Source organism: Podarcis raffonei, chromosome 2, assembly GCF_027172205.1.
Source record: "Podarcis raffonei isolate rPodRaf1 chromosome 2, rPodRaf1.pri, whole genome shotgun sequence".
Classification (NCBI taxonomy): domain Eukaryota; kingdom Metazoa; phylum Chordata; class Lepidosauria; order Squamata; family Lacertidae; genus Podarcis; species Podarcis raffonei.
This window is the reverse complement of record NC_070603.1, coordinates 84,415,085-84,536,980: the sequence shown is the minus strand read 5'-3', so window position 1 is coordinate 84,536,980 and position 121,896 is coordinate 84,415,085. Positions and strand designations below refer to the sequence as shown.

Sequence of the window (121,896 nt, the reverse complement as noted above, 5' to 3'; positions counted from 1 at the left end):
TTATCAAAGTAATTGTTGAACTGAAATACAATTAAGAAGTATATTAATAGTGCAATACAATTAAGAAGTACCGTATTTTTGCTCTATAAGACTCACTTTTTCCCTTCTAAAAAGTAAGGGGAAATGTGTGTGCGTCTTATGGAGCGAATGCAGGCTGCGCAGCTATCACAGATATCACTGCGCAGCGATCCCTCTTGCTGTTCTGGCTTCTGAGATTCAGAATATTTTTTTTCTTGTTTTCCTCCTCCAAAAACTAGGTGCGTCTTGTGGTCTGGTGTGTCTTATAGAGCGAAAAATTAATATTAATAGTGAAATAATTTTTAAGTTCTAACTGTATGTAGGTTTTATTTTATTTTATTTTATTATCTTATATTTTGGAAATGTACATCCAGTTTTTTCCCCTTTAATTTTTTTGGGGGGCCTCCAAGAGAGTGGAACCCTAAGCTATAACTTGTTTAGCTTATACATAAATCCGGCACTGGACATGACATCCTGACTGGAGAAGAGAAGCTGAATTATCCTCACGTAATGCACTTCTCAAGCAAAAGATGGTGTTTTAAACAACCCCCACCAATAGTAAAGACACCTGGAGCTTATTTGTTCTCACTGACTAGCTGAAATCGCCCAAACTCCCAAAGCTAGGAAGCAACTGTAATTGAATCATTTTAAGATAATCAAATGAACACAGAGGGCTGCAGAAGCTCTTGGCAGTTTCCTCAATGCCAGCCACCTACGTCATTCATTGCTGGGATGAAACAAACAAACCAAACAAACCAAACAAAGAAACAAACAAAGAGAAACTCTTGGTGCTTCCTACCCGCCTCCCCTGGGAAAAGTTGTATGTCAAAGTGGAGGAGGAAAGTTGCAAGGTTTTTGATCATTTAAAATAAAACAAACAGAATCAAACCCTATTGGAGTGGTGGTTCTCATTTTGTTCATCCTCCCATATTTGAGGTGGGGACAGGGAGAAGGAGAATTGCAAGCATTATATGGTTGTCCTAGACAGGGCAGAGGTGTCCCTGCTCAAATTGCAGAGAATGCTAGGGTACTCTCTCCATTTACACTGGGAGTTTGCCGCACCAGAAGCAGTGAAATGGTCTAAGTTCATGTGCTCCTATTTGCATGGCTGGGTGCCTGTTGCATTGGGACACCCCAGATATCCACTTTATCTGCATTGTTGAGCTGGTTCTGGGAGTGAAGAGAAGCAGGCAAGGGAGAACAGGGGGCAACCAGGTTTTGAAGTCACCAGGCCTCACCAGGCCCAAGGCTATAAAACAAAGCGTTAGCGACATGTGCAGACTGCTTTAGCTAGCAATTTTGCAGTGTTGTCTTGCCCTTTGTAAAAACACACTTCCAATATCCTGCAACTGATATAGAATATGCAAATATTATCAAATTAAAAACACACACACAAATATTTATCCATTGACTACGTTTATTTGATTCTATGAAAATACAAATCCCTTTCAATGTCCACAATGGTTTTTATTTTAAACATGTCACTTAAAAACAGGGCTGTTCACTCGTCTCAGACAGTGACCCCCAAACTAACACTTTGCTCACCAGCTCAAACCTGATGGCCAATTCTGGAGGCTCCCGGCACTGACATTTTACCAAAGCAGATGCCCTGGCCCAAGGCAATTCCTTAATTTATTTGGTTCACATTAGGTTTAGAGGTTATCCAAATATTTCCAGTTTTAATTCAAGCTACTTCTACACTGAAGGTTGCAAAGCTCTTGTTTACCCACTCTGCAAAGAGCTTTGGCAGCGTGCATGTTTATTAAGATATTACAGACCCGTATTAGTATGTGAGCCTGTCGGAAAGATCTAAATAGGAAAAAAGCAGGCAAATCCATTTTGCAGGAGACCTGGAGGAATTAGATAAAGAAAAGGGAGCTCTCCCGATTTGTGCATATTAAGGAGCAGAGCTATCAGATACCAGGCTTAAGCAGCCTTCAGGACATAAAAAGGTAAAGCTAGGCAGAACCAATTGCTATTAAGCTCAAGGCAAGAAACACCCCCAGGCTGAAGGGAGAAGAACGTGCGCTGCCATCTACAGATACATGGTCCTTGTGTGTGCAGTGCCAGAGGCAACAAGGCCAGTACATCGCAGGAGACAAGCAGCAACTCTCAAAAAGGACACACCTTAGCAGTGAGTCCAGGCAGAAGATCTGTCGAAGGAACCCCTGCTGCCTGGACCATCGTTATCTCTCTGCTGGCGCCGTGGGTGAGAAATTCAAGCGCGAACACCACGGCATAGAACAGGAACAGAAGCAGGTGCTTACTTGTATTAGACCCCAGATAAGCCGGTCTCTAACCCAGAGATCAAGCAGTGGGGTTTAAAAAGGACTGAAAGGCTCACTGGACACAGGACTAAGAGAGTAGCAAGCAGCAGCTTCCTTGGCTAGGATTGCAGCACTTGAGCACTAGACACAGCAGACGAGATGTTACAAAAGCTGGCCGCAAACACTGGCCTACTCCACTGGGTAGCGGCAGGACAAGAAATGCCGGTGGAAATGGATGCTGACAGCAGAGACCTCTTGCTTTGGGATCCTAGGTGCAGCTCAAAGACCCTCAAGGTCACAGGCCTCTGCCCTCTCTCCTGTGCAAAGGTCACTAGGGAGGTATATTCTCCTAGACTTGTCAAAGCACTCCATCTGTCAAGACACCTCTTTTGTCTCCAGCTGTTTTGCCCCACCCCTTAGAAATGGGCAGACAACAATCAACTTTAGCTAACTGCCCACTGACTTGCATAAACGCTGAACATTTCTTCTGTAGGGTCTTATGGCACTCCACTTAAACCTTAGGGCTCACCTGAAGGGATAATAAGGTATGAGTGGTACTGGAAAAAGGGATGGAAAGGATACAACCACAAGAGGCATTCTTATCCCAAACTGTCCTTCCCCCGCACCAGTTAGCTGTCTCCAGGAGATATTTCTGGAAACTCCTTATAGATCTCTTGGATTATCATTTTGTCCATCTGGCACTGCTGACTCTCCTCCTCTTCCACCATGATGCGCTGCAAGGTCCTCTGCAAGTCAGTGTAACGGTGCTTGTGCTGCAGGTATGGCGTCGACCGGATGATAGAATGCATCAGAGACAAGTATTCCATCCGCAGCTGCGGGAACAGAAGACATCGAAAAGGGCTTTAGCAGCAAGATAAACACAAGCGGAAACACACACATTGGAAAACAATCTGTTCGTCAAACGCAAGACTGCAGCACAAACAATTGCAAACAGAATAGGCTCATAGGTGAAAGATTCCCCTGCAATCTTTGTTTTCCCCATTGGTCTGTAGGGGACCTCACTTTCAGAGGAGTTCTGGATATCTGTTTAGCCAACCAATCAAATTAGCTGAATGGCTTTCAAATACTAGTCAACTGGACTCGGACTCAAGTGGCTCAATAAACAACATCCCAGTGGTAGATTTGCCTCTTCCATTTCAAGCAGCTTCAGGGATGAGAACAATTACTCAACTAACCCTGGCCAGAAAGAATGCAGACTCTAGAATATACAGCCTCATTGCATTACACAGGGGAGAAAGGAGATGGTAGAAACATTCCTTTAGGTTTCAGGCTCACTGTGTGAATCCAAAAAGAGAGACAGCTAAAATCCCCAACCTTGACCAGCCAAAGGCCCAGTAAACTGAGAAGCCCTCTTCTGAAAAGAAGCTGTCAGCCATGCATATTTATTGGTCTTGTAGTCTAGCCTATCGGAAAAACTTTGAGATGGGTGACAGCTTTAAGAACAGATGTTCTTTACAACTATGAAATATAAAAATATATCTTATGCATGCATAATTCAGGCTTTTAGTGAATCACTAGAAAAAGTAGTTCAGCAATGGAAAGACTAGAACAAAACACAACCTTTGTGCCCATTTGAGCTTCTGGAGCACAAATGCTATCAGGATGATATTAAAGTGATTTCAGAAGCAAGATGCTGAAATATTGGTGCCCCAAACCCATCAGAACTTCATTGCAAAACAGGAGCACATTGAATTGGTCCTGGGAGGCAAATGCAGATTCTAGACCATTAGTCATCAACAGGTGGTTCAGGACCTAATACAGCCGCACCCTGGATCCCAAACGCTTTGCAAGCTGAACGTTTTGGCTCCCGAATGCCACAAATCTGGAAGTGGGTGTTCTGGTTTGAAAACGTTCTTTGAAACCCGAACGTCTGACGGAGCTTCAGCGGCTTCCAATTGGCTGCAGGAGCTTCCGCTTTGGTTTCCGAACATTTTGGAAGTTGAACGGACTTCCGGAACAGATTCCGTTCAACTCCCAAGGTACAACTGTATTGGGGTGTGGCCTGATCTATGGTGAGTCACAACAGCAGTGCTTCCACCACACAAATATATGGCTGAAAACTTAAGCAGTGGGTCCCCAAATGCATGTTTGGGTTGAAGATGGGCCTTGGGTCTGAAAAGGTTGAAGACTGCAGTTCTAAAGCATTGGCATAATGTGCTTCTAGCATTCCATCACTACCAGGAGATGCACCTTCATTATACAGCAAGTGTAGCCCCAGAGCCTGTACACAAACCCCACCGACAAAAGGTAGAAGCTGTAGCACTGGCTGTCCCTTTCGGCTTCTTAAGAGCATCTTTCTAACCCTGCTGGATGCGAAGATTTGCTTTTAAGTGTGTGGCAAATGCCTGCAAGCTGGAAGAGCTGCCTATCCATTCAGACACACACCAGGAAGCTTCTACCTCTTCACTCATGTTCAGTTCTGCCTCTCTTTTTTCAAACTTCCAAAGAGGAGGCATGGGCTTCCTTTTTCTTTCTGTAAGTACCTTTTCTCCGGGAGAGAGATCTGCAATCTGCCTCACAATTATGTCAATCATCACCATCATGTCTGTGTGGTAGAAGATGTTTGCCGTGTCCTTGCTGGCAAAGATGTCCTGTAGAAATTTCAGCACGGAGTGGGGCGGCTGCGGCTGGTGCTTGAAGATGCACACGGGGTCGTCTGATCACAAGTTAGAGAGAAAGAAGCTTGTTGTGACATGCATAGACACGAGCTCCCTTTAGCCGAAGGAAGCAATTTATACACAAGGTGCGTGGACGGAGAGGCTTAGCTAGTTTCTGAGCAGCAAAGAAACCAGTCTCTTGAAGAGCAGAGAGATTTTCCTCCTCATTGCAGCACTGCCCTAGGAGGAGAGAGAAAGCTTTCCACAAGTGCATTACCCTCGCCTTGTATTCTCTATCAGCGCCTCTCTTTATAGAAAATTGGCATAAACTGTATTGTGACACATGGATCATACAACTGTAACATTTAGCTTACCCCCTAAGACACCCACTTCTTCCATGGACCACTTCACTGCAGCTCCGTACATGAAAAAGTGTAAGTGCAGGACATATACTCCTGCACAAGGGACAAAGACGGTAGCTGTAGGGAGGCGATCAAGGAGAACCTTGCTTAAGTCTTGGCATTTGAGAAATAAACTCAAAGTGAGGTGTCAAGAGTAGGCTTTCTAGCAACAACTAAGGATCTGAAAGGAGGCCAAGGCAAGGAGATTCAAAAGCTAAAAACAGCCTGCAGTGTGCTAAGAACATCATTTTCAGTCTGGAAAAGGGCTTAAACCAGGAATAAAGTAGAAGCATGAAACACTGGAAGTCATTTAAGAGCAAATCAACAAAGTAAAGGGAGCCTGAACACACACACACACAAGCAAGCAGGACCCCCATCCTCCTAAATACATTAGTCCACACAATCCTTTGTTAGGAAGGTAGAATACTTAGGGAATTAGAGAGTGTAGGGGAAAAGCTCTCCTGCTTTAATGAAGTGCTTTACAATAGGCTCTACAGCAGACTCAACACAATGTTCAGTGCTGGCAAAGTATTCTATAGGTGGGTTACTTGAAAAGCTGGTGAGTTGGGAGAGAAAGAAAACACAACAGGATCCCCTAAGAAGCTAGACTCTGGAGGTTTTTGGTTCACAGAGTGTGCCAATGGGGAAGAAAATCCAGTTGTTGAGACATACACAACCACTCACACACCCTGGTTTCAAAATATCCCTGGAGGTTGGGCACAAAGAGAATCAGTATAGATCCAAAGCTGATGACAAGACCAGTTTGTCGAACCATAAATCCTTTTGAAGGAGGGAAGGGAAAAGCAGAAGCAAAATACAGAACAAAGGTGGGGGACCCTTGGGTTTGTTACAGTGACTACCAAGGCGAGAAAGCATGCTTTTAAGAAGTGGGGAGGGTTATTAGGATTTCACATCAGCTACCAGATCCTTTATTCAATACCATCTTCCCTGGTTATACAGATCTCAAAATCCCTGAGAAACAGCTGCACAGAGCTTTGCACTAAATATTTATTATACTTATATTCTGCTTCGCAACCAAGACACTCCAAAGTGATTGCAAACAGCTATTAAAAATTCAGTTCCCAAAAATACAGTTCTAAGGACACCACGGTTAAAATGTTGGGGGAGCTACACTCCAAACGGCGCTTTGTCTAGTTCTACACACCTGGAATACAGCTCTTTGGCCAGATAAGGTCACTGCCTGCCGTTCTGCCACTAACTGAACAATTACCTGCATTCCAGCAGGTCAATCTCCTTATACCACAGAGGCAGAACCGACTCTCCTGGCCTAGAAACTTTAAAAGGCAGAAAACTTCACGGGAGCTTAGAAACTGTTTGCCAATTATTCCTCCTCTGCAATGTCAGCAGGTGCCACTCTTCAGATCTACTTGGCCATTAGTGCTGCCGTTTTCTCAAAACAGTAATAGAAACCTGCAGACAAACTCACCCGCACGATTCAAGAGAAGAAGCAGCTTTTCTGTGAAGGTTTTGACATTGGGGTGCTTGCTCACGGTAACCATGATCACATTATGCTCAGGCACTAGGAAATAAAACAGGCTTTATTAGAAGTGACCAGCTGCCTATAACTGGCTTAGTTACAATACCTATCAGTGATGGGGGAAAAGAGCTGGGGGGAAGACACATCTCCACTGCCCACCCCCAACTTTTGGAGCGTCGCGATGCAAAGTTGGGGTCTCTCTCTATGAATGGAGGGTCTCTGTGCCAATCAAAATACCACTTATTCAGGAGCCTACAATGTGTGGGAATCTTTTATTAGTAGAGGAGGCTCCCTGCTTCATAGTCATCCTCCACAATAGGGATAGCGACATGGGTAATGGTGGAGCTCTGTATGTTTGTCTCTGCTTGTGTTTAAGGCTTGCAACCAAGCAGAATAACTGAACAGGGCTAGCGTTGTTTACCCCACAGTGATCACTCGACAAACACGAACATATCAATATCATAACGCTGTTGCCTAAGGTGGGACTGCACCGGGAATGCCATGAACAGCTACTGCAGAGCTGAAGCAAGATCACAATAAAAAGGGTTGCCAAAATTATCAAAGGAATGGAGGCAAGGGACTTTTTAGTTTAGAGAAAAGGCAAGTAAGAGGAGACATGACAGAGGTGTATACAATTATGCTTGGTGTGGAGAAAGTAGATAGGGAAAGGGTGTTCTCGCTCTCGCATAATACTAGATGTCAAGCTGATTAATATTCTGTGGCCTTTTAAATGTGTTTGGGGGTGGCTTATGGTTTTGTTTTTGTTCTCACTACAGTGGTACCTCAGTTTACGAACTTAATCCATTCCGAAAGTCCGTTCTTAAACCAAAACTGTTCTTAAACTGAGAAACGCTTTCCCTAATGAGGTCTCCCGCCGCCGGTGCCCTTCCACCGTTTGGATTCCGTTCTTAGACTGAGGTAAAGTTCTCAAACCAAGACACTATTTCCGGTTTTGCGGAGTTTGTAAACCAGATCGTTCTTTTTTTAAAAAAATGATATTTATTCAGAGTTTCAAGAATACAGACAAGAGAAGAAAAAAAAAACAAAAAGAAGAAAAAATACATAAAAACCAATACAACACCACAACAAAAAAGAAAAATACAAATCCCATATTACATCTTTCATTTGCTTATTTCCTTGACCTCCTCTCACCTCCCTTTTTGTATTCTAGCTTAATTAGTTCTTTCAGCAAATTCTTTCCATCTTTCTCAATTTTTATTTGAATAATTTATCTTGACAGTCTAGCCTATTAATTAACTCAGCAAATCCTTTCCATCTTTACCATATTCTGTTATTCAATTTGCCTTAATTTGTTTAACCTTGTCTTCCCATAAAATACCTTAAAGCTTAAAACTTAATACTTATTTATACATAACTCCTTATATCATTTCTACTAAAGCCAGATAGTTTCATTCCAACATTTTCCCTAATATTCATTAATTTTACACTAATTCCCAAAATAAAAGTTTTTCTCTATAGACTTTCTTCTAATTTTCATCCAACGTCCCTTCTTCCTGGTCTCGGGTTATGTCAGTCCTTACTGTCCATTCCATCCAGTCCATCAACCTGGTGATCTTATGTCCGAGGCCCTTAAGTCTCTTCCATGCCCCTTCTGCAGATTTTCTTCTTCTTGTTTATACTTGCACTTTGCCTTGTCTTTTGTTGGTCTCTTTCTTGATTTCTTTCCTTTCTCCTTGAGGAGTAGATCTCTGGGGGATTCCAGCCGAGAGTTATTTCCATCTCCCCTCATCAGACCAGCCCATTCCCCACAGTCCCACTCCCCACAGTCATCAATGTGATCCAAAAAATAGTTAACAGCATATTTCAAAGTCCCTCCAAAGTTAAGAGCCTCCTCAGCTCCAGGCTCCCCCTGGCCCACTCCAAATTCAATCTTCAAAGACAGCAGCTTATGCTCCTGCAGGGCCTCGGATCTCTCCATTTGCATTACTTGAGGTGCATCCGCCACCTCCTCCATTATCATCTGCCCTTGCACTTGCCCAGTCGAACCAGTTTCCTGAGTTGGTCCCTGTATGATTTCTGTGTCAGTATTCCCTGTTTGTCCGCATTTACTGACTACAACAGTCATCAAGTCCAACTTCTCATTCATCAGATCCATCTTCTCATGCAAATGCTCCAGCAAAGCATTTGTTTTACAAAAAGCCAGCACCAAGACTTCCTCCCAACACATTTTTATTCAAGGTCAGAAGACTGGTCCCACGATCTTAATCTCGCAGCTGTAAAGTCCCCTAGTGGGCTGCAGCAACAATTTAACAAGCTCCCTCTAGAGGAGACAATTTCTATTTGTGTCCATTTTTTAAAAACATATCCAACAAAGGAAAGTTACTTTCATTTTTCAAATATTTTGTTTCTTTAGGATGCAAAAGGCAACATTGGAATCAGTTTGTTTCTCTTTTTTTAGCTATCTGTCAAAATGTTCCATTCACAGTCAATGAACGTCTCCGACAATTTCTGTCTCTGACACCCCGTTCCCAGGTTTGAGACGGTGGAAACTTACTTTTCTTTTGCTCTTTCTCCTGCAGGCTTGAACAGTCAAAATCCCCCCCCCCCTTTTCTCCTGCTTCCAAGGGGGTTTTAGTGGTTATAAATGAAGGAGATTTCGACCTTTACAAACGACTTTCCAGGCTATTAGCTTACAAGGTTTTTGCTTCAGTCTATTTACAAAAAGCGGAAGGCGGACTTCCTGTTTTAAACCTTCCCGCTTCGATGCCAAATTAGAATATTTCTTGGTCCAATTTTCCATTTCTACTCACGGGTACTTGTTTAGAGTCCAATTGTCCACAGGAAAAAGTCAGCGCTCTCCGGCAATGGCTATGCGGCTTCCCTCCGTGAAAGTAGCAATCAGTTCGCAGCACCGCGCCGCTCACCCCACTTCGCTCCGGAGCCCCAAAATGGGGTTCCCCGCGAGTAGGGGAGGCCCTCCTGGTGCCCTGCCGAACCCCACGTTCCCAGGCTTCCTCCACCTGGGATTTCTAGCGGGTCCCCACCTTCGCCGCGGCGGGAAGACCCAGTTTCCACGGAGCCAGTTCCTCCGGTTGGAGTAACTCCGGCCATTCGCCAATGGCGCTAACTCGGAAGTCTGTAAACCAGATCGTTCTTAAACTGGACCATTCTTAAACTGATGTACCACTGTATTTATTTGCACTTTGATCCTGTATTTTTATCTTGTGAACTGCCCTGAGATCTTTGGATGAAGGGTAGTATATTTAATAAATGAACAAATGAAATGAAATGAAGTAACAAAGACATGGAGCAAGCAAATCAGAATGACTGTTCACTGTCATATAACTTCCTCGCAAACCAATCAGGACCAATGTTCAGTAAACAACTGACACTGTATAACTTCTGTATAAACTTTCTGTAAGCGTGTCAAGATGAACGCTCAAGAAATATGTCATCTGGAGGAACCCTTGCTGTATGAAGCCTTGTTATGGTGCAACCAGTGTTGTAATGTAGTTGTTCGTTAAAAATGCCATTTTCATTTTATACATGTGTCCCCTCCGCAATCTTTGGGCTATCACCTGTATCCTCCATTTATTAGTTTTCTTTATTACTTTATACACCTGAGGAAAAAAAATCAACACCACTACTTTCTTTTTTAAAAATATAGCTTTTTGTTATTTTCATACATGAAACTACTAAATTTGCTACTAGCCATTATCAAGCATTAAAGCCATGGAAGCCCGTATTCAAAATCTGGTCGAAGGTTCTAGAACAAATGTTTAACTTATACAATACACACTTCTTCATTTCTACCGTGTGCGTTTGTATCTAGTCACTGCGTCAGGCACTGTTTCAAAACAGGGGCTCACAGCTTGCTCCTGAAATAGTCATCAGGGTTTATGCTGCAAAATTCAGCTGCAGAAATCTGTCTTGCTAGGTAATGTGAAGCTCCCTGTTCTCCAGTCAGCAAACTACACCTGCTCAACTAAGAAGCCAAGATTATTCAGACAACCATATAGAAAATTGAGCTTACCTACGCTACACCACCGCAGGGGATGGGAAGACGCCAGAAAGAGGCTCAGACAATGCCACGCAGTGGAGGCCCACCGCTATTTCGGCACATTCCATAATTGATGCCATTCTATCACACAGCATGGGCATGGAAGTGCAGGAGGAAGCGACAGGAGTAAGTAGTCAACAGCTCCCTTCCTCCCTGTGAAAAAGCTAGTATTTCACAGTCTGGTTTAAGTTTAATTTTGTATGTTTCATACTCCCATCCTGAACAACTTGTAATGAAGGCAGCAAATGAATGCAAATGATTTATTTTTTTAAAACAACAACAACAACATTGAGATGCCATAGCCTCTGCCCAATCAGGGCTACCATTGGTCTGTCTGAGTCACCTGACTTTGCCCCAGCTACCTCCCACCCCTTGTTTCATGGACAACAATCTCATTACTATTCATGTGTAGGGAGGAATATTTTTAAGGATTTCTTTCTGTTCTATTTTATGTTTTTGTACTTTATTCCTTAAATAAAGAATTTTATTCCTTAAGATTGTGATGCCACTTTTACATTATTTTTTAAATTTTACATTATTTTTGCTTTTTCAACTGCAACTTGCTTTGGAAGGCCTAGGATGGAAGAGATACATGGTTATAATAAGAATTTGGGCTTATTTGTTTTTGTTTCAGAACCATACAATATGGCTATATATGAAGTGGGGAGGGAAACCCATAAGGCTGGAAGAAGGCAACTGATTCTGTCTTGCCATCCCTTGCAATTTGCAAATGACCTCAGCTTGCCATGGTGACGTCTTTGCCTCCATTACTGCTCCCTCCATCTGCACTTACTGAATGCTGTGTCTAATACTAGTTGGCACTCTTAGGGCAAATCAGAGAAAGACAACAGAAAGGCAGAGGTGTGTCAGGGAAGAAAACGGTAGAACCTCTACATGCCGGAAAATATCTGTAGCATTTCAGAAAGCGTCATGCCGAAGACAACACACACACACTGAACAGGTTTCAGAGAAGCAGATTTTGTGGCCTTTTCTGCATTACACACTCTGGTGGCTTGAAAGACATAGACTTTTTTCCACACAAAAAGAAATGCAGTCCAAAAAGAGGCTGAGCATTAGTTTCTAAGTTCTTGACTAAGTTCCAGTTTCCCACTGTACCCCAGGTGGGCACAAAATAATTCATAGAAATGCTCTGCCCGTCAGGTGAAACAGTGTAATTACTCAAACTAGCCAGCACTGAAAGAATAAAACTGTAATGAATAAAAGGGAAGAAAAAATAGATTTAAATCTGTTTCTATTAGGTGATTAATAATGCAACAGATTTATTTATTTACACACACACACACACACACACACACACACACACACACACTTTACTATAACCCATATCTTAATGATGTTATCCCTTAAATACTACGTGGCAAATTACTGGATGTGTTTATAGCTGCTTAATCCATTCCACTTCATGAAGCCAAGGTGGAAAGGCATCCTATGCAAAAGCAGAAAGCAATTAAGGCAAGGCCATGAGAACTTGGCAGCGTAATAATTTGCCAAGATATTCAGGATTAACAAGATGCAGCCTGATACCACGGTGTGTTTTGACCTGCTTATGACTGCCCACTCAAAAAATTACATTAAAAAGTGCCTGCAATCACCAACAGCAAGGCTAAGCTAAGCTGCTTCCCAAAAGGCTCAGCCTGGCAGGAACAAGGGGAGATCAAGTATTCCTGGAGAAAGTGCTGCCCAGCAGAATGCCGTTATAAGGAATAACCTACAGTGCTTCTACAGCTAATGAAATTCACAAGGCACAGCAAGGGATAAGCAGAACACCTGCCAATCACCGAAAGGAGGAAGATGCCCAGTTAACTGCATTGCTAAGGACCCGGTACTTGTTACAACGAAGTCTCAGACTGGAATTTCCTCCCAGCACCCCAGCTTTGAGTCTCCACATTTCATGGAGCACAACTATGAAAGTGCAGTTCTCACATGCAAACTTTACCTATTGGGGAAAGCAGGGGGGAGGAGGATGAAGCTGTTTTTGATTGTCCACAGGTTAATATTGACAGGTTAATATTAAGCAATGAGCATACAGCCAGTCAAAGAAGCTAAAGGGTGTAGGGGGAAACATGTATAGGTGTTTATATCCTACCAACAGAAGCCTCCAAGTCAAGACAGTAGAATAGGCGTGCTCATTTTTAAAAGGGGGCCATAGATGTAGTGGGCAAAAAGGAAACCCAGTGGAAAGAGAAATGGGGGATACAGGGAAGGGCATACTGTGGACATCAAAGAGGGCACAGTGCCAAACAAACCAGGACTCCCCAATGGAACAACTTCATCCACAGAACAATTCTAGGGGGCAGTGCCAGCCTCAAACTAATTCCGCACTGAAGACATACCATCAGGGAAGCATCCAACATAGAAAGCACGATCATAATGCATGACTTCAATGTGCCTCACACAGACTGGGCACGTGTGTGTTCTGACCTGGACAAAGAGGCAAAATATCTAGATACCTCAAATGACAGTGCCCTAGAAGAGTTGGCCATGGAACTGGCTAGAATGGAGGTGACTGTGGATTTAATCTTGAATTGTGTCAAGATGTGTGCATGTTGCTGAGCCAATTGGAAATACTAATCACAGTGCAAAAGGAGAGCTCTGATAGGTCAGTGTAAAGTTCCAAGGGGAAAACTGCCAACCATGTTTACCAAGTTGGCAGGAAAGTGTTCCCTCTCGAGGAAGAGGTGCAGAAATGAGAGATTGCTGGCAAGTCCGGAAGCAGTTTAAATTTCCCTTAATAATACCTGAGCTCATATTTTCAGAAATGTAAATCTGCTCCCCTTCCACCTGTAGAGCATGGCCAAGTGTCTTATTTAAATCTGTATCTTACCCATTCCAAAACCTAGACAGAGGCTTCTTGCAACTTAAACAAAGTACAGTGAAAGATCTTCCACAGCTCACTGCAAACCTTGGCATCATCTCAGCTGGGAAAACTTTTATTACTCACCTGGAATGTGAAGGTTAAAAGCCAGAAGAACATTAATGAACAGGTCAGGCAGCTGGTCTGTGGTGTCTGATGGCAACCCATCTTCAATCACATCCAACAGAAACTGGACAAACTGGGAATTGAGGTGCTCTGTGCAAAATAAAATATGTTTAGAAATGTTTTTGTTCTGTTGTTGTTTTTAAAAGACTCCACAGGGGACGTGATTTCTGGTATGTGGAGCAAAACTGTAAGTCCAGCCACTACATTTCACAAAGCTGAGTAGCAAATGAGACACTGGGGTTATTCATTTTGGGTTGTATTTAAGTTCTATTCAGAGTAGATCCACTGAAATAAATGAAACTATGTTAGTCATGTCCATTTGATAACGACAGGAAGTCTGTATCTGATGTGCATTAAATGGATCATATTGTATTGTATTTGTATTAAGTAGGTGCACAGCAGTCACCAAGGCCAAACAGTTCCATTAACTGAGGACCCAAACTAAATGATAAAAGAGGGGTAATCCAAGTATGGATTCCTGTTATACCCTCGGCCCACCCACCTGCTGGTTAAACACAGCTCTTGGGGAGAGGGACTAGGATTGGTAGCTATGGTGTTGGGAGACGGAGATTTCACCCCTTTCCTCTTGCATATTTTCCCTTGAAAAGTTGCTCCTCCCAAGCTGCTGTTTGCCCTGAAAGGGTGGTTTACTGAGAGCCAGTGTGGTGTCGTGGTCAGAGTGCCTGGCTAGGATCTGGGAGACCAGCCTTCAAATTTCCACTCATCCATGAAACTCACTGGGTGACCTTGGGCCAGTTTCTCCTGCTCTCATCATAACCTATTGCACAGGGTTGTTTGTGAGGATAAAATGAGGATGAGAACATGTATGCTACTTTGAGCTCCTTGGAGGAAAGGTGGGGTATAAATGAAATAGACAGACACAGACTGTGGAAGGACGGAGTTGAAGGCTTAGGGCCATTTATCAGCTAATAAGAAAGATATGGCTGCCCTCCAACAACTGATCTCAGGGAAGCTGAATTCAACACACAGTTCTGAAGGGAAGACCAAGCAAGTTTTCACTCATCTGGGCTCCATCCAGTTCTCATATTCCCTGTAAGCGTTTTTGGTGAGCCGTTTCCCAGACTGTGGAGAGCAATCTCGGATCAAGCTGTCTCTCTTTAATTATAGGTTAAAAAAACTGCAGAAATCCTCTGCTCAGTGGCAGCTTGCCATCCACCCCCTGTGGTGGAGTTTTTTCTCACCATAGTGATGATATGGCAGCGGTTCTCCCATACAGAATATCATAGCCAGCACCAAAGCAGAGTAGCACATCTTCTGATGGTCTGGAAAAGAAAGCCACGAGTTTAGTTACACCTGCGCCAGGGCACATGCTCATGCGATCTAAACATGGCAAGCATCTAGAACAGCCATTGAAGGAAGGCAGCTGGCTTGCTTGGAGGTCTGCTCTCTTTCTTCCCTAAGGCAAAATTTCTGCCACATTGAAAAAAGTCAAGATGGAAAAAGAGGTTATACAATGAATGCAGCAGATCAGAAGATATGCGTTACATTTCCGGCATGGTGTCAGCTCTTAAACAGATACCGTATTGGCCCGAATATAAGCTGCAACCGCATATAAGCCACACCTTTAAAATTCAAGGGGGGAAAAGAAAAAAAAAGACAATACCCAAATATAAGCCGCTGCCTTAAAATTCCGCAGGCACTCACACCCATTCCGTTTCAGCAATGATACCATAACAGCCAATTTTTGTAAGATCGCAAATTTAAGCCACATTTTAACTTTACACAGTTGAATTTTTTTGGGGGGGGAGTGTGGCTTATATTTGGGCCAATGCGGTACATTTCTCTCGATATTTGATACCGTCAACAAAGTCTTGAGTCTTGAAGTGGAGTATGCAAGAGCTACATGCAGAACTGTTAAGTTTAAATAGAGGGAATTTGCCCACTGCCAGATGTTGCTCTATAATTCTCACCATCCCCGACCCCTGACCATGCTGGCTAAAGCTGATGGGACTTGGAGTTGAGCAAGATCTGGAGGTCCACAGGTTCCTCATCTCTGGTCCAAAGACCAGCATGTCACTGCAAAAGGCAAGGGCCAAGCTCCACGTCTGCTGGATTTTTCTTTTTTCTACAATTCTTGTTCTATGTTAATTCTAAGTGAACTTTCAGATATCCATTCTGTCTGCTTAAGGCAACAGAGTTTGATTTCTGCAGGGCAAGGATGGGAAATCTGTGGGCCTTCAGATGTTGTTGGACTCCAAGTCCCACCAGCCCCAATGGTAAAGGACGATGTGAGGTGTAGCCCATCAACACCTGAGAGTCACAGATTAGCCACCCCTGCTGTTGAGCAAAATGGTAGTGACTTACTCCTTACTGCAAAGGGTGCCTCCATCCATTGGCTCTAACAGCACAAACATAATCAGCAGTAGAGGAAAGAGTCTATTCAGTCCCTGCTTTCATATTTCCTAATTCCAATCACCTCTTTCCCAATACACTTCAGATTGGTGAAATTGACTAGACCAAACCGGAAGTAAATTTTACACAAATGAAGTTCACTGTGGAGGATAAACTTGCTTTTCAAAGGAAAAACAAGGTTGGTTAAGGCATTAGAGCACACATTTAAAGAAAAATGGATTTAATAAAAATTCCTGGTCTTAACTCGTTACTGATGCACATCGGGACAGGACCTCTTCTCCTATTTCTCTGACTGCTAATTGTATTATTGAAGTATTAAATTCTGATTTGATTGCTTCTTAATAAAACAGGGGGATACGGCACATTATCAAATGCTGTGCTGGAGAAGAACAGGCTTCTGCTTGCCCAGAGGAATTTCACCGCTTTTCTCCCCACCCCACTTCCCAGAGCCTTCCATGGACCTCAGAGTCTTCTCCAAAAGGTATGGGGAGCCTCTGGAACAGATTTTGGGATAGTGGGGGAGGGGCTGCAAGGGGGAAGGGGAGGTTCTGGGCACGATTGGAAATTTGCTCACACATTAAATTCTGCCCTTTGTATATGGATTTGTTTGTTTGCTTTTCTCTTTAATTGTGTTGAGCTCCTACGTGAAAGAAAAGCAGGACAATTTAAAAAATATAATAAAACTGGGTTAAACAGCTTCCCCTACCACAAATAGTATTTCAAGATCTCACATATATTGTAATTTGGTTTGGTGTTGTTGTTTTTTACAGCCATTCCTGTAGAACACATTTCTTTCTCATAAATCAGCAATAGTTTGGCTACAAGTCACCTGAGATTCAGACTATTCCAGGTGTGTGTTTTCGCTTCCTTTCCAGTGCACATTTGTACCTCATGCATCAACCTGTCCTGCAGCCTGCTAGTATAGCACAATTTTCACTGGCAGCATCTATACATGAGTGCTCCGCAGAATCACAGCCACTGCCTTTCCTGAATCTTAATTAGTTGGCATGTTCCAGTAGGGGTTTAAATAAGAAACGCCACATGATAGGGCATATGGCCACAATGAAATATGCACTGCACTGTTTACAAGAGATCATTAAAGCATGGAGAGGTTTACACAGCCTAGTTATTATGTGCAGCGATGAATAACCCAGTAAAAGTTGGCTCATTTCTGTATAGGCCAATACTTGGGTTATGTACTCTATGTGACGATTAGCAGGAAAGTACTTGGACTTCGAAAGTGTGGATTTGTCCATTTCTCTCTCAACATGTTTTGTTTCCCAGGTGGGTCCCAACTTTCATCTGGCACCACCCCCCCCCTCCGCTGGATGTGACCGCCAGTCAGGCAGATGAACATAAGAATTTGTGGCAGGGTTGGACACAGGCTTCCCTGAAGCTCCAGAACAGGTTAGGGAGCGTCAATGTTTCATATGTACCTCGCTCTGTTATTTTACCAACAAATGTGCCATCCTAGGGGAAACTCTCGTGTCCAGACACCATCAGCTTTGTTTATGGGTGCAGCTGCCTGGGAGAAGGCCTTTGGCTGCCTGGAAAGGAGTCAAGGAGCAGAAGCCCCAGTTGGCCAAGAGAAAGGATAAAGAAACTGGGGGAAACGATACATGATCTGACAACATGTCAACAACTCAAAAGCACCCTAAAACTAAAACAAGGAAAGAGCAGAACAATGAAACATGTTCTGCTGTATAGGGTCTCTGCTATTCAAATAGCACGCCCACCAGTGTATGGGGATTCTAGGCAAGGAACTATTTGGGGCTGATGGGCCTTCTAAAGATATCAAGCCATCACTGCAGCAGGTACATTAGTTTTGCACTGGGCAGCAGTGGCAGGCAAGTGGCAACGTACAAGCTGCCACTGGCCCCTGCTACCATCTTCTCTGGTATTGTACCCGGTAGCAGTTACTTGCATTGGAATGAAAAGAGCTAAGGCAATTAAAGATTTGTAAGAAATATATCTGGAATGCTAGAAGCCGAATGCAATATGTAAGCTAATTCAATTATTCAGTGCATGCTAAATTCATTGGTACAAAACCTTAAGATTTGTTCTGAGCACCTAGTTCATTTCTCTTAAGCCATGGCAAAATGGTGCGTCCTTAGCAAATGTGACCAGTCACTTTTCTATCCTGGGCATATTAAAGGAGGAGGGGAAAGGGTTACCTGTAGCTCTACGAAGACTAAAAAACCACGATTCAACCCAATTCGCTTTGAAGACACAGTACTGCAATTCACCAGGGGGGACCTCTTATGACTGACACTACACACAAAGCTGAGGCCAGTTTATGAAGGGCAGAGGAAATGAAAACTGCATTACCCAGAGTTTTGAGTCAGCTTGAATGTTTTCTGAACTTAACCACAAAGCCAATTCTCTGGACCGCAAATGCAACAAAGGAAGATTAGGACTTTGGAAGGGCTCGAAAAGTGAAGCTCATGAAAAAGGAGAGAGCAGAAGAAAAATGTAGAACTGACAGCAGTGTTGTGTCTCTATGTAGCAACGACAAGGGACAGTTGATTACAGGAGTGGATTATAAACAGAATTGTTCTAGTTAATACTGCCTTGCTGCGTCTTATAATAAGCTTCCCCAAAAAAATACCATGTGGAAAAGATTTGCAGACTAGAAGCACCACAGGAAAGTGGCTGTCCAGGGGCAAGAAGCATCTAGCAGAAAAAGTTGGACAGCAGCCAAGGTGCTTGCATCAGCACAAGGGGAAAGCATTATTTCATCAAAAGCATCCAGAATCCATGCAGAGAGCTTTAGCCTCCAGTATTCCTCTTTAAGCACCAGGCAGGATCCAATGGAACGCTTGCTTCTGGCTTGACAACAATCCCCAGCCGCCTGAGAGTTGGCATGGATAGCTCTGCTCTTTGCCATCCGCAAAAGGGATTAGATGCTCTGCAGTCTATCAGAAGACAGATCAGCCTCGATTCCCAAGTTCCAAGCAACAAAGTAAGCCTCTATCACTCCAGCACTCAAGGTCATTTTTCATGAGAGAATCTGTTTACAGTTTTGTGACAGCAACAGCAGAAAAAGAAAAAGAAATCATCTAAGCACTGTTGCACAAAATGGCCCCTGGAAAGAAAGAAATGGCTGACATGGACCGGTGGCAAAGTATTCACTGCCCCTTGCCACTTTTTCATTGTCTCGGTGATCAGTCCTGTTTCATTGTGAAGTGTTATTTCAAATGAACTGGTAACTGACATGAAGGGAAAGCGCTGGATAGTTTTGGCTGTCAAAATCACATACCTGTCAAGGTCTGCCATTGCTAACACATGAGCAATAGTGTGCGCGCAAGATGAATGCTCCTCAGATGTGCTGTGTGGAGATAGAAAATGCTCAAGCTGAAAATAAACGTGACAGGAGGGCATGGGGCAGAATACTTTTCCAGAAGCAGATGCTTCAGTCAAACGAAAGCATATGTAATATTTATAATCTAGCCTTATGGTCTCTTCCCCTAGCAGCTTATTTGTATTGTATTTGAAGCACGCAGAACTGAAAAACAAAACTGTTAGGGCATAATTGCACAAAAGCTAGTTAATACTAACCAGGAAGCAACTACTGGCCGCAAAGCCAGAGGCTGACTCTAGAAGATTGGAAGGTACTATCTGTAGGGAGTTCACAAATGAACAGCCCAGGGCAGCTACCAGGAGAACATGGTCTGCACATTTGGTGACAGCTAAAATGGCTGGCCAGGTTGTGCAGGTGCTACCACACAGCTCTGGCAGGATGGACTTGTAGGAGGGAGGAAGAAACGGGAGACAAAAAAGACCTTCTTTTTCAGCGCCCCCAGCAAAGACAAGTTAGAGGTCTAAAAGGGCACCTGAACTCTGAATTATCCAAGCAGTAGATGAAAAAAGGAATCCATTTGTGAGAAATACGGAGTATAGAATAAAAACATCTGCCTGTAGACGAACTTATAAATTTGTGATGTATGGAGCCGAAAGTTTATTTTTAGATGCCAGCAAGCTAGGACTAATCTTGAAATCCAGGCAAGCTCCCCGCTAGAGTGAACAATGAGAACTACAGCTTCAAGTACTGCCATCTTAACCAGCAGAAATAAACACCCTTACAGAGACTTTTGCATGCCAAGATAAAAAATGCTAACAACTTCAGACACTGTGGACAATCAATAAACTGCTGTGATAAAGAGAAAGCTCAGACATCTATAAGCATAACAAGTATAAAGTGCAGGCACAGATCATATTTGCATTGCAGCAACACAGGGAATGAATGAATGTATCACAGAGCATAGCTGGGTCGTTGCGTGAGAAGCCAGTTGCCATCTCCCAGATCACCATCCCACCCACTCAAGAACAGACACCGCCTGCCTGCTCCCCATGCTAGTTCTGCTCTGTAGTTTTCCCATTTTGTTTGTGTTAAGTGTGACTGTCGGATTTTTTATACCTTCAGGGCAGAACCATCTTGGCTATCTGTATGCAGATAACGGCAGCCTGGCATTCCCTCTCATCCCCTTGCAGCTCAGCAAGGCTTAGAGTTGCATCCGATCAAGCGCAGGGCATTCATGTTCTCTAGCCTACCTTGTGCTTCTGCTGGCTTTAATTAATCCCCTCTCTCTTGTTTGCCGCTTGCACTGAGGAAAGGCCGTCTTACTGGTACATATCAACCCTATGCTTAGCACCCAAGTGTACCCCTCGAATGGTTTTTGAATGCGACAAATGAAACAAAACAGAACTGCGGTTTTCTTAAGGCTGGCCAAAGGATTCCCTTCAAAGTTTTGTTCTTCAAAGAAACCGTGTAGTGAGCCTCTGTTTGGACTTATCGAACAGATCTGTTTGCACCCTAGACAGACGGAACACAGTTTCTCATTACCATAGCTATGTTGCACCCGTTTGGTAAATGTCCGGTTCTTCCCTCTAACCCGTAACTCTAGATTAAAGCCATTAAGCTTCCAAATCCTTTATCAGAAGCCTTGGGATGTCTGACAGCAAACCTCATTTTAGATACAGTGGAACCTCGGTTTTTGAGTATCCCGGAAGCCAAACGTTTTGGTTTTCAAATGCTGAAAACCCGGAAGTAATTGCTTCCATTTTCGAACGTGCCTTGGAAGTCGAACGGCTTCCGAGACGTGTTTCTCAATGGAATCTTCCGCCCACCCATTGTGCCTCGGCTGTCAAAAGTTTTGGAAGTCAAATGGCCTTCTGGAATGGATTACGTTCAACAACCGAGGTTCCACTGTATATAGCTACACAGAGGAAAGGGGTGGGTTGTTCCATATGGCAAGCTGAAATGCTTGTGTGGATGTATGCTGTGCAGCTGAATCCCACCCAGAGCTGGTAAGGCTGCAATCCTATGCTCACCTGGATGAGAGGAAGTCTCACTGAACTCAGAGGAGCTTACTACTGAGCAGACCTGAACAGGATTGTATCGCAGGAGGCAGTGGGGTGCAAAGGTTAGCGCTGAACTTGGACTGGGAAGATCAGAGTTAAGCTTACACAGCTAACACCCTCTGTCTAACCTCCCACCAGTATGCTATGAGGATAAAGTGAGGTAGTTCACCTGTACAGGTAGCTCACTACTCCTGAGCTCAGTCAAAGGATGGGATGCAAATATGGGTAGTCATATAATCATCATTTATAATGCTTACCTTCAAAGGGTTATTCATTTGTATAGAAAAGCAGGCTGTTAATGCCACGTTTGATAGTGGATTATGGATTCAGTTTTAAAAGATTAAGGGTCTAGACTTTATCATGTGCGCTTGCATTAGTTTCAGAGTTCTAATTAAACTAGTTCCCATGGTGGCAGTCTGTTGCAGCATGTGTGTGTGTGTGTGATACTAAGCCAGATAATTTTTAAGGGATACTTAACTGATTTTTTAAAAAATCAAATAGCCCATTAAATCCCAATAAAACTCCCACTCTTTTGCCAGTGTACTAGATGGCAACAGGTGACAACACCGCTAAGTCAAAGACAGCAACTCTTTTTTTTAACTATTCCACGTTCAGCAGCTGAATATAAAAAGGTAAAAGGAAACAAGATACAGCCCACTAGAAAGACACCATGGGCTTCTTTCTCCGAGATATGTATGCATTGCCCATCAAAGCCATGGAACAGATAGAAAGCCAAGAGATTTAAATCGGCACTTGGCAGCAATAAACAAACTGCAGAATTAATTTATTCAGCCTGCTGCATATTTTATACATATCGAAGAGCAGAAGTAGCTGGCTCTGCTAAACCTAGTTAATAAAAAATGTTCTCTGTCTAATGAAAGCACTTCCAATCTTTTTCTTCTGCAAAACTTTGCTTTCAAAGACATGGCTTCACACGAGGTCACCCATGAGATCAAGATCTACCACCCCTTTTTAAACTGCCTGAACCAGGCAAGTTCACCCCCCCAGCCATATCCATGCTATTGCTCTTCCCTCATTTCTAAATCAGAAATATACAAGGCCACCCTTTCCCAAGATTTACATACACTTTCCATCATAGAACGGACAAGGTATCGTTCCCCCAAAAAACCTTTATCAATGGTCCCCAAACTCACCCAAGCCATCTTCTGAGCCACTTGAAAATTAAGCTACTTGAATGATCATTTAGAAGGAGGCCAGTAAACTCAAAACGCATTGACCAGCACCTTACTACTCGCTCAGCTACCCGGGAGATGCTTGCAAAACCCAAACTAAAACTCAAGCACTCTCTCTTTGGCTATCGTGAGCTGCTTCCTCAGCTTGCAACGGGATTTCCAAGGATGTAGAAGCATGGAAGAAACGCCAGGCAATTGATCAAGGATACGGGTAAGAGAATGTACTTTCAGATCTACTTTCCCTCCCTCTCTTCGCTTCCTGTTTATAGTCCAGCCTCAGCCCTTATCTGCTTCAACTTGGTGGCAAAACTCCACTGTGCCCATCAGTCTTAATTTCCTACTAACACCCATCTCAGAGACTCTTGCAATGGTGGATTAGATTGCTGTCCAAATACCTGTAGCAATTATTTTGGATGCCCAATCTTCATAACCCCACAATACCTCACAAGCTGCCCAGAGTGGCTTGGGCAACCCAGTCAGATCAGATGGGTGGGTAGGTAGTAGTAGTAGTAGTAGTAGTAGTAATATTAATAATAATACCACCTCAAGATCTCCATGAGAAGCAGCAGAGATGTAGCAAGAGCCATTTTATAAGCTTGCCTTACCTTGGGTATGAGTCTGCATGTCTCGAGCTAGTTCCATTGGCAGGACCGAATTCACCAGAGCAGAGATAATAGCAGCATCCAAGTTGCACATTGCTCCAAAACACTTCAGAAGCAGCAGCCGTAATGGCACTCTGTGCTCCTAAAAAATTATAAACAACAAATTTTAAATGACAAAATGCCAGGAAAATACTTCCTGTTTGTTATCAGTACTCACCAAGGTTAAGTATTTAGTTTAAGAACTGAGCTCAGCAAAGCGAGTACATTTATCTTCACTGAAACAGTTTCAAGTTAGTGAGGTCACATGGAAGCTGGCCTCTCAGGGTATGCAAAATGGTGGTGAACTGGATTTCACCATTAGTGTTTCTTGCCTAGTTCTTTATGAATAAGATAATCAATAAACCAGGAAACCAAGGTTAGTGACAAGCCAGAAATGACGCTACAGCTTGTTTGGGAGTTATTAACCACTGTTTCCTGGACTCGAAGTACAGAGAAATGACAGTTAACCTAGACTTCCTGGTTTGTCAAAACTAGCTCTAAACACTAAAAGACAGTGCCAGATAACCTCTTCCTACTTGAGGCAGACCCATTTATTACCACCTTACAATTTGCCTTCTGCGTCAATTTGTAGCATCACACAAGTTTTGTGACAGAGTGCAATCCAAGCATTGCTTGGGATTAGAGGAAAGTAAGCTTACTCCTCAAGAGACAGTCTCCTAATTGATACAACTGGGAACAGATGAATTATCCACTAATAAATAACTCCAACTCCTCTATAATTTCTTTTCGTGTGTGAAGATCCTTTCAGATATTTCATCACAGAAAGGAAACATTACACTTGTAAAACTAATTTCTGATCCATACAAGTGGACTATCTGTCACAATGGCAACTCACCACACAGGAACATGCCTCGTACCAAGTCATACCGTTGGTCGATCTAGTTCAGACGCAACTACAATGACTGGTAGTGGCTGTCTGGGGTTTTAGACAGGAATATCTCCATCTCCCAGCCCTACCTGGCGATGCTGGGCATTGAACCAGGAACCTTCTGCATGCAAAGAAGATGCTCCAGCAGTAAACAACAGACCTCCCCCTACTTTCCATGCGCTGGATTTTTAAAAATAAAAACATGTTTAAAATAAAATGAATTAATTATGACAAGCATAGGAGAGTGGATTATCTAGGGCAGATGGCTGTAACAGCGAGCCCTCGGAAAGGGATGGAGCAAAGAAGCATTCTTGTAGGCACTAAAGAGAAACACCTACATGTTCCTCCGCATACTTGATTTCCTTCCTTTGTCCCAGAGAAGTATCTTCATAACCTAATTTCCTACCCAAAGCTGTTTATGAATGCACAGATGTGCATCAATTAAGAGAAGAGCAGGAACAGCCTGCCAACGTTCCCAAGGCATTCTCAGAAATCCTTCCTCTCGATGACAGCAAAGCTGCTACCTCTGTTCCTGAGTGGAGTGCTTTTGTGTGTTTTTATAAGGGGCAGCTAGATTTATCTTCCAAGCTGCTAGCAGAGATGTGTCCATGACCCAGATATAAGGCTTGTTTTCAGGCACACTTTTCCTGATGCCACAAATAAAACTTTGGAAATAAGCAGTCCTTTGTTATGGGTTCATTTACAGCTTACGCTCTCTAGATTTACAGTGTTAAGCTCACACTCAGCATGCTCATATTCTTCCTCTGCTCTTACTGTTTGGCTACTTGATCGTAGTGTGGAATACTACAGCCTTCATAGTTGCCTGATTTAACTGGCGAGCCCATGCATGGGAAAACTATGCCCCCCACCAGATGCCGACAGACTACAACATCCATTATCTCTAACTACTGGCCAGACGGGAGTTGGACTCCAACAGCATCTGGATGGCTAAAGGTTCACTATTCACAGGCTAGACAAACCAATTAGAAATATTCCTGGAACCGAGAATGCCATGAGGAGGTTAAGGTTCTTGACAACACTGTTGTAAACTTGTGTTCACATTTTCACTTACTCCTGTCCCCAAAAACTCTCCATCAGTTTTGATTTGTGAACAAGGATTACATGAAAACAGTGTGCCCCCTACATGCAGCTGCGATGATGATGATAACAATAATAATAATAATTTATTTATACCCCGCCCATCTGGCTGGGTTTCCTCAGCCACTCTGGAGCTCTACACCCGTGTCTGGTCAGATTCAGAATGAGTTTTCCACCACTGGTGCTCTACCCGTCTCAACGACTGTTTCCTTGCCCTCAGCTCTGGGGAAAACCACGGGGCTGTCCGGGCTCCATGAAATCAGAGAGGGCACTTTGGAGCCAGACAGTCGATAGGTAAAGGTAAAGGTACCCCTGCCCGTACGGGCCAGTCGTGTCCGACTCTAGGGTTGTGCGCCCATCTCACTTAAGAGGCCGGGGGCCAGCGCTGTCTGCAGACACTTCCGGGTCACGTGGCCAGGGTGACAAGCTGCATCTGGCAAGCCAGCGCAGCACACGGAAACGCCGTTTACCTTCCCGCTAGTAAGCAGTCCCTATCTACTTGCACCCGGGGGTGCTTTCGAACTGCTAGGTTGGCAGCCGCTGGGACCGAGCAACGGGAGCGCACCCCGCCGCGGGGATTCAAACCGCTGACCTGACGATCGGCAAGTCCTAGGCACTGAGGTTTTACCCACAGCGCCACCCGCCGTCCCTAGACAGTTGATAGCCCTGGTTAACTCTGCATTCCAGTGGGCCACCAGGGAATCAGCTGAAAGGCCATCAACATGGGATAAAACATCCTCTACCATTCTCTGGAAACAAAAAATATTGACTGCAGCCTCATACCATCTGATAATATGTAACAAGGGACATAACCGATTCGAAGTCATTCTTCTTGCACATCTTCTTGCAGACTTCAGGATCCGCATCGGTCTGGAAATGTGGATGGAAAAATCAAGTTTCCCAGTGAACCAAGAATGGATTGTTTCTGACAATAGCCATGCAAGATGAACCTACAGATCTGTCCCAAACCACAATCTTTCCATTCCCCAAACATAAACTAATATAATGCAAACTAAAGTTATATTCAGTACCAAAACAAGTCTCTGTCCTGAAGCAAAAACAGTCTACAGATGTATGGTCCAAACAAAAAAACCCATATATAATTCCAGAGAGCTATGCAAGCTGCTGAAACAAGAGCATGCTGCTACCTATAAAGTAATATATCTCTCATTCTGGAAGATAAAATAGCTTATAAGGGTTTTTTCCCCAAAACCCCAAATTTCCAATTTAATTTCAGGCCTGGAAGAGGAAAAGGACCCCCTCAAGCCAATCACATCCTTAAACAATGAACATTCACTAAAATGCACCAAATATGAGAGGTATAAGTTGTTTTGGACTTCTTTCCTGCTTGCTAATAGATGCCTCTTCTGAAAGAGTCAGCCTTTTAATGCAAATTTACACCTGCAGACTCCTTACTTTAGAAATGCTATTGAAGTTCACTCTAAAAACAAGCAACATTAGGCAATTTCACATTTCAGTTCACATTCATGTTTGTACACATGCTGGCCTCTCAAGAGAGATATGGATCAAGGCAAGGTTATCATGCCACATATATAACAGAAATGCATCTGTATCATTCTTTTTTTTTCATCCCCACCCCAGCTAAAAAGTTACACCAGAGCTTTCCAAACTGTGTCGCAAGATGTTAGTGTGTTGGCTGCAGTGTGTAGTTGTATTGAGCAAACGCTTCCCCACGCTCCTCCCGGGGCTGGAAAGGGGTTGGTTTAATGGGTAAAACTGAATTACTGTGTCGCAAAATGATGCATGTCTAAAAAGTGTGTCACCAACATGAAAAGTTTGGAAAGCTCTAAGTTACCCTGTCTTGATTGCTACTCGGGGCTCCTCCGGGAGGATACGTGGGGGTATAAATTCAATAAATAATACATAAATCAAATTTTACATTTCTGCTGAACAGAATTCTGAGAAAGTAACCAAGTCTCCAGCCATGCAAAAGCCAGAGCAGGAAATTACCAGAATACGAAGCAGTTCCTCCAAGTAACAGCAAATGACGTTTTCGTCTTCATAGAGGGCCCAGCTGCGTTGCTGGGCATCATCTTTATGGCGGGCCAGATCTGCAAATATAACCTTTAGCCTCTGTTCGTCATGGCAGATCTGACCAGAAGGCAGTCCTGAACAAAGATCCTGCAACAAAAATAATACACATCACTTTAACAGGACGCACTTACTGGAAAAGCACTTGTTTTCAACTATAATTTAATTTTCAACTGAGATTTAAATGGCTAAGGTAAGTGCACCTTCCAAGTGAAGGCCTTCAATGAACTGCCATTTGCAAATCATGTACAGGCATCCAAAAATGCCACAAGTGACTTATTTTACTTTATTTTATTCCACATCAGGATAATGTCTTCTATTTGTTTCTTACCCTGGTTTCTTAATGGTCATTGGCCATAATAATAAAGGTTTTATTTGAACTGGCCACAAGAGGTTGAATGGGGTTAGTATCACTTATGAGAATACCCTCACAGTCATAAGCATGAATTAGTACTCTGAAAACTGAAATGTCTGTTCTGCTCAGTGTCCTGGGAAACGGATGGCAAACAGCTTGAACAATTAGTTAATTCAGCTGGTACACAGAAAACGATATTCCTCAAAGATGTGTATAACCTGGGGAGCAGAAGTGTCAACACAATACAGCTCATTGGGCACAATCATGTCTGTAAGGAAGGAGGCAGTTTGGGAATCTTGCAACTGTTGGGTTTTTGCACCTGCCAACTATGCCATTAACCTGATTAAACAAATGAATTCACATTGGCAGAGGGGGTGTATAAAGCAACTGTGATTCTCTTGAAGATTAGAAATCTATTTCTCCCTATTTGTGCAACTTTTGTTTTCTCACAAGGCATGAAAGTGACCCTATGTGCTTGCAAAATGTGATGAAAATCATAGCTCTAGGAACCCAACTAAAAGAGCCTTGCATCATTTTAGAGTTAAGATGGTAAGGATCTCCATCTCCCATCACACTGTTCATTCAACCTCATTTTAAATCAACACTGTGAGAACAGAAACACCGTTAACGCTATCAGATTTCTCCAACCCCTTCTCTCCCTTCCTTAGACGGAGCGCTACTGGTACTATATTGGGAATAGGTAAAGGATCATGCTAATGTTTTTTTGGGTGCCTCCCCACCACCCACAACAACAAAAACCATACAGGGGCAGTTGCTTACATGCACCCAAGATTCCTTAGCTGGCTAATTTGCAGTGTGGATGGGGGCGATCTTTGAAAAGTAATTCATGTAGAAAGGATAACACATGGTTGGAACTGAGCAAGATGATTTCTCTAGAGGCCTGATTTCCATGCAAAACATGCCCAGGAATTTGCCATCAGCACCTTGAAATGTCATCTCTCAGTATCTGAGCAATTTGCAAGGAAGGAAATTGGAAGCCGCCTTATACTGTCAGACCATTAGTTCACTTAGCTGCATGCTGACCCTACTACAGTGGCTGGCTGTAGTTCAGCAGTTTCAGATGGGAGGAATGCCCAGCAGTTCCTTGAAATGTCAGAGATTGAACCCGAGGCCTTATATTTGGGATGAGGGTGGGAGAGCGGAACAAGGACAAAAGATACTAGGCTCTGAAAACCACAAAAGCTTGGTGAAACAAAAACCAGGCTTCTCCTGGAGGAGTGTCCCCAAACAAGTGATGCCACAATAAATAAGTCCTCGTTCTGTGCATCCACACTGACTGAGCCTTATAGATGGTTCATGCAACATTTGTTCAGGACCAAGGTAAAACTTTATGCTTTTATCTTCACATAGACTTATAGTGATGGAGGTCTTTATCCAGCCCTATAGTCTGAGGCAGGATTTTCCACAAACAGATCAATTCAGACCATAATATGACCCAAACCAGAGGAGAAGCATTGCATGATGCTAAGGTACATGCAGAACCATTATGTGATCAGACAAATCAGACAAGTTCCCAACACAAGTTCCCAAACAGCAAAAGTTTAATCCAGAAGTAAGTTAAAGTATTTCACTTCCATGCTCTCCATATTGCCAGTTGGGTAAGAAATAAACTAAATTTGTAGTTGGCTGACTATTTAAGAGTTGGTAGTCTGAAGAATGCAGAACTAAAGTGTTTCATTGCTAGAGTGTAAACAAAAGGTGTTTGCGAGCAAAGGTGCGCAAATAAGCTGTGTCGCTGGAAGACAAGTTAGACCCTAGTTTTACACTGTCATTTTGAGGGATCATGACCAGACTCTCCACGATGATAAAGAAGTCAAAGGTCAGTGTATCTGGGCAGCTGCACATTCAAAACTGTTTCCCCTCTATCCATGCTGGGCAGCCATAATTGCAGTTCCACTATGTTACTTGTGCATTTATTAAATTTATATCCAGTCCTTCCTCCCGAAGAGCCACTATGTGTGCCCTGGGTGTATATGGATTGAAAGTTGGGTTGATGTAACTTATCACAGAACTATAATGACTTCAAGATCCAAGTCTGCTATTTGCTTAGTGCAATAACTAACTTTGTTCTGTAATCAGCAAGATAGGGCTTAACTAAAGTGCCATATAAGATGACCTTTAGACTAGTCAACAGCAGTGTGGGAGCAGCATAGTGTTAGAAACTGAGATATGAAAGCTAGGAGCTAAATGGCACCTTAAACCTAAGCTACGGGCACAACAACAGAATGTCTAGGTGCACTTTTTTATAACAAAAATACAAAGCTGAAAATGAATGAACTGCAGCCAAAATATCATGTTCATTTTTCACATGGTCTAGTCCTTCCCCTGCCCACTCCCCTAATATTCTTAAGAGGGTCTCTTCTCCAGTCTTCAGAAAGTAGCTGGAAGTGGGGAGGCAGAAAAAGGTCCTCCTGTCCTTCCACTCTGCAGTTTTAATCTGAAATCTTAGGCGCAATACTGCACCCTGAGCTCAGCAACTGCTTGCGCTAATGCAATTGCCCGTCACAAAATGTGCCTAGAACAATGGGAGTTTTGAACACTGGGCATAGTGATGAGGCAGTGGCCTCACAGGTTTGCAACACTGAGACGTTGTTCCCAGCCCCAAGGGACTGCCTCAAAGCAGCATGGTCCCTGTGCTATTGGGGGTGGGGGCAATTCCCTGTCTTGAGGGTCTTTCCTTCAAGGAACCTCTGTGCAGCCCATCAGGGTGCCTCGAGCTAAAATGGTGCTTGACTAAGTTTTGAGTATAAGCAAGCTTTTTGAGTATAAGTAGTGTTTCTGAGAATGTGAGCAAACTTTTTACAAACTCATGAAGTGTGTATGGATAGCAGTGCTAGCTTCAGCATGAAGTTAAGTGCTTCTTTCTCAGACAACTTTAACTATGTTCTCTCTGGGGAAAGTGAGAATTGGAGGAGGGAGCTGAAAGATTTTCTAAGAATTTTTTCCTCCCAAATGGAATAAGAGATCATTATTGATTAAAGCTTCCTGCTGCTCTATACTAAATCTCTCAACCTTTTTTCAGGCTTCATATTACATTCTTTAATTAGTTGTATCCTTTCTTCTGTCCTCCTACTTTAAATTAAAAGTCAAAGCACTGCTTTACTAAATCAATTTTAGAATCCATTACCACAGACTTATTCCCAATGTGCTCTTTTGAAGGATGAATTGCTTGTGGTATTTTTCATTCAGGTCTGCCTTGCTGCTGTGTTCATGCAATACAAGGATCAAGGGAAAAGAAATATACTCATACCTCTGATGTTGCACATAGTCTGCCAGGGTGTCCTTGCACTTATTCTATAGTGGAAGCAATTTCAAAAAGAAGGAACTTGTACTCTCAGGTACTCTCATATACCTAAATAAGGCAGGAAGGGAGAGAATCTAGCCAAAGGTGTAATTCAGGCCTCCTTTGATGTAGGAGAGACTTCTTTTTAAAATGTCAGTAGAAGCTAGCTTTCCCTTGAGCTTTGGGTTTCCACTTATTTCTCTAAATTGCCTTTTAACATATTGCCCATTTGGGCAATATAAGAGAACATACATCCACATAATGACAGGCTGCTGAAGGCCCACTCGCACGCCCTGTAAGCTGCTCCTGTGGTAACTTCAGTGCCCCTGCACACATGCCCTCTGCACATTTTATTTAATATCCAAGTGTAGCAAACATGCATTCATCTATAAGATCAAAAGAGCAGCCCTTCTGGATCAGACCAGAGGCCTATCAAGTTTAGCATTCTCCTTCCGCAGCGGCCAACCAAATGCCTGTGCAGGAAGCCTACAAGCAGGGGGTGAGGGAAGCAGCACTCTCCTGCTCATAATCTCCAACAACTGGTACCCAGAGGTACTGATTTTCTGACACTCAATGTAATCTATAGCCATCACGAATGAATAATGGTCATTATAGGCCTTATCCTACAGGAATTTGACTAATCCTTTTAATGTTGGCAGTCTTTGGACTTCAAATTCCATAGTTTAACTGTGCACTGCATAAAGATGCACTGTGTATTTCCTTTTGTCTGTTCTGAATCTCCCACCGTTTAGCTTCATTGGATGGCTTTTTGGGTTCTGCTATTACGACAGGAGGGGAGAGGAAAAAATCACCCAGTGTGCTTTCTCTGCACCATGTGTAATTTTGTGAACTTCCATAGCGTTCCCTCTTACTCATTTTTTTAAAAATTCTCCCTAGACTAAATAGCTCCAAACATCCTCTTGTAGGGGTTTGGTTTGATCTATAAGCAGTTACGGGATTTGCTTTTTCTTGACTGGGGCCTATGCCCATTGCATTACTGTGGGGTCTTCAATTGAAAATGCTTCATGATATTGCCTCCTCCTATAAATATGGGAGAACCAGATCTAGAGCTGAAACAAGTACCGGAATTGGACAGCCATCACTAGTTGTACAGGGAAAGTTACTACATTTGGAGCAGAAGTGACTGTGTGGGGATTCACACACAAGAATAGAAATAAATGTAAGTTTATATATAAATAAAAGAAACCCAGCTTGGTGTCCGGTGCTGTTCAGCACTTCCAGTTTTGAAAGACAAACATTGGGATCCTTCTGGGATCAGGAAACCTGGCTGTGCCTTAAGTCCCTTGACTGCAGTCACCAAAGCATATCTTGCAGCCCAATAACTCTGTGGAAGGAGTGCTTGAGTGACTAGCCTACAGATGACGATGGGAATACCTGACAGGCAAAGTGGGGAAAGCATAATTATTGCAATAGGAGAAGCCAAAAAAACTCCTCTTGCTGTCCGGTGCTGCTGAACATCTGTAAGCACTTGCCTCCATTGCGCTGTAAAGTAGCCTTCTCTGTAAGAGGATTATAACTCCAGAAGAAGGAGGAAGGAAACACCCTGTAATTACTACACACTCAGCTCAGGGAGCTGAGCTTGCTCCTAAATGAAACACTAAGTTTCCAAAGGCTCTACCCTAGAGAGAGGCTCAATAAATTGAATTAAGTGTCTGTCTCACTCGGCACTGTTAATCTGGGCTGGAGTCTCCAAGGGTGTGCTGTTGAGATGGCAGCCCCATCTCTTGCATTAAGCATAGGTTAGTACAGGGATTTATCACACAGTCATCAACGGAGTAATGTACAATGATACCTTTTTATTTATTTATTTAGGGCATGGGGGAGATGATTGTGCATACCCACTCAACCCCCCCCCTAAAAATATTGCCTACATTTTTTTGAGAGTGCCATTGGCTCTCTAGAACGGATAGCCAGGACTTGGGGGGAAAGGAGCGGAGCAGCTTTTGCAGAAGTGCAGCCACGTTTGCACAGCAGAATTGTCATTCCATCTGTTAGCAGTGGAGGCGAGACAGCGGCAGAGGGAACTTTCCCAAAATAATCATGTTCTCTTCAGCGGAAAAGATTGCGATTGGATGTTTCCCGCGAATAATTTTGCCCTCCAAATGCAGAATGACAAACACAGATGAGCTTAAGGCACATCTTACAAATAGTGTAGTGTAAATCATTTAAGTTGGCTTTTGTAAGGCATAGTCTGGCTCCTGGAAATGTATGGGGTGGCTATACAGCAGTAATAGCTGCTACTTACTTAATAAGAGCAGATCTGACCCTAGCAGTGCGAGTCAAAGAAATGGAGTTAGTGATGAAATCGCATTAAGGAGGCGCATGATATGTCAAGAAGTTAGTCAGATTAGAGAGCTTTGCTAATAGATTAATCTCGTTCAAGTCCATTAACGGCTTGGTTCACAGTGGAAACCCTGTGAATAGGAGGTGGGAGGGAAAAGAAGTGGACTGTTAAAAGGTGGGGAAAGCACTTCAGAGCAACTGTGAAAATATGTGGGCTCTAAGGCTTTGTTTGCCCCAACATTTTATCATCGCAATTTTAATTTGGTTTTTTTAATTTGTTGCTGGCCCCGAATAATTTTTATGCATTACCTTCATACACATGGCTTCCCTTGTCAACAATTTCATGCTTGTAGGTTTTATTTTATAATAAGTGCTGAATTAGTTCACCCAAACACTATGCAATTAGGTTGTTATAGTCAGCTAAAAAAAAGGTAATTGGGATGGGGTTGACCTTGAGATGAATCATGAAGTAATATTGTTACATGCCGCCCCTCTAACTCAGAACAATACTTCTAGGATTGTGGTTTAGCTCTGTTTTTAAGATTTTGGTGGTTTCTTCACTCCCACTAAAGTATTAAGGAAATTGCCTGGGTTCGTAGACACTCTTGGCTGCCCTGTTGCTTTGACTGTATACTTTATATCTGACTTTCTTCAGTAATGTTTTATTTGATTATTACTGTGTTCTAAAACACTTTTGAAAATTTTCTTTAAAATATAAAGCAGTACAGAAATGGAATTAATAATATTGACAATTTTTTGCCATACACTGCCAAAAGGGGGGAAAACCATGGTCTTGTTTTTCTGAGTAGGGAAAAAGTGACAAGAGAGGTTGCACATCTGGGGTTGGATCCAGTGCTAATCCTACTTAGAGTAGACCCACTGAAATTAAGAGACCTAAGCTGGTCATGCCCATTAATTTCAATGGGGCAACTCTGAGTAGCAGTAGCACTGGATACAGCCCTTTAAAATTATCCTTACATGAGAAGTTGGTGCACAGACTCCACACATTTCCAGTCTTCAATTAAAAATTGGTTTTGTTAGTGTTTTATCAGGATACGGTCAGCTCAAAGTATTGTAGGTGTTTCCTTTGAGCCATAGAACAGGAACAGAAACCAACAGTCTAAGCCAAATTGTAGGCAGGGTGCGGGGAGAAAAGGCTGCAGCATGAAATTGCTTATAGGTTTCTGCTGAATTGAGGCTGAGTATTGATACGCCATCTTTATCAAGTTAAAAAGCAATTATCTTGATTACCCAGTGGGTCACATGATCCCAGAAATGTGAAGTTCCGCTGCTGCACCTAGCGATTGTGTTCACTATGGACAGCTAACTGGATTACGATTTGATCTGAATTTTGAGCAAAACAGTTTTCCATATCTGTATACCTCGCTAAACCCTTTTGTAATCTTGCCAGCATCAATAATGCTTTCCTATTAGAGGTCAGTAGGAAGTTTCCTTCTCCACTACCGCACAACAGAAAGGAACTGAATTTAATATTATTCCACTTAAAGCCAGTTAGCCAGACAGACTATGGAGTCAGTGGCAAGAGTGTGCAATTTAATGTTGGGGGAACGAGCAGTTCCAGCATAGCTCAAGTGGCTTGAAGATGCCACTTGGTGAGTTAAAGAGGGAATTGGAAACTGTGAACAAAGCATATACCTGGCCCTACATGCTGCACCCATCAGAATCTGTGTTAAGCATCCATCTACCTGTGAGGTCTAGAGGACACGGATCAGACCTTCTCATAATCAGTGCTCACATCATGTAATTCATAGCTGTGGGAGATCTGGCTTTCCATGTCATTGAGCGCACTGAGCCAGGAAATCAAGAGCCCTCTCCAAACACACTTTTTATGGCAATGCTCTTGATGCTGTTTCTGTCCCGTGATAATGTTGCTAGGATGTTACTTGATTATTTTACACTAATTTTTACACATGGTTCCCAGGCGGACACCCATCCAGGCACTGACCAGATCCAGGCCTGCTTAGCTTCAGCAAGGCAGTGACCTCAGACTATGGTAAATAAAAGATGTAGCAGGATAGAAACAAAACTAGTTTATATATAAATAAAAGAAAAAGAAAACATCGTACCCCAGGTTGACAGAGACCAAAGGATTTGACTTTTGGGGCCATATGAACGCAAAGCAGTGTAACAGCCTTATCTCTAGAACTCTTAATTTAGGGGGGGGGGGAATGTGGTTTTGGAGAAAATAATCCGAACAGGACCTCGCAATGAACCAATGTTGCTTATGGTTCTCCCACCTCTTTGCAGATTCTGTACAGTGGTGCCTCGCAAGACGAAATTAATTCGTTCTGCGAGTTTCTTTGTCTTGCGGATTTATCGTCTTGCGAAGCACGGCTATTAACAGTACTTAGCGGCTTTAAGAAAAAGGAAACAAACTCGCAAGAACTCGCAAGACGTTTTCGTCTTGCGAAGCAAGCCCATAGGGAACTTTGTCTTGCGAAGCGACTCAAAAAACGGAAAACTCTTTCGTCTTACGAGTTTTTCGTCTTGCGAGGCATTTGTCTTGCGAGGTACCACTGTATTATGTTTTCCCTTTATAGACAACTGTTACTTTTATAACACTAACTCAGTCTATACCAACCAGGGTCATTAAGTTGCCACCTAAATCATCTCTGATTTAGGGTTCCAAACTATGCAGGCCAGATTTATGCAGTTCTTTCTCTGTATGCCTAACCCTGCGTTGCCAGTGTATTATTTACCAATAAGGATGTCAACAAGACCGCATGATCCCATTCCCTTTTTATTCTGTTGCTCTTCTGCCATATTAAGTGTTCAGTAATTCTACCACCTCTTCATAAATAAAGCCCAGTAACTGAACATGCATTCTGCTACTTTCTGAGGTGACAAATACACCATAGAGTAGGGATGGGCAGAAAGCAGGATATACTGGTAGATCTGGGTAATTTGAAGCAGATTGGCAAGGATTATTGACTCCCAATTGTTTAACAATAACAACACCCCCTTCCCAGCCACAAATTATACTTCTGACACACCAGGGGGCAGGGGTAGTTAGGAGCGGATTCTTGTCTGAAAGGACTACAACCTCAATTCAGCTCTGGTTCTGGAATCAAATTTCTGGGCTCAAAATTATTTAATTCTTATTCAGTGTATTTTGCATCTGGCTGTGATTGGTGGATCTTGGGATTATAGAACAAAAGAATCAAGGACATCCTGCTAGTCTGAAGTTCAACCATCTCTAAAGGAGCCGACATATCCTCAAGGGGATATGTCCACTCTTATGCTGGACAGAATATGATCCACGCTGCCTCAGTCACCTAAGTACTTGAGCTCCCAACTCATGTTACTACTGCCTGCCCACCAAAAAACCCCCCATGCCTTCTAAAAACAAAGTTCATCAGCCAGCAAGCCACAGAAAATGCTTTTCAACCTATGTATTTTCCTACCTTGCTTTCCACCAATGAGATGAGAATCTGCTCCATGATGCTATTAGTGGCAGGAACAGAAGTTTGGATATGGCCAATTACTACACCAATGGCAACCCGGGAGAGCTCATAGCTGAGATTCGTGTTCCTGCGGACGAGTTCAATCAATTCGGCGCCTATTGTCTTTGGCACAGATACTACTAGGCTCGGTGATTCATGATCTGCATCCTCTAGATCAGCTGGCTTTTTATCTTCTGGGCAAAGGGAGTCAACATCCTCTGCCTCCGCAGGAGCAACTGGCACAGTCTCCTTGGCTTGTACGGTCTTCTCGTCATTTGCACCTGAAGCCCCTGCTTGCACGGGCACTTGTGGGGCAGCCCTCTTGGTCTGGGGTGATTTGCTTGCACTACCATGCTTTCTTTGCCCTGGCGGACTAATATCCAAGCTGTGCGATGCCATCGTGTGGGCACTTCTGCTGGGGACAGGGGGAGGGGTGTTGCTGGGGCTGGGAGTAGCAGTTGGGAGAGCCGACTCTGTTGAGCCAGTGTACAAGGTATCCAGCGAAGTTGTGCTTACAGAGGAGGCACTAGAAACTGACCGAGAGGTGATTTCAACTGCGTCTGAAAGGCAACGATTAAAATGTCTTAGCAACAGCATCAAAGGAAAGGAGGGGAAAAAACAAACTGCAACAGCAGAGTCCATTAAGAAGCTCATTGTGCATGCTTCCAAAGTAGTTTAACTAGCCTTCCTGGTTCACTTATCTCAAAGCAAAATTGTATTAACTCTCTCTTGAGTATTCCTGATCACTAACCTCTTTCCAGCAAGGGAGAAAAAGCTGCTCTGCAGACATGAATTTTCTTCAAAGATCCCAGTGTTTTTATTAAAAAGCATTAATCTGCGGGTGGAAGAGATTTTCCCCACAGGAATAGATGCACTTTTTTCTCTCTTTCATTTTTAAGCATACAGCTATTACTTTTGAATAATGTTTCTTACATATTTCAAATTACAAGAGGAAAACTGCCCATTGCTGAAGCATCCCCCTTTTCCTTTCTGCAGCTACTTTCAAGCACCAGTTGAGAATGTACTATGTACGGAAGTCAACAACAGAGATCACTGGCTAAACGGTACTGACCGCCACCCCTCTATAACACTTGTGGCTCATGGGCAAAACTTAGCCTGCCAGGGCTGTCCATTTGGCCCCCAAGGCTATTTCGGGTAAGCCATGCCACCTAACATATGCCTGAAGTCATAGGACGTTAAGTGAAGTCATAGGATGTTGACTGATGGGCTTTGCAGGCCCTGCTGGCTGGCTGACAGTCACCAAGTGCATGGCTCACAAAGTGCTTCACGCAGCATTTCAGAAGTGCCCAACAATCAGTTGGATGTTGGATGCTTGGAAAGCACTGTGAAGAGCACTGTGTTTAGACAGGTGTCAATCACCTGGCATCATTATGTTGTAATATGACTGACCAGTATGTGGTCCCATCCGCCTGACAAAACTGGCCCGTGAGGTGGAGATAAAGATCTGGCCCTCCAGGCCAAAAAGTTCTGCATGCCTGACCTTTAGATTGTTAACCGACACAATGGGATGTTGGTTCACAAGGTTTATCCTAAAATTGCTCAGAGATCTTCCTCCTGCATGGAATTTCTGGAAGCCCTTTGGTTTTCAGTAACAAATAAACCTTGCATTATATTACAATTAGCTCTTGCATGGCTGGCGTTGTTAAGAAGTGGAAATAACCAGTTGCAACTTTTACAGATAATAGGAATGGTTTGTACCTAAGAAGTAAAATAAATAAATAAATAAATAAGATTTGCGTAATTTATTTTCTTCAGCAATCTTGCTGGTTAAGGCTTTCTAAGTACCATGCTATTTTTGCGGCAGTAAACTCATACCTTCACAAACCCGAATACTCAAGGCAAATCAAGCATATATGTACAAGCAGTCCAACTGCTGGAATGTCTTGTTTAAGATTCTGTCTGCATTTCCGTACTAAGTTTTATTCCTTATCTTCCCAAAAAAAGGCTACTATATATCCCACAGTCAGTCTTTCATTGCTAAGACAAGGAAGAGTATATATAGTAAATAGTGACATAGATGGACAACTTGAGAACCTTATCTGTAAAAGGAAAGAAGCAGTACTTTCAAATGGCAACAACGCTGATTCTAATTCTTGATTAACTGTATCACCCTTATGTTACCCACCACTCTTAAAAACCAAAGGGGAACAGATTTATTCTCAATTCCCAAAAAGATTTTTTAAATTGCTAATGAATCACTAACACGCTCTCATTGCCTTGTACTCAGCACACATGCCTAGCAGGATCTGGCTCCAGAATATTTACTTTATTTATTTAAAAGAAACATTGGTAACCTCTATACCTACTGATCTCTTTTCTATACAGAGTAGGACTCAGATTCAGATAATTTATTACAGTCAAAGACCAGTAGGACTCAAGTAACGCACAAGTTTAAGTACTGCACTTTATTCTTTTTTGGCCTAAGTCATAATGCTTAACCAATGTTTGTTTTCCTTACACCAAGTTTTCAATGCTATCATTTGCCTGGTTGCTTCAACAGAGTATAAATTCCCCCTGGGTGACTAGGGCTGATCTAGCATAATTCCTTTGCACCTAATAATCCAGCATGATTAAACTTTAAATAATGAAACTCATTGTGTGTGCTCAATCTGGTACTAAGCAAATTATTAGTACCTACACGCAATCCAATACTTTGACCGTCACACCTCAAGCCTCCTGTTTGTTTTTATAAGCAATATGAGTTGCTTTTGTTGTATTTGCCTCACTATGTGCCTAGTTTAGTAAGGTTCATGGTTCCTTCCAACTTTTTTGGATTTTTAGCTATCTATCTCTGAAGAGGAAACAGACGGAAAAAAATTTGGACACAGTTTCTTCCTAGTGCTCTTGATTCTAGATGTGTTGGAGTTATTGTTATTGAAAATTTCAGCTTGAATCTATATATGCACCTAAAAAGGCCCTTTTGCTCCTTCTTCAATCCTCCCTTTGCATAAGCAGGGGAAGCAGGCAGAAAGCCGATGGTAACATGCCCAAACTAATGGCTTAGAAGCAAGCCAGATATGGATCTATGGTTTAAAATTCACCTCTAGTTCCCCAACTTGTTTGGAAGGCATTAACCACAGTTGCCCATTTCAGACATAAGGGGAAGCTTTGATTAACTGCAATTTCCTGGTTTGTTTTACTATGTGCATGAAAGGAAGAGGGAAGCAGGGGCAAAGAGGCTGTGTGTACAGCTATTATAACTATGGTTATAAGTAGTCAGGACTGACTGAAATCCACAATGAACAACCCTGGTCTATGACTTAGGCTCAGCTTCCGACACTCAAACATTTCTGATTACAAGGTGACAAGTGGGTCTCACTGGTGACTTAAAGGGGCAACACTTAGCTTAGGAACCTTAACCAGGGTTAAAGCAACAAATGCTAATTGGTTCTAACCATGGCTATGTTTTATGTCTGCACTAGGCATTCCTGAAGAAAATAGTTCCCATTGAATAAGGTTGACCCTTTGGATAATCCATTTTTTAAAAAAGCACAGCACCGGAGAATTATCTCCTTTGTTCTCAACAACACTGGGCATTTCAGATTTAATGAATATACATCATTGACGGCCAGCTGTTACATAACTGACACACCCTCCTGGTAAAAGCTGAAAGAATATGGTTCCCGAGAGCACCGCTTCTACAATGTTCAGCTCCGAACAAAGAGCAGGATGGATTGTTCCCAGAAAGCTCATTCTTAATTGAGCCCTTCATCATTGCATTATTAGTGGGCTCCCCCTGGTGATCTATGGAATTATCACATCCTGGTCAGGAGAAAGCTGGGATTCTCAGTACACTTGGTTGCAGTACTCCAAAGAACAACATGAAGTGTTTATGCACCTTAGCCAAAGCAACTAACTGCACAGAGGCATGTCTGTCATTCAAATACTGCCAGGTCATATGGGAAAGACCAACCACTGCCACTTCCAGCTCATCTGAAATTGACTAGAAAGGAAGGAGGGATGGTGGTTCCCATGAAGCTATTTATCATCAATCTCTGAAGTTCTCCCTCCAAGTTACTACCAGAACCAAAATTCTTAAGGTGGAAGCCCTGGGCACATGTATCTCTCTAACTGATGAAAGATTCCAGCAGTTTCTGGAATACCTAAATCTAGCCACAAAGGACACAAAGATACACCAATCCATTCCCGAGCTTTCTAAAATACGCATGTTTATATTGTGTGCTTACTCATGCAAATCTTCCCATGATAATAACTTTAAGTCATAGGACTGGTGGTTTTGTAAAAAAAAAAAAAAAAATCATATGGGAACAGCCTGAAGTTATCAACTAGCTGAAATCATGCTAGAACAGAGCTTTCCAAATTGTGTGCCATGACACGTTAGTGTGTCGGCTGCAGTGTGTAGGTGTGTCACGCAAAAGCTCTCCACGTTGCTTCCAGGGCTGGAAAGGGGTTAGTTTAACCTCCGGTTTGCTAGTAAAACTGAATTACTGTGTCGCAAAATGATGCATGTCTAAAATGTGTGTCACCAACATGAGAAGTTTGGAAAGCTTTCTGCTAGAAGGTTTTAGAACAATTGGAAAAAAACCGTTCTAGGACTGCAAGTCTTCTTCAAAGATCCATGGCAAAAAATACAAAAGCAAAACATTTGGAATAAACTCTTATCTATAACATACTCCTTTCCATCTTGTGGAACACACGCAGCCGGAAGCAGCTCAGCGGTACATTACCCACCCCACACCAGATGTTTATAGGGCCAGTGGACGTGGCTTGGCCAAAACGACCTGACAGTTCAAACGGGGAGGCCTGGTGGGCCTAACCAGGCCTGTGACTCAGAGGATCCCCACCGTGATGTAGACAATACTGAGCTTGACGGATCAACAGCCTGACATACTATAAGCAAGTTTTCCACATTCCTAATTGTTGACAACCAAATAAGTTAGTTAAGCAATGCATCTGATCCTCACTGTCATATAGCCGCAAAAAGCTTTTTTCTTACTTTTAACAGAGGCAGCCATCTGTGTGTTTTTGTATTTCTCTGGCGGTGGCGGAGTAACGGGAGCCGCACGGCGTGGCTGTGGTGGGATCTAGAAGAAAAGGTTTTAGAACAATCAAAGGAAGTAGTGAAGACAGACACATAAAAAATAAATCATTTTTTTTCTCTGTGTGCACAAATTTGTCCCAATATTGCTCTTTTCATTCCTCAAAGATGCCGCTGGAGGATAGCAATGTTAATAATAATCAGTTTCCTCCAAGAGCAAAGCGGAAGCATCTGAACGTGTCGCTTTCCTCCCTCCCATGGACAAGACAAGCAGCATGTTTAATTGCTACGTTCAGCAGTGCACTGTGTGCTTGTGTTACGCAGACCTGTCAAACACGTACACTTTGCCTTCCTCTCAGCCCCTCCACAGAGGCAGCAAACCATGTGCATATTAGATGCATTCGGAGCGATCCATGCAACAAATGATGCTCGCAAAGGGATAAAGACAAAGACTAGAAGCATGTAGGTTTTCTTCGCATTAATGCATTCAGAGCATTTTTTACTGAGACTGGAAAAAAGTCTCAGGCTAGACAAGGCCATTTACAATGCCATTCATTCCCTGCAGAGGCTCCTGACAAGGAAAGCTTTGACTCGTGCACGGTGCTTAGAGCTCCCTACAGCTAGCACACTTCCAAAGTCACACAATTCTTCTGTGAGCAGATAAGGCTGGAATATTAATTGCATAGCTTGATCAGCAGTGGGGGGAGGTGAGTGGGGCAGAGGCTAGATTAGATAGTCCGTCTGTGACATCTGGATTAGACAGAAGTAGCTCTAGGTTTTAAGGCTCAATTTCCTTCTTTTGGGATACAGAAGAAGCACTTCTCATCCGTGTTAGAAACTCCCGTTGTTCTAGGCGCATTTTGCAACAGGGAATTTCATTAGCGTGATCAGTTTAGGCGCCGTACTGTGCCTAAAATTTCAGATTAAAACTGCAGAGTGGAAGGAAAGGAGGACCTTTTTCTCCCTCCCCGCTTCCAGCTGCTTTCTGAAGACTGGAGAAGAGACCCTCATAAGAATATTAGGGGAGCGGGCAGGGGAAGGACTAGACCATGTGAAAAATGAACATATTATTTTAGCTGCAATTCATTCATTTTCAGCTTTGTATTCTTGTTATAAAAAAGCACGCCTAGACATTCCGTTGTTGTGCCCACAACCTAGGCTTAAGGTGCCATTTAGCTCCTAGCTTTCATATCTCAGTGTCTAACACTGCTTCCCATTAGTGTTTGTTATAACAAAGGCAGTTAGCCAGCTAGAGGACAGTTTCCCATTCAATGGCACACGTCATCCTGGGCTCCTTAACACAGCCCACTTCCCCAAACTTAAGGCTCTGAGGGGCTGCATCACCACAGGGGTCCTGCACCTGATTTCCTCTATTTGGCCTCATTCTGCTCCTGGAGTTCTTGCCACTCAGGTGGCAGCTGGAGGCAACTCTCTTGACACCAAAGCTTATTTGCAGGAGTCTGGATGGTGGAGACCAAAAATCTCACCCTTTGGGCCAGCACTCATCTCCTGCACTCTTCTTCCTCATCTGTGTTTGTCCCCTCTCTTCTCTCCCCTTCCCAGAAAAAAAGGACAGTCCTTTCCTTATACTTATTTAAATGCCTTTATGCATCACCACACAGCAAGCTGCACTGTTTTGGAAATTATTATTTTAGTCTATTGTTGAATTTATCATTTTATGGTCTGCTGCTGAATTTATCATTTTATAATGTGCTTTATAAATAAAGCAAAAAGGAATCAAACCTGGCTCCTCTAGAAGCTACACCAGATGTTTGGGACTAAAAGTCACACCATCTCTGGCCACTGGCCATGCTGGCTGCAAACTGGGGGGTTATATTCTATCAACACCCGGAGGGTATCAGGTTGGGGATGGCTGCCGCTTTAAAGATTGTTCAAAAGATGTTCATTTGAAGAAAAATGTTCAAAACTTTTCATGTGCTTAGGCCATCTTATTTGTGGAACTCCATGCATCCCAAATAGCCAGCCATTTGCATATTCTAGTGTAAGCAGTGTATTTTGCAGAATAGTGATTTGCAAGTGGCAGCTTCATGTCAACGGTATACTAGGAATTATATATAAACATGATTGGTTAAACAGCAGTAGGCAGGAGATAAATGGAAACTAAAATGAAATGCAGCTTTTGAACAAAACAAGCATAGCCTATGGTTATGTTTTGCAGAACATTTTACACTTAAGTATGAAAAAGTTAAAGTTAGGGTATATGGAGTTAGAAACTACAACCATAAAATATGTTAACTTACACCATACTTTGTTTCTGGCCTTTTATCATTCTGAAATCGTAATCCAGAATAATAAATAAATAAATAGATAAAATGAAATGATTTTTTTAAAAATGAAAGATACTATTTAAACAGCTCCATCCCATTCACTACACTACCATAGTGAGGCCTATGTGTTTGCCTTCCACAGTCATTCTTTACTCCAAGCCCAGAATTAACAGTTACAGTTCATAAACACAATACCGGTACTTAAAACCATGATGAAGCGCAAGCTCAGTCCTTTATTTTTTTTTAAGTTTAAAGAAAAAAGTGTTACTCATTTGAAAAATGGCAATGCTTACACATGATTCTAACGAAAGACAACAACTCATTTGTTCATTTAGAAATTATGGGTATTCCATCTCAATAAATATCAGACAGCTGGGAGTTAAGGACGTAAAGGATGTCTTTCAAAATACTGGCAAAATCTCTCTTCCTTTCCCCTAAAGCAGGGGTGTCCAACAGGTTGATCGCGATCTACTGTTAGATCCCTGGGAGGTTTTGGTAGATCGTGGTCGATGGCTGGGTCCCTTTCCTTAGCACTGGTAAAATAGAATAAGGGCCCGCCCCCTCGCCCCCCATTGTTGCACAATCTGCAGAATGGAAGACGGAGTTTATTCAGTGAGGCTGTTTGTTTCGCCAGTGATCCGTTGGTGAGTGGCGCTTTCCCCCTTTGTCCCTAGAGCTTAGGCTGGAATTCTCAAAAAGGGGGTAGATCACTGCTAGATTTTAATTCTGTGAGTAGATCACAGTCTTTTGGGAGTTGGCCACCCCTGCCCTAAAAGATTATGTATATGCACATGCACCAAGTCAACTTAAATCTTCAATCCTTGGCATTCTGTAAACTTTACAGGCTCTGAACAACTTGCTTGGTATGACGAGGAAGCAGCAGAATTTGTTTTTATATTATTTATTTAAGTTCTTAGCAGTGCTCCAATAAAGGATTCTAGGGAAGTGTGCAAAACTGCAAATAAAAGTGCTTCACGCCACTTGGAAACCAACAAATAAATATAACTGAATAAGCCAGATATTTTAAATGTTCCATTGAAGTCAGCTAAGGAAAGGATCTTGGTTTTTCAATGGTTTCCATCAAACTTCTCAAATTGACCCCTATGTGTTCTTTCTTTTCTTTTTTTTACAAAATGATAAAAATTTGTACTTTAGTCCTGGGTGGTGTTCAGGAAATCTTTTAAAAAACCCCAAAACAGGATGCAACACAGATAAGACAAATATAGTTTGTTGTTTTGCATAAACATGAGTTATTTTTAAAACTTCCGTCTGAGACTTCCTAAGATTATAAAGCAACACCTTCATTATTGTTATAAAGACTGGAAACTCAGCCGCAGGTGTAGCTGTAAGTATGCTTTGCACAGGCAAATAAATATATATTTCTCAAATACATTCCTGCTGGTTAGTGTGCCTGCGGGCAAGAAAGCTCAACAGCTCCTGCTAATCCTCCCCTGTCAATACCCACAAGAATGTTTTTCTCCCAACAGCCAGATTTCTTCCAGCCTCAGAGCCCATGATGGTGGGCAGAACAGTTTTTTTAAATGGCTGGGAGAGGGACATTGTCAATACCACTCAGTGGTTGAAGAATTCTCCCATGTAAATGCCCCGTCCCTATTTAGCACTACCAGGCAACACAAGCTTGGAAACGGCATATTTCCATAATGATGCACAATTCTGCTCTCAATGTTGAAGCTGCCTGAGTTTCCTCTGCATCTACCCTTGCTTTGTAGAATGACAAGAATAGCCCAGTTTTGAACATGTTTGCTGCTTGCTGCATTCTGGACGTCGACCAGAAGTGAGAGCCTGTGAAATTTCAAAGAATCAGGTCAATTTCACGCTACTGATGCTTTCTAAGAGAAGCACTAACAATAACAAGGGAATACTGAAAAGAAATGGGGGGGGGTGTTTGATAGAGAATCTACTTCCATCTTCCTTCTCTCCTTGCAAGCTGGTTTCACGTGTAAGACCATATCACAAGTCACATCCTTAAATAAGTTCTGATCACTTCAGGTTTAGCATACCCTTGCTAGCTAGAGATTCTTGTGCAAAAAGGAGCACATGTCCCAATATCCAGAAAATCCCTAGTATGGGGGGCTGAGAGCAAGCAGTCTAACAGAACATGCTTCCTCCAAGTCCAAGGTTTCTGGGGTTGTTTTTTTTTTTTTAAGGATCTTTCAAAGAATCTGGGGAGGGGCATTGGCTCTGCAAGATGTGTGCCCTACGACACGTGTCCTCCAAACCCCATTGCCCCATCCTCAATATCATTTTGGCAGCAATTCCCTGTTTACCTTTGCTAACAACTCTACTTAGGAAACAACGGTGATGGCGGTGCCAAACAGAAGTCAATCTTAACAATCAGGAGAGCTGACAGGTTGGTCTTCTTCAATTTGGATGTTCAAAAAGTATCTTCTCTCCAGCGATTCTAAATTCATCATCTGTTTATCACAGTGAAAGCGCGTTCCATCAGGAGCACACTCAAAAGAGATTGTGGAGGATTTATAGCCAAACTGGGTTTGGGAAGCTTCCTTCCTATTAGTCAAGGCACTTCATGTTTTGCTAGAGCTTCACTGGGTCATGATGGAGAATACAGATGGGGAGTGGATTTCCATCATTCATTTTTCTGTCTATAGAGAAGCATTCTCTGGCCTCTTCCAAAGGAGATCTAATGAGTTTATTTGCCTTGAGTATAGATATAAATAGATCAAGAAACAAGTTGTTATGGCAATATTAATGTCCTAACAATCACTAAGACAAATAAAGTCATTTCTGAAGGAAGAGTCTCCCTGTTCCTTTGGGAGGGAAAGGAACCCATACTTTACTGGGCCAGTAATTCCAGCAAACTGTACTAACACCTACCTATTGAAAGACATACACGGGCATCAGAGAAGTCTCAGAATATGTTTAAATGTCTACAAAACTAAGTTTTGCTTCCTATGTCCCTCCCATTGTTTTTTTCCCTAGTGTGCCATGGACCAGCCTAGTTCTAATTTTTGTAAGCTGCTCCAACAGTCTTTTTAGAGAAACAGGATATAAATGCCTTAAATAAACAAATCTCTGCTTACAAATCATATTTCCTGTGCTTCCTTCCTTAGTTTATCATCAGCACAGAAAATTTAAGGCGTATTGCGCAATGCAGTAAACTGGGGTTAATCACAGTAGTTAAAAGAACTAATCTCTAGAAGAATGGGCAAGACAACAAGAAACACTGTCCCAAATACATTTTTCCTACTTATCTGAGAAATCAGCATCTCTTTAAAAGCGAGTTACGAGACTGCTGAATGCCCTAATCTGCTCTCACAAATCTCTCTCCTATTGGCCTCTTTCCGGGAGTTCCCCAAAGTTTTACAAATGAAACCATCACACACAGTAGCCAGGTCTATCATAGGTTCAGCTACTCTATAGTGCTTGTCAACTGTAGTGAACACAACTTAAGAACTGATCTCAAGCTGCCGTTCAGTTAATATCACCTGCAGTCACCTCCTTCATTCTCAAAACAGAACACTGACAAGAAACAGCAGGTGGCATGTAACATATTTTCACCTATGCTCAATAAAATAACGCATGGAGGTTGAGCTTCTAAATAGCTGGCAGGTCCAATAAAAAAACCCCAGCTCTTTACTTATTCTCTAGGATCAACACTCTCAGCCAGCTGTAAATGGTTAAGTGTAAGAGGTGGAAATTCTCTTTCCCACCCAAGAAAAAAAATCGACACACGGAGTACATATCTTGTAAGATAAAAGATTAAATATGCCACAGATCTCACCTGGTAAACACCAACTTCCTCCTCTTGGGGATCTGTGTTAGGCAAGCTATGGTGTCGCTCATATCCAGTCCTGCAGACGCCATTGGGTTGCCTGGCTAGGTCCAGGTGATGATCACTGGAAGATGGAGTCATTCCTTGAGTGGATGGTGAGGGACTTTTTCGGGAAACAGTTTCCTTCCGATGATGTATCAGCTTCCTGAAAACATAAAACAACAGCCATATTGAGAAAGTAGAGCTCACAGGACTGGTCCAGAGTTCCAAAGCTGAAGTCATATTACTGAACTGTGAACACGGACTGACCTTGAAGATCTTACTTCAACGGCAGAATGAATCCAATTCCACTGAGCTATCGAAAGCTATGGGCAGCATTCATCTAATGAGTGCCTTTGCAAGGTCTTCCACTTTCACAACAGGGCTCCCCCACATCCCTGCGCCCATAGAAACTGGCTCTGGGAGGGGCTTGGGAGAACTCCCAGAGCAACATGCAAGTGGGGAGGGGATCATTCCATCTGACAAGTTGAAAAGCTTCCACTGTGCAATGCTGAATTCCTCCCAATGAATTTTCCCGTCTCCTACTTATGGTGTGCAGGGTTTAGTATTTTACTATTTCTTGCCCTTTTGTTCATGATTCATGAGATATTTGACGACAAAAAGATGTGCAAGGAAAGAGAGTATCTCTCATGAAACTGAAGTACCAGTGTTGGAAAGCAAACCTGTTTTGATTTGCAGGCACCAGACATTTTTAGCCTAGAAAACCAAGGAGTTCAGTTTAGAGGAAGAAACTCTGCAAAGCTCTTTACTTCTCCCTCCAATGAAACTCGAGTGCAAACAGTGTGAATACAGCATTTTAAGCTTTGGTTACCACCTTGGAAACAAAGCTTCAATGGTTTCAAGATTACACAACTCTTTGATATCTTGGCATCTGCAAATAATTTGTGATGAAACTACTGTGGCTTTATCTTCTTCCTTAAATTTTAATACTTTGATCTATGGGCACTTCTGAAAAATCAGGTGCTCTGGATTCATAGAGGTGCTTTGGTTGCCAAAAGGATCATCTTATTACAACTGGAAATCCTCATGTTTCCCCCAGGAGGGTGTCTGGATTAGCATCACTTAATCACTGGCAAGCATGCTGACATCTTCCCATTTATATGGCATGGTTTTCTTTGTGACTCTCATATTATCTGGGTTCCTCTGCTGCTGCACATCCTTCCTATATCCCATTCTCCCTACCCTTCCCACTTCTTCTTGCATATCCAAGCCTTTTGTCTTCCTTATTGCTTACCACACTGGGTTGCTTATTCTAGTAGCCTACTGCTTTCTTCTGTCCACCCCCCTTTTCCTTTATTGGGTGGGCAGGGCTGGGAAAGGGAATGGGTAGTAGTTTTAGCCACCATTATTAGTGCCAGATAACACTCCACCAATTGAAAAACAATTAAAAATATATTACAAAAGAAAGATTGTGTCTGCACATGTCAAGCCTAGATACACATCAGCCTTTTCTAGGTGGGACTATCATGAGAAAATCTGTAGTAAATGGATAGTTTCTCAGGGCTGATCTAGAATTGCTAGCAAAATCCCGAGGTTCACGTGTGCACTTTCTACTTTTGCCCGGGACCCTCTCCAGAAAACCCATGTTTCTTTGTCCACTATTGGGTTGTGCTTAGACCGATTTCTCTGAATGTGTCTGCCTTGCTCCGCCCTCTGCGCTTCTCGGGGTTCAAAGTGGCTGAGAGGAGTTGCTAGCTAAGGAAGCTCTAGGCTTCCAGGACTCGTTGCTCCCTCCTCCTCCCTCTCCATTCTCTGGAGGCACCAGGTTCTTTTTAATGTTTGATAGTTTATCATATCCTGTATATGCTGGAAGCTGCCCTGAGTGGCTGGGGCAAGCCAGTCAGATGGGCGGAGTACAAATAATAACATTGTTGTTAGTATTATTTTATTTTTTAGAGAGCAGGTTTTGTGATTATGCAGAGATGTGAAGCAATCAGGGGTTAGCTCCAACAATTCCTGATGAGACTAGAGTACAAAAAAGTGATAGAGCAGGCACCGCTCCATGTGTCTTTTAAACACCTGGCTTGGCCCTGAATGCTAACCGCATGCCTTACAGTCATTTGCCTTCAGATGTTAGATCCCTAACATTATTTCCATACTGTCTTGAATATTCCTGCTTGCTGTACTTACTGGAGGACATCCCTCTGCTCCAAGTTGTATTTCCCCCCATTCTTCATCGCCGCATTATGAATGGCCTCAATAGCTCTGTCAATAGACTGCAGAACCACATCTTGTTCCAGCACCTAAGGAATGTAACAGGCATTGTGTTAAACACCTTCACTTTCATCTCCCCATCAACACTTATAATGACAACGTGAAACTGACAAGCGTAGCCATCTTAATTCTGTTTTATGGACAGACTTTGAAACTCTCTCATTGTTTTGGTACTCAACCACAACGTACATTCGTAACAGAAATCAATTCCCTCATTTTGTTTCTTATGGGTATTTGATAAAAGTTTCTTTAAAAATAAACAAAAAATAAACCCCAAGGGGTGTGTGTGTGTATGCGTGTGTTTTAAAAAAGTAATATACAAAATGGATTCTGTCTGTGCAAGATTTATTGGCGGAGTAGAAAAACATTTGTTTGGAGGCAGCAGAGGATACATCACAACTCCACTCACCCATCTTGGGCCCTGGAGCCCCAGCAATTCATTACATGAAGATCAATGGCAAGACTTCAGAGGCGCAAAGCAGCTCTTCAGATCAATTTCACATTCAAATTGCCACAGTGACTCTTCCACCCTCCACTGCAAGTTGTGACAATTTGAAGCGTGTTTCCTTCCACTATCTTTGCTTGCCTTTAGAACAGAACGAAGGGGCTAGATTCCCACATACCCCCAACACCCATCTTGAAAAAATATAGGCGCAAGCATTGACTTGAAATATGTCAGGCAACCAAACACCTGAGAACAGCTATCCCATGATTCATACCACTTGAGCCTCCTCCTGACAGCCTTTTTTTATTGCACGTTCATGATGATTTGCGCTCATGCTGTTATCAGGGCAGTCATACATGATCCTACTTTAAATATTGCTTGCACTGGCAAAAGTTGTAGGGTGGTCCTATTGCTTCATTTCCAGTCAGTGCATATCCTGTTACTTCTGAAATCCTGTACCATTTATACCACAACTATTCGGGTTTATTTTCATCCTACTTCTGTTGCACTATAGCCCCTTTAGACAGCAACCTTGTGGTAAGGTTATCCCAATGGCTATTGTTCTCCAAGCAAATGGGCATGCCCTTCATCAACCATCTTTGTTTTTGTCAAATCTTTTTAAGGCAAATCATGAATCTCACATTCACCAAAATGTTATCTACCCCAGACATTTAATATGCTTATGAAAACAAATGAATGTTGATGACTGCTGGCTACGGTCTTCCATTCGCTTCACTGCAGGCACAAGTCATCATTGACACTCACATATTGGCTCTGCATGATCTGACATACTGAGTGCGACCTTTCTTGGATTAGTTATATATGCTGCTGATAGCAGTGGCAAGGTCCTGTTGGAAAGCTGAAGGAGTTGTAACAAAATGAAAGTTATAAAATTGAAAGGTGGAAAATGGGGAAAGCATTATGTGAAGGTGAAGTCAAGGAGAAGAAATTCTTGCTGGTCAAGAACATGACTATTCTTTTAACTTCCTCTGACTAATCAGTAAGTGTTTACGTAGTACATAAAGGCCCTGCCCTGAAGGGAAGAGCAACCGGGAGCTCAATAGATCCATAGTCTTCAATGTTTGCTAACTCAGGACCCACCTTTAACCCAAACATGCAATTGAGGACCCATTCCTATTTTTATTTTACATATATCTGTACAGTGCTGGATACTGCTGTTGCAACCCAACTTAGATCAGGCTGTGGCCTGGTAGTGGGTTCTGACCCACCAAAGGCCAGCATGTTATGAAGTGGGGAAGCCCAATCACAACCTCCACTGCAAGTCTGCAGCTTTAGGGGCATTCTGTGAGGGACAGAGCTGTGCAGTCCACTCCTTGCTAAAACCTGCTTCAAAGCCCACCATTACATTTGCCATCACTTAATTATTCCAGTATTTGATAGTCATGGATCTAGCTCTAGAGATGGTGGCTGGTTGGCTCCAAGGCTTCTGCCCAGCACTCTTTCCCCACTCTTCCCATGCTAGTGCAGCAGAGTTCTAGCTACAGCTAGAGTTCTAGCTACAGCTATATAATAAATAATAATAATAATAATAATAATAATAATAATAATAATTTATTTATACCCCTCCCATCTGGCTGGGTTTCCCCAGCCACTCTGGGCAGCTTCCAACAAAATATTAAAATACAATAGTCCGTCAAACACTAAAAGCTTCCCTAAACAGGGCTGTCTTCAGATGTCTTCTAAAAGTCTGGTAGTTGTTTTTCTCTTTGACATCTGGTGGGAGGGCGTTCCACAGGGCAGGTGCCACTACCGAGAAAGCCCTCTGCCTGGTTCCCTGTAACTTGGCTTCTCGCAGCGAGGGAACCGCCAGAAGGCCCTCCGCGCTGGACCTCAGTGTCCGGGTAGAATGATGAGGGTGGAGACGCTCCTTCAGGTATACTGGACCAAGGGCTTTAAAGGTCAGCACCAACACTCTGAATTGTGCCCGGAAACGTACTGGGAGCCAATGTAGGTCTTTCAAGACCAGTGTTATGTGGTCTCGGCGGCCACTCCCAGTCACCAGTTTAGCTGCCGCATTCTGGATTAGTTGTAGTTTCTGGGTCACCTTCAAAGGTAGCCCCACGTAGAGCGAATTGCAGTAGTCCAAGAGAGAGATAACTAGAGCGGGCAGATAGGGTCTCATCCTGCGTACCAGGTAGAGCTGGTAAACAGCTGCCCTGGACACAGAATTGACCTGCACCTCCATGGACAGCTGTGAGTCCAAAATGACTCCCAGGCTGTGCACCTGGTCCTTCAGGGGCAAAGTTATCCCATTTCGGACCAGGGAGTCCTCCACAACTGCCCGCCTCCTGTCCACCCAAAACAGTACTTCTGTCTTGTCAGGATTCAACCTCAATCTGTTAGATACAGATGTGGCGTCAACTCTCCAAGTCAGAGCAATATTTAGAAAATTCCTTTTACCAGTACTGTAATGTTTCATTTTATGAAGCAGAGCACAGGATCAGCTTTGTGGCCCTACCACATTTAAGGAAAGAGTACTTGACTGACATTTGATGTATTAGCCTTTACGTATTAGCCTTTAGTGGGCAAAACTCAATTTGCTTAGATGGGTTAATGCCATCTAAATGCCAACCATCTTCTCTGCTCAGTTAAGGAGTGTTTGGAAACTTAGCCTTAGGCAGGATTCTTGTACAGCAGAAGGTACCAGCTCCCCAGGGGGTTAAGATCTTTGTTGCCCATACAAAGGAATATGAATGCCATAAAGCACTGTACATTATGAAGGCATTACATTACTATGCCAAATCTGTACTTAAAGAATTCTACGAATACTATGGAAATAGACTTTCAAAGATGACAAAGGGAAGTGACCTCGCAGTCCTCCAAAATTTAGATACCACGCTGCCATCAGCTGAGCTTTCAGGTTATCTTATAAGAGAAAAGAGAAAAGATAGGGAGACGAAATGGGGGAGAAGAGTCTGAATTTCATTAACACTCTGCGGACTCATTAAAAATATCAAAAATGGGTCTAAGCTACCTTGGTGTTTTTAATACAAATCTGTGAGAAAGCCCTCTCTAAACCTTTCCTATGGAGAGTGAGTGTGTGAGATACTGTGTGATTAATAGTCTAAGCAGAAGATAACTGAATCTCATTTGCAGGGTACGTTCTGCAGGGAAAGCTATTACGTATTTAAATTCAGAGTAGAAAGGATCCAAATGGTCACATGGTCTAATCTCCCACCCAAGTTGTAAGATCTGCCACACCCTCTCCCCAAAAAATCATGCAATCAAGACCACTAAAGTCATGGTGATGGCTGAAAAGGACATGGCCCCAACGAGACTAGTAAAAAACTTGAGGAGAAAAACAGCTTGTCTTCTATGACAATGCAGCTCAGCAAATGAGAATTGCTTCTCATGCTTGGAAGAAGTTATTTTGGGAATCTTCCCTGATCTTTTTACCAACAGGCCAAAGATGTTGCCCTAGTAATAACAAAATCGCTATTAAAATAGATTACTATTTACTATCATTTTATGGAAGGTCTCACATACTTTTTTAGAGTACATGCCCAGCGGTTACAACAGATCAACACATTTCCAAAATTTGAAATAGCCATTGGAATGACATTTAAATAAGAGCACCACATAAACCAGTTCTTAAATCAATTTAACACCTTCACCAAGAGACAAATGGAAGAGTCTATTTCCAGTTTGTGTCACTGCATATGCTAACACCAAGTCCATTCCATCATGTTACCAAAATTTTTAGTTTTTTGTAAAAATGTGCAAAAATTACTAACAACATTAATTACTAACAATTCTACAAAGTGATAAAATATGAGGGCAACTTTGCTTCATCCATACACCAGGCCAGGAGATGTAGATGAAGTCAGTTTACAGCTGAGGTAATTCCTTGAGAACCCTTCACCACAAAAAATGCACAAAGAACTATGAGCTACGCTTTTGGGTACCTCACCCTCCCATGCCCCCCCCCAACAGCAGTATCAAACTGTGCAGATTTCTCCAAAGACATTCCTGTGACATCATCTTACTGGTGTCAACTAAAACTGAACAATTAAGACATTTAGAGCATCTTTGTCAGCTATCATCTCATTTGGGCTTCCCCTCCTTTCTTCCCTCCTGTGAGTCAGGCACTACATCATTTCTATGAATTCACAGCAAAAGCTTCTGAACATAAGCTATGTGCCTTTATTGACTTTAACAATGCTATGCAATGCACACACACACACAGCCCTTCAGTTATCATGTTAACGTTGCATGTCTTTTAAAAAGATCCCCTCTTCTCTTAAAATTCAAGTAACTTCTGTCACACACAAAAGTACTTATACTACGCCATAAGCGGCACCAAGTTAGCCCTCAAAACCACCAGCACCTAAAGAAATGGTTTCTAAAAATGTCATCATTTTAAAGCATAACTTGGGAGGGACATGTTTTAAAGGGGCTGCTGCACAAATGTCACATTCCACCCCACAGCAGTTACTGCTTCTTTTACATTGGAGGTTCTTGACAAAGCGACCCAGGCGGATGGTATATGTTGTTAACAGGTTGTGAAGGGGCTGAGAAAACCAACAGAAACACTAGAGTGACCACAATACTGGCTGAATACATCCTCACATTCACACTTTTACAAGGAAGTGTACATGCAGCATTTTGCACTAAATTAAAGCTGCAAGTCATATTCAAAGCAGTCCCTGGTAGAATAGCATAATCTTAAAATGATCCTCAAGACTACAAATGCATGATAAAAGATGCCAAAATTTTGGAGCAGAAGGACAGCTGATCTGCTGTTAAAAGAAGCTCCTAGCCCTAGGCACCACCTGTTCTTCTGAGTAGAAAAACTGCATCAGGGACTGACAGCCCACCCCAAACAGACACCTCTCTTTCCAGAGAAAGCGAAAACTGCAGGAAAGAAGATTCCACCTAAACATTAGGAAGAACTTCCTGACAGTAAGAGCTGTTCGACAGTGGAATTTGCTGCCAAGGAGTGTGGTGGAGTCTCCTTCTTTGGAGGTCTTTAAGCAGAGGCTTGACAACCATATGTCAGGAGTGCTCTGATGGTGTTTCCTGCTTGGCAGGGGGTTGGACTCGATGGCCCTTGTGGTCTCTTCCAACTCTATGATTCTATGACACCTCTCTTTCCAGAGAAGCGCTGTAGATTATGCCACCAGCATCACATCCAGGGTGGGGGGAAATTAACAAACTGTAGTGCTAGCAGAATTGCTTCTCCTTGCACAAGACGGGATGCCTGCTTCACCCCAAGGCGTAGCAGAGGGTGCCGTGGCCCCAGGGGCAATGTTGAGAGGGGGCGCAAACAGGCGCCCCCACAGCAGACTCTTTCATCGGAGCCTGGCTCCATGCCAGAAGGAGCTGTGCCTTGACTGCAGTGCTTCTGCCTGGTGCCTGACCTGGTGGTAGAGAGCAGGAGAGTGGGCAGCAGCTTCCCCGCCCGTCTCCTAACCCTGAACTGTGGCGCATGGAGGGTGCCTTCCGTGCACCGTGAACCCACCCTGGGCAGCACAGGCATACATTCCACCGCTGGCTTCTTCTAAGCATTGGAGACCCCTCAAACAGTACAGGTTATGGCACAAAGGGCTGTGATCAGTAGGAGGAATGATCACATGATTGATGCAAAGCCACCATCATATACAACCATATTTTTAAAGGTCCCCTCCCACATTAGATCAATCGTCACTTTTTTTAAAAAATCCAGTTAAGCATAAAATCTGAATTTAATACTAACGTATTAAATTCTGCACTGCTCATGAAACTCCGTTCATGGCCCTCCATCAAACACCCTGAGTTTAAGCCTACTCTTCTCTATGGAGAAGAGTTGTCAGGTCAAGCATTATAAATAGAACATAAAGTATGCTTAAGCCAATTGTTTTCAATGGATTTAAGGATGCTTAATTCTGTATTAAAATGGATTGCAGACAATGTATTACAGCAAATTATGAATATTTATAACTAGCTTCACAGAAATTTACTTTCCATCTCATGGAGAAATACAGTTTTATCAAATAGTAAGCAGTAAGTTGCTTCTGGAAACAAACCTACAACCCAGCACACTCTATCCTGAATTAAAGTTACCTTTAGGCAAATGACCTTGCTTATTGCCTTTCAGTGTGTACAGAAGAGCCAGACAGAAATCCATTATTTGACAATTCCAGTCCTAACCCCTTGTTTCTTAAGTAAGCATGATCTGCAAGACCAGAGGTTTTAGAGCATGCTCCCAGGTAGTTTTAGCCCTTTAAAAAGTTGTAAACTATCAAGTTTCCATTGGTATAGTAGCCAAGTAGCAGGCACTCCTTTTCAGGGGATCTATGAATGACAAAGTAGAAACTTGATTTAGACAGATCTCTTCAAACAGTGTTTTAAACCACTGTTTAACAGAACCATCCAAGCCCCTATACAAGTGGGGTGTGTTCCTCTGTCCATCCCAGCCTTCATCAGTGAGGGAGCCCCACCAGCAAGGAGCACCCCAATTCACCCAACCCAAAATGTAGGGGAAGGTACTGTTGATAGCATCTCTGCTAGCAGCAGCCAAGAAAATATCCTGAAATGCTAGTTCAGGAGCTGGCCCATGATGGCAACAACCTATCCAGGCCTCTTCACTGCACCAGCCTGGGAACTGGCACAGTAAAGGGGCATCTCCCCTGTCAACCTTCACCTTCTGCCTTGGCCAAAAGGCCAAGGAGACAGCAGATCCGACCCCCAAGGAGTTCGCCACAGTTGTCACTACCACTGTATCAGCAGCAGTGGGCAATGCATTCCTTGGAAGCTGGATCTGCTGCCCCTGTGGGTCCTGCTGCCTGGTGCAGTTGCCTTATCTTGCTTCACGGGTGGGTTCGCCCTGCCTATAGCTCAGGGATAAAAACCAGTACATTGCAATTGTAAATTACAAATCAAACCCCATGCCACTTCTACAGGGGCTTCTTGGTGAATGGAAGGGGCTGCTGGTCTCCTCCTGCCCTTGCTCCTGATGTAGATCTTCACTCACACCTTCTTCCCTGGTTGGGGTGGGAAGCATTTTGTGGTTTGCCTCAGGTGCCAAAGGGCCTTGGGCTGGCTCTGACTACACTCTGGGGTACGACAGCGGAAGAATGGCATATAAATAAAATGCCATGGCCAGTGTAATATCATTAGACCTGTCATGCTTGAGACATAACAAAATGACCACCTCGGCTTCTCTCTCTTTTGTGGTTGGCTGTCTTAACTGTGTTTTGTTCTGAAATTGTTCTATGGGTCTTTGGACTGCAATAAAGATTTATTATTCTTACAAATAAAATGCATTCATTATGATTTTTTTTTTATTATACAGAGTTTAGGAGATGGGGAGATTAATAGGAAAATAGGATGGCAGGGAAAAGGGTGAGCACACCCTTCCTTTCCTTCTGCTCCTTCTCTGCTTCAAAGTGCCTCAATCGACAGCTGTTTTGAAAAGGAAACCATGCTATTAGGACTTTATGACATGCCCCTGAGACAAAACCAGTCTGACTTAGATGTGAGTTTAAAAGCAGCATTATTCAATAAATTCATGAAAGAAGATGGTGATGATGACGATAACCTTCCTATAGTATTAACTGAATTTCTTACCCAACCTTCACCATAATGTTCTAGGGTAGGTTACAATTATATAAACACACCATATTAAAATCAGTTAAAACCATTTAAAATCAGAAGAAAAGGTTAGGACCTTAAAATATGTATCTTAGGTGTCAAAGACCAGGGCAAAGAGTTGCATCTGTACCATATGACAGAAGCTATACAATAAGGATGCTAGACTCACCTCTGTGGGTCTAGTAGGCTTTTTGCCCTTTTATAATGCCGACAGATATCTCAATGGCTTAGCATTCCTAATCCCTGCACAATCACTACCAGCAAAGAAACCGTTGCTGGGAAATGCAGGTGTCTTTGTACAATAGAATGAATTTTGTAAGCATGCATGTTTAAAGATGTGAGAAACATAGAGCAGGTTTCAAATAAAGGAGTCAAAGCAGGTATAACTATTACGTGAACCAAATAAATGTGGAGGCTTTTCCTTACAGCGGTGATTGACCCCATGGTGTGTTTTCATGGTGCTATGAGAGGTCCATGTTGCTCAAACATGTTAGACTGACTCTGGAAGAGGCCTGAATCATCAAACATTAATTGTGCAGAGGATACCTTCTTTATAGTCTAGCAAGAAGCAAAGCTATAGAACTGAATCAAGACACAGATATTTCCAATCTCTGTTATTAACATGAGCAAACAGGCAATTTAATCATTGAATCTCAGAGGCCTTCTTACTTCGCTGCTGGATTAAGACAACAAATAATATAAATAAGACATTTCCTCCTTGAAAGCTGCATACAACGTGCTTGAGCCTGCATTTGAGACCAACATAAAAAGAAATTGCTCCTTTCCCAACAACTAACAGGACAGATTATCTTCACTTTTCAGAAGCGTTTTTAATTAAACTCAGTTACAGAATATTCATGCAAGTGTTCAAGCCACTAATCAGCATTTCCCAAAAGAACTGCCTTCACCCCTTTCTCCATAAAAATCCATCTCTTTGCAGTCATTGCTCAGAATCTTCTGACTGTAGAAGATTCAGGCTTTTGTGCTGATCAGAAGAGGAGGGGGGACGTAATGATAGTACAGTATGTTTCTTTCTACACCCCATCCCCCAACCACTTTTCTCTTTTCCATTTTCTGCCTCCCTCCAACACACTTATATCACTCCTGCAGAGTACTTCTCTAAGTGTCACTCTACAAAACACCATGGTTGTTTAAATGCCAGTCACATAGGAAAACTTGTTCAGCAGTCTAGAATAATCATACCTTTCAGAAAAGCATTTTTCTAGACAAATGGGATCTTATAGGGTTTGCTGACAGAACCAAAGATGGACTGCAGGCATGCGCTGTGCGTGCAATTTACATATTTAAGGCAATGGGCCTATTACAGATATGACAAGCCCCTGAAAAATGTGCCTTTCAAACCAAGTTTTTCCTTTCCTTTGGCAAGGTTAGATTAAGCACAATAATATTCTACTCCTTCCTTGTCTCTCCCAATTTAGGGGACAGCAACACAGGCCCGAAATGGTTTCATTCCAGAGGTCACATGCTAAATTAGAAGCAAGATGCTTTGTACATTCAAGGTTAGGAATTTGAATTACTTACAGAAGCTAATGTACCACATTCAAGCAAGTGTCAACAATAGTTTGCATACCCTCCCAAGGAAGCAGACAGAGGGGAAACAAAGATGTTGTTCAGGTGTTTTCTGCTACAGTGGCTTCCTGCAGACATAATGCTTAACCATATTTTGCATAACCATGGCTGGCTGACTTAACCCAGTTAAAATCAGAGCCACGCCAGAAGGTCTTTAGAGACTCTTCAGCTCAGTGCAGGAAAACAGAAGAGTATGTGAAACCACACACTCACCTTTTTGTTGCTGTTGCCACAAGATTGTAAGGTTCTGGCAGCAACAGAAATCATGCTTGCCACTGCTGCTAGCTGCACTTTTCTTCAATACTTTCCACGCAAAAGATGCCAGTGTGAAGGCAGTATCAGAACCAGCTTGTGAGGTGAAGAAATTGCCTGAATCACACTTTGCTCAGTGCAAATCAGAGTCATACCTTGGGTTAAAGTAGCTTCGGGATGAGTATTTTCGGGTTGCGCCCTGCGGCGGCCCGGAAGTAACGGAGCATGTTACTTCTGAGTTTCGCCACTCGCGCATGCGCAGACGGTCAAAATGTCATGCGCATGCGCGGAAGCGGCAAATTGCGACCCGCGTTGGCTTCAGGATGCGAACGGAGCTCCGGAACGGATCCCGCTCGCATCCAGAGGTACCACTGTAAATGCTTAACCATGGTTAGCGCTAAACATTGCTTACAACCTGCTCTGTGACCAATTCTTAAGCACTGAAAAGTGAGTGTGGCGGTGTGGTGCCTGAAGTGTGGGATCGGGGCCTGGGAGACCAAGGTTCAAATCCAAACTGGACTATGAATCTCAATTGGATCAGCCTTTGTCTCTCAGACTCAGCTACCTCACAGGATTGTTGTGAAAATAAAAATGAGGGGGGAGAGAGAGCCACCTTGAGCTACTCAGAGGAAAGGCAGGATATAAAGGTAGTGAAAAAGCAAATAATAGCTTTAAGTTTTCAGACACAACACTTAATCGTGGCTAAAGTGTTATGTCGTCAAGGGCCAGGCACATGTGGAGACAAAAGGCCAGTTGTTGCGTTCCTCTGTGAAATCATATAGTCAAGTGTCCACAGCCACATGGAAAAAGGTTGGTGTGCACCTGCATGTACACATGGAGAAAAAGAAAACAATATTTGATTATAGTTGCACTTTTTACATTAGCCATGATCTCAGTACTGTAATGCATGAAGGTACATTGTGTTTACATGTGGTTCCCCCTACCTTTGTCCATGTGATTATGTACTGTGAATATGGACTCCATGGAAGAATTTAGTGTAAATTCTTTTTTTAAAACTTGCCTAAATAAATAGCTACATTGTTTCTAAAATCCCATTTCAATAGAGAAGGTGCACCCAAGAATACAAGACAAACTCAGAGACCATAAGCGGCCAGAACATTCTGCTCCCTTAGGGGTTGCCTGATTGTTCCAAATGACAGTTTTCCCCTCAGAGTAATTATAGGGCAAGCCATTATAATGGATTGAATTACTCTTACCCTGGGATGGGAAGCCTGTGATCTTCCAGATGTTGTTGGACTCAAACTCCCCAAATCTCTGGCCATTTGCCAGGTTCATTGAGGCAGATCTGGAGAGCCACAGCCCATCTACCCCTGACTCGGACCAAAATATACATATTAATAGTACAATCAGCGCGCAACCCCAGAGTCGGTCACGACTGGACCTAATGGTCAGGGGTCCCTTTACCTTTACCAACTTGGATCGCCTTGGAGAACACAATGTGCCAGGCTCCCTTCCCCCACCTGAGGAGCCTAAAAGAACAGCACTACTGGGAAGTAATAAGACCTTCCATCTCCTTTATCAGCAGCTGCTCCTCTCCTTCCCAAACAAATCTGGCTATCGAGCATTAGTTCCAACACTAATAGCAGAGGGCTAAAATGAAGGAGATAGGAGCTCAACATTGTCAGGATCAATACATCCATGTTTCCCCCCTCTTATCTGAAAAATACATCCATTGCAACAAAAATATAGGCAAAGAAGCATGGTAACTGCCCTAATCACTGCCATACAAGTTGGGGACACAAACTACATGGTGTTAGCCAACATATGACAGCTGAACGGACCACTTTTCCAGTAAGTTGGGTCAAATACCTCTGAAATTGCTTTTGATTGCTTCTTAGTGCCTTGATGTGGTAGACTCACACAAGTGCCAGCTTACTGAGTTTGTGGATTTACAGCACTTCGGTGGGGCCAGGCAGACATTTTACATTGCTGCTGACTTGCATGGGGAATAAATAAAATAAACTTAGGAAACTGTTTCAGAAAGCCTTGTGTTATAATAAACATTTGCTAAAAGTGGAAATTCTGGTTTTAGTGAGCCATTTTTTCCTGGATGAAGACAGAAAGAATTGTTCCGCCAGTGCTAAGTTTAGAGGACTACAAAATCAGATTTTAGTTGAGAATCCCATTTTCCAACAGATTGTACATATCACATTTGGACTGGTTCATTAAGCAGAGACTCCAGGAAATGAAACAAAATAAAAAAAATCCTAACAAACTTAGTTGGTCTCTAAGGTGCTACTGGAAGGAATTGTTTTATTTTGTTTCAACTACAGCAGACCAATACAGCTACCTACCTTTAACTAGAATCCAGGAAATGAGTAAAGGTCTATAGCAATTCAAGGGCAGAAATGCTATTACTTAGCCCTTCCATTTCACATTACAGATTCCATTTCACATTACAGTATTTTTAAAAACTAGTATCTCGCACTTACAAAAAGGTCAGTGGGAAACTTATGTCTATATGGAGCAAAGTAAAAGCAACAAGTATTGAACTGTGAGTGTGTTTCTTGAATCTAAATGGACGAGAGGTTATAATTAGGGGTTAAGTGTGAAAAGCACACACACACACACACAGAGAGAGAGAGAGAGAGAGAAACCCTATTAGACCCAATGAGTGGAATTCAATGTCGTACTATTACAAACCTCCTACCAGTGCAAGCATCTCACAGATGAAACAATCCCCACTCTCCTCCCCCTGAACCCCTGTTCTGGGGAGCTTATCCAATTTCAAGGGAGGAGGAGAGGAAGCCCCATTGCGCAAGAAGTCCTTGAGTAGGGCTTCTGCTGACATGACGTCAGGCAAATCCTGTCCACTGAAATAAAGGGACCTATGTTAGTCACATATTTTAATTTCAATGGGTCTACTTTGAGTAGCATTTGGATACAACCCTTAGATTTCTCCCAGGCAAAAACAAGTTGTGCATCTTTTTGTATAAGCAGACTCCTGGCAGTGCATACTGAGGGCTTTAAGCCATCCCTGTTTCAGGATTCATTTCTTCATTACATTTTTATGGATTTTCACAAGAGTAATAAAAATGAAGAGAAAAATAAATTTTGAACCTTATAAACATAGAAAGCACTGAGAGTACAAGTACGGCGATAGAAGCAATAAAGGTCATAGAGGTAGAAAAATTGTTAGAATTATAGCAGAATAGCCATGAAATTATACGGTAAAATATTCAACTAGAACTACTCATACATTCCAGCAATATGTCCACAGGATGAATGCTGGTTGGCATACTATGCAAGTAGGTACCAGCTCTCAATGAAATTGTCAAGACACATTGACTTTCTTTCATAGGCTTGTCCATTAAAACTATTTTCCAGAGCTCTTGATAATGGCCTGGTTCACATGTAACAACAAGGAGCAGAGGAGCTGCTTGCAGGGACTTTCAAGAAATATGCACCAGCTCACTTTAAAGTGATGCATGGACTGTGTCCACAGTCTGGCTAATTATCCATGCACTAGTAACCTATCGGCTAAACTACAGTAACACAGCCTTTAGTCTGATGGTGCCCAAACTATGCAACACCTACCCCAGAAATGTTATCCTGGTGCTTTCTTTGTTATTTTTTAGACACCCAATGAAGTCATTCCCCCATCTCTTCCCCCATCTAGTTTAGTGTTTTATATTGTATGCTGCAGTGAAGCCCATTTGGTGAAAGGTGTGGAGTGAACGCAATAAACGAATAAATGCTCCTTTGCCCTGGCTATCCTCTAGCTGTGGAGGTGCTGATAACCAAAAGAACCCTGGCATCTTAGCAAATGCCATTCCTTACCAAGGGAACATAACCACGTCTTCATCTTTTCTTCTCCCCCCCACCGAAAACACCCCCGGCTACAAGCAGAAATTGTTTACGGGGCAGATATTTAGTACACAAGGAGTAAATTCCCTCCCTTCCTTTGCACAGCCGGGTTGCATTCCTCACGACTGGCATATGCCAGGTAGATAGTGCCTGTTTGCCACAGGCACAGTACCAGCCATGAGTTCTGAAGTTTCACAGCTCAAAAGGGAGTTCTGCACTGACTTGACAGGAAAGGAAAAGTGAGGAAGAATAAACTGACCTTACTCCCCTGAGCTGAAGCTCAGCTTGCTGCTTGATCAATAGGCAGCATCAGCAAGTAGTTATTAAAAGGGAAGCTGCCAGCAGTCACACAGCTCTACAGTCAACAGCCCAGCTGCAAAGGGGGAAGGAAGGGGATCAATGAAGCCAGTGGGGAAGCTGTGGACTTAAAACCCATGCAAAAACAAAACATAGCTTTCAGGTATAAGCTACATAAGGAAAGCCATGTGTACTTTAATAAAGCCACTAATGAAGGAAAGGCACTCCTCTTATGCTCAAGGGACGGACTTGGAAAGAAAATGCCACTAGTTACATTTTTCTTCCTGGACAGATGTGAGAGAAATTGTACAAAGAGAACAGTAAACCAGAGACACAAATCCCAAGGATCTTTTTAACAGCAATCGGAAGAGAACCCAGGGGCTTGACAGAGAAGCCTCCACTTCTCCCTACAAAGCTGTCATTGTGAAATTTAAAGGCATCAGCACAAACTTTAAAGAGACCTTGAGATGTTCCCTGAACACGTTTTATTCTGATCTAAAGGACAAGGCTTTGCCTCGTACGGGACATGCTCATATTAAACAAGGTCATTCACACGGCTGTTTTCCTAAAACGGGGTTATCTTTGGGCCATCACCTCACAACAAAAACACCCACATAAATTCTAATGTCACATGCATTCGAAATAACTCCTACTATAGCTTATTATCATGTGAATCTCCAGCACAAGGAATGTACAGAAAAGTCACTTTCACACGGTTGTGTTTTTTTTGGGGGGGGGGGCTTGTACATGGTAAAAGATTTCAGGCATCAATATAGCACCGCATTTATCTACGTGGAGGAAACTCACCATTATTACTCAGCATGGAATATTATTATTATTTCCCATGCATAGAATTCTGTTTGTATGGAGAGGCTAAATCCCCTCATGTTGTCTTTTACAAAAACACTAGAAGACTCACACGCAACCACCATTTTAATCTACACGTATAAACATTTGTCACGATATATAGGTAACACACATAAACTCTGTTGTTATAAAAATCATCCCATTGCCTATCAGTCTCCTTGTTTGAGCTGCAGTGTCAGGAAAACCCACACACAGCTGCCCTGTGGATTTTAACATCCATGTTGGGCCTGCCTTGGGAGGACCAGCTCAGAGCTTCATGGCTACTATAACAACCACAGTGCTGCCTCAAAACATCACTGGTCCAACATTTTGCAGGACAGACTCCGGATCTAGTATTTTCAACAGGGCTGGAGGGTAATGGTCTGAAATTAGTGTGTTTTAATAACCTCATGGGCATGGATAGACCGCTTCCTGGTGTAGTTTTGACTGGAAATAGCTAATCCCCTTTGCAGTGGTGTAGGAGCCATTAAGATGTTCTACTTGTGCAGGCTTACAGAATCCAATGGATTTCTGAATGCTCCAAGAATGTTTCTGGTTGACATGGCTGGCATTCCCATTAAAGGTCTATCTAGTCTTGCTATGATATGGTGAGGTAGAAGGAGCTATGGACATGATTTCACGTGCCCTCTCACATGTAGAGCCCAAGTAGCTCCCTGATATACCAGGGAAATGCATGCTATGGAAAAAAGCAACAGGTGGAATGCAAATGTTACAAGTCTCATAGCAACCATGAAATGGGCTGTGGCCAAATTTCACCTGCCCTCTTTAACAAATAATAACTATTACTAGCAGAAGCAAAATGGACAATGCTCAGTTACCCTCGTGACAAGTGAGGGTACTCTCCAAATGAAAGACAACACGTTCCATACAGAGGTTTCATAAAAGAGTGAAGCATCTCTACAGTTAAGGGGAGTGGGTGGGTGGGTGGGTGTGTTCCTGTTTATATTTTGTTTTTAAGTTAGGTACAGATGAGCCATACAATAAGCCTGCAACTTACGTGCATTTAACTTGTGTTCATTCAGCTTTATGTGCGTTGCCATTTTTTTAAGGGGGGCAGAAAGGAAGTAGGCTTCCAGGGAAAATGGCTTTGGCAATCGCACCCACCATTTTAACCCAATGTGTACAGACTATATGCAATTTTTGCTTTAGGTGAGATCCCTGGAACACAACCCCTGCATAAGCTGTGCACTTACTGTATAGCAAAAGTTGTTAAACCTTCAAGGAAAAAGCGATAAAATTAAAAAGTTTCCAAAGTGTTTTAGGTAATTAGGGAAGTAAAGCTGTGTCGCTTATCACAGGGTCCATGCAATAGGGTGCTTTTACATGTTCCACACAATACTCCTAACTGCAACATACACACTACCTGAGGGAAACCCTAAATTTCCCAGCAACAATATATTTCAGCAGAGAAAGACCTGGAATGCTACACAAAATGGAGTTATCAACTGCACATTTATTGCCCTAAAGATAGCCAGGGGAAAATCAGGCTGGTGGCCTACTATAAACTTTTTATATGCTTATTTCTTCCTATGTTTTTAGCTGTTCTTATTTTATCTGTAAGCCACCTTGAGTCTCTTGTCAGTCTCAAGAGACAATGGAGTGCATCTCTGGGAGTGAAGTCAAACTGCTGCACTGGCAGCACTGAAGTGACATCCATGGGGCACAGGCCTGGGCAGTGAATATGGAGGTCCTGGGCTGCCCAGACGACTAAGGTACATTTTATTTGGATGGTATAATGAGTTTTCATATTCAAGCAGTTTAAATTTACTTTAGCCTATACTAAGCCTTCAAAAAGGTGAGGTACAATATGAAATTCAAATATATACATGGGCTGCCTAGGTATCCAAGCCACCAGAGAGGAACACTTCTAAGTAAGTAATTTTTTATGGGTCAGATAAGTGTCAGCAAGTTCCTATGGCTCACTGTTAATTCAGAACACATTTTGCAAGCACCATTTTCTAATATGTGCTATTCACTTGCCATTTGTTGTCTACTCTCAAAAAACACAAGATGCATTAAGAGTTACAAGCAGTTAAAAGTGTTTGCAACAATTCCACAGCCAATATCAAGTGGGAGCCTGTTAACTTGGGTAGAAAAAGCAAGGCTGTCTATCATATTTCCCAATAGATTAGCATAGTGGCGAGATGTAAACAGCTTCCTTCAAAATTTCTCAGCTGCAATTTAAAGTTCTGCCTTTCAGCCTTTAAATAGACTTTATGTTGTGTAGTCTGCATTCTCTTCACTTTAGGGCAAGCTCTTGTACGTTGCTTAAAAAAGAACAGATCCAATTATGCTTCAACCAATAAATAAATGTATTAAATATCCAAAGAACAAAGAAAAGGGTTAGCAGCATTTTAACATCACACTAAAATCTGGGCGAATAAATACAGCAGTGAACAACAGGCTAAGGAAAGAATGAATATTTATGTCATCACTGTAAGTAATAAATTTCTACTACTCACATAGCTGTTACCTCCAAAAGCATTCATCCTTTATTATATCTAGCATTACATTTTATAGGGAACACCACCTAGGTTTCTATAATGCAGGAGGCAAGACACTACAATTCAAAAGGCTATAACCTTCTCTAATACTGCTTATTAAATGGATCTCTGCTAACACAAGGGGAGGAGAACAGGAGGAAATTGGTGTGAAGGACTAGAAAAATGTCTAGAATACAGCTATTTCATGTGTGATAGGCCTTCACATACATTTGATATGATAAACGGTTTTGTCAAAATGCACATATCCACACAGTGTACAGTATGTTATTTAAGAACGGCATAATGACAGAGATATAGCTGTGCAACTCTCCAGTAAGTACACAAATAAATAAGGAAGTCCCTCAGGGTCAACTTTCTAGAGAATGCCCAATTTTGTGGTGAGATCAACAACCAAAAGAACCATAATCATAAAATTTCACCATTACTGATGGCAGAACACTTAACTCTTTCCATGGAGGGGAGTCAGTCCATGTTTCTTCATGTGTGAATTCAACTGGTGATCACTTAGAAAAATGCAACTAATGCATTATGTGCTTGTAATGTCACCATCACTTACACCAAACTACTTAGCAAACGAGAGCATGTAAGGTTACGCACCCAGGTAACATAGAAGTCAGGTGTGTACATGGTGTTCGCTTGCCTTGTAGCTCAATCTTTTAAAATAAACCTCTAATAAAACATCAGAGTACTTAGCCCCTATGTACTCATGCACTACCCAAACGATATTACCATGCAAGCCATAAATGGGAGTCGGGAGAAAAGCAAGGACATCAGCTAGGCTACAGAAGAGAGAAACTGGAGTAGTTCGACTCTTAAGTAAATACCACAATGGCACAACAGCATGGGCATTTCTGTCCACATGTGTCTTGTTGCCCTCACTGAGAGAAGCAAAGTTTCAGGAAACCAGGCGGAGGGTCTTCTCAGTAGTGGCACCCTCCATGGAACGCCCTCCCTTAGGATGTCAAGGAGATAAAGAACTACACAACTTTTAGAAGACATCTGAAAGAAGCCCTGTATCAGGAAGTTTTTAATGTTTGATGTTTAACTATGTTTTTATATGTGCTGTAAGTGGCCCAGAGTGGCCACTTATTATTATTATTATTATTATTATTATTATTATTATTATTATTATTCTGTAAACTTAAGTGTTTTCCTTTCCTGGGTGCAATAGCAATTTCCAGTGGTGCTGGTGCCTTCTATAAAACTGACTGGTCTTTAAAGGGCTTAAGGCAGAGTCATGCTGGATAAGCCTATAAAGCTAGAGATTTCCAGAAAGGCATCTACTTCTGCTTCATTGACTATGCAAAAGCCTTTGACTGTGTCGACCACAGCAAACTATGGCAAGTTCTTAAAGAAATGGGAGTGCCTGATCACCTCATCTGTCTCCTGAGAAATCTCTATGTGGGACAAGAAGTTACAGTTAGAACTGGATATGGAACAACTGATTGGTTCAAAATTGGGAATGGAGTACGGCAAGGCTGTATATCGTCTCCCTGCTTATTTTATATGCAGAATTCATCATGCAAAAGTCTGGGCTGGATGAATCCCAAACTGGTATTAAGATTGCCAGAAGAAATATCAACAACCTCAGATATGCAGATGACACAACCTTGATGGCAGAAAGTGAGGAGAAATTAAAGAACCTTTTATTGAGGGTGAAAGTGGAGAGTGGTCTGAAGCTCAAGAGCAAAAAACCCCGAAGATCATGGCCACTGGTCCCATCACCTCCTGGCAAATAGAAGGGGAAGAAATGGAGGCAGTGAGAGATTTTACTTTCTTGGGCTCCATGATCACTGTAGATGGTGACAGCAGTCACAAAATTAAAAGACGCCTGCTTCTTGGGAGAAAAGCAATGACAAACCTAAACAGCATCTTAAAAAGCAGAGACAGAGGTCCGTATAGTTCAAGCTATGGTTTTCCCAGTAGTGATGTATGGAAGTGAGAGCTGGACCATAAAGAAGGCTGATCGCTGAAGAATTGATGCTTTTGAATTATGGTGCTGGAGGAGACTCTTGAGAGTCCCATGGACTGCAAGAAGATCAAACCTATCCATTCTTAAGGAAATCAGCTCTGAGTGCTCACTGGAAGGATAGATCTTGAAGCTGAGGCTCCAATACTTTGGCCACCTCATGAGAAGAGAAGACCCCCTGGAAAAGACCCTGATGCTGGGAAAGATGGAGGGTAAAGGAGAAGGGGACAACAGAGAACGAGATGGTTGGACAGTGTTCTTGAAGCTACGAACATGAGTTTGACCAAGCTGTGGGAGGCAGTGGAAGACAGGAGTGCCCTGCATGCTCTGGTCCATGGGGTCACGAAGAGTCGGACACGACTAAACGACTAAACGACAACAACAACAACCAACTCCACTGTGGGAGGCAGTATGCCCCTGAACACCACTTGCTGAGAATCACAAGCGCAGAGTGGGCCGTTGCAGGTGAAGCCCTGTTTGCATCTGACTGGCCACTATAAGAGCAGAAGACTGGATAAATGGCCCTTTGGCCTGATCCAGCAAGACTCTTGTTGAGTTTAAACTATCATTTTCTAAATATATGTGCTAGCACATATAGAAATGGAAACACATTGCACCATACCATGAGAATCAAAAGGAAAGCTAACAGATCCATTATAAGTGAAGATAACATAACAGTTCACACAAGATGAAGATACCAAACTGTTCCTAGCATGTTCAGTCATTCCAGGGTCACCTTTGGAATGCAATTTTTAAAAAAATAGTGGGCCCTAAATTTGAATTCATGTACCATGGAAAATGATGCCTGCATCATACTAACTTCAACGCTTAAACGCTTAAATGACTCCAGACTTGATCCAACCCACAGCTAGAACAAAAGCAAAAACAGACAGATGGCAACCGTCTCTAGCAGGGGAAAACACATGTGTTTTCTTGGTAGTGTTTAAGTCGCCTCTCTGACTTACAATGAAGTACTCTGTTTTATTTTAGCAGCAACAATGGATTAGAAGAGGTTCGTTTTTATTGATTATCAGCATTTTAAGAAGGAATCTAGTTTGTCACCTGTCAGGCAGATTTATTTTGTTGCTTTACTGCATTTGTTCGTGAGCAGAGTTAAAATATGTTTAACATGGTGTTGTGCAAGATGCTGCACTTTCCACAGCAATGTAGCAAGCTAGTTCTGAAGATGCCTTCACTGGCACTAACACACTTCACAAACACGCAACCTAATCATATATATCAGAAAGGAAAGCTCTCGGATTTGGTATGGGTTTGTTAGGATCAATGGGGCTCCAAATGGTTGCTTGGCATTTGCAACGATTTATTCAAAATGCATCTGGTGGCAAAGCAAATTATACAACTGAAATTGCTACAGTAATGAAGAAAGGATGCAATTTAAGCCTCTCTGGAATCACAGAATAATATAATTACCTATTTAATACTTTGCACACTGTGGATCCTTCACAACCTGGTGGCTATGTAATTTGGGTTACTGCTGACCATTCCTGTCAGTGTTTAAGTTTAGATAACGAAAGGAGTTTGTTTTTTGGAAGACTGATACTATGATTGTGTATCAGGGCTATTTTGTATTTAATTTTCAAAACTCCTTCAGGATTTATCCTTTTACTAGCTCCCTGACAGCTCAGTTGCTGAATACATAATCTTAGCTAGAGACAGAATGAAGCTTAAATTGTTCACCGGGAACTGCGCCAAGACATTATTAAAAATTCTGTTTATTTTTATTTACACTGAAACTCTACCAAAAGAGGAAGAGAAAAGATTGGTCTCTGTAACAGAAACAGAGGCCTAAGTGTTTGCCCAGGTCTGAGACACTGACACACCCTATAAAGGAAGGATCTCTTTATCAGCAAGGTCAGAATAGCCACTGCCAAATATCAACGCTTGCAAAAATGATCTCTACTTACTTATCAGTGCTTTTTAAGGGCCTAGATTTCTAACCAAGCCTCTGCTGTTACTCCCATCATTCTACTACACACATGGAGGTTGTGTTCAGAGGATCTGGGTTGGATCCAAAGAGATCACTGTGCACAGAATCCCTTCCATGAGTGCAACAGAACTTCCCCTTCTCCTCCTTCCCACCCCCAAATCTGCTCCAAAGGGCAGAAGCAAAATTCTGTTTTTCTTGTGGATGATGTTCCATGCACCCAATGATTTAGCTAGATACAACTCCAACTATCCCACCAAATCTCTACAGGGCCCCTTTTCTCCTTCCCTAGATGAACAACCTTAACATAATTTTATTTGACATTAATCCTGTGGGCATGGCCATTCCTTCATTTTAGCTGTGTACAGAGGTTAACTATGCACATGCAATAATGAAGCATCCTTCCAGTACATTCCATAACATCCATGATTTGGACATGGGTTTGAGCAGAAGCCATGTGTCAACACTTGTGCTTCAACATAACACAGAGAGAGAGACATACATCCCTCTACCTTTGTAGCTTGAGACAAAACATGCAGCCAAGGAAACACATGCTGATGTTATGGCTTGATATGGAAAGTCTGACCCGTGGTCTATCCAACCCAGTCATGTCTTGTCTTCCCCAACAGCACCAGAAGTCTCAGATAAAGGGTTTTCCAGGCCCTGCTATGAGGGATTGTTTAATGAGAGATGCTAGGAAGCGAAATAGAAGGGTGAAGATTTTTTTTTTAAAATTCCTGCCAAATGTATATGGCACCTATGCAAGACTTGAAAGGGTGATAGATTACATGCTTCAAGAGTGACTGGCCTCAAGAGAGTATGTAAGATGGGCACTGTCAACAGACTGTTTAAGAGGGGAGAACTATTTCCTGTTTGAGGCACCTGGGATCCACCTGCATGATGGGTGGATCTGATGACCACTGGCAAAATCCTATTTACAGAGTTTCCGTGAGGCAAGCCACAGATCAGCTGCTGCTCTACCACTTGCCTTGCTCTTTCCAGGGATCCCTCAAGCTAAGGTGGGAAGCAGTACCCTGAAGTATTGCTCCTGTAAAGGATAGGAGAGAGATTCTCAGCTTCCATCTGCTGAACGGAAGTGAATGCCTACTTGGAAGCAAGCAGATTGGCTGGATGTCTCAAGGGGCATGATAATAGCTATAGCTGCAACCAGGGCACTATGCAGTATGTTCTGTGCTCAGAGCCAGAGTACCCTACATCTCAGCCACAACACAGGCATTTTTCTTCTAGTATGCCTCAATTATCTCTGCTGTTACACAACATGTCAGCAAATGCTAATCATTTCAATTAGTACCAATGGCAACTGTATTTCTGTTTAGTGCTTTCCATTCCAATTCAGCATATCATGGTTTCGCAGACATTAATTCCCAATCTCACGAGGAAAAGAAGCATTATTGAATTTTTATTTTTCTAAAATAAGATACTAAGATGCATCCGTCAAGTAGTCTAAAGACCTCTAAGGGAGCCCAAATTGAAAATTAGACACATTCACACTTACCTCTTCAAACATCAGTGGACTAACCTAACATTAACTTCAGCAGTAAAAGCACATTTCTGAGTGGTCTGTACTGCCTCTGCCATGTGCACTGAATCTATCTTTACTCCCCCTCCCCAATATCAATTGAAGTCCCATTCATATTGCCTTGCATAAAGAGAATACTTTCAGCTTCCTATCTTTAAAAAACCCCAACAAGTACATGTGCCCAGAAAAATGCAAATGCAGAACTTTCTATCTATCCAGAAACCCTTTAATTGTTTTCTAACATGTATCCCCTGCATGCTTGAAACTTCTGCTAGGTGCTTTTTGTGATAATTTAGAACCCACCTGCTACTGAAAAAGGATAAATCTGCAGGGCAGAGTCACTTCCAGGGGTAATTATAGCAGTAAATCAGACTGCTAGCATGAACACATCTTTCAAATGTGCAGATACTTAAAAAGGACATCAACCCATTTCCCCATTTCCAAAACGTGCAGCATTCCAAAACTCACAAGGTGGACTTCACCCCTCTGGTTGAAGACAGAGCCCAATATGAAAAGAATTCACATAGATAAGCTTGGCTTCATCCTTGCTTTGCAATTTGGATGAGCCTTGCAAACCATGAAGCTCACTTTTACTCTTCTCCATATGCTCCCCGTGATCTGCCTGTTTCATTTTTTTTAAGTGCTGCATGCACATTTACACCCTCATTATCTAGAAGTTATAAAGTGCAAAGCTGTTCTGAATGTGAGGGTGGGTGGTCTTGGTGACATCGTGGTGTAGTGGTTAAGAGCGGTAGTCACGTAACCTGGGGAACCGGGTTCGCGTCTCCGCTCCTCCACATGCAGCTGCTGGGTGCCTTGGGCCAGTCACACTTCTTTGAAGTCTCTCAGCCCCACTCACCTCACAGAGTGTTTGTTGTGGGGCAGGAAGGGAAAGGAGATTGTTAGCCGCTTTGAGACTCCTGAAGGGGAGTGAAAGGCGGGATATCAAATCCAAACTCTTCTCTTCCTCTCTTCTATGCCAACCAATCAGAACCATGTATGGTGGCCTATGCTACAGACTTAAAATAACCTTTTTCTGAGCATAACCTTTAAAGAGAAAGTGTTTGGAGTGAATACAGAGTGCTTCTAACCCAGCCCCACAGCTCTAGACTGGGTTGAAACCTGTTTTAAAATGAATCTTCTGCAACAACTACTTAAGGGAGAGGTCAACGTGTGTGATCAGGGCAACACTAGATGACAGATGTCATCACAGCAAATTCTGTAAAGAGGTTTACACATCCCTAGCATGCTCCAGTGCTATGCTGTCTGAATAAGTGAAGAGTTGTTTGTGCAGAGGCGTCGCCTGATAGAATGTGTGAACAATGGATTGCACAGTCAGCCCTGGGCTGCCAACGTCACTCACACTTGGGAATCCAAGCGTAGTAGTCAATTTTACTCAGTACCAAGGATTCAATTTATTTCTGCTCAAAATGCCAGAAATGAGCACAGTCTATCCAAATTCACACTTAAAAGGTCCAAAAATCATTAGCTTATAAACTTTAATTACTATGAATGGTGCAAAAATGGGATTTCCAATAAAAATACTGTATAGCTATAGTAATTAGTGGAAGCTAACTATAGCAACTGATCAATCTAATTTCAAATAAAATTCCAACTGAGTACCTTTGCTATTCTAACAGGCAGAAGGAAATATCCCCCTCCCCTCCATTCTGGTTTGTTGTGGTTAATACGTTTTTCTTGCTTTCAGCCAAAGACCATTACAACCACCACAGTACCCTTATTTCAAAATACCTCCCCCCAAAAAACCATTTCAATGTCCCCTGAAAAACTAAAAACAATTAACAGCATAATAGCCAAATATATCAACGAGTTCAGACTACACATCACCATGGCAATAAACTGCCAATATTTTTGGGTTTTCCTTGAATTCTTAGGGCTGCCAAAGCATACAGGGAAGTTCCAGGTTCTGAGAAAGTATAGCTCTGAATCCCAAGAAGCTGGAGGGCAAACAGAGGAGGGCTGTTACTTTTCAAGTGTTGCTTGGGGCTGCTTCTTCTTCTTTTTTCTTTTTTCTTTTTTGGAAGAATCTGGCCAGTCCCTGCTGGAAACAGGATTCTAGACTAGATGGACTTTCAGTCTGACCCAGCAGGAAAAGGTACCAATTCACCTGCGTTTTTCTGCACACATTCCTTTTACTTTATTTGGTTTATGAACAGAATTGCACAATTGGGAAATTGTTAAATACCACTCCAAGTGGTATTGTGCTGTAATTTTACATCAAGGTATTGCTTGTGGTACCCCCATTCCACAATCAGTCAATACATTGTGTATCTGTAGAGTTTCCTAAGGTGGCAGAGGATGAAAGACTTGGTAATTCAGGGCAACCTTGCAAACCTTTGTAGGGCTAGCCCTGTAATCTGTAGAAAGAAGACAGGAACTGCAAGTCATAGGGATGTTGCACTTACCCTTGCCTGCAACTAAGACACTACTGCAGCTGTAGTAGATCTCTCCCAGTGGCAGTCACTGGTGGGAGCAGTTTGTGCCTCAAGCGTTTCTGGATGCACCCTGTCTGAAATGGCAGAGAAACTCTGGCAACAACTCTAGAGGCAGAGAACCATCAAGTGGAAATGCATCTGCTGCTCAGAAATGTGGGGCAACAGGCCTGTACAGCCACTGCAATGAATGCCACATGCAAAGGCACAGCAGGTCATCTGGCTGCAGAGGCTCGTGAAGCCCTGTGGCGCCTCTTAAGTGCCAATGATCGTGACACTGCTTACAAAGGCACAGGGCTCTGCAGATGCTGAAAATCAGCTGATCACCTGTGCCTGTGTGGGCAAAGGAAAGCAGGATGACTGATCGTCATTGTAACGTCAGAGAATTGACAGATGGGTGGCTGTGCCCATCTGTGTCAAAGCTGGTCCATGGAGTGGAGGAGGTGAAGAACTGGCCTAACAATCAGATCCCGTGTTTCAGAAAAATTCATGGAGAACAGACCTATCAACAGGTATCAGCCAAGATGAGTCAATCAAACTTTCAGGTTCAGATACAGTATCTCTCTAAATATCAGTTGCTAGGGGGCCAAATACCCTTCATATGAACTCCAAAGCATCACCTGGCTGACAACTTTTGACAACAGGGTGCTGGACCAGGTAAGTCTTTGATCTGATCCATCAAGGGCCTTCTCAAGAACACCCCCCCCCCAAATAGCCCAATCCTGCAGTTCAAGAGCAAGTGTGGTAGATATTTAGAGGAACTTTGGCTTGCTTGAAAACCTTGTGGCAGGCACTCTGGAACACAAAAACAAATGCTTATCTTCACAATTCTATTAAAGCAGCAGTGTTATTCCTATATATATCCTCAGCAGTATGCTGTGGGTGTGAATTTCACAGACTGCTTGTTGGCAGAGTATTTACTCTCGATTCATTGCATGCCAGGTTATTCTTGTATGAAGACAGGGAGAAAGGGAGCCTCAGCTATTCTGGCCTAGAATATTTTAGCTCCTCTGTTCATATCTCCTTTCCCAACCCTGCCACCCCAACTGTTAAACTTTCCATCAACATCTTTTCAACGTTTGCTACTACATTTTGTATCATTACTTTTATCTGTAAGGAATTGAAAACTTACCAATAACCCAGGTGATGCATTTTCTGCATTCGTTCTCCATTTGTTTAGTCTTTCCAAATAAGCTATTCATTTGTAAAACATAATATGATAAAGGGCTGTCACTTTCAGAAGAGCTTCCTCCAGTTCAAGCTGCTGCTTTTATCATCCTAATAACAGGAGACCAAGGCTACACCTAGCTATCTTTTAGCTATATATAATATGATGTCAATATTAAATATTTCCATGCATGGAACAGCTGTGCAGAACCACCATTGAATAAAGCCTGTGCTGTATCTTAAATGCCAAAGTAAGAGAGACCACAGATCTGTGACTGAATCTTCCATCTTTTCAAATTTTGCCAAATAAGAGCAGCCATCAGAGCCAATCTGGATTGGGACCATGGAGCTGGGAGAGCAAGTACCAGTGGTTCCCCTAAGCAGAGACAGGGGCCTGGGGCTGAAAGACAAAGGAAAGTAGTTGTAAGTGTGCACAGAACAGGAATGAGTGTACGTATGGAGTACCGTACTTGCTGCTTGCATGACATACAACTTAAGGTTCTTCCTTTAACGTGAAATTTACGTGATTTTTTTGTACATGTGTGAATCTGTAAGAGTCTGAAGTCTTAAAACTAGAGGTTTTTTAATGCTACAATTTCTTGTTTTTAAAAACAATTCACAGAATCACATGAGCCATCTCTAAAGTAGCAAGATTTAACATCACTGTGGCTTTATAATACTTATATACTGCACTTTTACGTGTTGAAATCACTTTACATCAGCCCTGTAAAATGTAGGCCATTTTAATTATCCCCCACCTTGCCTCTTTGTTTTGTTCATTGTGTGTCATTTGGTCCAGAAGTATAGTAGGCATACAATTTTGAAATGCAGTATTGTGCATTGGCCCAAAGGGGTGGGGTGGGGGCTAACACAGAGACTGAGCAGTTTATAACAACTTTGGAATGTAGCCCATTATTATCACAGAGTGCAGATCAAGTAAATCCATGGCAGGAATTTCAATGGCTCAAGGAATGAGACAACCCAGAGGCTACAACTGAAGTCACAAGACAAAGTATATAGTAAGAGTAAGAGTAAAAGAGAGAGAAAAAATATGGTATGTAGAAAACACACACACATTTTTCAAAGGGAAATAGACCCGACCAAATGACATACACATGCAGCACCTCACTCCTAACGCCTTCTCTCACGCAGCGACCCCTTTCCCTCCTCCCACATGTAAACACAAAGCACTGTTCTCGTTCTCTCTCTCTCTCTCACACACACACACAACACACACTGGCCACCTACATCCCTTATGAAGCAGATGCCCATGCCAAACCTTATACACGTACTGAAAGGACAAACCCTCAGTTTTAGAAAAATAGGATTTTCAGACTTTGTAAATGCTGGACAAACAAGATGCCTTAGCCGTGGTGCTGTTCCTATGGCTCTATAATAAGAAACAAAATATAGCACTGAGATTCAGTGATAATCACTAAATCTGACATTTAGAGAATTCTGCAGAAACTGATAAAGGAGCTTATCGAAGAAAATATTTCGTAAGTATTTACTACATTGGAGTTCCAATCCTGTACACACGAACCTGGAAGCAAGCCCACAGAACACGGTGGAATTTACTTCCGAGTAAGTATGAGCAAGTTTTTGCAGCAGGACATCAGGCCAATTCTGCACATAGCTCTTGTACCCTCAGAGGAGGAAGGAACACCACCTGGTCTTACTCAGCTTCACCTGATCTAAGACTGTTAAATGCCTGCCTTTGCAATTTTAGCCACAGTCACTAAGGTAGTTATTTTTGCCCTCTTTAGCACTGTAAAGCAACAAAGGTTTTAACTGCCAGCATAATAGAGCTGTCAGAACTGAGCTTGATCCTCAGAGGCTTTGATTAAGGCAGGGAGATCAGAGCAAGGAAGAAGCTACAAACCTTGCTATAATCCATGGGCAATGCCTTTGTTTTCTCTAAAGAGAAGACTCGAAATTAGACTAATAAACTAGGAGAACAGCTCCTTTTAAAATTGGCATTGCAGTGGTACCTCCTTTGTCACAAAAATCCTCTAGTCCACTGAGAGAGGGAGTATTAACTCCATTGTACATGGCTTAAAATAACCCAGTATTAATCACACTAGAGAGTGAACCTAGGCAATTAAAAATCCTATTCCCAGACTGGAAGAAGGGTCCAATCAAAAGCAACAGCAGACCTTCCACACCATTTCACTGCAAATTCAAGTTTAGCACACTGAGAATACAACTGTAGAAATCTAGCCACCAGAGCAAGGAGACATGGGTTGGGTAGGGAGCACACAGTCCCATGGCTAGCGTTTTGTAGTTGCATTCTCAGTGTGCAGTGCAATCCTGTCCACTTCTACTCAGAGGTCAGTCCAATAAAGGTACTCTGAGGTACACAGGTACAGTCCAAGACTTACAGTGGCATGCTTTATGCTAAATAGGTTCCCTTTTAACCATGGTTTGCAAACCAGGTTCATGTTCTGGTTTCAATCTATGCTTACAGGGGGAACTCCGGTAGCATTAACCATGGATAAGGTTAGTCCAAGATTAACCCTTGAACTTGGTCAATACTGTTGGGGGAAGGACAAGAGAACTCACACAAGGAAGGATGCAACGCTAAAGAATGGAAGCAGCGTTCAAGCAGCAAACCAGCCTGAGCACGTGAACACAGGCCGTTCCAATGAGACCTCACTGAAAGCAGGAAGCCACCTAAACAGAATGGCTTGTGTTTTTTTAGACTTGCGCACTTCCTCAGCTCCTAGAAGGAGAAACCACTTTTGTCCAGGAGGCCGACCCTCTGTGGGCCACCTCTGACAAGTGGGTGGGGTCTGCCCACCTGCCAATCACCTGGCTTAAGGTGGACCCAATCACTGCCAAAAGCAATGGGGTGTGGAAGAAATGCATTCAGCACTGAATTTAAACAGTGACAACTGCAAGCCCTGCTGCCAAAGAACAACTGGGAGGGCAGAGCTGAGAGTGTCATCCCAGTTGTCCCTTTGCAGTGAAGCATGCACTCAGTCCTTTTTAAATTTAGCACCAAATTAAAGTCCCACTGCTTTCAGCAGGGATTGGATCCAGCACCAAATGAAACCCCACTGCAAAAGAACATTTGGGAGCACAGTTGTTCCTTGACCACCACGGAGGGGATGGAAAGAAGCATGGGGAGGCTTCAAAGTGCAGAGAGGGAGACACAGTTCCAACAGAATATTTACTGTTTCTCCTTGCTGAGCAAGGCACATTCCAACAAAGTAATCTTGCTCCAGCCAAGGAGCAACAGGCAGCCCATTTTCTTTGAAGTCCCACAGTTACCTGCCGCACACCTGATTTCAGGTGTAGGGCAAGCAGTTGTGGTTTCCTGGCAGGTCAAGTCTGGCCTGTGAACTGGAGGTTCCCCACTCCTGAACTGCTTCTTCTGTTGGCCATTACCCTTAACCTCCTGCCCTGACTCATCTGCTGTGTTCTCATTGCTCTGTCCTCACCACTCATCCTTTCTACAATCAGCTGCGTGGAATGCTCAGAGTTTGACATGAAATAAAAGTCTGAATTAACCTGCCACAATGAAAATCCACAGTGCTCAAAAGATAGATCTGATTCATCCATTGGTCCATGGCTGTCTTGCTGTTGACATATACAGCCCTAAACAACTTCAGGCCAGGGTACCTGAAAGACTGCCTGCCCATAGAAATAGACCACTTCAATCATATGAGATCTTACTTGTAGCAACAAGTCCTGTGGGCTCTTGTGCCCTTGCATTTTGAAATGCTCTTCCTTCTGCCATACTTCTGTTATGTTTTACAGATCTTTAAAAGACATATTTCTTCTCCCACCTTTTCCCTGACCACTGCATTTGGTTGGTGAAGCTGGAGCCCTATACCTGACAATTGTGACTTGTGTTTCATCCATTATTACAATGATGTGGCATGCGTGGTTTTATACTGTTCTATATTCTGAGTTTTGTATGCCACTTAAGAGATTTTTTGTGATATTAAGCTGGTAACAAGTGCTCTTAAATAAAGCCACAGCAAGGGAGCAGTTATGTGTAGCAAACCATATGTAAAAGAAGCTCTTTACATGGTTCATATAGATTAGCCATGTCAATGCAACCCCCCCCCCCATTTTTATTTATTTATTTTTGCTGGAATTGCACTGGCATGGCTGGAATCCATCCAACCTGCCTGATGAGCTGCTCATGGTCATGTTGAGCTCTACCCATGTAGCTGTGCTGCAACTGGTTACCCATGTGCCTGCTTGCACGTATGAGGATTTCAAAACAGATTAATATTTCACAGACCATTTCCCGCAACTGAATAAACAGGCTACAGTGACAGCTGAGCCAGTCTTTTCCTCATCTCACTCTCAGAGACAGAAGACAACAGTCCTACAGTAACAGATAATAAATTGTTATTTTTTTTGTCATGATTTCAACAGCAGAGATAGAGGCAATATTGTTCTCACTTTCATCTTTGATGACAAAGATCCTGTACAGCTATAGTGCAATCCAAACCCTTATGGTCTAAAAGCTGAAACTTGGAAGAGATCCAGATTCCCATTAAGTGATTACATGTTTTACTATTAAGATAATGTATGGACTGTTTAACCTAACCATAAGGCCCTCATTTGTTACATTGGGCTTTCTTTCCTATTCAGCAACTATTCACTTCCTTGACACACAGAATAAATCCCTTTCTCCTGAGGAAGATTTTAAATTGATTTTTTTTATTACTTCATATAAAACTTCACTCTTCTATCTACAATAAATTATTCTCTGCCTCAGATGAAAGCTTCCATTGTAGCCACCACACTTTTTTTGCTGTTCGCAACCTATTTAAGTATCACTCTTACACTCTTGAGATCTTCCAACAACTGGCATCCTCCTGTTTAGTCAGACACTGTGAAGTTCATAGGCTGGTTTTCCTACCACAACATCTGCTTTGCATTAAACTATTGGCAGCACTAACTAGGGACTCTCAAGTAACTCCAAGCAATTAACCAGATGATGCTGTCAGGTGCACTTCTCATACCTCTCAGCTGTAGCACCTGTTCGAGTCATTGTTCCCTACAGTGTAGCTGACCTCAGATCCTGTATCCAAAACGCTAGACACTAAAGGCTTGCTTACATTAAACTCTCCCATTATCATTGCAGCTGAGTAAGAAGCAGTTTACCAGATCTTTGTGGTGTTGACACAACTTCATGGAAGCTGCTGTCCCGTCCCATCCCCATGCGAGGAAAGACGCTATGGATGCAAATTCAAACACGCAAATTCTGTGCCCAAGAACTTAAAATCTGCATCATGAATTTAAACACATTTCCTAGAAGCAAGGCTGGCTTAAAGGGACCTTTCATTTACCACTATGTCCCTTTCTACATCTGTGTTCAAACTTACAATGAATATAATAGCCACACAGTCAGGAAACGAGCTCAAGGTGACTCAAGCCACAATTTCAAGGGGAAGGCAAAAAAGGAAGCCCAGCATCACTGTTAGCTTCTTCGGTTCAAATATGTTGTGACAAATCCTGAACATGAGAAAAACAATTCACCAAAGTAAAACTGAATTGGACTCTTGCATGAATTAATTTGGCATTTCTTACTGAAGAGAAAGATGGTAGGGGATAAGACAAGAGAAAAGATGGATTTGGACGTCTGTTCCAGGTAACCTGTAGGGACAGGGATCAATAGGTTCACTGGGTACTAAGCCTTACCAAGTATGCAATTGCAGCTGAAATCAACCACCCTTCGGTGTTCTAGGTTTCACCAGATATGGCCCTCAAATTCTCAAGCTGCTCTTTACAACCAGGTCAACAGTAAAACCCTAGATGTGCCCCATTTTGCACTGAAGCACTATAAATTCTGTAGTTCCACAGAACAAAAATAGCTTGGCATACCACTAAGCTGGAGAAAACTCACACGGCCTGGCAGAACATTTTCTAAAACAAAGCTGGTTGTGCATTTTGCCTCTTGAAGCCAAGATGTGACAGAAGAACTCAAAGGAAACATGCAGGTGGCATTAACAGGTGTAATGCCTTAATTTAAGTCAGAGATCCCACTTCAAATTACATTATTTCAATTGCCATGCTGTGATATCAGTTCATAACTCCCACTGGGAAGTTCCATCAGCTGAGGGAGGTTTTCTTCCGCTGACTGTAGCTCTTGCAGCATGTGGAGTTTACCTGGAACCTGACTGCATTATTAATGAAGTTCGCTGCTGGGTTACTTTTTGCAACAGTGATTCTCATTGGCACCACACATCCTCTCTCGTCTCAACACACTGTCACTTATCATTTGATGCAATGTTCTTGCAGCGAGCGTGGCAACATAAATTACCTTTAAGCATCTTGCTAATTAGCATCAATGCACTTATTAAATGAGACTCAAGAACAGACAGCTCTTGAACCCTTAAGCTACTCTTTGGTACATGGGTTTTCTATAAAAAATTTGGTTCATTTCCAAATACTATTATTGGCATCTTCGATCCATCAACACTTGCATCACCACCAAACTGGAAGCAATAGACGTACATTGAAAGTTAGAAAGCAGCTCAGAAATATTTGGGACAGAGGTTGCCGTCCTACAGTCACCGAGACACTGGAAACCTCCTGCTCAGATCACTGTAAACAACCAGAACACTGTCTCCTAGCAATTGGAAGCCTTGGGCTCACTAGGCCTAGCTATGCTACAGCAATTTAAAAAATAAACCTTGTTTTGATTGAAAATCAATAGATGGATAACTTAGCAAATCCTTGAAATCAGTGGCTAATTATTCTACAATACAGGATGCTACGATTAGGCTAGCTAAACTCCACTGTAAGTACCTACCAGAATGAACTCATGGGAGAAATGTCTTTAGGCTGGTGTGGGGGAAAAAGTCACAACTAAATTAACAGCAAGTTATTGAACAACCAGAAGAGCTAGGTTTCTGGTGCTTGAACACAACAAAAGAGAAAATTGTGTGTTATGAAGAACAGAGCATGTGCTATAAAGGTAAAGGGACCCCTGACTGTTAGGTCCAGTCGCGGACGACTCTGGGGTTGCGGCACTCATCTTGCTTTACTGGCTGAGGGAGCCAGTCATGTGGCCAGCATGACTAAGCTGCTTCTGGCTAACGAGAGCAGCACCATGCCGTTTACCTTCCCACCAGAGTGGTACCTATTTATCTACTTGCACTTTGATGTGCTTTCGAACTGCTAGGTTGGCAGGAGCAGGGACCAAGCAACAGGAGTTTACCCCATTGCGGCGGTTCGAACCACCAACCTTCTGATTGGCAAGCCCTAGGCTCTGTGATTTAGACCACAGCACCAACCACGTGGGTAGTGCTGTGGGTAAAACCTCAGTGCCTAGGACTTGCCGATCGCATGGTCGGCGGTTCGAATCCCCGTGGCGGGGTGAGCTCCTGTCGTTCGGTCCCAGCTCCTGCCCACCTAGCAGTTCGAAAGCATCCTGAAGTGCAAGTGGATAAATAGGTACCACTTTATAGCAGGAAGGTAATGGCATTTCCGTGCGCTGTGCTGGTGCTGGCTCGCCAGAGCAGCTTCGCCACGCTGGCCACGTGACCTGGAAGTGTCTACGGACAGCGTTGGCTCCCGGCCTCTTAAGCGAGATGAGCACGCAACCCCAGAGTCGGACACGACTGGCCTGTATGGGCAGAGGTACCTTTACCTTTACCAACCGCGTCCCTGAGTATGTGCTATAGATGCTGGCAATTTAACCTGGAAAGAAACTGATCATCAAAAGCATAACTCATCAGTTGGGAGTTCACTTCTCTGGATTGCTCAAAAAACAAATCCTCTTTAAAACCAATACAGAGTATCCCTAAACCAAAAGGGATGAGTTAGTCCACTAGTTATTTTTCTTCTGTATACAGACAAAAAGATGGCAAAAGATGGACTCAAAAATGCATTTTAAGGTGCTGGAAGAAGAAAATGCTTGCTAAATACAAGTTTGAGACACTAATCCTCAACTGTGAAAATAAAGAAGTTTTGGAGCACCCTTTCTTACTGCATGCATAGACAGGGGATAGGCTGGCAGTTTGCTCCATGAGAGGCATTTATGTCTCCCCAGGGAACTCAGCATCTCCCTATGGAAGGCGCCACATACAACTTTTTTTGTGCAGTTATTTCTAAAAATGCTTGAAGCTATTTCCAAAATGCCCTACTCCTGTTTGGCTGAATTTGGTTATTAAAAAAAAATACTGTTCTCTCCCACCCTCACATCATCAATGAAGATCGCACCCCCAATGCAGTCTGATCCTTTCAGTTTTTTGATACAAAACTGGAATACTGGCATCGAGCTGTTTGCAGAGGTCAGTGTGTAGTCTACTGTTTTGAATGTATTCTGCTCCCTGTTCCCCTGCACACTCTCTCGCACACACTCCTATAATCATGCACCAGGCAAGGTTGAAAAAACAAATGTTTCAGGTACATTCTGACAGGACATTAAATTAATGACAGGCTCCAGACCAATATCCATTATAAAGCAGTTGCCGAAAAATATTGTATGATGAAAGCACAACTTCCCTTAACCAGTCATGGTTGTCCCATTTACTTCAGAGCTCTTCACACAACATAATATAAAATGCTACCCGTGAAGTAAGGAGCATGAATTAATATGACTTACAAGTTCTAGGTCCACATCAATGTAAATAAGGAGCATGGGACAGCAGACAGGGCTGGTTTGCATCAGCTCCAACCCCACATATCCACTTTATCCAGCCCACAGAGGTGTGTGTTGGCAGGATGTGGCAGGGCTTCTAATAGGAAGGGGCAAGGCTTCACCATACTTACACTGGCCCCATTTTTCTCTTGGCAGACAGGCAGATACCGAAGCAAAAGAGGCCTTTTCAAAAATAAGCAACTGAAACATAGGGAAGCCTGAACAGCACAAAGGCCAGTGCTTCTGATGAGTCATGGACCTGTTTTAAGACACAATTTCTTTAAAATTTGCACACTAATTAATTGCCTATATTAAGACACAAGTGTGTTCTGAACATTATAGGGCCTTGTACACATGCTGTGGGGGTTTGGGAGGGAGGGAACTGGGGGATTTTTGCATTTTCAAAAATTTGGAAGCTTCATATGTGCATATTACAATGAAGTATGTTGCATGCTCCCATCATTGAAAGAGGGGAGTGTTTCTCCCACTGCAAATGGCAAGTGTGAGGGAGGTTAGGACAGTGGTTGGGGTTAGAGACTTATGATCCGCTTCTTCCACGCCTGTTCCAAAAGAGGCTACCCCCCACCCCAAATATGGGGGAGGGAATCAACGATGCAAGAGTAAACTATGTGACAAACATCACCTCTAGTTTGATTCTTAAGTAAGTAAATTATAACTATTAAGCACAAAAGCATGGTTTCTTTATGCAGCTGCTTCAGGCACAAGTTCAAGTTTCTAGCATTAGAACTAAATGCTTTAAGCCAAGCTGTGTTTGTTTCAAAGCAAATTCACATTTCAATGTTTATGCTATCCCTAGGAATTCTCCACTAAATACACCCTCACACTAGAGAGGAGGGTGTTATCACTCATCACTCTGATTCCTATTTGGGCTGAAGCAATCTGTTCTTTCACTTTCCATAATTGCTAACATGTCTGACTTGGCTATAATTACTGCCACTATTGTTACAACATTTGCTCAGGCTTAGCCGTCTGGCCCCTTCATCAGTAGTTGGACAGGCCTGTTATTAGCCTCTCTCTATTATAATCCACATTAGAAGGAGGTTTGAAACCACTGCTGCTGCTCTCTGCATTCAGGGAGTCACAGTATTCTCAGTAGACACAGAAAGCCAGCTTCAGAGATACTTTCTAAACAGCTGCCTGATTTTGTGTGTGTGTGTGTGTGCGTACACACACACACACACACACACACAAATGTATACATAAACATCAAGAAATACATGCATTAGTCGAGCTCTGAATCCTTTGTAATGGCTATCATCCAACATAGGCTCCCTTTGGGAGTAACTGCCACATAGCTTTTCCTTTCCCTTTTCAGCATTACAAATGCCTTCACATTTCATCCACATCAATACACTCGAGCTCCAATGCACTATATATTCTGCACATGGAGATCAGGTGTGAAAGATGCGTCATTGGATTTGCAAACACTAGAGATAAAGGGAAGGAGTGTGTGTTAGCTTCCCCCCCCCCAATCAGTTTCTGAATACAGTATACCATGAATACCTTGGGTTGTATGCAACTCACCCCTGGAATGTGCCCACATTAGAGCTTGACTTTCTAGTGTGAAAGTTAGGACCAAATGCATGTATCACATCCCTTGGACAATGAGAAGCAGGTGTAGGATAAGCATCTTAGGGTGCACCTCATCTGATATACTATCCCATCTTTCATTCTGCACCTGTTTCTCTTCCTTGCTACTTGAGCGAGACTGCATTTTTTCATTTCTCCCTATGTACCAATCCCCATCAGTTTCCATCTCACATAGTGATATTTGGAAGTAACGAGAAATGCCCCCCCCCCTTTGGCACACTAGGAGCAGATACTGATGTAAGATTGCAAAGCGTTCTTTGCAAAATATTCTTTTTATTTTTAACCATTTGCCTGGCCCAACTATAAGAAATCACAGTCAATTAAAGTGCATCGCAAGAGCAATACCAGGCCACTGAGGGACAAACCAAGGACAAACATCCGCAAAAGAGCTTTGAAGAAGACCTGAAATGGAGAGGTGCTAAGTGACACAGTCACTACTAGGAAGCACTGTAAAGTGAGGCTTCCTTTAGCAAGGAGACACTCTCTCTATCCCAGAGTCACCTTCAAGTCTCACGAGTCTTGTCATTTGACCCCTACCCTGTCAACACACCATGTGAGACACGCCAAGCAGCCCATCTCCTCGGAGCAGGCCCTGCGCCACTTGACACAACTCAAAGCGGCACGGCATCGCCGAGACCCAGAGGCCAGTGCCGCCTAACTTTCCAGAAGGTGCGCGCACCATTCTCACCGGGTGCCCAGCAGCTCTCTAAAGGCAGTAAAGCCCCCGGGGGTGGGGGACGCTTCCGCCCCTTCCTTCCACAGTCCCGAAGTGCTTCTTCTGTGCCCGGAGCTGCACCCAGGCTACATAGGCGGCACTAGGAAGCCCTGGCCAGGTGCACCTTCCTGCCCCATGGACCTGCGCAGCGACAAAAAGGTGTGCGCGGGAGAGCGAAGCAGTCGTAAACACGAGCGGCGCGCGAGGCAGATCCGGACCGGCCTCCTTCCCTCGAAGTTATGGGCTGCGCCTGGAAAACCCCCCAGGACCAGATGCGTGCCTGTGCTTTGCACACCTGGAAGGGGGGGGGACACGGGCGCAAGGCCCACCCCCCACCCATGGCAGACGGGGAGCAGCAGCAGGAGAAGGAAGGGGCCGGAGCCCCGCCGCGCACCCCTCGAGGCAGCCGTCCCCGCCGCCGCCTCCCTCGCCCCCCTCCTGACCTGTAGGCGCTGCAGGTAAGAGGCCGGCACGTAGCCCGTCTCCCCGGAGCCCGCCCGGGTCACCAGCCACCAGTGCTGGTTGCTCCGCTCCAGCAGCAGGAAGGTCTCTCCGGCGCCGAAGGCCAGGGAGCTGGGCTCGGCCGAGCGGAAGCCGTACAGGGCCCGGTACATGGCGGCCGCGAAGGTGGGGCGGGGTGGGGGGGAAACACACTACAGGGCAGCGGACCCGAAGGGGACCCTCCGGTCAAGTGCCAGCGCCGCCTCCTCCGCCGCTGCCGCCGGCTCCCGATGCAAAACACGGCTCCCCAGGCTCCGCCCCCGCCCCGGGCTGCGTCACCCTCGCCGGCGATGTCAGCGCGCAGCCACGCCCCCTGCCGAGCTCGCGGGGCTGCGGCGCCACCTGCTGGGCTGCCGCTCTATGAGGGAGGCGGGAAGCGCGGCCGGCGGCGGAAAGAGCAACAGCGCCCCAAGCGGCTGCTGCTGCTGCTGCTATTGGGTCAAGTTGTCCCTCGCCCCGCCTTGGGGGAACGTCTCCGGCGCCCCTCTATACTAAAATTCTCTCACGCTGCATTTTCCCTTATTCTTATTCTTATTAGAAATAGTAGCAGTAGAATAAGAATAAGAAGAATTCTGTTATTTGTGCCCCACCCATCTGGCTGGGTGGCTTACAGCAAATATAAAACCGTAGTGTGGTTTTATATATATTTGTGTGTGCATCCTCATTTTTCATTCATGGGTCTCAAGGTGACATACAGGTTTTTAGAAACTGCCAACAAACAAACATAGGTAGATAGATATTCTATTAAAAGCATACAATCACAACAACAAAAAAGCTCTTACAGGCCTTTCTTTCCTGATGCATCCACAATAACTACACACTGAGGAGGGTAGTTTCACCATCACATTTCACTGCAGCTAATCTAGCCCAGGCATGGAGGCAGTGGAGAGAAGAGTTTGAACTCTTATCTGGTTCTTGCTTTGAAGAGAGAGGAGGAAAATCACAAAGTAAAGCTGTCGTATTGCTTTACTGGAGACAAGGGGCAAGAAGGACATGTCTCTTGGCCTAATCACTGGCAGTACTCTGGAGGAGATATTTTAAGGCACTGGATGAATACTGTATACCTGAACAAAATGAAACAGTGGGACACTGCCAAGTTCTTTATGAGGGAACATGGTGCTGAAGGCAGATGCTTATGTTGCTGTATTAAGGACTCTAGCATCAACCTGTAATTTTAGGGTAACTCTCTCATCAGATTCACAATTGTTTGGGGGACAAGAGATCAGCATTTGCATGAGCAGCTGTTGTGAGAAACCAGATTAACACTACATCGCTGCCTGGACGGATGCAGGTCAGAACTTTCTAAAGCAAGAATTAGAATATTAGCAGGCACCCAAGAGACACAGGTGCATGTTGTCCAACAGTCCGGACATCACTATAAATAGGATGTGCCACCTAGTGAAGGAGCGTGCAGGAGACAAGGCCTGTATTGAGGAAAACAACATGTAAAGAGAAAAGAAAAATGCCTAGCATATGGACAGCACAGCAAAGCATGTGGCGAGTTTTCAAAGCTAGTGCAGGAAGGTGAAATCTCAGAGACAGACAGTGAAAGCAGCGCAGGAAGACATTGATGAATCTAAGGACTGGGATGATGTCCTAAGCTGACTTTGGGATCACTGTTAGTGAGAAATACTGGAGCAGTGGGGATCAGTACCTACCCTTACTGCACTCTTTGCTCATATGCTTTTGAGCAAAAAACCATTTCCCTTTCAGCTACAATCTGCTGCCAGTGACACTGGTTACATACATACTGTACATACTGTACATTGAACTGTGTCACCAGCTGCATATTATGTACAACAAGACTACAGTGGTACCTCGGGTTACATACGCTTCAGGTTACAGACTCCGCTAACCCAGAAATAGTACCTCAGGTTAAGAACTTTGCTTCAGGATGAGAACAGAAATCGTGCTCCGGCGGCGCGGCAGCAGCAGGAGGGCCCATTAGCTAAAGTGGTGCTTCAGGTTAAGAACAGTTTCAGGTTAAGAACGGACCACCAGAACGAATTAAGTACTTAACCCAAGGTACCACTGTATCCTGAAACGTGTGGACAAGTGCAGACATCTTCTTTTTTTACATTCGAGAGGCATATCAATTTTATGAAATAAATAAGTAAAGGAATTGCAAAAAAATTGGAACAATTAGATGTAAATCCACTGTAAAAACACAAAGGTGTTTTTTGTTTTGTTTTTACAGTCTGTAGTGGACCAAGGCTTGTTTGTTTGTTTGTTGTTGGCTATTATGTTGAAAAAAGCTCTGGAGTGCCAGTTCTCACACACTCCCTTTTGGCTCTGCCAGCACAGTTTTCTAACATCCTGGAAGTGATGCTAGCCAGGCAGAAAGCAGAGATTGCTCCCTTCACTCTTGCCAGGAGTGGGGAGAGGATGAATGAGGACAAGGGAATGAGAGGGGAGGCTGGGTATTGCCTGCAGGCATCTCTAGCGTAAGCAATGTGGTCGCTTTCAGAACATTTAAATGTTCAGTCACCTTATACTCGAGAAAAACTGTCACCTTCAAGACGCACCTTTATTAAGGTACTGCACTATGTAAATGCATGCAAAACACAACTGATTAGTCACTTGCCAAGTTTTCTTTATTTTTTAAACAGAACACAGAGTTCTATTCATTTAAAGCATCTGAAATTGGTATGACAATCCCTGTGAAAATGAACTGTACAGAGCACATATCTCCTTTCACTCTCCGCTACCTGACAAGGACAGAGAGAGAGGCACAGTAAGACTGAAAGGCTGATAATGGAAAACAGAGAATAAAAGGAACTGTTTCAAGGAGGCTTGACTATGACAGTCTTTTTCATGAGTTATGGCAGAGGCAAGAAAGCAGAACGATCCAACAGAGCTTGGGAGCTACACAAGTAAAAACACCGGGGGGGGGGGGGATTGAGAGTTGTATCTAACAAGGCCCTAGTCACAGTAGAGACATTAAAATTAATTCTAGGACTAACCACAGCCCCAACTGCATGAATGCCCCACGAATACTTTTTTTTTAGACCTGTAAATAAAAGAGGCTTCCATGTATTATTCAAGCCATACCCACATTTAAAGCACATTGCTTCTCACAAAGAATCATGTGAAGTGTAGTTTGTTAAGGTGCTGAGAATTGTAAATCTGTGAGAGGTAAACTGCAGTTGCTATGATTTAATTTATTTGTTTGAGGGAGCCAGGTGCTTCAAATGGGCTTTAAATGTATGGTATGGATGTAACCTTATCAGTCTCTGAATTGAGATTGAAAGCTGGCTCTTGAGTCCTCACAGAGTGTTATAGCTCCAAGTACAGAGCTCCAAGGACAAAGGACTGTTAGATTGCCACAAGTGGAATCTGCAACGAAGTGTTGCAGCATGGAGTTCTCCTGCTGAGAATTCCAACCAGCCAGCCATTCCCGCCTTCCTGGATACTCCATGTCATTTACACTCCCACTGAGTTTTTCCTTTTCTGAGCTTCCTTCCCTCCCCAACCAAAATCAACCAGCATTCTGTGGCTTCAGAGAGTCCTCTTTTGCAGAGTTCCCATTGTAATTTTTTCGTAGGCAGTTGTTTGTACTTTTGCAAACCTTGGGGTTCCTCCAAGATTGCTGATAACTCTCGTGTTTGTGTGTCTGTGCGCTCTCTCTCTCTCTCTCTCTCTCTCTCTCTCTCTCTGTGTGTGTGTGTGTGTGTGTGTGGCTAACAATATCCATGAAGCTTTAGTTCAGCAAATGCTCAGTAGGGGGCGATCGGAGCTTGCAAAACAGAGCTCTTTCGCTATCCAATTCCTTCGTAAATTACCAAATATAGAAAAGCCCTCGAGCTCTGCCTTCTGCTTTCTTTGAACTGTTTTGTTTTGCTTTTGGAAGTCATGGTTTACTTTTATTCCCTACCAGCTAAAAATAAAAATATAAAAATGCACAGATCTAGAACAGTGTGGCAACATGCTGTGGCATGATCTTTTGCAGGCAATGGCCTAATTTGCCAGCTTTCGGGTATGTGAGATTTTCACCCCAAACAGATATGGATTGAATCTAGTGGTAGATGACTGGAAGGATGGTGGAGAGCGGAGTGGGTGAAACTAGGAAGCAGGAGTCTGGTGAGCAAAAAAGTAGGATGGCCAAGAAAGCACAAATGAGGTGAAAGCTCGCTTTCAGAAGGAGACCAGAAATAAACAGGTACCTCCCTCCTTATAAGAAGAGCCTGTTGGATCAGACCAAAGGCCCATCTGGTCCAGCAGCCTCTTCTCACTGTGGCCAGCTAGATGCCCATGGGCTGCTCACAAGCAGGACCTGAATGCTACAGCACCCTCCCTTCTTGTGATTCCCAGAAAGAGGTGTTCAGAAGCATACTCCCGTCAACAGTGGAGGCAGAATGTCGCTAATATGGCTTGTAGTCAGTGAGAGCCTTATTATCCATGAATTTGCCCAGTCATAGGAACACACCCTGCCAATGCACATAGCACTAAAATGGAACCCCCAATAACTTTACACAAGCCCCCCCCCCCCGGCCAATTTTGCCAAATCATGGACTGACTGATGGTAAGCAAAATACATACTGGACAATTCCCATTGATTCTGCCTGATTACTCAGTCATGGTGACCTGGCCCCAAACCAAGAAAGGACTGAGGGGATCTGATAAACAGGTCTCAGTCATCTCCCAGGAAAACACAAGAGTTGAGACTTTTTACACTAGATGTTTCCCGGCCAACAGGCTGTGCCTAACCCAGCTGAGAAAGTCATCTTCTTGATCTTGTATGTCTTTCTCACATTCAAACTCCCCCCATTCCTCCAACAAGCCCAAGGTGCCATACATGCTTCTCCCTCTCCCCATTTTATCTTCACAACAACCCTGTGAAGCGGGTTTGGCTGAGAGACAGTGACTGGCCCAAGGTCATCTTCAGTGAGCTTCATGACTGAGCGGGGATTCAAACCCTGGTTTTCTAGGTCATAGCCCAACAGTCTCAGCATTACACTACACTGACTCTCTCTCTTTAATTTTCAAAATGGCAACTGCATGAGATGAGCAGGAGCAGGTCTGTGGGGACTGGGGAGTATGCCCCTTTCACCCCATGCCACCATCCTGAGGAAAACTCTCCTCTGAGCTGCTGTTAGCCCCCAAAATAACAGCTGTTATTGGGAATGTCTAAAAGAGGCATGATAAATGTACGGACACATTGCAATGTCATGGCTGTTTGGGCAACAAGGACCAGGGCAGGAAAAAGAGGAAGCAGGTGCATCATATTCTGGCTCATCAGGGAGCTGCAAGGTCCAGAGCCGTCTCTGTCATGCCATTGCCAGAGGTGGAAAAAACTTGAACACGATGCAGAGTTCCCAAAAAATAGACCAGAGGCAATTGTACTTCATTCAGCAGAGCTTTTACTGCTACCATTTATACAAATGTGCTTAAATCTGCAGGGATGCTTGCAAACAGCAATCTATGTTTGGATCTCATGCTGGCCTAAGACATTTTGCAGCCCTTAATATATGCTCTATGCACATGCATCTCTCAGCTTATGCTACCTGGGCATGGTGTTTTGGCATTGCTCTTTCATGTTTTCAAGGAATCCTTCCCAGGGCACAACGTGTGGACTGTATGATGTTCCACCAGCATCTTAAAAAGTCATGTTGCCCAACTACTTCAGTTACTTGTGCATTTGGGCACTGTTAAAGCTATAGAAAAGGTCCATTCTAAACCCTTATTTACTTTTTTCCTTCCAGTAGCACCTTAAAGACCAACTAAGTTAGTTCTTGGTATGAGCTTTCGTGTGCATGCACACTTCTTCAGATACACTACTTATTTACTTGCCTAGGATGGGAGCAGATGACAGGTTTTCTGTTCTGGTAATTTGAAAGAGGGGTCACTGCTCATGGTCATATAGAATCATCTAGTTGCAAGTAATCTAGTTGAGAGCCAGTGTGATATAGTGGTTAGAGTATTGAGCTAGGATCAGGGAGAACAAGGTTCAAATCTGCACTTTGCTATGAAGCTCATTGGGTGACCTTGGGCTATTCACCTACCTCACAGGGTTGTTATGGGGAGTAAATGAGAAAAGAGAGAACCATGTACACCACGTTGCATTTCTTGGAGAAAAAGGTGGTATATCAATGCAATCAATCAATAATAATTTTGTCTCTAATTCCTGGGGACGTGACCAAAATGTGGGCATGATCAATGCATGGATGGAGGAGCAGGTTGAACCCCACCAGCACCTCCAACAGATCTTCTTTGCTGAGCTTCTACATGCACAAGAGACATGTTCAGTATATAGTGGTCAGGAGCCAGACCACTGGGCACAATCCTACTCCTCCACATTATCCCCACAATTTGACACCTGCACAGGGCCTTACTAACCAGGTTTTGCAGGGTATTGGAGAGTTCCACTAAAAGAGACAAATCAACAAAAGTGGTTTGCCTTTCTCAACTTGTTTTGAATGCTCTTGAAATGTATTGTCTTTTTCCAGCTTTACAATCTCTCTGGATCAAACAGGAATGGAAAGTTGGCAGGCTGCACAGATGCAAACAGGTTTCATTCCCACTGGGTGCTAATGCAGTGTTTGTTGATGCAAATGCAATGTTTCAGGGCCAGCTCTGTGCTATCATAAATTATCATGCTGCTTGGTCTACAATAAAACACCAGGCCAGAGATGGGGTATGATTGTGATTGCACGACAGCCACCATTGGCCCAGTCTGGGACAATAAAGAAAAAATGCACAAAACATTAAAAGCACACAAGAATAATAAAATATTTATTAGAGAACCAACAGCCAAAGAAACAGGCAAATGGAAAATAAATTCAGATGATTCAGATGAATACTGCAAGGTTTTCTTAGAAAACACAATTCATTTCCTTATGAGATTTCATCATATTTATCAGAACAGCAAAACGCCCAAGCTTGAATTATGCACTTTAATTTCCAAGTACTGTATGTCACCAGGAGCCTTTTTCAGGAACTGGGCTTTCCTGGGAAGACTGTGCAACCTCTCGCTCAGTAAACACCTTTCTTGCAAGCACTACTATTTCAAGCAATGTCACTACCCCCACCCCTTTTTCTCCAAAGAAACAGGCCGCAAGAATACAGCCTGTTTCTTTGGAGCAAATGGGGGTGGGGCAGTATTGGCTAGTGTCTAGAACATCCTTGCCTGTCAGAGATCTAGTTACTCCCTTTGCTACCATGTTGCAGATATACCCCTCCCCCCCCCAAGGCCTTTCCTCTGTCTGGTGGAAATGACACAAATAGTATCAGTTTCCTTTTAGGGATTATGAGACTGGGAATCCCAATCCCATCGTTGGTGAGGAAACAAGTTTCACCAGTACAGTATGCCCACAATTCATGTGGGAGTTACATTCCAGGTATTACACCCAAAGCCACAATTAAAAAGGTAAAGGACCCCCGACAGTTAAGTCCAGTCGCGAACGACTTTGGGGTTGCGGCGCTCATCTTGCTTTACTGGCCGAGGGAGCCAACATTTGTCCGCAGACAGTTTTTCTGGGTCATGTGGCCAGCATGACTACGCTGCTTCTGGCAAACCAGAGCGGCGCATGGAAACGCCATTTACCTTCCCGCCGGAGTGGTACCTATTTATCTACTTGCACTGCGTGATTTCGAATTGCTAAGTTGGCAGGAGCAGGGACCGCACAACGGGAGCTCACCCCGTCGTGGGGATTTGAACCGCCAACCTTCCGATTGCCACAATTACGTATACTCAAAACACATTGGGTTCAGTGGTGGGTGGGATTGCCAAAGACATTTCCCCCAAGAACCTTGCTCCCTTTCTGCTCCCTCTTTTATTTATTTATTTTTGTCACTCGTAAAGCTGAATGCACACAAGTCAAATGTGCGTAAATTGTGGACTTACTGTACTGCCATCTTCCCCTTCCTTAAAAGGTAAGAGCTACAGGAAGAGGGAGATGGCAGAGGTGGGTGCTTTGTGAGCACCTATAAACCTTTATCGAGCGCTCAAAGTAAGTGCTCACAAAAACTCAGCCAGCCCATTTCAGAGTGAGTAGTGGGATGATCTCTTGATACTCCAGCACACAAAGGGCTTAGATGTAACACAGCCAAATTGTTTAGGATTGGAATACAACAGGCAAAACATATGTAAGTGGTTTGGCTGGCAGCACTCGTCTCTAGGGATTAAGCCTGCCATGCAGACAGATAGTCCAGGCGCTGTTTATATGAGGAGCAAAGGGGATCCAATTTCTCAGGAATTCCTTATGGAGGTGGGAGAAGGGGGCTGACTCTTCCCTAAAATAATTAAGAAGTGGTGAAGTGCTGTGTATTATTGCTTACTTTTTTTTTTTAATGTTTTGCAGCTTTACTCCAGACTTCCTTTCTGGCTGTTGCATAGTGTATTGGCTCTCCTGGCTTACCATACCAGTCAGCTCTTAGGCAGTGAGCAGTTTAGTTTGCAGTTCTGCATTAGCAGCACCAACCTGCTGCATGGTTTGTTCCTTCCATAAACTGTCTTATATTAAAGAAGTCTTCCACCATTTATTATTATTTATTAAATTTGTTAGTTGCTTTATCTTGCCCAAAGCAACTTACAAACAACCAGAGTTCTGGCAAGTTCTGAGTGTTTTAGTTTTAGCAGGTAAAGGTAAAGGGACCCCTGACCATTAGGTCCAGTCGTGACCGACTCTGGGGTTGCGGCGCTCATCTCGCTTTATTGGCCGAGGGAGCCAGCATACAACTCCTGGGTCATGTGGCCAGCATGACTAAGCCGCTTCTGGCAAACCAGAGCAGCGCACGGAAATGCCGTTTACCTTCCCGCCGGAGCGGTACCTATTTATCTACTTGCACTTTGACGTGCTTTCGAACTGCTAGGTTGGCAGGAGCAGGGACCGAGCAACGGGAGCTCACCCCGTTTTATATGTTGTTAGTTTTAGCAAACTAACATATAATTAAAAAAACAAACTTAAATGGAACTTTTAATTTTTAAAAATCCCACACTGTTATGCTTAAACAAACAAAAAACCCAGTGTTCTGCAGGCAGCATTTTGGACAGCCTCATTACTTGCAAAGCCCACGGGCCATAGAGATATATAGGACAATTTAGAGCTGAACGATACACTACAGAATCTGACTCAGGGGATTATTGACATCACACTTGACCCCCAAATAACCTCAGTTTCCCACATTATTCTATTCCCATCCAGAGCCAATGCACATCCCTAGCATTAAGTCCATCTTAACAAAACAGCCAAGATTTTAGAAGCCTAATTTTGACCTTAACAGCCATATTCTTCACTATTTCTCAAAGGAACTACTAGGCTAATGATGAAATAACAGCCTGAGTGCAGACCCCATCAGCTCCACTTTGCCTCCTGGGGGAGATGAAACACTCATGAAGATGCAGAGCCCTTCTCCCCAGACAGGGACAGAAGAGAGAACTCTCTTAAGATTTCTCTGTCAGTACGTTTTTGTTTTTTCCAATTGCTGTTAATGCTTTCATTCAAAAGGTGCTTAACGGAGGTAATATTCACAGAGGAGAGGAATTTTAGTGACCGATGAGGGCTCCCCAGTTGTAGTGACTTAGCATACATCCAATTCAGACGATAGTCAACAGTTTTACGAGTTTAACAAATGTTTCTTTAAAACAGCAGCTATGACTCAGAACTCGGCATAGAGGCCTGAAATGTACCTGCTACGGTGCCTAACAGAACAATCGCATACACGTCTACTTGAAAATAAGTCCTATTTAGTTCAGTGGGTAACGGCGTCTAGGGTTGCAGCTTACAGTACTGGAGTATTTGGCAGTACAGTTTGGCAGTCATGCAGCATGTAGCACAACCATGTCAAGGACCTTCTGCGAACGCCCCCCAAAATCTAAGCCAGGTGTGGCTAACCTGTGGCCCTCCAGATGATGTTGGACTTCCATCAGCCCCAGCCAACATGGCCAATGTTCAGAAATTATAGAAGCTGTAGGGTGGCAACATCTGAAGGGCCACAGCCTAGCCACCCCTGATTTAAGGCAAGGTACCAACCTATCCATTCTTAAGGAAATCAGCCCTGAGTGCTCACTGGAAGGACAGATCGTGAAGCTGAGGCTCCAATACTTTGGCCACCTCATGAGAAGAGAAGACTCCCTGGAAAAGACCCTGATGTTGGGAAAGATGGAGGGCACAAGGAGAAGGGGACGACAGAGGACGAGATGGTTGGATAGTGTTCTTGAAGCTACCAGCATGAGTTTGACCAAACTGCGGGAGGCAGTGGAAGACAGGAGTGCCTGGCATGCTCTGGTCCATGGGGTCAAGAAGAGTTGGACACAACTAAGTGACTAAACAACAACAACAACCAGGGAGAGGACTTTCTCAATGGTGGCCCCCAATTATGAGATGCTTTTCCTATGGTATACTTGTTGACTTTTCAGTGCCAGGCAGAGTCCTTTTCTATTTTCCCCAGTCTTAATTTTAGTCCCTGCTTCTTGTTAGGACTAAAGGAAGTTGCCTTTTACTGAAGTCAGGCCATTGCTCCATCTAGCTGAGTATTGCCAACACTGACAATACTGGCAGTGGCTCTCCAGGTTTTCAGGCAGCAGATGCTGGGGATTGAACCTGGGACCTCGTGCATGCAAAGCAGATGCTCTGCCACTGTGCTGTGGCTCTTCTCCAGTTGTTTTAATCTGGCTCTTAAGGTCTTGCTGCCTTTTTAGCTTGTGTTTTATTATAGTTCCATTTTGTTCTGCTTTATTTATTTATTTTGTTTCTGTGTGTTTTCCTTTTATGCAGAACTGTCCTAGGAATTTCTGCTGATGAGTGGGATAAGAAGAAATAAATATTCCACCTTCCTGCAAATGGAGAAAAAAGGGTAAGCATCAACACCTCCCCCCCCCCAAGTTTCATTTATAAGATTCACTTAATTAATGGAAGCCCAATGATCAGCGTTACCAGCTTGCACTTTGTATGGTATGATGATCACTGTAACATCCTTGCAGGTGGTGAGTGGTAGCACAGCCTCAATTGACCTGCTGTAGTTCCTGTTTCTCATTTGCTGCAATATTCAGCTGCTATTTTACGATCGGATGTAGCTACACGGCTCAGCCTGACCACAATATTTTGCAGGAAATGTCACATTTCTGCATAGAATGATACATGGTCATATATCAACAATGAGTAACCCCAGCATTTCTTTTCCTCTAGGAGATGGCAGCTATTTCACTGTGCAGGAATATAAGATGGCAGCAATTTCCATTCCGATGTGTATTCATCATAAACGACGCTGTTTCTTTTCCGCTGCAGTTTGTCTTCTGCCTAGTACTATGTTATTCGCCTTGCAATCTGCTATGGTTGAATTTAACATAATTTCAGTTGTGATGATTATTGGTATGATTATGTGACTTCACACCATGAATTCAATCCTGCTTGCTTTGGGCGTGCCACCCTGCACAGAACTGGCTGGCACACTTGTGTTCTGCAGGAAGCAGGACTAAACTGCCCATGCACCAGCTGATATGCAGGGAGTTCAGTCCCGCTTCGGTTCAGGAGCATGAGAATGTTCCATGCGCAGAACATTTTCACACATCTATACCCCGCAGAAATATAAATGGAAAACCATGTGAAAAATACGTCATCCATGAAGTGCCATTTGGGGGCTTAGAAGCAACAATGATGTGAGCAAATACCACTTGTCTTCCCTTGACTTATTTCCATTCTGGGATGCAAACAAACACTCGATCTGTTTCAATTTCCATATCTGTCCCTGTTTTATTGCTGCATTCTCTGACATCCCTTCTTCTGTGGTATGAACCCAGAGCCTATGAACTCCATCTGCCTGCTGTCTATGAGATGGGGAGTGCAATGGCACTCCTTGCAAAGGGCCTCATATTCAGTTCCCGGAACTTCCAGGTAAATGGATCAGAACAGATAATGTGAATGGTCTTTGCCTGAGATCCAGGACAGCTGCTGCCAATCAGAGTAGACAGCACTGGGCTAAATGGATAACTCATCTGACCTCGGTAGAAAGCCATTGCTGTGGTTCAGAAGAAGGCCATAAATGGAAGACGTCCAGGAATGACCTCTTAACAATTCCCCTGTAAGAAGACCCCCACACCCCTGAGGCTGCACTATGGCTAATCTTAAATTAGCCAAGGCACAGTTCCAGAGTGAACAGAGGGACTAGATCGTTCAAAGAAACTATGTGCAATAGGGTTTTCTCTTAGCTTTTAAAGTATTCTGCCTTTCATTCTGCCTTAGTAGCTGCCATAGCGGGGTGGGGGATTCCTGTCACTATAGCACTGATGCCATTAGAGTTGCCTCCATATTATTCAGAAAGTGAGAGGCAAAAGTCAAATGCCGGTTTGAATCAAAACTGAGGGAGCAGGGAAATTTGCATGATGGGACTGGGGTAGTTTTCCACATGTCATGTGTGGGCTACAAAACCAAGAGTGGCCTAATGATACCTTGGCAAGACGCTCAGATTACCTGGCTGTCCCTCCATGGAGGTAAGCTAACACCAAGTGTTGTATTCCTGCCGTGAAGGGAAAGGAACAGAGGCCTCACCTGGGCATAACGGCCCAGCCACCAAAGGAGCATTGCATTTCAAGGGCTGATGGGGAAAGCGACGTGTACTGACCGGTGACCTGAAGCTAAGCTGTCCCTCTCAGGGTGAGGAAAAGCCCAGGGCTCTTGACAAATGGAAGCTAAATAAAGACACGCTGTAAACAAAGGGAAATAAGAGGTCCAAAGAGCAAAGCACTGAAGGATATCTCTGCCAAAGCATGTTCTGTTCTTCAGACAAATTGGGGTGCTTTTTTTAACGCCTAAAGGCTACACAAATGACTCAGCAGATGGAATCTTTTTTGGCAGGTAGCAGTGGAGAGATTATGGACACAATTCACCAAGTGTGTGTTCAAAATGCATTCTTTCTCCTATACACACACACACAGAGAGAGAGAGAGAGAGAGAGAGAGAGAGAGAGAGAGAGAGAGAGAGAAAGAAGAAGGAGGAGGAGGAGGAGGAGGAGGAGGAGGAGGAGGAAGAAGAAGAAAAAATGAGGATCTGCACTTAGGCTGTGTATACACTTCAGCCTTAGAAGTACTGCAGTTCGGGGTTTCTAAAAGCCCTTTTGTAGACCTACCTTTACAAGGGTCCATACCTGCATACTATGCGGACAGCAATTTGTGTACACTGACCAAAGAAATGTGTCTCCATAGGAGACATGAAATGCACATTGTGGCTGCATGTTCAGGACGGTTTTGCCCAGCCCTCTGTTTCTCCTCACAGCTTTAGTAGTAACTTTCATTCAATGCCTTTCCTGGCCCTTCCATGCATAGAACTGGCCTTCTCAACCTGTTCCCAGCTTTGCACTGGGCCACAAAGCACACTCAAAAGGGCTCCCAGGGTACAACCCCTGATCTCTTCAGACAGGGCAGGGCAAGACTTCCTGCTTCAAACCCCAGAGAGCCATTGCCAGCCCCTGGTGATCAGAGGTAGCCAACACGATGCCTTCTAGATGTTGCTGAACTCCAACTCCCATCAGCCTCAGCCAGCACAGCCAGGGGTCAGGGATGATGGGAGCTGTAGTGCAGGAACAACCTGACAGTACCATGTTGGCTAGCCTTGCTGACAGAACTAAATTAGATGGATCAATGGTTGACTTTATATAAAGCTTCTATCTGCCTACACCTATGCCCCTAAGTTCCAGTTCAGCGGTGGACCTCAGTTGCAATGGATCTTGGAATTATTTGGCCCTTATCACTCTCTGCCTTGTCTCCTGAACAGACAAAGTTTCCTTAATTCATCTATCCTGGAATTATTGATTCTGAACCTGATTCTGGTAAAAAAGACATCACTCTCTTTCTGGGCTGCAGAAACAGTAACCCTGCACAGCCTGCAAGGATGATTCCCTATCCCAGGCTTCCTCAACCTCGGCCCTCCAGATGTTTTTGGGCTACAACTCCCATGATCCCTGGCTAGCAGCACCAGTGGTCAGGGATGATGGGAATTGTAGTCTCAAAACATCTGGAGGGCCGAGGTTGAGGAAGCCTGCCCTATCCCCTCCCCTCCCAGCAGTCCCTTATAATGCTGCAATTTGCTTTGGTGTTTGGCACCAGCTTTGTCTCCATACTGTACACAGAATGGCAGCAACAGGTGGCTGCTGGGGCCAGGTGTTCAGGCAACTCCTTTTGTTCCCTGGAATGTGCTCAGCTGTTGTTTACACTCCGGATAATTACGCCACGTTTCCATGAAGACAGCAGCGCAGCAAGTGCCACAAGCTGAATGCAGAGCACACCCCTCACATCCTGTTGCACTGAAGACAAAGCCAGGAGTTCTCATGCCTTGCTTGTCCCAGGGCACTGCATCTTGATGGGTCCTTTATTTAGGTCCTTTGATCCTCTTTCTCTGGTGCTTCTGAGAGCCATGATTGTGGGGGTCCAGAGTAGACGAAAGAAAGTGCACAGCACATAGTTAAACGACAGAATCCACTCCCACTGTGTGTAGTGATGACCACCAACTTGGATGGGTTTAAAGAGGGTTTGAGAAATTCATGCAGAATAAGTGTCAAGGCTCAGGGAATCCTATCCCTCCCCCAGTGGCAGCCAAAAAAGCAGATAACACTAAGGGTCCTTACCGCAGAATTTATTCAGTATTCAGAGAGAGAGAGAAAAAGGAATGTAGTCTTTATGCCAGGCATAGGCAAACTTGGCCCTCCAGATGTTTTGGGACTACAACTCCCAACATCCCTGACCACTGGTCCCAAAACATCTGGAGGGCTGAGTTTGCCTATGCCTGCTTTATGCCATGATGACATTGCTCCAAGTAAAGTCCCACCCCCCTACGTCATCCCTATTCTACATCACAGCTTTCTGTCGCTGAGCTTTCTGTTCTATTACCCGTAATGCCCCCCTTGTTTGGGGGGGGGTCAGGAATGCTTCCCAAGGACACTGAGTCTGTCAGCTGTGTCTTCCCTGGTGCTTGTTCTTCTTTCTGCTATTCCTCTTCCAATATTTCCCAGCTTCCCCCCTCTGCAGCCTCTGAACTATGCCCCTCTGCAAACCACTGTTCTAAATCTATACTGTCCTCCAGTTCTTGGGAAGGTTCAGGAGAAGGAGCGGCGGCCCCCACCATTCCTCCTCAGTCCAGGCCCTGTCAATAAGGCTATCAGTGGCTATTAGTCATTATTATTATTTATTATTTTATCTTTATTTATTGAATTTATATACCACCCTATACCTGAAGGTCTCAGGGTGATTCACAGCCGTGATGGCTCTGCTGTGCATAGCCAGAGGCAGCAATACTACTGAATACCAGTTGCTGATAATTGCAAACAGGGAAAGTGCTGTTGCACTCAAGTCATGTGTGTGGGCTTCTCAGAGACACCTGCTTGGCTATTTTAAGAGGAGGATGCTAAATGAGATGGGCCTCTGGGGCTTTGCTTGTGTTCATACATTCTTATGTTAAAGGTAAAGAGGGATGTGGGTGGCGCTGTGGTCTAAACCACCGGCCCACTTCAGCTTGCAGATTATAAAGTCCGCAGTTCCAATCCACCCACCCATTTTCTCTTTCTCCCAGCTCCTGCCAGCCTTGCAGTTTGAAAGCATACCAGTGTGAGTAGTTAAATAGGTAGCGGGAAAGTAAACGGTGTTTTCTTTTTGCTCTGGCTTCCATCACGGTGCTCCATGCACCAGAGCTGGCCACACGACCCGGAAAGCTGTCTGTCGAGAAACGCCGGCTCCCTCAGCCTGAAAGCAGAGTTGAGCACCACAACCTTATAGTCGAATTCAACTGGACTTAACCGTCCAGGGGTCCTTTACCTTTTACCTTTACCTATGTTCAAGGGCTGTTGAGGTAACAATAGGAAAGCTTTCTAGGCAATTCCAAGTGCTGTGCAAACATCATAAATTATTGCTTGGTGAGGACAGTATATCCATAGCAAACAAGAAGCATGCAAAGAGAGCCATGGCCTCTAATTTGACAAACAGGCCCCATCACCTAGGCAACAAGACACCAGCCTTTTCTGAGGGAAGAAAGTGCTGTGACCCAGGTCATGTGTGATGGAACTATAATGCCCCAGGCTCAATCCTGGTAATTCCAGATGAACCATAACAAGTAGCAGACCTGGGAAAGACTTCTGCTTGCAACACTGGGAAGCCGCTGCCAGATTAAATAATGGTGAGTGGCGTAGATCAACAAACCGATTCAGTGTGAGTCAGCTTCTAACAGCAAGTGGCCTGATCTATCCCTCCCTCTGGCTTAAAAGTTTCTCCACACTTTGATTCAAACTAGAAGGCGGGTGGAAATGACCCCAGACTGGGATCCTGGGTCTTGGCAGAACATCTAAATAGGTGTCACACCAGTGAACATGCTTCCCAAACACGCTTATAGGTGAGGAGCAATGTGGAGGCAGGGGGAGAATCTCACTCAATGGAGAAGAGGATGCTTCAGCCTCCCTCCATGTGTTGACTGTCCTCTGCATCCCTCTCCCAGACTCTTTTCATAGGATGAGGAGTGGTGGACATCATCATTAGGCACCGCCTTCTTCCCACAGATTCTCCTGCAAACACCCTCCAGCCCCACATGAGCATTAAGAGACAAACCTGAGGTTTTAAACCCCATGTTTGCTTCATGGCATTTAGTTCTACCCTAGAAAGCACTATGGGGAGGGTGGTTTGAAGAGGGAAGGTGCTAGGCAGGGAAGGAGTGCTTACCCCTTCTCACAGATGCATGCCACATTCAGCAGGGACTCCGTGGAAGTGCTGGCTGTTTCAGTTCTAGCCACAAGAAGTAAGCCTTTATTAGGTGGGTGGGTGCTGGGCTACATGTTGTCCTATCCATCTCTGCACCGCTGCAGACGCGGAAATGGGGGCGATGGGTAGTTTGCAGTAGAACTGGAGCTGATCTGTGGCTGATCAGCAGCTCCTTATTGTCCAGGCATACATGCTAAGTTTCTGGGACCACTTTGCACATTGAGTTGTAGCCAATGTTAGCCGCACCCAGAATAAGCTCATTGAAATCAATGGACCTAAGTTAGTTGTGTCCATTAATCTGGACACAACCCATTCTACTTGCAGTTTTTGGTGTACACCTCAGACACTATGAATGTCCACCTAAAATTGTGTTAGGGTTAGTTGTGCACAGTTCCCTACAGAACCATCTAACTTCCATATGTTCCCCACCTCCTCTCTTCCCTTGGTCTAGGCCAGGGTAGTCAACCTTTTTATACCTACCGCCCACTAATGCATCTTTCTTGATGGAAAAGTTTCCTTACCGCCCACCAGTTCTGCAGTAACATGTGCCGTAGAACCCCCTACCGCCCACCTGGAATCCTGAAACACCCACTAGTGGGCAGTAGGGACCAGGTTGACTACCCCTGGTCTAGGCAAACCCTTGCTGCAGGCCTATGCTTAGAGCCCTCCCAGGGAACGGTATATAAAAAACCCAATTTAATAAGCCTCTTAAATCAAAGGCACTTCTAGGGAGTATGAATCAATAGTCAAATTGCAACAAACATGGATCATATAGGCACCACTCATCAGACTGCTGCCGTTCGCGGCAGTAATATTTTCTATCTATCTAGATATTCTATCTAATATTTTCTATCTAAAGTGATTCTTCTTGCACACAGAAAGCAGGCATCTATTGCCCTTGACACCCAGCTTCTCTGAAATGCCCCATATTTTCCAGAGTATCATAAACATGGACATCCATGTTCTTGATACCTTTATATAATCCTTAGACTGCTTGCGTAACAGATGAAATGACACAAACAAAGCAACCATTCTTCAAACGTGTGTTGTTGTTTTTCATAGAAGCTATTCTGTTCCACCTTTATATGGCACTGAGCAAAAAGTACATGGAGCTTTGATGAGATTTAATGGCCCTCAGGGCTGGAACGGGAACATGAAACACTGAAGGTGTGTTTCTTCCCCATTTCTCAAATGAAACAAGGAAAGAAGCATTAATACTCACTGGATCATGTTGCGTAAAGGCGGTGGGTTGTGTTCAGAGGCAGGCAGACCGCAAGACAAGGGGACAGGAAGCCAACCTTAGGCAGCAAATGTTGGGCACAATAGCAGACTGGGAAGCAGACCATCTGACCTTTGAGCTCCATACACAAAGGCCTTCTACTCTATAGACCACATAGGAATGAGCAGTAACTGTGAAGTTCATGCTAGATGGGGGCCGATTGGATTTCACTTTTAAAGGACAAAAAAATGTCTTGTTCTCTGGCCTCAAGCTTCTTTCAGGGTTTTATAGGAGTATAAAACTGGCTATATCCTCTTTGTTTCTAGACTTCAGATTTTAACTCTTTTTCACACACACCAAAGCAAGGAAGACTTTAATTTGACAGCTAATGGTTGAGGGTCCCTAGCTTAGCATTACAAGGGTTTAAAAAGTAGCCATTTTGAGATGTTCAGACCAAAGGGAGGCTACTGATAGTAGAAACATGCTCTACCAAAGTTTACTTTGATAACACAAAGAATGGGAGAATCTCTCAAACAAGAGGAAACAAGTCTAAGTGCCAGCCATTGTCTGCTCAGGAACCTGAGGGATTCACTGCCCTTCTCCAGTGAGGCAGCTCATCCTCAGTGCTTGATCACACGCAGTAATGTTTGCACAACGTGGTACCCTGACATCATGCACCACAGACAGGAAATCATGCAGGGGGAAGGTCCTTCCTGGCAAGCACATGTGCTGGGTCAGCCTAAACTACTAAGAGTTCCACAGCATTCTTTTCCGGGGAAATCTCACAACGTTGCAAAATTGCATTTTGTATTCATACTCAAAGATGGGAAAACTATGCCGTCGACATTAAGGACAATGTGTCATATCCAGCTTCAGAGTCCGGAGCAGAACACAAATCTCCCCACTATGCAAAAGTGGAACATAAAGCAACAGGTGGGTAGATCCATGGACCGAGGTGATGGCTATGCACATGATGTAAAGGAGAAAAGAGTGGAGATTTGACTGAGTCCGTCATACATATCTTCTCACACCTCTGGAATGAAGTTTAAAAGACAATCTCAGGTAGTTTAAAAGACTACCTCAACCTCAGGCAGCAACTTAGCTTAGAGGCTGCAGGGCAGACCACAGGGCACACATTTCCTTTTGCCACTTTCCACTTCTCAGAATTTGCTACCTGAGGCAGACCCTCCAAGTGTCCCTATTGTCCAAGGACAGTTCTGGATTTACAGAAGCCATCCTAGTTTCTGATTTGATCCAGAAATGGCCTTCTTTTCCTTAGGATGTCCTTATTTTCGTCAGAGGATATGGAGTTATGCGACCCCCGAGCCAAGGAGATAAGTAACTATACAACCTTTAGAAGACATCTGAAGGCAGCCCTATATAGGGAAGTTTATTTAATGCTTAATGTTTTGTTATGATTTTATATATTTTGGAAAGCTGGCCAGAGTGGCTGAGGCAACCCAGTCAGATGGGTGGGGTATAAATTATAAAATACTAATACTAATAATAATAATGGAATAGGACGTCCCTATTTTCATTGGCGAAATGTCGGAGGGTATGCAGAGGCAGCTGCCTTACTCTGCTTCATGGAAAGGCCAGTCCTGCACCTCATTGCAGTTCAAAAGCACTGGTGCTGTTCCTTAGGCCAGTCACTACTTAGCTTCCTTTTTCCCTCTTGGAATTCAACTGGCAAGATTCAATTCATTTATCTCCATCGAGGGGTAAACACAAAAACAAACGTCTCCAGCCAGCAGCAGGGAAAGACAATCCCTGTACAGTGAGAATAAATCATCTCTGCTGCCTCTGGCTGAGGACATCAGGCTCCATTAGCAGGGCATGTAAACACAAGGTCACCCTGCTGCCAAGAAGAAGTGAAGCAGGGGAGAGAGAGCCGGCCGAGGAGACCTAATTGAAAACACCAGCATGTTCATCTCCAGCCTGGCTTACAGCGAGTGAGAAGTAAACAGAAACCCAAAGAAAAAGGGGCTGTCTGCATCTGGGTGGCTCGCTGGCACCATTCATCTTTGCAGATGCAGCAGAGTTTTGTTGTTGCCTTTCTGTATTATTTCCCTCTTTGTCGAAAGGCTCTATTACATAACCTGTTGTGCAGAGAATCTATAGAGGCTCCTGGCAGTGTCCCAGGGCCCCTCCCTTGAAGTCCCAGAGAAGGAACATTCAGCTGCTGTCAACAGCTGGAATTCCTAGAAGTGAAAAAAAAGAAAAAGACAAAAGGTCGTACAAGGTCCAGGGAACAAGGCAAGCAAAAAGGGGGGAAATGGTGAGAATGATGGGTGGCAGAGTGTGAAGGGACTCTCTGTCTGCAAATGTGCACATGGAGGGTTTCAAGGCAAACTCTCGCAAGCCATTAACTTGTCCGTCTTGGCTTGTTTACCCCAAGAAAAACAGTCCAATTGATTTTGCTACGGCCTCTTCTTGTCAATGAAGCACTTTTTTTCTGGCACTGTAGGGACACCCAAGAATGCCTGCTGGCTGTTTTCGCTCTTCTTGATGGATCTGAAGGAGGAGGCACTCTTACTTTCCCACTTCCATGGCCCACTTGCCACTTGGTTGTGGAATTGAATGCAAAGCCTGTTGTCTCATACTTGAAAGGCAGCGCCGGAGAGTCAGCTCTGAGTTTAAAGCCTCACCCATCATCATTGTTGTTCCATGTGGATAGTGAGCATCCTGTATCTCCATTAATTCTCTGCTGTCTATATGCCATTTTCCTCCAAATCACTGCCTTCTCACCCTTTCCCCTCCCTCCATTTGGATTTTCCCATACCAGGGATGCTCCATAACAGAGAGGATGGACGAGGCCTAAGATTTCCTCAGTCTGTACTCAACAGTGAGATAAAAAATTGAGCCTGGATAGCTCAGTTGGTTAGAGCATGGTGCTGATAACAGCAAGATTGCAGGTTTGATCCCCATATGGAACTGGTGCATAGTCCTGCATTGCAGAAGGTTGGACTAGATCAGGCATGGGCAAACTCGGCCCTCCAGATGTTTTGGGGCTACAATTCCCATAATCCCTGACCACTGGTCCTGTTAGCTAGGGATGATGGGAGTTGTAGTCCCAAAACATCTGGAGGGCCGAGTTTGCCCATGCCTGGACTAGATGATCCTCAGGGTCCCTTCCAGCTCCACAATTCTATGATTATGATGGCCATTCCCCAATAGGACACTGAGGCTGCCAGTGTATCCTTGAAGATTTATCAGGTTGTTCAGTAGGAGGTGGTGTGGCATGGCAGCGATGCTCGCCTGACCTCCATTTGGTTGTGCCACTGCTGCTTACAGGGAGGCAGAGGGGGAGGTGGCTGTGGGAGCACCAGATTGGCTCCATCAGTGCCTTTGCATCACACTGGCCTCGCAGCCTTGCCCCCTCCCCCTCTACCTCCCAATAAGCAGCAGTGACTGACAGTCAGATGAGTTCCATTGTCCCACCACACCATTCGCTGCTGTTGTAGTAAGTGTGTGCCATGAATTTGTTGGCAAGCGATTGACAATAGCACTTGAAAGTAGCAGCAGTGCCCAAAGGCTGTCAAAGTGTCAGGGACTGGGCAGAGGAGGAATGGTGGAGACCGCCTCCCCAGCCTGACCGTTCCAGAGAAGAGGAAGACGATTTACAAGAGGGGTTTGAGGGAGGTCATAACTCAGAGGCAGATGAGGGGGAAAGTTAGGAAATAATGGGAGAGGAGGAGGAGGAGGAAGAGGAAGCACGAAGGGGGCGACAGCTGATGGACACAGTGTCTTTAGAAAGCATTCCAGACCCCCCTCTCCCAGAACCGGGTGAGCCTTGAAATTAGGAGCAAAGAGCTCAAAGGCAGAGAACACTTATCAGCACCCGTAGAGGAGATGATGAGATTGACGAATGAGGAAGTTGGAGAGACGGAGGGTGGGGTAGAGATTCAATTGGGACAACGGCATTATCCAAGAGGCTGGGTTCTATAGCCTGTCTCTGTAAATATTGAATAAAAAGTGGATGGTAAGAACCTTCCTTGTCTTTGTACATTCCTAGGCAACCAGCCATGGGAGTCGCTGGCAGCAGCCTGACACAAAGAGAATAAAAACACAGGGAGACTTATACCCTGGTTCTCTGCTGCGATGTAGGAACAAGCCAGCGTGTTCCAGGCAAAAGGATATTCCACAGCTCCTCCAAGGATTTCTTCTCTGGCCACCATTTCTTTAAGAGTCATGGTCGCTCAGTAGACTTGTTGAGGGGTGCTGCTCAGAATTAAAGCAAATTCAGATAAATTGAAGGATGAGCCAAGACTTTGCAGCAGTCTATTCTGAGGGCTCCGTAATGATACCTCGAAGGGGCTTAAGGGGGTAATTTTAAGGCTCCGGGCTCATAGCTCACAAGTCCTGACCTCCCACTTCAAAACACTCCACTGCAGGGGTATAAATTATACAGCAGTGTAAGAGAGATGGAGAGATAATTGGAGGGCGCTGAAGACGGCAGGGTAAACACAGGGCCACAGAGACTGTATTTTTATCCTTCAAATAATATACGAATTTTATTTTTAAAGAGGTTAATCTTGGAACCTATGCTCCATTTTTGCTGCCCTATGCATTAAATAAACCCCAAAGACAAATCCATTACTAGCCAATTTTGTTGTTTGGGTCAAGCAGATTTTCCTTTACAACATCTCAAAAACTTCTGATAGCTTCTCCAAAGTAAAATGATACAATCGACAATAAAATAACCAAAGATTTCTAAATGCAAAGGATCAATAGCAGTGGGGCTGTCACTCAGTGGTTAGAGCATCTGTTTGCAAGCAGAAGGCCCCCAGCAACTCCAGATAGGTCTGGGAATGTCCTGTCTAAAACCCTGGGGAGTTCCTGCCAGTCAGTGTGGACAATATTGAGGTAGATGAAAAATGGCCTGACTCAGTATGAGCCAGCTTGCTGTGTTCTGTGTTCGAACTAGCCCCAGGCTAACAGCATGAATTTCAATGCAATGCCTGTATAGGTAAAGGTAAAGGGACCCCTGACCATTAAGTCCTGTCGTGGATGACTCTGGTTGCAGTGCTCATCTCGCTTTACTGGCCCAGGGAGCCGGCATTTGTCCGCAGACATCTTCCAGGTCATGTGGCCAGCATGACTAAGCCACTTCTGGAGAACCAGAGCAGCGAGCGCACGGAAACACCGTTTACCTTCCCGCTGGAGCGGTACCTATTTATCTACTTGCACTTTGACGTGCTTTCAAACTGCTAGGTGGGCAGGAGCTGGGACCGAACAACAGGAGCTCACCCCGTCGTAGGGATTAGAACCGCTGCCCTAGGCTCTGTGGTTTAGACATGTGAAAAGGATCTTGTAGACTCACACCTTAACATGAGTCCACAATGTGATGTAGCAGCAACAGATACTAATACTGTTTGAGTCTGCATCAACAGAAGTCTAGTGTCCAGATCAAGGGAAGTAATAGTGCCACTCTATTTTGCCTTGGTTCTGGGCACCGCAATTTAAGAATGATATGGACAAACTGGGTGGAACGTGTGCAGAGGAGGACAACCAAGGTGATCAAGGGTCTGGAAACCAAGCCTTATGAGGAATGGTTGAGGGAGTTGGGTATGTTTAGCCTGGAAAAGAGGAGACTCAGAGGAGATATGATAGCCATCTTCAAGTATCTAAAGGGCTGTCACATGGAAGATGGAGCAAGCTTGTTTTCTCCTGCTCCAGAGGGTAGGACCTGAATCTATGGCTTCCAGTTACAAGAAAGGAGATTCTGACTAAACACCAGGAGGCCCGGAGGCTGTGGAAGATGAGGGGGGCTCAGGAGCACACCCTGCTCTGATGGAGTGGGTTCAGTGGTGCCACCCAGGGAGAGCTGGTGCATCAAGAGGAAACAGGGAACTCAACCCCATAGGCAGAAAGCCTGTCTACAGTTCAGGAAATCCTGAAGGGGCAGGGATTCTTATGTGTACTGGGTATTCTCCACCTCTGATTAAACATTTGGCATGTAGGCGGGGAAACTTGTCGGAAGAACCTCATGGCTCCCATTCAGTCTTGGAACCCTTCTTACTAATCTCAGGTGCCTGAATGCTGGCCCTTGATCCTGGGCTGGATTGTTTTGTTGCTGTTCCCTTCCCATTTAAGAGCTCCTAGACTAGATACTTGTTTTTTCCCTCAATGCCAAGTTTGTCCTGTTACACTGCTATAATAAATGTTCACATTTTTCAAGTAAGAGTAACTGTCATGGTTTTTTGGGCAGGAAATAGGACAACCAGTGCCACTAAAGCCATCCTAGTTCCATAACCAAGCCCAATGCCTGACAGAAATGGGTCAAGGGAGGATGCAACGTCTGTGTACACCTTAATTTGCTCTGCCACCACATGTTTGATTGATTTTCTTAGATTTTAAAAACAGGTTGGCTCCATCCTCCTCACCTAAAGACAGTTTCTTCAGGAGTGGGCAGACAACCACCTCTTTTAACAGAGAACGGCCCCTCCCTCCCTGCAGTGGAATGCTGACGGTTTCAGCCAGTAGGCTCCTAAGCTTCACTCAACTGGCCTTAACAAGCCAGGGTGGGCAAGAATCTCACCACATAATTGCCTTCCCAACCCCAAGCTCTCTGTTGACATCCTCAGGGCCACAATGCTGAAATGATCTAAGTCACTTCTAGTCTTCGTTGCACCAAGAAGGCCTCTAGATGACTGACACAACAATGCAGGAGGGAAAAAAGGAATAAACTGTCACCCTCTTTTATTACATCTGTAAAAAAAACCAAAGCAGGAGTGGCTGAGGGCTGTTGTGCTGGCAAGCGCAATGAATGACACAACAGCATCCACATCTACTAAGTCAAAAGGATTTAACAAACTCCAGATGATGACAGACAAACAAAAGACCCAGCCAAGATTAGGCCAATGATTTTCTTAAAATGACATCAGGAACTTGTATCCTCAGCTCAGCATGCGAGAGACACACATCTTCCATGATTCCTTTCAACCTAGAAGATGTTTTCTCAAGCCAGGCTGACACACTTCACAACAGCACAGGGCTGAGCCGAGATATTTGCAACGGCAACAACAACAAAAGGCAAGCTAATCCTCGTGGCAATTTCTACATATCTGCTTTCAGTTTAGGAAATGTAACTAGGGAATGGGTCCAATACATGCTGTCTTAGCAACAGGGTGACAGGAATTGCTGATTACTTACCCAAATTTATTTCCACTGCAATTTTGGCTTTCTATATGATTGATGTTTAGGAGGGAAAGACGTAACCCATCCCTTTCTGTATGTTGCACTGCAAGTGACTGAACTGTACAAAGAAAAGCCAAGTGCTGAAACCTGTATAAATGAGATATATTTGCATTTATATGTTAAAAAAGCATAATAATGCATTTTAGTTCATGTAAAGGGGGTAGCTTAGGGCACTTAAAGCATAGCTCTCTGAAGCTTGAAAATCCTTCTGAAGCATTCTGGGTTCAGAGGCATTATTACCAGGAAGTTATTACAGAATCATAAAATCATAGAATTGTAGATTTGGAAGGGGTCTCATGGGTCATCTAGTCCAACCCCCTGCAATGCAGAAAACTTTTGCCCAACATGGGGCTTGAACCCATGACCCTGAGATTAAGATTCTCATGCTCTGCCAACTAAGCTATTCCCTAGTCCTAAAGCCCTTTAGCTTTTTCTTTTAAACAAGAAAATTCTGCGCTTGTGCAGAATTGCAGAGTAGCCCTAAGGTATGTCTTGCACAGACTAAGAGGAATCCAGGGACTCAGCTATAAAAGGTTTTAAATGTCTTGTAATGTGCAATATACAAGTGTGACACTAGATGGTGACAGTGAGCTATGCCAAATTCAATGTATTTTTCAAAAAAAAATTTTAAAAAAACAACAACAACAGCATTTTCACAGCGTTTTTTATGTGTGTAGATTCTACCCAGCTCTTATGCAGATTGCAAAGGAGTGAGGAGCTTCTACTTTGTCACCCACAGGAGGGTACTGTCAATATGACACACAAAAGTTCCTTATTGGCTTTGCACTGTTTGGGAACCTAGACTCTGGAGGAAGGTATTTTGCCACCTAAAAAGCCAGAACTCCCTGGCAAAACATGCAGCGTTATGTGGCAATAAAAGTTCCTTTTAATTGCTTAGCCTAGGAATGATCCCAACGTATGTCAACAGCCGCTGGGGATTCAGGAGGGCCATAAATGGTTATTCATTAATGTAGGAAGTGTTGATACTTTCACACATCAGATACTGGCAAGAGCCAAACAGGTCTACCACCTCCTCATTGTGGGATGAGTAAAAGTGACCCATATGCATTTGACTGTTGGTTGGTGAAACTGGGAAGGTTGATCAGTGTTAATAAAGGCATGCTGTCCATCAGATTGCCAAGAGAACCAGTTAGTAGGAGGGAGGTTTCTCTCTGATATATTAAATCCTTGCACTTTCAGGCTCTTCTTATTGGGCAAGGTTAATTTACTAGCCCTTCCAATCTGGGAGGACTGTCTCTGCATCCTTGCTAGCCTGAAATTCATTCAGAATCACCAGCAACCTGCGACCTGTGATATATATGGAACTGTGCACCCTTTTATTCTGCCTAGTGTGACTCTATCCCTGAAAGGGCCATGAGTGCAATGGGACTCAGAGGATGGGCCCAGCATATGCAGCCCGGACAAGAAGCCCAATGAGCCTTAATCTTCTCCAGTCAGAGCAACTCTTTCTGCAGGGCAGCTGAGCATTCAAGAGATGGATTTTAGCTCTGCCTTCTTTATGGTGTTCTTGTTTTCCGCAGGCTGGGGAGGTTGGTGCCTTTGTTTATTTACACAGGCAGCATTCAAGCAGGTTCACTTCTCCAGCACAGAGGAAACCATAATGTCAGTGTTTGTATAAAGGAGGCATGGGGAACCTTTGGTCCTCCTGATGTTGCTGAACTACAACTCCCAGCAGCCCCAGCAAGCAGGGCCAATGGCCAGAGGTGACGGGAGCTGCAGTTCAGCAACAACTGGAAGGCCAAAGGTTCCCCACACCCGCTATAAAGCACAGATGGACAACCTGTGGCTCAGGGATCCTATGAAAGTCCAGTCTTATTTTCCATGGCCTCAGCAGCTTCTGAAGCTGCCCCATCTTTCCATCTCATCAGAGTCCCCTCACCCTTCACATTTGTCCCTTCCCCTTACTTTATTTGCAGATTTACAAACCACTTTGCAACCGGACCTTACCAAAGTGGTACAGTATATGTACAATAAAGACTGGCCGTAGTCCAACCATGTCAGCTTTGTGCAAGCAGATCAGAATGAGTGCTCAATAAATAGATTATCTGGAGCCACTGGCAGTGAAAGAGGAGTGTGGGGGGAGCGCACTGCCCCGGCAATGCGATCACAGTGGGGTGCCATCGTGGCTGCCCCCCTGCCCACGCTGGGCACCACACCCCCAGGATGCATGCCAAGCTCCTGTGGGTGGCACGTCACATCCCTGGGATGTGCGCCAGCCCCGCCTCCACCTGCTCTACACCCCCCCCATGCCGGAGCATGACGCTCCACCACTGTCTGGAACAGCCCTTGGCACCATGGTAGTAAGAAAGTGCATTTTTAATTTGTTTACCAATTTCCAATGCTGTCTGAAAACACAACCCTGTTTAGGCTTATTTGAGAATCTGCTCTCAATTTTCTGATTCCAAGAAAGTGTGTTGTGCTTAGGATCTGAGTGCCGATTTGTTTCTTTTTGCATCTGTGCCTTACGGTCTGTATAATTAATCCTCAGAGGCAATGCTTTCTTGGCTCCTTTTTGTTTTGACAGAGCAGCCTGGATCTTTTCCTCCCTAGGATGACCTGTCAAGTGGAACATAATAACAACTTGGGTTTCGTAACTGGGAGGTTCCGTACGAGAAACCTCAGGTCCCATTAGTTACCTCAGTTCCATTAAGAAGACCCAGGAGCCTCCCGCAGCCCTTTGCAGCGATACAGTTTCATGGGAGCTCCCAGCTTGTGAGGCTTGCGATGACGCTCGCGTTTCCCCAGAGACGTGAAAGGTCTAATGACCACCAGAAAGCCAGAGGCTATGACAGAAGGGGCACCACTTAGCCTCAAACACCACATCAAATTAAGGGAGAGTGAAACCCCAGCTCATTGATTCACTTGCCGACATAACAAGGCAGGCCTATTACTGAGGTAGCAACTCTGGCTTAAATGAATTACATCAGAAGCAAACAAAGGCTGAGAATCTTGAAGTCCGTAACCTGCCAGGTCATAGGGAGCTGCCTGATATCCAGTCAGAGAGGAATGTGTACTGTGATTCTGGGAGAGAAAGGTATACAGCATATGTGAAGTAGAATGAACCATATACTCCTCTTTGGGGAATATAACTATATTCCCCAGTATAACTATACCGTATTTTTTGCACCATAACACTCACTTTTTTCCTCCTAAAAAGTAAGAGGAAATATCTGTGCGTGTTATGGAGGGAATGCCTATGGGTGGCATGCCTACGGATTTTCCTCCTCTAAAAACTACGTGCGTGTTATGGTCGGGTGCGTGTTATAGAGCGAAAAATACGGTACTTATATCACCCATTCATTCATAGATAGATAGATACAGCACTTTTATTCTGGGGGTATGCAGGGGTACGCATACCCCTAAACATGTTGTTTATCTAAGTTTGGCCTCATTGAGGGGCAGTAATTCAATATGAGTAGGAAAATGAGAGTACCCCTAAACATATTTTTTTGTAAAGAAAAAAAAGCACTAGGAAGATAGACAGACAGATAAATAGCAGGCCTTCCAAGTGTCCCTATTTTCCAGGGACAATCCCAGATTTACAGAAGCCAGCCCAGTTTCTGATTTGATCCTAGAATGTCCAGCTTTTCATTAGGATGTCCTTATTTTCATTGGAGAAATGTTGGAGGATATGAGATGATAGCTAGATAGATGATAGCTAGATATAGATAGATGATAGATGATAGATAGATAGATAGATAGATAGATAGATAGATAGATATAGAGGGCAGATCCACACAACACATTTAAAGGGCACCCAACAAACATTTAAAGCACACAGCTCCCCCCACCCAGAAACCTGGGAACTGTAGTTTCCCCCTCGCAGAGCTGCAATCCGCAGCACCCTTGACAAACCACAGTTCCTAGATTTCTGGGTGGGGGGAGTTGTGTGCTTTAAATGTATGGTGCAGACCTGCCTGGAAGAAGGGTGGGGCAACTGTGGCCCTGCAGAGGTTGTTGGGACTCCAAACGACCAAGGATGGTGGCAGAGGTGTAGCTAGGAGGGGAGGAGGGTCAGGGCGCACTGGGCACCCGACTTGCTAGTTAAGCCTCTGGATGGGAGGAGTTGTATTTCGACAACACCTGGAGAGCCAGAAGTTCCCCATCACTCAGACAGGGGAGGGGAGAGAAAATGCAAGGATGTCATGTTGCATTTGTTAAGTAAAACTGCAGTAGGTTGTAAAGGGGGAGGGGACGTTGCTCAGTATTTGTGACCGGAAACAGAGAAATGGAGAAGTGAAATGAAGACAGTGCAACCTGCTTGTGTCTGGTTGGGGAGGAAGCACCCACGAGCACCTTCACCTGGAAATATGACATTTCTGATGCTCGGGGATGGGGGCGGTGAAGATGGGCCGTGGGTGGTCCGGCCTCAAGGGAAATCATTCTTCCATGGTCCTTCATGGTCTGTCTCCCTCCTGTGGCACAAAGGGAAAGGAAATCCAAGTTACATCAACCGTGTTATGTTGCAAAGAGAAAGAGACCTTTGCGTTTTGTTTTCCTACTGAGCTGCTGGGGGAAGATTCTCCTCCATCTGAGAGAGACTGCGGGGAACGAGAGTTGCTCACAAGCCAGCAGCTGCAGAGGCTGCAGTTTCTGTTTCCTACAGCTGGAGCAGCTCTTGCCTCACGTGCCGCTGCCAGGAAAGCCACGAGCCGGCGCAGCTCTGCGCTTTGTTTCTCCCCCTCCCGTTGCCAAAGAGCGAAACTGCTGTGCTTCTCCGCCTCGTGTCAGTTTCCAAACCCTCCTCAGCCCTTTCTGTCCCCTCTCCATCGTGTGTTTATCCCTCTCCTGGAGTGCCTACTCTGTGATTAGAGAAAGGTGTTGATTCAGCATCAAGGGAAACTGAATTACGAAAGCTGTAAGTCCCAAGTAAGCAACAACTTGCATATGTTTGCACATACGAAATCATTTACTTTGCTTTTGTCCATCCTGGGTGAAGTTAGCAGCCTTGCAGGTTACTAGGAGGGGTGGGCAAATCTTCCTGTGCTGTTCCCCACCCACCCACCCTGTTTCTTATTTTTCCAATCTTAAATTCCATTTACCCCATCTCTTGACAGGATAGCTCAGTTGCTTAGAGTGTGGTGCTGATAACGCCAAGGTTTGATAATGATAATAATAATAATAATAATAATAATAATAATAATAATAATAATAATACAGTGGTACCTTGGGTTAAGTATTTAATTCGTTCTGGAGGTCTGTACTTAACCTGAAACTGTTCTTAACCTGAAGCACCACTTTAGTTAATAGGGCCTCCTGCTGCCGCTGCACTGACGGAACACGATTTCTGTTCTTATCCTGAAGCAAAGTTCTTAACCTGAAGTACTATTTCTGGGTTAGTGAAGTCTGTAACCTGAAGTGTATGTAACCTGAAGCGTATGTAACCCAAGGTACCACTGTAATATAATTTAATGTTTATACCTCGCCCATCTGGGCGGCTTCCAACAAAATATTAAAATACAATAATGCATCAAACATTAAAAGCTTCCCTAAACAGGGCTGCCTTCAGATGTCTTCTAAAAGTCTGGTGGGAGGGTGCTCCACAGGGCAAGCAGTATGGGACACCTGGATATTCCTGCATTGCAGGGGGTTGGACTGGAATCCTCAAGGTCCCTTCCAACTCTATGATTTCTGCAAAAAAAGAAAAGTCTCCTAGGATATGCATTTTTGCACACAAATTTGCTTAAGGCATGCATTTTTGCAAGCAATTTCTCCTAATATAATGCCTTTTGTACATGCCTTTCACGAATATACACATTTTTGCTCACACTTTCACCTGGTATGTACATTTTTCCATGCATGTTTTAGCTGGAGAACTGCATTGCAAAATTTGGGTGAAGTACGAATGTCAAAGGATGACTATGTTTCAATTCACATCTTTGTCTGGGAAGTACAGATTGGATAGGGTCACGTGGAAATGCAAATGGAATGATTTTGTCTTCCATCCTAGTTGCTAGAGTCCCCCACCCCACAACCACAGGAACCTCCTAGCCCATGTCCACAACCTACCTGGAGATCTCGTTCAATCAGTCCCTCCACATTCTTCTTCAGAAGTTTGATTCAATGATGCTGACACCAGTTATAAAAGCAGGGTAAGATATTTTGAGTTTCCAGAACACAATTTATCATTGCACAGGATCAAGTACCTCTTAATTTAAAGAAAGGCCTTTCTTTTTAGAACCTTACATCTCTGTGGCAGCAAAGGATTATCCTGCATAATTGCATCTCAGGCCTAAATCTCAAAGCCCCTTTAGTTCCATGTCAAGAAGGGAGGATGGAGGGAGGAACAAGATATATTACCCCCCCCATCTGTTGCATTAAACCAATGAATGGCTCCTTCCTGCCCTCACCACCCCAGGTTATTCTTGTCCATTGGTAGTCACCTGGCTGGACACTGGGCTGTGTTTAAATGCTGTCTTATTGTCAGATACTTTAAGACCTCCTTGAGCTTCACAAAGTGTCCAAGGCAAAACCCAACAGAGAGGCGGATTACAGAGATCCAGTTACATAAGGCTTATTTCTGTTCCTTTCAGGGGAGTCGGCTTCAGCCAGCTGCTTATTAGCCCTGATCTCTGCTTTGTCCTCCTTTCTGTGCTGTTTTAAAGAGCCTCCTCCAGTCATAACACCCCCCATCCCAGTGTCTGTCGCTTGCAAAATATGCTTCCCATCACTTTCCCATCAACCTCAGCTCGCCCGGCAGCTAAGGTGACTATTTATGCATCAACCGAAAAGAGAAATACATTACCAAAAACCAGGACCAAAGTAGTTACTGATTTGAACCTGCTCATTTATATGTATGGAATTTCAGAATGTTTACTGGCATTTAAATAGTGCTACATCTCACCATAGTGGTGAAGAGTGTGACTCGCTGACTTGTGTGTTGGCTCATTCTAATGTGCAGGTGTTGCTAACTGCTGATGAACAAATTCAGGACCTCCATTCTCCCTTTTTGAGGGTCTTGATCTTTAAACCAGACTTAGATCAGAGAGGCCTTCAAATGGAGGACAGAGTGTTTGCTTCCTGGAAGCCCTTCAGAATAAAGATTGTCCTCTGTAAAGGAGAACACACGGTCACTCTACAAGAAACTCAGTAGCAAGGCTGTCACTGCACATGAAGCCAAAGGTGACAGCCTGGACCATCACTGTCCATTCAAGTCAAGTTAGAGAGAGGAGGACATCACTGTGATTGTGGAGGCCTGCAGAGCCTTATGAAGGCCAGAGAGTGGAGTTATCTGGAGAAAACAGGAACATAGCAGAGGATTGTCTACACTAGCTGGCCATCAGCTCTCCAGGGATTTTGATGGGAGTCTCTCCTAGCCCTTCCTAGAGATGCTGGAGCCTCAACATGGGACCTGCTGCTGGATCAGTGAGCTGCAGCCCTTCCCAGGGGATGCTTCTTGAAGTAGTCCATAGAGGTGCACGTACGGTGATGGAAACAGCTTTGAAACCAGAACATCACGGAGAAACTGGGCAGTGGTGGATCTTGGGGTCTCAGATGTCAGCAGCACCATGTAAAATGCCAAAATTTACCCCCCCACACACACACCTCTCGCCTTCCATTCTACATTATAGTTATTATTATTTATTAAATTTGTATGCCGCTGTTTGTTCATAGTGACGGCATCCCCAAGGCTCTGTGCCCAGTGCAACTGAACCAGCCATGCTCCCCTAACTCCTCCTCTGGGATGGGGCCCTCAGGATGCAGCTGAAGCTAGCTGGCTTTTAAACATTTGATCCTTGAGCTGAATTCTTAGAATCATATTGTAGGATTTTTCCTGGTATGTGAAATTTTAGCCATCACAGCACAGGGGGCTGGGAGGCGACAGAGAGGTGGTCTTTAGAAGGGACAGGCACTCTCTCACTGTACTCCTTCAGAAAGCTTCACAATTCAGCTTTCATTCCCGATGACCTTGTAGGCTCTGAGATATTGCTCCCCTCACCAGGCCTTATCTTTATATCACATATAACTGAGCACAGAGCAGTCGTAGGCGGTCAGGCTAGTACAACAGAGCTCAATGCATCTTTTGTGATGGCAACATTTAAGCTCTTGCCATAAGACCTGACTCATAAATAACTTGATTTTGAATGAGGTGACTACGCAGCCCAGACATGCCCCCTCCATCTCTCTCTCTCCCCCTCCCTGTGGCCTTCCTGCCCTATTGGCTGCCTCCAGAGGGTGTCACATTAGGACAGGGCCGTTGACAACAGCAGAGTATTCCAGATCATGACTTATATTTATTTACAGGCAATTTCTTCAGAGTTTCCATAGGTGTGGTAAGGTACTGAGGTTACCTTATCAAGTTGCCAAGGGGGGGTATGTTTCGTCTTCTTCCTCTTCTTTCTGTGAAACATTTCTTTAGCACTCTGCAGCCTCCATGGCTGCCCACGCTTTCCGATCTGAAAAACCCCATGGGCAGAGTTAGCACTGGAGAGATGATTTGCAGAATAAAATAAAACAGCCTGGATACCCTGAATGTAAGGTAAAGGGAACAAAAACGCTGCATGCATCCATGAAAATTTCACCAGAATTGAAGGCAATTGCTTTTCCTGTTGGTTGATGAAGGAAAAAAAGCAGAAGAAATTTTTGGCACAGCAGCAGTTTTCTCTTGCCATTACTGAGAATCAGTACATCAAGATTGTGGAACAAAGATGCTGATGGCTGCATGAGGCAAAACAAGAACTACATTGGGGAAGAAAGAAGGC

The 121,896-nt window shown here is 43.7% G+C and overlaps 1 protein-coding gene across 2 annotated transcripts; it reads right to left on the bottom strand.

Annotated features, from left to right (window-relative positions):
* Positions 1 to 1,417: 1,417 nt before the first annotated feature.
* Positions 1,418 to 88,339, bottom strand: NCKIPSD (NCK interacting protein with SH3 domain). 2 transcript variants are annotated; one of them, XM_053377931.1, is made up of 14 exons: positions 88,025 to 88,339; positions 50,111 to 50,223; positions 47,930 to 48,125; positions 44,140 to 44,169; positions 41,837 to 41,924; positions 36,820 to 37,418; positions 27,351 to 27,521; positions 26,163 to 26,249; positions 23,357 to 23,495; positions 15,027 to 15,107; positions 13,786 to 13,914; positions 6,752 to 6,844; positions 4,790 to 4,962; positions 1,418 to 3,118 (listed from the first exon to the last, which is right to left on the bottom strand). In XM_053377931.1, exons 1-14 carry the CDS (start codon positions 88,193 to 88,195, stop codon positions 2,915 to 2,917), a joined length of 2,274 nt encoding a protein of 757 aa, XP_053233906.1. In that variant the 5' UTR covers positions 88,196 to 88,339; the 3' UTR covers positions 1,418 to 2,914. The 2 variants fall into 2 exon arrangements, with proteins under 2 accessions (XP_053233906.1, XP_053233907.1); XM_053377932.1 differs by lacking the exon at positions 44,140 to 44,169.
* Positions 88,340 to 121,896: the final 33,557 nt, after the last annotated feature.

Excerpts from the sequence above, each read along its gene's own strand:
- NCKIPSD (XM_053377931.1), bottom strand. The coding sequence starts at position 88,195 with ATGTACCGGGCCCTGTACGGCTTCCGCTCGGCCGAGCCCAGCTCCCTG. Across the intron at positions 15,108-23,356 it reads CATGCAGACTCATACCCAAG|ACCATCAGAAGATGTGCTAC; the intron begins GTAAGGCAAGCT and ends TTTCTTTTCCAG. Across the intron at positions 3,119-4,789 it reads ATCTCTCTCCCGGAGAAAAG|CTGCGGATGGAATACTTGTC; the intron begins GTACTTACAGAA and ends CTGTTCCCGCAG.